Source organism: Andrographis paniculata, unplaced genomic scaffold (assembly GCF_009805555.1).
Source record: "Andrographis paniculata isolate CXL003 unplaced genomic scaffold, ASM980555v1 Contig95END, whole genome shotgun sequence".
Taxonomy (NCBI): Eukaryota; Viridiplantae; Streptophyta; class Magnoliopsida; order Lamiales; family Acanthaceae; genus Andrographis; species Andrographis paniculata.
In genome coordinates, this window is record NW_026137634.1 from 1,413,890 (window position 1) to 1,552,559 (window position 138,670).

Here is a 138,670-nt window from a genome sequence, read left to right on the forward strand (position 1 = left end):
AGTTGATTTTTAATTTCACTTCTATATCTACTTCATAATTTACACTGAAAATTAAATTGAGTTTATAAATTTTAAAATTTGTTTCGACAGCTGAAACTCTGTTACACGTATTGCATATTATTCATATCCTAGGATTGTAAACATGTTACATTTTGATGATAATATAAAATTAGATTCAAATTGTAGTTTCATTTTAAGCTACTAGACAGTAATAAAACTTCAATATAGCCTTCTCTACCATGGAAATGTGTTACTTTCCCCCCTATTTGTCAACTTAGGGTGTGTTTGTTTGGGGGATTGGATTTTGATTTGGGATTTGAATAGTAAAAATTTTGAATTTGAATAGTTGTATGATGTGATATAAATAGGTGATGATATGATGTTTTGAATGTAAAATTGATTTTTAGTATAATATAAAAAATGAAAAATAGGTGTTTGATTTGATGTTTTTAGTTACACGCAAAGTTCTAACTGTAATTTGTGAGAAAATATTCGTTGAAAAGAGATCAATAAATAACATAAATTAAAGTGAATATATACATAAAAAAAATACTTCAGTGTGTAAAATAGAAATTATGGTTAACTGTCCCGGAAAAAAGCTGGTGTGGATATAGATAGTTATGCTAATACTATTAAATACTTGAGACCTTATTTCGTAGGCGCGAGGATGTTGGAGCATCAATCAGTTCCAGGCAACGTTAAGCTCTAATGAAATCCACGACAGCTCAATCAGACCGCCACAGTAGTTTCCGTGTCGGGACTGGAGGAGCCAATCCAGGTATGTCGCGAATATCTTTGTTGTCCGGGTGAAGTAACTGGAGATTAAATTGGATCAGTACCAATGCATCATGATTTATGATAACATTAAGTAAATCACTGTTTCTAACTCGAAAAAAAAAAGGTTCTAGTTTAGTGTCGCAGGGAGAATATTTAGAATTCTCTATCCTAATGCATGTTATTGAGATTCCTCGATCCCATTTTCCGAAACTTCTTTATAAAACATGAATGGATTTGAATCCTATGTAACCTGCACAGCTGCCGTTACATAGGATATCAAACCTACTGATTAATATGTATTGTTAACTCTTAGATAGGTAAGTAAGAAAATGTCATAAAGCCATAGAACCTATTAGGAAATGGATAATAGAAAGAGATCTGACCTTTACTATAATCATAGCTATTACACCCATCACGATTAGAAAAAGTAGGGCCATGATACACCGATCAGTTACAACCTGATTAACAAAGCAACGTAAGTGAAGACTGCAACAGCATGAGGTAGAGATTCAAAAGCAATGAGTGTTAGATATTGACCTGCCTACCAATTTCACTGATCAACTTTGAGGCCCTCTTCATTGAAAAATGAATCGAGTCAAGCTCATTAACGACTCTGCTCATTTGTTCAGTCTGGTGATGAGATTATAATAAGAAACAAATGAGTCTCACGTCACTGAAGGAAGTAAATTGTAGGAATTTTCAAAGCCTCTTCAAGTCCAACATACCTGAGCTTTGAGAGCTGCAGCCGTTTCTGTTCCAACATTAACGGTATCATGAACCACCTGCCACACAAAGGATTGATGGATTACGTTTTGAATTGACGTATATCATTTTCAGCATGATATTGAAGTCCTAAAGTTAGATTTTGTAATTGACATTGTTTATCTAAATTGCACAAGCTCATTGAATCTTATGTTTCGATTATAATTTCTCCTAATATTGTACTATTTTACATTTGTTCAGTTCCAGTAAGTTCCTACTCAGAGTGCTATGATTCTAGTTTAATTACATTAATATTTAATATCGGTTCTAAGTATATCTTTTTGAAATCACACTATATTAGATGCTAGTTTCATTTGATCCAATGACAAATAACACCAAGCAGTTTCACTTTCTAATGCATACCTTTTTGGCCCTGTCAATTGCTTGATCAGTCTCATCCATCATCTGATGTCCGTGATCAATTAATTGTTGATTTGTCATTTCTGCAGGATCACGTATAGAATTTATAAGGAACAATTTGCTGGAGGAGATGGATTGAAACTCAAAACTAAGGCAAGTCGCAATAAAGATGAAGGAACATCGAACATGTGAAAGAAATTGAAGTCGCGCAATATTAGTGGAAAAGACATCATCTCAGAAACTGGTAAGTTACAAATAGCAAATACAGCATAAACCTGAATTAATTTTTGAGAGGTCATGGTTATATTTTCATAACTAATTATAGCTGCAATTGTACATCACAAGTTCATATGGAATTCAATTGATAATTGACAAGCACGTGTCGGAATGGTTCTAGCTAGCTCTGCTTTGCATTGTTTCCTCTATTCCTAAATTCACATTAATGATGTTTATGTTAGAATATTCCATTTTGTTTAGACATAAAAGAACTTATGAATCTTGTGAAAATTATCGTATTTTATTTTGCATTTCAGTTTTGTGGTATTCCTGTATATGTAGTCTTACTTTTAGTAATCTGACCTGTACTTAGATATAAGAAAGCCATTAGTATTTTCAAGGAATGCAATTGGCATGTTCAAAACATAAACATATCGGACAACCGGTTGTCATAATCAAATATTAGGCATAGTAGAAACACCTTAAGGCACCAACAAAAATCAAGAGATCAATGAACCTGAATAGATTCTGTCATTCCACTCACAGACGACAAGAAAGTGCTTACCCGAAGCATGCATAGCATTGTCTTCTGGAAGTCCTTCACCTGGGCCTTCAAAAATATCTGCTCGCTTGTTCTCAAGAGTACTTGTATATCTGCCACAGTAGTGATGCAGATTCATCAATTCAAACTACAAGTTTAAGATAGATGGCTCATATTATTATAATTGTGTCCTGCCTTTAAGTTTTTGAATGAAAATAAATCCACAAATTAAGAATACAATGAGCGGAGTTTGCTCCTAAGGTATGCTAAGACAGAGACTTCCAATTGACATGTTCTGAAAAAGACACACCGAAATCAAAGAGACTAATTCACCAAGGATCAAGGAAACAAACAAGGCAACATTGTAAAACTAGGACTAGTAAAAATTGCACCATGGCAAGCCAGTTATGCTTACTCAGAAGAGACTTACTGCTTTTTGAGGGCAACATAAGAATTCAACTCTTTGATCTGCAGAAAAGGTCACATTAAAAACCTAAATAAAAGGGTAAGCAACTCTTTATGAGTGAAGGAACTGAATGAATATAGATTACCATGGATTGTTTCTTCTCATTAAGCTTCTTGCTCATGTCCGGGTCATTTTTGTACCCCGAGTCCTTTATCGCTCGATCAAACTCTTTAATAAGCCTAAGAAAACACCTCATACATCATTCCTTGTACATTTCAAATGCATGTAGAATACACGTGGTATGCCTCAATAGGAATCATCCTTTCAAGCTAAAAAGGTAGCCCAGATGGTTCATCCACAGCTCTCATTTTTATTTTTTGTAATAACCAGTATGTATCATGAAAATTATGCTAGTTTGAGGAGAACAGTTTGAAATTGTTTCAAACATAGTAAAGATCACCTCAGCTATGTTTCAACTTGCAACGAACACACTTAATGCCTCAGGGGCTGCAATCAGTATCGAATCCAATATCCATGAAGCTCTTGTTTTACAGAAATTACTCGAAGAAAAATGGAGAAGTAAAGATGCATACTACTTTCTCAACTGTAATCATACTCAAGCCATCAGTTAGGAATAAAATTTTCACATATAAAAAACAACTCAAAACACTAAAAGTAATCAAAACCACAGGCAAACACACCCCTATAGTTGTAACTTGTGGCCGGATGTTGAAGTTTTGTCGGATACAATCTAAATATGGCCATGTCAAGGCACTGGGATAACCCAAATTTGTTTCTAACATGTGAAGAGCCCAAAGCAGTATTTTTTTTCCCATCACATTTAACTACTACTACAGTTCATTCCTGAAATCACAATGTCATCTGATAGTTTCTATGTGAAACCTTTCTCTTATAACAAGGTAATATCATCAAATGCTGCATTTGCTAACATGCAAATAGTTTAAGAAATGAAAAAACTCAGAAATTCCATAACTCAATGCAGCTAATATACACAATTGAGTTTGATCGAACCAATTAACCAAATACCTCTTACATTCGCGCATCTTGTCCGTGAGCTCTTCCAGTTGCCGATTCTGCCTATTGGCGTCCTTGATTTTCTCCAATTTCTGGAATCCATTTCTACATTATTTGATCAAAGAAATATTCAGTTGGATGAATGACTAATAGTGCCCTCCTTCGCATAAAAGCATACATATACATCCAAATATATATAAAAAAAAATGTATACAATCAATCGATAAATCTCTCTCTATATTATGTATCAGTATCACCATCAAAATTCATCGCCATTTCAAAAACAAAGCAATAGAACTTACGAGAGAGCGCGAAAATAATCAGAGATCTGGCCCTCGATCTCGGTGAGCTCTTCGCTCATCATTGCTCCAGACAATCCAGAAATGTTGAAACGATAGTTGGCATAAAATTTCACCGGATATACAGCATACAATAAAATCAATCCCCCTACGACTCCGATGGAACAAACCTAAAAGACAGATTTCGATCTCGACCTCAGACTAAACATCAATGAGGGAAGGAAGGCTATGGATTCTGATAGATGATTCATTCCAATGCTCCGTTCCTTCAACCATACTCTCTGTCAATGGCGCTCCTTCTTTCTCTTCATGTGCAACCATTTCTGTTGTGCCTTCACAACTTAAGATTTCGCAAATAAATATGTTCCGGTAATATCATTTCAACTCCTCCTTCTTCATGCATTTTCGATTTAAGTCCTCCTTAAGTTAATAATTTCAATTTTATTTTATTTTTAAATTGCTAAATAATAGTAATAAGCAAAATAATTAGTACCCCATGAATACTAGGGTTTTGTTATTATTATTATTATTATTATTGTAATTTGCAATTAATTTAAAATAGAATATTAGATACTGTGATTTTATTTAAATAATATTTTGATATGATATTTTTTTTAAAAATAATATATTTTTATTAAAAATTATATAAAATAATAATATAATTTTAATTTAAAATATTAAAAGAATAGACTATTAATAAGTTCAAAATACATATTATTTAAATTAGAATTCAAAACTCACATTCAAATTTCATATCAAAACAAACAAACCCTTACACTGCTGTTATTATCGCATCAAATACTCCATAAAAAAATATAAAAAATACAGAGAAAGATAGAAATTTTATTTTTTTAAAGAATAATAAAACAATAAAATAAATATATTTAAATTAAAAAAATAATTGAAATAGACGACAACAACAACAAAAAAAGAATTTTCTTTTAATTCTTTATAAATTTTTATTTAAATGAAAAAAATAAAATCAATTTAATTAAGTATATTCATTTTGTATTTTATAAAATTAATAATATAAAACATAATTTTTTTATATTATACTATTAACAATATATATTTATAATTTTCATACAAATCAGAAATAGTTGAACCAACACGGTTACAAAAATATATAAAGCACAATTAATTAATTAATTTTTTATTTTTTTATTTTAATTCTATTTTGGGTGAATTCCTAATTGAATTGAAGTGCAAAGTTGCAGTAGAGCATTTCTCATTTGTTAGTTTTGGGCACAGGGAAAAAAAGAAGAAAAGAAGTGTAAACCTACGCAACATAATCAAGCGAAAATATCGCCGTCGCCGTCGCCGTCGCCGCGATTACGGTGGTGGACTTAGAGCTGCGGAGTAGCATCGGCCGTCGGCACTATGGACTTCGCCAGGCAGGCATTGCATCTGTTCGGAGAATCCGACGAAGAGGACGAGAACAACAACGACGGCGATGAGGAGCAGGACAGGGAGCCGCCATCGGAGCAACAGAAGCAGCAGAGCTCATCCTCCTCTTCCTCAGCTTCGTCTTCTTCCACTGGACGCTCCTCCTCCGATGGCTCTTCTTCAGCCTCCTCATCCTCCAATCGCAGCAGCAGCGGGGAGGAGGACAACGACGCCAATTTTGGGGAGGTGAGATCGTCTCCCGTTAATAACGATAATTACGATTTCAACGACGATAGGGGTTCGCACTATGATGAGAACGACGAGGAGGTTGAGGATAAAGATCTGTTCGGGTCTGATAATGAGGATTACGTCAACACACCTTCCAACAGTACCTACGCCGTACCCAGTATGCATCTTTTTCGTTTTCTTTTTCCTTTCTTTGTAATAATTTCTATGTGGAGTTTGAAGCCCCTTGGATTGAGGTTTTGGTTTTGTGTCATTCTTCTTCCAGTTGAGCTAAAAGCATGTGTTTTTGCTAGTTTAGAATCAAATTGCTAGCTTTGTAAGCATTTTCTCAGCTTAGAATTAGCTTACCACAAGTATACTATTTGTCTTCCTGGAAAACTTGTGTTTACAAGTGTGTCGTGTTCTTTTCCCCATGATTTTTGTTATTTGGGTTTGATCCCTTCCTCACATGTGGATTGAGACATACTTATATCTGTATTCTAGTAACTGTATTGAACTGGCTTTATGGTATTGGTAGTGTATTCAAAGTTGGAACTGTTATACTCGTTGGAGATCTGGGCCGAATATCGATGCAAGCAAACTAGTCTGTAATTAATTATGTTGTTTTGGATGTATTCATAGCGAAGGGATGTACTGACGGGTTAGGTTGACAAATGTACAGTATTTCGTTGAATGAGTTAATAATGTTCGCCTTCTGGTTATAGAGGTTGGTCTCCTTTACACAATCTCACGTGCGTTGATTCCGTTGCTCTTTCTCTGTTATACTAGTTTTGCCACCTGTCCGCAACACAAACAACCACACAAGAGGAGGTTTTGCACGTGGGCGTTGGAATGATAGAGGGCCAGGTCTCCTTCCACGTCCTGGCCCTTACCCGCAGAGACAAGGTTATGGTTCGAAATTCTTTAATGGTCATCGCGATGAACGGTTTGTTTCAGAGTTGAAATTCTCAAAGAGTGAAGAAACATTAGCCAGAAAAGCCATTGCATTCCAGGAGGTACCGTATTGTCGATTGTTTCATTAAGTTGAAGCTTTTTATTTACAAAATGTGTAGAGCACTGTTAACTTTTAATTATTTTGGTTTCGAATTGGTTAGTTCATAGTGAAGCACTTTGTGTAGTTGCCTTTTTTAGCATGTATTTTTATTTGAGCAGAGCTCTTGCGATCTAGAGTACTGTGATTTTCTGGTATTCTCAACAGCCGGATTTTTCAGCTCCTAGAGTTATGCCTTTTCTGCATTCTCTTCAGCACTTGTTGATGCTACAATAAAGCATTACTTGTTAGTCGCATCTTAATGTTGAAGTTGGATGAGAGAATGAAATGGCATATTGCTAGAAAAACATTTATTGAAACAAAATTAAGGATTCTCTTTCTCACTCTATATGTATTACGTAATAACTATTGGAAGCCGTTACAATGAAATTTGAGATTTCCTAATTGGCATTTTACAAATAGTGTTTGTACTTAGTCGACTTAACTCTGTTATACATTCCTAATTTAACCAAGCTTGAATAATTTAAGCTGGAATATGTGGGGCGTTTTACTCTTGGCTCCTTCTTCTTCAACTCCCCTCTCTATAGTGACACAAATGGAAGGAAACAATAACATGTAGAAAAGGTTGCATAACCAAAAGTTATGCTTCAGTATTTTGCTTGGGAGGGTACTTCTTACATGTTGCAGTACATAATTTAGTTTCATCATTAAAATAGAAGAATATTCCATTATTTGATCCATTTTGGAATGACTATTTTGTCCACAGCCATGTGAACTTGCTTGCTTGAGCCGGGTAGAAGGTGGGGAGGTCTGCTTTGATGATCGCAGTTTGGTGAGTCTCTCTTTTCTATTTCCTCATAGTTTTGCAGGATTCTTATTTCTTGCTTATCTGGATATTTTGTCTCATCATGTTCTTAGAGGCTATTTAAGCGGCTTATAACGGAAGATGTTGGGACTGACCTCAATCAAGGTTTTGATACTTTCACTGAGAAGAAAGGTATGCTGCATGAAATTGCACATTTCAATAAATCTCTTTCTGTTATAGTGCTCTGTGCTTCCAATATTATTAGCAATAATCAATTGTTAAATGTTGCCTATTCTTCTTGCGTGTACCAGACCTGGGTTCTCAAGGCTTTGGTGACCTTCTAGCCACAATAAGAAATAAAAATATACCTCTTCAAAACATGCACTTTGTGGTAAGATTATATATTATACTCAATTTTGATGCATATTATCAAGATGCATTTGATGATTAACTTTTGATTTTCTTTGTCTAATTCTTCTCTACAGACGTATCGTAACAACCTTAACAAGGTAATTCTTGTTTCCTTTGACTATGCTTAATTGTTTCTACTTTTGTTTCCTTGAATTCATTATTGGCTCCAGATGACTAGTAACTACAAAGATCTAGAACAATATTTTTCTGCGTAGTATCATTTTTTTCTTAGAAAAAAAACCTTATGGACAATAAATTCCCATTTTCAAGAGTTTAGATATATGAATGAGCTTAAAAGCTTGAGAATATTATTTCCCAACTTACAAGGATATATATCACCCTTATAATCAATACATGGTCTGAATTATTTTTCCTAATGATTTCTTAAAATCATATCAAGATAGGAGATACTCTCTCAATTAAGCTACATATGTTAATAAGGTTTAATCTGGTTTTTGACAGGCTTTAGTTAGAATACTGACCACTTCTAAGTTGGTAAATAAATCATGCAAATATTTTTGTTCTCAATCTTTTCTTTGATTTAAAAAAAAAAGAAAAAGAAAAAGATGTAATAGCTATACAGTCCTTCCTTACATGTTGGAGAAAACTCCCCAGAGCATTTATATAAAATCTGACAACAGGAATCTGGTTTTGGGCATCTTTGCACTAGGCTTGTGTCAATCCTTTTACCACAAAATTCACATTTGGTTTTAATGAACTCTTTTTTATTTGATATGGTAAACAGAGAATTCTTCTGCATATATTACATATGATAAGTTCAAAAAGTTCCTATTGAGTTAATAAACAGGAAATGAAATTTGGGAACTTAATTTGTAAAATGGAATTAGTCAAGTTTTGTAAATTTGGGAACCCCATTTGCAATCGAGGTTATCTTATTTTTCCAAAGAGATGAGCCTGAGAGTTAGTTGGCTTTCCTTCTACAATCTACAGTACTGAGGCTTTTTGTAAATTGAGACGGATCGGTCATCACTCAAATGTCCTCTCCTTTCAGTTGAGCCTTATTTGAATCCTCTCCTGCCATGACTCACTTATGCTAAATTTATTCTACATTGTGGAATCCAGTATGAGTTACTTTATTTTGAAAATATTAGAAACAACAGCAACAATGAAGTGTTGTGGAATCTGGAGGATTATTGTTATAGTGTATAAACAGAAATAGGATGCTTTATACTAGATCTCATTCCTTTTTTACTAGCGATCAGTATGTTGTTCTGTACTACTGGGTCGTCTACATGGATTGATGTTTCCAAAGTTTAATACTTTTTGCCTTGGTGGGGTTTCAACCTTGGAGTATATTATTATATCATTGTCGTATACTTTTTATATTTTATAATTTATAAAATTTATATTTTCCTATGCTATAGTGTTTGAGTTGTGGCTGTATAAATTTCAACTTTCCTCTTATAGTATAATATTGAGGCGAGTTGCTTATAATATGTATTCAATATTTTCATCCATTGCTCATTGCCTAGCAATGGACAATTATAAATCAAGTTTGTGGAGGCAACTGTATTTACGCAAGGCATAGCCAACTATCAAAACCTAGCTTCAGAGGAGTGTAGGGTTCCGGATTTATTGTTTCGGTAATTTGAAAGAGGCTGTAGATAAATTTCAAGTTATACTAATAATAAATTTATTTATTTTTTTTAGATTCTGGCTACTGCATATATCAGGAATGAACCTTGGGAAATGGGAGTGCATAAAAGGAAGGGAGTAGTTTATCTTGATGTTCATAAATTGCCAGAAAGGCCGCAAACTGAAGTTGATCGCCGAAGGTACATTATATATATATATATATATATATATTGGATGTGTATGAAACTTTCTGTGCCATACTTGACCCTAATTTGTTTGGCTGGGCCTGGGTGTATAAATTGAGAAAGGTAGCTAACTACTGACTAAAGGCTTGCCTGTATTGAAGATTTTACTTGATAATGAGAAAATTTGGGTGTATGTATAGTATTTGTTTGATGTTCATCTTTTATTTGGCCTCTTGCTGAAATTTTTTGGGAATATGTTATCTTGGCTGTCATGATCTTCCTTTACTCCTTGGCTTATGGAAAATTAGATCTGAGAGGCAGGAAACAGTGATATTAGACCCCTTGGATTTAGAATTGGTTTATAAGTGAGAAACAAGGCTAAAATTGCACGGTGTATAGAGCTCAGTATATTCTCAAAATTTGGAGCTATTGTTTGAGCTTGTCAAAGTCTTGGATATCTATGCACCAATAGGCTTGTCTGAGGTCATAGTTCTATGATTTTTAGTCTAAAATGTTATGTAGTGCTTACTACATTCAGTTTCTCTTATCGTTTTTGGAAATTTTATTTGTTATATTGTTTTCGTCCCCTTTTTACTTAGATGTTACTGGGGCTACTGCTTTGAGGCTCTTGCAACCGAAGACCCAAGAAGATCAGATGGAGAAGGGATTCATCATGTTGATGCTAATGTTGAATACTGTTCTGTTATTAAAACCAAATTAGGAGCTCATCGAATTCTCATGGGTGCTGAAATGGACTGCTGTGATTCAACTGATGATGGCAGAAGATTCTATATAGAGCTAAAAACAAGTCGCGAGGTTGGCACTCATGGAACTTTTCTTCTCTCCCTCTCTGTTGTCACAACCAGGCTAAATCTATATATCTGTTTTACTTGTGGCTTTACAGTTAAATTATCGTACCGAGGAAAGATATGAGAGGGAGAAACTGCTCAAGTTCTGGGTAATGTTCATTGCTGCATTTTCCTTGGATTTTCTTCCATTTACATGGAAAAAACCTAATGGACTCTTTTTCTAATAGGAATCTGTGTTTCCTTTTTCCAATTTTGTGCCATTACCTGACGTTTTCTAGTATATATCTTCTTTAGTGTGAAGAAACCGCTTGATTGGTACCTATCGATATACTTGTTGGCTTGTTCATAAACTTGGTGTCAGTCATTCAGCAATGGCATATGATATACTGTTTACTGTCGGTCACCTTAGTTAACATTGTTACTTTGCCAAAGGACAGTGGAGATGTAAGTACTGAGGATACTATGACTGATTGATTTCGCTGCGATAAGATTTGTGTCCTGAATTCAATAATGGGAACTAATTCATTTTCAAGTATGAAGTTTCGGCATTTGTTGAATAATCTAGTTCGTCCTGATTTATTTGTGAAATAGCATTTGTCTTGTCTACCGAAAATGTAGTAATCTTGCTCATACACTCATTTTTCCTAATCAGAAGAGGTGATATAACCTAAAATGTTGTCTGCTCAGTTTGTTACTTATGTCAGCAAAGATTCATTATTGTAATCATCGCAATCAGACTTTTAATGAACTTGTGAAGATTTTGTGTTCGTGATTATCCAATTTCTTGACTGCTATTGTCATGGAGAATACTAATTTCACTATAAATCCTCTTTATGACCCTTTTCTTCCAATAAAATCTGTCCTGCTTTGTTTCTTTATATAAAATTCACCATACAATATATTCTAACTAACTTGTTTTCGTGTTTCCGTTTTTCTTTTGTACAACTTCTATTCCTCAGATCCAGTCATTCCTTGCTGGCGTGCCGTATATTGTGATTGGTTTTAGGTATGACACAACTTTTTGTCTAATTCCTAGTCATATTTAATTTCTGATCGATCCTGGATGAATAATATGTTGTCCCGCCCTTTAATTGGTCTTTCCTTAATACAGGGATGACACTGGCCGACTTGTCCGTACAGAACGTCTAAGAACCAAAGATATAACCCAGAGAGTGAAGATGAAAGGTTACTGGCAGGTATCTTTTGTAGTCCCATTCGATGCTCCAGACAATTTGTTTTAGCCTTATCACTTTGAGATTCGCAACCCGAGTTTCTTACATTTTGCAACATCATTTTCCATAATGTGTCAAAATGAGCAAACTATCCTGATTGGATCGTCTTATTCCTTGCAGGGTGGGGTATGCCTAGCTTTCGCAGACGAGGTTTTGTGCTGGCTTTATGGGACGGTCAAAGAGAGTAAGCACCTTCCAGTTATATATATATATATCTATATATATATATATATTTATATCGTTGGTCGGATTATATTCTAAAATGTCGCGTGGTTGTGTGAAAAATGTGTTTGGTTGTAGATGAAGACTACATATTGCAATTTGCGCCACCCTTCGCCCGGCTGGAGCTGCTTCAGGCTCAATCGTGCCCTGATGTGATCACTGACCATGTCGAGCAAGTGTAGCTACTTTGCTCGATTTTCTTTCTCGTCGTCTTCGTGCTACATTGCTCGGCTTTGCTTTTGTCCTCCTGAGTATCGAATGGTTTACTTACATAACTAACTATATACATACTTCAACATATATATATGTTATGTAATTTTTGACATTGTGTAAAGATGTTAATGCCGATGTCGGTGACTTGACATCGAGAATTCTCTTTATCACAAAACATTCGGTGATAAGACTTTAGTAATTATCATATTTTTCCATATTAAATAGTAATGATTAAAAATAGAATAAACTGTTTTTTTTAAATTTTGTACATGACCTCTAGTTGTTTCAGTGCAGTAAGTGGAGCCTGCAAAAATTTGGCCGAAATAGTCTTCTTGCCGATGTTGATTTATGAATTTTTAATTTTTAATTTTGAAATTTTTTATGTAATTTGTAATTTTTTTTTTTTTTTTTTTTTTTTTTTTTTTTTTTTTTTAGTTTCGAGAAAATCCACTTCTAGCTTAGGTGGTGTTGATAGATCAGCCATGTCAGCGCCAAATCAACACCGACGACACAGATGATTATTATACCAGACATATAGAGGCTCCGGATGCTATAATTTACCTTTAAAATATGTGAGAGGAAATTCATTAATGGGATGCTTTTATTTATCTTGACCTGTATAAAATTTTTTGGTATTTATAAATTCATTATTCATACTTATGATATTGAAATTTTGTAATGTAACTTTTGATATATTTTTTTTTATACCAAAAATACAGAAGCATATTATTACCGTACTAAAAAAGTGACACCATAATACTCATAGAGGACCAAGGCCAAAGCATTTTTCATGCTTAATCCAAAAATTTCGACCAATATCCAGTGTGGCTTATATGATGCGAGCCGTGTATATAAAAACTCTAATGATGCAAAAGAGAACGCAGAGGAATATGTCTTCGACGAACTAACTAGCTTCATTACAAACGAGATTGACATAAAATGCTAAAACATCGAAGACTATATCAAGTGGTGTGCGCCCCCAACCTAATGTCAATATTCCCTAATATTAGCTTTTGCCTCCTTAGTCGCTTGTATGATATTTTCCATCATTTGAATTAGTTCCCATCGACATGGCTCAATATTGTCGAGAACCTTAACATTTCCATTGCCCCAATATTATCTTCACATTGATATTTATTCTACTACAATCTTCAATGCATCTTGCATTTATCTCGCTAATGATAAATCGAATAAAAATAATTGGAAATAAAGGGGTGGGGCGCGCCATTTGAATAGTCTTTGATGCTCCGGCATTTTTTCATTAGCCTCATTTATATATAACGAAGCTAATTAGTTCATCGAAGACACATTCCTCTACACTTTCTTGCATCATTAGAATTCTTCGTATATATTGTGGAAGGATATAAATTGTGTTATAATGCAAATTAAAATCGGTATAGGTAAATATTTTCGGATTAAGCATGAAAATTGCTCTCCTTAGCCATTATTGGAGTCTTCAACATTGTTTGGATCGTCAACTACCGTGCTCCTATTATACTTTGGAGCTAACATTATTAAGGATACAATCGAAAGTAAAAAGATATAAAAGAAAATAAAAAAATATAAAAAAGTAAAAAGATATTTCTTCTGTTCACAGACTAATATTTTACCTTCTTATTTTGTATGACCAATAACTATTGTTCTATTTCATTTTCTATATAAAAATTTATTTTTTTACCCTTAAATAATTTATCATTTTTATTTGAACATGTTTTTGACTACCTTACTACAAAGGGTAAAATTGTTAATCTATATATAAAAAAAAATATATACTTACCTAAAAAAATTGTGTAAATATGATTTAGGATAATAGAATTTGGATGGAGGAAATATAAAATTTTTATAGTTAGGAGGAATTGCTACTTCCTAATGACAAAATATAGTAGTGAAGGCGAATAAGAAATTAAATAAATTTATGATTTCACGTTGCAATGTTACAAGACATATTTATAGGAGAAATTTGTATATATATATATATATATTTTATCATAATACTCTTTCCGTCCCAAATAAGGTACAGCATTTGCTTTTGACACGAATTTTTAGGTGGGTAGTATTAAGTAGGATAATTTATAAATTAGGTGATGCGATGTAGAGAGAAATATATATTTTATTTTTTTATTTGAATGATGTGAGGGGATAAAAGGTGGGTTAGAGATTAAGTATAATTAATTATTTTATATTTTGGAAATATTGTATGATGTTTGGAACATACGAAACAGAAAATGTTGCAGGGTGTTTGTCACGGAGAGAGTATATTTTTTAATTTACTATTGAAATAGGTGAAAATCCGTAGTATATCCAAATTCACACTTTATTTGGCAAATAAAATTTAAGATGACTTATTTAGTTACTTTATTTTCATTGTCACATTTTTGTTTCGATTTTTAAAAATTTTAAATAGTAAGCATATGATTAATTTGATTCCTTATTAACCTGAATTTATATGGTACCTCCCATATATGAAATCCATTTCTTCTTTTCTTTTTCAGAATTTGAAATAAAAAATAATTAAATCTTTTATTGCTTGCCATTTCATAATTTTCAAAATGCTATTTATTATTAATTTTTTCCCATTCCCCTCTCATATACATTTAATGATATTCTTTAAAATTATATACAATTAAACATGTAAATTTTGTTGTTTGACATGTAATAAATGCTGTAACAAGTGTGTTCACTTGGATGATTTTTTTTTTTCATAGATATATATATATTTTTTATATTAAGTATGGAAAAATCAGTCTTTAAAATAAATAAATAATTATTATTATATATTTATTAATTTTTTGTGAGTTAATAGAATATATATATATTGTGTGTTCACTTTGTTTTTACTATAATAATTATTATGTAATTGTAAAACTTTTATATTACATATCACATGTAAAAGACCTTTGGGAAGACGAATAAGAATTACTCGATAAAGAAAGTTTTGTATTTAAATGTTGGTGTTTGTCTCAAAATGTAATCATATTAGCTTAATATATTTTTACTAATTTCTTCGTTTCATATTCAATTCCATGCAATTGCATTCTAGTAATTGCTCATTTGTGTGGGCTTGTTCATGTATAAATACATATATTATTCAAAATTATTATTTCTTTTTCTTTTTCTAGAACGTGGAAACCCAAAGTCATTTCGAGTGTGCACTGAATAAATCTTCGGCCAAACACGGTCACAAGTTCACCCCTATCTCCACACCACCATGCCATTTGTTACGGGATAGCTATTATTTCTTCTTTAATATTATAGCAATTGTTTATTTTCATCTATAAAAATAATATAAAGTAAAATGAAATACCCTCTCCGTCCCGCCACAGATGACCTATTTTTTTTTTTTTGTATGATCCCACAAGAGATACTCCTTTCCATTTTTAGTAATTTTATCAATGTTAAACATACTTAACAAATATAAATTAATTTAATTAAACTTAGTAGGAACTATTCAAAACCACTTTATTTCTATCTCTCTCCTCAATTAACATAATTTTTTTTATCTATATTTAAAACTCCTCAATTTTTTATAAAATTAATTTATGGTAATGATAAATAAATAAAAATATTTTATTTATTTATTTATTTGTATTATATAAAATTTTATTATCTATGATATCCATATTGCATATATTTTTTCGAGATATAATCTTAAATTTTTTTAAAATACCAATAATATTATTCATATAAAAAATAATAAATTAATATTATAACTTATTATTAATAAGCTCCCTAAAAAAAACCGTGTCCCTAATAAAATGATTCATCCCTCGCGGGACTGGAGTAATAAATACACCAATCCTCATGGTGATTTCAATAGTCATATTTGTTTTTCTTAATTTCATAATTGTTACTCAATATTTAATTACTGTCATCTTTCTTCAATATCTAGATAGTGAGAATATCTCACAAAGTTGTAATAATAGTAATAACATATCATTTCTTTTTAAAGTGTGATATAATAGTAATAATAATAATAAAGTTATTTATTAATTTACTTATCAGCATTAATGTGTGTAGGTGATAGACCTTTTCACATTTAGACTCAATTTTCAGATTAATTTTTCTATAAAACTCTTGAAATTGGACTCAAATTTGTCATTCATATCAAATTCATCCAACCTTTCAACCAGTAATTATCAAATATTTGTTTCTTTTTCGAAACCTGAAGATGGGAAGATCTCAACAACAAAAAAAAATTCAATCTGGTAAAATAGCATTATTCATTTATTTATTTTTATGAGTAGTTATATATTTGTATCAAATTCACAATAAATTTGTGCACCGTATAGATTTTCCCCGTATCAATTCAATACATATAAACTTTTTTATTTTGTTGCCTTATACACGCGTCGCTGTCTATGAATTTATTATGTTTCCAAAAAGCTAGCTTTCGAATTTAGCCTTTTTTAAAAATAAAAATAAAAATCAAGTCCGAGATTGACACGCGTCTATTTCAAAAAAATTTATAAAATATTTTACCTCATAATAATAATAATTTTTTTTTTTATTCTTCTTATATACTATATTTTTATAGCTTATTTCTACTTTATTGTTAACTTTTTATGCAAAGTTCATGAAATTATTCTTTAATAAGTTTAAGCTTTCGACAGAAAATATCTAACCATATATATGCATTTTGAAATTTGAATCATATTTTATTTTAATTTTTGGATGAATGTGTTTTTTTATATTAGGTATGAGAAATTATATTTATAATATAAAAAATAATATTTTATATTAAATTATTGATTTTTTGTGAATAAAATATATATTATCTATTGTAAATTTTCAAATAATATTTATGAAAATTTGTTCCACCAAAAAACATTAAGTATGTAAACTAATTGTTTGGTAAGAATAATTTTTTCATTTAGTTAAGGTCATAAATACTCCTGAAATTTAATAGGCAGGTAAACAAATGCTTACCTATATTCATTTAATTTCAAATTAATTTATTTATTAATTAATATATAATTAATTCAAGTTTTTCTGTAATATATATATATTTAAATAGGTATATGTATATATATATATATATATATATATGCACATATTTGCTACTAATCATTTTATACATTTTAGAAGTATCTCTCCGCGGAAAGGGTAAAGAAGTAGAGGAAAAAGGAGTGCTTGATAAGTTGCAAATAGTTCAAAAAAAAGTAACTAAACCTATAACCAAAAAAGCCAAAGTTGTCGAGGGAGATTTTTCTACAAAATATATTTTTTCTTTTGAATCCCAAACATCGACAACAAGCTCGCAACCATTGAGTGGAGGCAGCATTCTTTCGACAAATTCAAGAGTAAGTGATTTGACAATTTATTAATTATTACTATTATTTGCTTTCACCTTCTCAATAAGTATAACATAGTTTTTCCCTTGTTTTTTACTTCCAGGATTATTCTGAATTTGTTAAAAATCAATTACAAGATTCAAACCCTATATCTATCGGTGATTCAGTACTTCCTGAATCAAATTTGGAAGATTTTTTGAGGGAATTTGTTTCAGATTCCCCTCTAAGAGAATCCGAAGAAGAGGTCCACTGTGGTTTGCCATTTGAAATCTCCTCTTCATCATATGAGTCACCGATTGATATTTTTCAATCATGTAAGTTGACTGATGAGGAGGAAGAAATGGTGAGGTGGGCCTTGTTATTCGATTGTCCAACTGGGGATGATTGGGGGGATATTGTATACAACGATGGATACTTGTTTTTATACAAGTATGATATCCAAACTCTAAGTTTTGGAAATGACGTATCGAACATGGTAGTGGATATGTTCGGTGCGTACCTCAATCGATCCGAGTATACAATATCTAAGAATGAGAAGAAACCAATGAAGAAATTCTGCATTTCCTCGAATATATGCGTAAGTCCTTTTGTTTTATGTCGATGTTGAATTTATTAGTATAATATATTGTGCTCTTAATTTGAATTTGCTTATTCAATTAATATTTAAATGTTGGTTTAATCATATGTTAACTATTATTACTCTTTTTTTTTAGTTCATGGTTTCTCTTGAGCTTAGAAATAATTCCTGTGAAAAGACGGAGGAAGAGATATTGGATGAGTGGAAAGGTCTTTTCCAGCAATCATATCTCGGTGATGATTGGATTGAATCACTAAAAGCTGAAAATGTAAGTATTTTAATTTTTAGTTCATAATCGTATTGAGTTATTATTTGATATATGCTAAATATATTGCTATAATATGTTAACCATAATATTTTGATATCATATTGGGTAATATATGAAATATGTTAAATATATTGCAAATAATAGGTTAGATATAATATTTTGATATCATATGCTGAAAATATTGCAATAATATGTTAACCAAAATATTTTGATTGCTGAAATAACTTACTCATTATACCCGATTATACTACTTAACTATTTTACTTATAATTTTCCTAATGTTTTATTGCAGTATTTTTTCCCATTCTGCCGCTCAGGACATTGGGTTTTGTTCTCTGTTTCCATTGTGCATCGAAAAATCTATTATTTCAACAGTTTGAAAGCTTCGAATGCATGGAAAAATGACTCCGTAATATTCAATAGGTTGTTTAGATATTTTCGAACTGCTGCAAATATGTTATATCCAGATGCACGTTGGAGTGGAGATTTTCCGTTCGAGTTACCCTACCAAGTTGAACAACCAGATCTCCATAGTTGTGGAATATTTTCCATGTTCTATATGGAGTATTGGCCTTGTGATTTGTCCGGAGTTTTCCAACAAATTGGAAAATTAGAGGTACTGGATTCAAAGAGGAAAAAAATTTGTGCTCAGATTCTTCTTCAACCGGAAAATCAAAACCTTGATATCATAAGAGAGAAGGCCAAGGTTGTTGCTGCTCAACAAACACGAAAAATGGGCGAACTCAGGACGAAATTTAAGTATGATTTCAAAAAGAAATTATAAACTTAAGTGTCTGTGAGAGTAGATTAGGGCAGGGGAAATTAGAAAAATGTATAGTTGTTCGAATTCGATCACATTTTTTTTTTAATGACATATTCTTTCTAATTTAAGGATTACAACTTACTCTAATAGTCTCTATTGCATCTTGTATTTATTTAACTGACAATGAGTCTAATAAACTTATTATTTCATATTGCATCATTAATTTTGTATCATCAAAAATATTGAATTGAAGTGAGTGAGCATGCCATATGATTTGTTCTTCGATATTTTGTCCCGAGACGCATTCTCTTTTGTGTCAATAGAAATCTTCAGACTATATAAATTACATTATGCAAACTATATTAAGATATATTATAAATTAAAAATCTTTGGTATTCCCATATCTACTCTACACATGACAAATATAATTTACTTACTATAATCTATTTTCATACATTCATATTAATTTGTTACTTTTTTTTTTTTTCATTTCACATTTTTTAAATAGTAAGCTAATTTATTGTTCAATTAATTCTTTACTAACTATTGAAATAAAATGCTAAATAGAGTATAGAAAAGGTATATTCTTTATAGAATATGCCACAATAAATTAATTATATTTATTTTATTACTTGTAGTTTTCAAATTTGAAAATAATATTTAAATTTTTTTCCATCTTTATCCTTTTTAACGTATAAATATTTATTAATATTTTAAAAGTATAAATAATATAAATAATATAAAAATATTATTTGATATGTGAAATTATATTTGGTACAAAGAAATGAGAATAAAAATAATATTTTTATTTTTATTTTTGTTTGTTTAAGTACGGGGATTGAAATTTGACAAATGAATAATTTTTCAATTCCTATTTTTATTTCTCTCACATTGGTAAAGGAATGAAGGGAAATAAAAAAAAAAACGGCTGTAGTATGCGTTTATTTTTTTTATTTTTTAACTTTCATAATTTTGTTTTAAAATATATTATCTCAATATCATATAAATACATTTAAATTATTATTCAATAAAAAATAACTAATTAAATAAAATAATATTTTTTAATAATTCTCCAAACCCACTCTTATCTAATTCATCGTTTTCTCTGATAATAGATTTATTTTTCCTTTTTTACTTGCAGTACACGGTCTCTCTAAATCAATCCATTCTTATTTTGTAATTTTATTTTATTTTTATATTTTTCGATTGATTTTTATTTTTATTTTTCTCTCAAACTCTATTTTTTATATCACTTATTTGTATTTTTATTCTCTCTGCACCCTAAATGTCTATTTAATAAAATAATAATGATAATCCTTTAATATTATATTCTAAATAAACTATGGCTTTAATATTAATTTTAATGCTAATTTGGAGTGATTATTAATTATATATTTTCACTTACTATATACTCATTTTCCAGGTCAAAGATGACCGTTTGGTTAAAGTCTTAATAAATTATTAATAATAAATTATGATATTATTTTTATTATTTTTTATATAAGTAGTATTTTTGATATTTTAAATTTCTTTAGTATTATAACTCAATAAAATATATACCATATCTATATCATTTTTTAGAGAATAAAATTTTATATTAATACAAATAAATAAAAAATTTATTTATTTATTTATAATTAGATTAAAATTAATTTTATAAAACATAAGGAGTTTTAAATATTGATAAAAATATTTGTTTAACGAGGAAATATATAGAAATAAAAGGAATTTGAGTGTGTCCTATGGGTAAGATATTGAAAATTTAATTAAATTGATTTATATTTGTTAAATATATTCAAGAGGAATAAGTTTTCTAAAAATAGAAAATGGTCATCTTTAAGGGGACCGAAGAAGAAAATAAAAAGTTTCATCTATCCCAAGACGGAGGGAGTACATGATAACATTATGGCTCCTTTTAGGGTTCTGATGTTATAAAACCATCAACACCATACTTATTTTTCTATAGCCGTAGGATCGAATTTAATGATTGATCCAATGGATATCAATCAACGAGATTAATCCTATGAAATCCAATTTCACCAAATGTTGGTCTGCGCCTTCTTCACAATGGAAGACCATGTATGTTTGGTTTTGCATCCAAGCATTGTGTCCTATTTTGGAATGAACGCTGGTATTGTTCTTGGAACATTCAAAAGACATTTCGAGTGTAGGACCGCACAACATATTTCATAAGTGGATTGTAAGGGTAAGTTGCATGCATTGTCTATCTTTCGCCATATCCCTTAAATTCCAATACTCATTCGAAATGGCTAAAGAATTCAACACCATTATCATCGGACCGTAGGAACCTAGGGTAATTAAAAGAGAACACATAAATGAGTGTCTAATTTCATTTATTATTAATTAGACTTACGCAAAATACCGGAGTATTGCATATTACATCATGTCGCATGGCCTTTTGCCTCACATAATTAGTTTCATTCATAAACTAGAAATTTATTTTTATTGAATTTATCTTTTAGTCGTAAGATTTAAATATGAGGCCCAAAAATAATCCGAAGACCAATACTCAATAATAGGCCTAATTTATGTGGCCTAACTCATCCAAACCCGATCTAATGCAAATCTGAGTTATGACCATCCGATCAAGGGATTTAATCTTGTCCGTTGGTTCTAATCCAACCCTAAGTATATATATATATATGTGTGTGTGTAAGTGTGTAGGCGCAGCCGTTCCAATTGATCTCTCACTCCCCTTTCTTCTTCTCTCTCGTTGGTATTTTCCTCCATTGTTCTATTTCTCCCTCAATTTTCCTCTATGTTGTGTATGTTGATTGGTTCTTGGCCTTTTATCTTGTGAGGCTTTAGAACCTCTGGTCGATTATGTGGCGAAAATTAGAAAATAAAAAAAACACATAAAAACATAAGAATTTGATGATCCAGTTCGATCATAATGATTTACGTCTGGGGGCGATCAAATCAGGTATTTATACTAGTAATTTCAGGTGTTAAATACATAAAGAATGTGTATTGTCCACTATAAATTGAGTAAAATTGGATTTACTTCAAAAGTTGTATATCGATGTTTGTGAGGGAATAGGAGGCGGTGAGTTGTTTGGTCGCATCTTTTTGGCTTATGTTTGAGTTTGATTGTTTGTATTTGGGTTATTCAGGGGTTTGTAGAGATTCAAAATCAAAGTTTGAAGATCTGTTGAGAGAAATTGCTTCGGCTTCCCCCGTAAAAGCAACTGAAAAAGAGAATATTGTTCGAAGAAAAGTAATTGAACTCATATCTAAAAAAGCTAAAGTTGTCCAAGAAGAGTTTTCAACAAAATATCCTTTTTCCTTTGGATCCAAAAAATGGAAAGCAAGCTCGCAATCATTCAATCCAAGCGGCATTTCTTCCACAAATCCAAGAGTAATGATTGTCCAATTTTTTTTAATTATTATTATTATTATTATTGCTTTCACCCTTTTAATCCATATATATAACATTGTTCTTTATTCCCAGAAATATTGTGAATTTGTTGAAAAACAATCACAAGATCCAAACCCAACATCCACTAGTGATTCAGTTCCTGAATCAAATTTGAAAGATTTGTCGAGGAAAATTGTTTCAGATTCCCCTCTAAGAGAATCCGAAGATGTCCACCATGGTTTTGGTTTGCCATCTGAAATCTCCTCTTCATCATATGAGTCACCGATTGATATTTTTCAATCATGTAAGTTGACTGATGAGGAGGAAGAAATGGTGAGGTGGGCCTTGTTATTCGATTGTCCAACAGGGGATGATTGGGGGGATATTGTATACAACGATGGATACTTGTTTCTATACAAGTATGATATCCAAACTCTAAGTTTTGGAAAGGACGTATCGAACATGGAAGTGGATATGTTCGGTGCGTATCTCAATCGATCCGAGTATACAATATCTAAGAATGAGAAGAAACCAATGAAGAAATTCTGCATTTCCTCGAATATATGTGTAAGTTCTTTTGTTTTATGTCGATGTTGAATTTATTAGTATAATATATTGTGCTCTTAATTTGAATTTGCTTATTCAATTAATGTTTAAATGTTGGTTTAATCATATGTTAACTATTATTACTCTTTTTTTTTTTTAGTTCATGGTTTCTCTTGAGCTTAAAAATAATTCCCGTGAAAAGACGGAGGAAGAGATATTGGATGAGTGAAAAGGTCTTTTCCAGCAATCATATCTCGGTGATGATTGGATTGAATCACTAAAAGCTGAAAATGTAAGTATTTTAATTTTTAGTTCATAATCGTATTAAGTTATTATTTGATATATGCTAAATATATTGCTATAATATGTTAACCATGATATTTTGATATCATGTTGGACATTATTTGAAATATGTCTAATATATTGCAATAATAAGTTAAAAATAATATTTTGATATCATGATTATTATTTGAAATATGCTGAATATATAGCAATAATTTGTTGAATATATACTCTAGGTTCCCAGGGTGCACGTGGATGAGGACAAAGCGTGTTGAATTATGGGGTCAATCGGTCTCCGTGGCTTGCGGGTTAGGGTATTAGAGTTGATATCATAGCCAATCTGCAACAACCCATGGTGGATTGAATAGACTTATTGAAGTTAACAATGTGCACATTCTTTTTCACAAGTTAGAACAAAGCGTGCTGAAAGGACTCGTGTTGACATTTGAAGCTCCCGACACACTTGGTCTGTGTGGCTTATGGGTCGGGTTGTTATAATATTCAAATATTTTGATGATTTTTGTTTAGAAATACAAATAATAGACATATTTTGCAAGGGAAAAATATGTAAATTCTTAGTCTTTTGGATCATACCAAATAATATATATAATGATAATATATGAAAAAACATGTAAATTCTTCCTTCTTTGGTTGTAGTTTTGAAATAAAATTTTATTTAAGTTTTTATTTAAATAGTATTTTGATATAATATTTTGTTATAAAAAATAGTATAATTTTTAATGAAACCGTATGTAGTAAATATTATTGATTTCAATTTGAAATTCCAACAAAATACAATCATTTAGCCTTGCATTATTCATGTGATCTTTTTTTTTTTTTAAGGATGTACTTGTTTGGAGTTTGAATTTTGAGTTTTGATTTTAAATAATAAAATTTAAAATTTAAATAATTATTCTATATAATATAAATAGAGTTTGATATAATATTTTGAATATAAATTAATTTATAATATAATATAAAAAAATAAATATTTAATATAATATTTTTTTAAAAAAATTGATAGAATAGCACAAATCCTCTAAAAGTCCCCGACAAACACACCATTTCCTCAAATTATTTCTAGTTCATATATTTTTTACAAAAATTAATTATTATTATTATTATTACTTTACACAAACACCATATGCAATCTATTATATAAATACTCACACTTTTTCATTTTTGGTAAATTTTATTAAATCAAAAAATATAATTAAAAATATAAATCAAGTCAATTAACTATATAACATATACTATCATATATCACTAGCATCTACTCAAAACTCTTTTATTTTTATTTCTTTAAAAAAAAAAACAAATATTTTCATAAAAGTATTTTTTTATTTACTTGTATGATATGAAAGTTTATTTTCTACGAAATGATATCCACATTGTATATAAATATTTTTTATTGCGATATAATTTCTAAAATATTTGAATACATATTATAAATATTTTTAATCATATATATTAAATGTATTTTAAAACTATCATTACTATTAATCATATAAAAAATAATAAAATAATATTATAACGGACTATTATTAACTAATTAAATATTATTATCTTAAATATCGTATCACTGATGAAAATGGTCAATTGACCTGAATAGAGAGAGTACTATTTAATGTGATGTAATATTTAAATAATTATGCAATCTATTTGAAATTCTCTAAATCTCCAACAAAAACATTATATGCAATCTATATTATATGAATAGTATTCTTAATAATTTTTTTTATTATTTAAATAGGATTTTGACTTAATATTTTTTTTAAAAATAATATATTTCTACTGAAAAATAATATTAATTTGAATTTAAAATAATAAAAAAAAATACAAAGAGGTAAAAGAGGACTGCAAATGCCATTAGCAAGCTAAAATAAAATTTTAAAAAATAAATTAAAATAATTGTTTGATGTGATATTTTTGAATATAAAATTAAATTTTAATATAATATAATAAACGACAAAAAAAAAGTATTTGATTTAATATATTTTTTTTAAGGAAAAGAATTGGAATATTAAAACTAAATGTAAAATATTAGGGGTAAACACACTCTTAGTCTGTTGGATCATACCAAGTAATATATAATGATAATATATGACATAAATCATATATCTTGATGATTGTTAAATAGAAATACCTAAAATAGACACATTTCTAAAAGAAAAACTTGCTAAACATTTGAGTTATAAATAATTATACGAAACACAAAATTTAATTACTCGTAATTTTTGTTCAACTGCTCATATGCTTTTCAATTTAATTTTGTACTTTTATGTTCAACAACAACAACAACAATAATAATAGGTTTAACCAAATTATAAATAAATTATTTATTAATTTTTTAAAAAAATCTATATTAGATTGTGATATTCTTGTGCATTGAGGTGTAGATCACCAAAAAAGGGAGAAAAATTACTAAATCAAATAACAATGAAAAATATAATATAACTATAGAAGTATTTAAAAAATTATCTTAAATTCTTTCTATATATATAGGTGTAGTAACATTGGAACAAGACCTGTTCTCATTCGATTTCTTGTTCACGATGTCCATAATATGTTCATGACCATTAGGAAAAGCGATACATCATTAGGCAGTCTAAGCAATGCCGAGGTTGCTGACAAGGACAAATCAAAAAGTTTGCACGCTTGATCACAAAAACATCTAGTTTTACCCAAAGTGGTTCGCCCGATGCCATTGATATCGTCCGGCTAGACACCAAGAATTCCAATGAAGAAAAAGAGAACACACAAGAGTGTGCCTTCGACAAACTAATTGCATTTATTAATAACGAGTGTGCGAAATACGGAAGTATTGTATATGCATGACATCATGTCGCATGGCCTTTCGTCTTACATAATGATTTTTATTTTTTAAAAAAATTTGCTTGGCTTATGACTTAAATGCGAGTCCCAAAAAAAAAAAAAAAACACCCAAAATTCAATACTCAATACTAAGGCCTAATTTATGTGGCTTAAGTCACCTAGGCGATTTGATGCAATGTAAATTTAAGACCATCTGATCAAGGGATTTAATCTTGGTCGTTTGTTATGATCTAACCCTAATTATATGTGTGTTTGTGTGTACGCCGTCACGCAAGGAATTCACTCAAATTTTTGAGAAGGTTCTAAGTCGAGAATATTTTTAGAATCTTTCCCAAACCTTTCAGAACACAGTGGAACCTTGTAGAACCCTCTAGATCCTTGTAGATGCTTGTTTTAGAAAGTTGTACATTTTAGAATAGTGTAGAGGAGTCCTTGATGTATAAAAAAAACCTTCACCCTTCACTTGTAAATCACCAAATTCTCATTTGCAATTGATGATTTCAAAGTTCTTTCCACTTTTTCTCTCTAAAGCTTTCTCTCTTTAGAAAATCTTAGCTTTTGGCCTTGGCCTTTTATCTTGTGAGGCTTGAGAACCTCCGGTTTATTATCGGAGGCGTGTGAGCTATTTTGTGTTTCTCTTCATAGTTGGTTGTATTTTCTCTTTTTTAAGTGATCTTGTGAGTGGTGTGTGTATTGTCCACCGTAAATCTAATAAAATTATATTTTACTTTAAAAAAAGTTGTATATCAATGAGTCAATAGTGATGGTACAAGACTGCCTCAATGAATCTCCCGGGTTTATATTCGGGATCTCAAACATTGAGAGCAAGCTCGCAACCATTTAATCGGGCAAGCATTACTTTGCAGATTCGAGTAAGATTTGAAAATTTATTGATTATTTTGATTATTTGCTTTCACCTTTTTTAATTTAAGTTGACAGATGTATATTTTAAAAAAATTCATAAAATGTTTTAGAATATATATAACTATTATTTTACCTCATAATCATCATTTTTTTTTTTTTTCGTCTGTTTTGTTTATTATTGTTCTTATATACTATATTTTTATAGCCTTATTATACTTTATTGTTAAATTTTGATGCAAACTTTATGGAAGAATTCTATAACAAGGTTAAGACTTCGACATAAAATATTTTATCATAGATATGTATTTTAAATCAATTTTTATTTTTATTTTTCATGAAATATATTGTTTAATAGGAAAATAATTCTTTCATTTAGTTGAGGTCATAAATCCTCATGAAATTTAATAGGCAGGTAAACATATACTTACCTATATTCATTTAATTTCAAACTGATTTATTTATTAAATAATATATAATTAATTAAAGTTTTCTATAATATATATTTTAAAATATATATGCATATTTCTTACCCTTCAAAGTACTAGTTAAAACTTATCGATTTTATACTTTTTAGAGAATATATATTTTTATTTTTATTATTTTTATCTTCACAATGTTCAATTTTTTCTAGAATGTGAATCGAACTTCAAGTCCAGCAATGATAAGTGCGAGCAGGACTCTCTCCGCGGAAATGATATAGAAATAGAGGAAGAAGAAGTGCTTGATGACTTGCAAATAGTTCAAAAAGAAGTAACTAAACCCATATCTAAAAAAGCCAAAGTTGTTAAGGGAGAGTTTTCTACAAAAATATCTTTTTTCTTTTGGATCCCAAACATCGAAGGCAAGCTCGCAACCATTGAATCCACACAACATTTCTTCGACAAATTTAAGAGTAAGTGATTTGGTAATTTATTAATTATTACTATTATTTGCTTTCACCTTTTCAATCTGTATAATATTGTTTTTCCCTTGTTTTTTATATCCAGGAATATTCCGAATTTGTTGAAAAACAATCACATGATTCAAACCCGACATCCATTAGTGATTCAGTACCTAGATCAAATTTTGAAGATTTGTTGAGGGATTGTTTCAGATTCCCCTGTAAGAAGAAACCGAAGAAGAGGTCCACCATGATTGTGTGCCATCAGAACTCTCCTCTTCACCATACGACTCATAGATTGATATTTTTCAATCATTTAAGTTATTGGATGAACATAAAAAAAATAGTGAGGTGGGCATTTTTATTTGATTGTCCAAATGGAGATGATTGGGGGATATTGTATACGACGAGGGATGTGTTTCTTTTGATTTGATTTGAACATTTTTAGTTTGAATTAGGTAATATTTTGTGAGAGGAAACGCAGAGTCCAGATAGTAAAGTTTGAAAGTTTTGGTACAAAAGAAACACGTAAGTTTTGGAAACCACGTATCAAACATGGTGGTGGATATGTTTGGTGCACATCTCAATCGATCCACATATGCAATGGCTAAGAATGTGAAGAAACCAATGAAGAAATTTTGCATTTCGTATATAAAAAGGCTTTATATTTCATGCAATATGGTGAATTCATTAGTATAATACATATATATTGTGCAATTTGATTTTGCTGATTCAATTGATGTGAAATGGTGAGTTATTCATATGTTACTGTCTTATGGTTTAAGCCCATACAGATATAAATATATTGCAGTTATATTCGTTCTTCTTACATCCTATTTAGAATGGATACAAAGCCCACACTCATTAGGACCAAAAAATATATATATTGGTAAATCTTAAATACATTATTTCAATTAATAATAAGATGGATTATATATTAAGCAAAGTTAGTGAACGTGTGCAAATATATTTATCAATAATTTTTTTATAAAAAATTATGTAATATTGGCTTAGGAAAAAAAAACAAATTGATGTATGTAACCTAACTTATTATTTTGATTATTTATGTATTTTCTTTTTAAAAACGATCCTATTATAGTAATTTGGGTAATTCATTACTTACCATTAAATTTAAAATGGGATTTATTTCCTATAACTATTGCTCTGATATATTTAAAATCATTGAATCATTATCAAACTCTTCAATTATCAAATTAAGAAATTTACAATCAATTTGCTTACCAATTAATAATGGGTTCTGGTATGCAAACTAAGTCCGACAAGACAAGTCGCACTAGACGAGCTATGTGTGATATATAAGACCTAGAGGAGTCGTAGTTTGAACCTATGACCTCACGGTCATGAATTCATCCCCACATTACTAGCTTTCCCTGACGGATATCTCATTACTATATATTGATTTAGTGAAGGGAGGGAGAAGATATATTAATTTTAGTACTAATTTTGAATAATTAACAAATCAATATTTTAACTTACTTAATATACATGATATGCCTATAATTACAAGAAATAAATAAATTTGCATAAATATTAATGATATGTGATTAAATTATTTATAATAAACTAAAATTTAAATAAAATAGTTATATGTAATAAAAATTTTATTAGATGTAATTTTAGTTGAATTGCTCACATGCTTACTACTTTAAAACTTTTATGTTCTACGAAGCAATAAAAGAAAAGGAAAAAATGACCAAATTATAAATATAATTATTTATTATTATTATTTTCTAAATCTATTCGATTTTGATATCCGGATGCATTGGACGAAGATCACCAGAAAAGGAAAAGAAATTACAAATCAAATAATGGCAATGAAAAAATATATAGTAACCATATAAGTATTTGAAATTTTATCGTAAAAATTTTTCTATATAAATATGCGTAGTAACATAGGAACAAATCACATTCTCAATCGATTTCTCATTCACCATCACCATATTGCTATAACATAGTAGCCGGTACAAAAAATCGCTGAAGTCACTTGCAAGGGCCAAAGAAAAAATTTTCATGGTTAGTCGCAAAATATCTACTCGTATCCAATATGCACAATGTCATCTATATCCTCTCGCCACACTGTAAGAATTCCAATGAAGCAACAGAGGATGCACAAGAGGGTGTCTTCGACAAACTAATTACATTTATTATTAATGAGGCTCGGGCGAAATACCAAAGTATTGAAGATTGTATCATGTGGCGCGGCCTTTTGCCTCACACATTCAGTTGTGATGATACAAAAGAGATGATGCAAGAATACGTCGATGAATTTATTGGAGTCATCACAAGCAAGGTAAATGTAAGATGCGATATATAGAGATTATAAAATATATTAATTATTTTATGATTGTATTGAATTCCTTATCTTTGTTTATTTGTAGACTTCAATCTACTTATTTCTTGTGTCTTTTTTTTTTTTTTTTTTCTTACACATATTCAGGGATTATCGAAGAAACTACTGTAGATAATATTGGAGTCGACGAGCAACAACAAGCACCGGTCGTACATGTGTGGGGCGGACCTATGCCAAATAGTCTATATGATGCGGCGTGTCCTCCCATATCACGCCCTTATTTCAAATAAGTAAATAGTTGCGATACAAGACCGCCTCAATGAATTTGTTCGAGTCATAACTAGCGAAGCTAATAGAAGATGCGGCGGGGATTATAGATGAATGATTAATACAAAGGACATCATTAGAGCAATGGAATTTAGGTTGGTGTTTGTGGAATTTGAATTTTGAATTGAAATAGTTGTTAAATGTTATATAAATATGTACTGATGTAATATTTTGAATATAAAATTAAATTTAATACAATATATTAAATATTAATAAATATTTGATTTGATATTTTAAAAAAATAAAAACCCTACAACGAAACACATATGTGTGTTTTGACTACCACATTGCCCCCCTAGCAATGAATCATTCCTATAAACAAAATAGGCGCAACTCTGCAGACCAGTTTGCAAACTATTATATTCGGCTGAAAGTTTACCCGGTTGTAGATTTTCACGTTATAAAAATAATAAATAAATAAATGATAGACGCGACTCTGATCTCGCACCATATGTTAGCCATCCGTCTAATGTCGCTCAACAAGAGAACACCTTGGCACAACAATTTCTTACGGCTGGTAATTTTATCACCAATTTCATATGTTTAGATCTTTGTTGTTAAAAAAGGAAAATAAATATATAATTTATAAATAAACCTATAATTTTATAACAGATAGATACTAGTACGAGTTTCAAATTTTAGATATTTAGTTTATTAAAATTTTAATTGTGTTATGATAATTTTGTAATATCTTTTTAAATTAAAATATATATAATATTTTAAAAATACTATATATGTATTAAATATATTATTAAAAAAAGAAAGAAAAAAACTAAACAGAACAAATTCTATCTTACATTAAAATATTTAAAATAGAAAATAGTAATAATAAAAATTAAAAATTAGTAGTATTAATTTAAAAACAGTGTAGTAGCCTTAAAAAGTCTTAGAAAGTAATGTTGGTGTCGGGCAAATAAAACACAGACTTTCGGCGCCTTTGTCAGTCAGATTCGAACCTGTCCTACTGATCTCGGAGAAATCAAAAGAAAGCAAACAACAACTAATAAATTAATTAATTCAGAGAAAGTCATGCTTCGCCACCTTGTGTTCATATTTACGCGTTTCTCAATTCCCTTTACAATTTTTTTTTTTTTTAAAAAAAAATAATATACTAATATATAACTGAAACTGATCGATGTGTGATGGTGACTTGGAAGTTTTCATGGTGTAACAACATTTTTGGTTCCCAGGCGTGTTTAATTTTGTGAATTCACATACAAGCTGGTTAAAGTGATAAAAATAAAATACTTAGCTACATGAAACTCGAATAAGTATAAACTACTACTAATAATAAGGGTTAACAAGGGTAAATTGACTTTTTTTTTTTTTTTGTTTTTTTTTTTTCATGTAATTGAACTTTTTTATTATTTTAGTCTCATAACTGAGTCTGTGCGAACTAGTTTTGTAAGTGAAAATTTTTTGCAATTTTAGTCAATCGGTGCCGGACATGCCTACGTGTACCATGTAGCTTGCCGGAGTAAACGTGTCTGTCAGGTCAGCGACATCTGATGAACACGTAGAATTTTAATTTTTTTTTAAAAAAAAAATTAATTTCCAATTGTTTGAAAAAAAGATAAAATAATAAATTAAAATTTAAAAAAATCCACTTGTCAACCTGGCTGGCGAACACATCCTCCAATGAGCCACGTGTAGGTATCTCCAATGCTGAAAGACTAAAAGTGCGAAACTTTTTTAGTTTTACAGAACTAGTTTGAGACATGTTATTCCAATTAGTAGAATAAAATGATAAAATGGTCCATTTACGAGATTAAAAAAATAAGTCTACACTAATAATAATAATAATAATAATAATATCGAAAGGAATAACAGTATCACAAAAACCCTAATCAACGAAAGGAACCTAATTCGTTGCAGAAGTTAACAGATTAAATTAAATTAAATCCAAATTTTAATTAATGATGCTACTAAGTGTAGGTATTTCCCTGCTTATACTTTCTGAAGAGCTCATCCGTTTTGGCAGACCTGAAAGCGCAGCATCCCAGAACATACACACAGATGAGCCCCACCAGGGAGAGGAGGAGGATGATGTCGGCGCTCCGCCACTCGTGGCGGATGGCGGCGAGCAGGCCGGCCTTGCAGGAGTCGCACGAGTAGCAGAGCTGCGTCTGGTCGTTGCTCCACTGGAGGCAGTCCATGTCGGCAGCGTTGTTGATGGGGCTGATCCAATAGGTCGGGTTAATGAACGTGTATCCGCACTCCGTCGGAGGTTTGCAGCACCCCGACTGCAGCAACAAAGTTAATCATTTTAGACATCGGGGGTTTGAACCTATGACCTCATGGTTACATGTTCAACTATACACCACCAAGTCCCTTACAGAATAATATAAATAATTTTTTTAACATATGGAATATAAAGTATTAACGGTTTGTTTATATATATATATATATTAATTATCAATATTCATTTTTAAAAAATTGAATAAAATATTTTTTTTATTTTTTAAAATAATATAAATGCACACATTTTTATTATTTTCAAAAAAAATTGAAAAGTCCAAAACTTTTTCTCTAAAGATAATTTCAAACAAAAACACACACATTAAAAGAACACATAAATTCATCCTCAAACTCATTAATAATATTTTATGAAGGATTTTTTTATTATTTTAAAAAAGGGCTTCATTACTCTTACTTTATTAAAGTCGAATGATTTCTTATGGCGACATTTCTGCGTAAATTAAGCAAGATTGAAGAATTTTTATTTTATTCTATATTTTTATTTTTATTTTTATTTTAATGATGAAAGAAAATATGTGTGGAGTCCAGTCCAGTCCACGTGGTTCCAAGAATCTTTTTCATTCTATGCTTCTGTAAATTTGCCATTTATACTTAAAAGACGTTTTAGCTTTGCACTGAGACACTCTAAGAATCATCTAATCAAGAAGCAATCCTAAATAAAATGTTTGTTTGTTTGGTAAATTACGTTTTGTTTGCTTACATATATTTTTATTTTATTTTATTTTCTTACATACTCGGTTTTTGTTTTTAAACTTTGAAAGTTAGCTTTTTTATAAATTACAAAATAAAAAGAATATATTCCCCATATACACCATCAAAATTGCAATTTTCCCTTATACATGTGCGTAAACTAACCATACATATGGAAGCTAATTTGTAAACTAAAATGATGAAAATAATAATAATAATAATAATAATAATTAGAGATACAATGAGTTATGAGGGTGTTACTTTATTTTTTATTTTTTATTTTTTTTAATTTCTCATTCTAATTTTTATTCAAATAATATATTTGATGTAAAAGAAAGAAAGAAGTGATATTTTTTATTGAAAATTGCAAGACTATATTTCATAATTTAAAAAATTCAAAAAAAGAAAAAGAAAAAGAACATCTTCTTTACTTGAGTTTTAATTTAACTAGGGGTTTGAATACAATATTATTTGATAAGAAAAAATACTTATATTTTTGTAAAATAAAAAAAAGGAGGTTAAATTTTAATAATATATATTTCAAATCAATTAAACTGACACTTGTCATTATATTGTATAAATAAAATTGTGTATAATTCACAGTCTAAAAAGTCTAAGTAATTTTTTATAAATTTTAAAAATGTACAAGGTTAATGTTGCAAATAATTATTTTTTAAAAAAAAAATTGTTCAATATTTTTGAAAATTGAGGAAGCTTTCTACAGTTTTCAGAAAATTTTGCACAATATTTTAAAAAATATGAGAAAACTTCCTATAATTTCAAAATAATAATCTATAATGCAAAATTTTCAAAACACAATCGTTATTATTCATTTTTCCAATTATATAGTATATGCAAAAAAAATTAAATATTAATATTAATTGAAGTGAAGTGAAAACCCTAATTAATTAGTACCTGGAGAGGGGTTATACGAGCATTGAAGAAATCCTGAGCCATTCGATAGCTCTGGTTGAGCTGCGCGCACATGGTGGACGAGCTCAGGCAGCTCCTTATCCGATCCCACTTGAAGGGGCTCCTCACGCGCCGCCGCAGAAACCCGGAGAAGTCATCGAGGCCGTACTCCAAGTAGGCGCGGCTGGGGACGGCGTGGCCGGAGGAGCCTCTGGCGGTGACCATGTAGATGAAGACGACGAGGGCTGCGAGGAGGACGATGAGGACCAGCATTCCGATGAGGTAGGAGATGAGGAGCCACGGGATCCGCCAGATGCCGCCGATGAAGCCGGCCAGAGCCACCAGGAGGATCGCCACCCCCAGAATGATCACCGGCCATTGCAGGATCTTGACGCAGGCGTTCTCCGCCTCCGTCGCCAGCCAGATTCCGGCGCCGATCACCGGAATCGAAAGGAGCATCGCCACGAAGTTTAGGGCTCCCAGGACAGTGTTGTTCAGAGCCATTAATTAAAATAATTCTTGTAGCTTGATAACTTGATACATATATATATATATATATATTGATTGTTAAATTAATTAAAAGGGAGTTTTTGGAGGATATATATATATATATGTGACGAGATAAAGTTTGAGTGTGTGTCTATGTATCTATATGTAGCTCTGTTGTCGTACTATTTTTCAATTGTGATTTTAGAAAAAAAAATATATATTAATAATAAATATAAAATATTTTATACAAAAGTTAAAAAAAAAAATCATTATAAAATTATAAAAAGTCAAATATTTTTAAGGAGTCTTTTTTTACACAATTTCCTATACTACACTTCAAAAATTATTTTATTAAAAAAAAGAAAAACCAGAGCCATCATACATTCATGGATATGAATCAATATGTTGATCCGGTCAAATCAGAGTATAATACAATATATGTTAAAATATGTATAAATATCATATATCAAATCAACACAAGATCCACAACCTACATTTATACTATTATATTCAACTTTGTGTAGATTTTTTAAAAAAAATTCTATTATTAGATATAGAAAATTATAATTATATGAAAGTATCTTTAATTATCATTTTACGGGTAAATAATTAATACCAAAATCACCTTAATCTACAAAGATTTAGTGGAAAAAAGAGGTTAGTTAATATAGGCCTAAAAAAAAAAAAAAAAAAAAAAAAATCTAGCCCATTCTAAATATAGGCCTAAAAAATAAGTCTAGCCCATTTTAAATATTATTGTTACACTAAAAGAGTCCATACTTTGGCCCAATGCCTTTTTACTACTTTGGGCCTTCAATATAATACATTGTATTATTGGGTTGAATATGTGATGAATTTACTTTAAAACTATATTATTAGATGATGTATTTTAAATATATAACATATTTAGTCAAGAACATTATTGTATGATCATTTTAAAAATAAAATAAAAATAAATTTAGATGAAAAGTGTCATATTTATTAAAAATTATTTCTAGTTATATTAATTATTTATTTTAATTTGAATTGTTAATAACATTAAAAGAAAACCCTAAAGTTAATTAATTTAATAATAGAGTAGTTTGATAGCTAAATTTAGGGGCCATTTAAAGGGCTTAGAGTTGTATCGAAATGATGATGAAGAGGGAGAAAGACATTCGATTTGGGTGAAAGTGTTTCATTGAGAAATATCAATATCAATCAATATATATATATATATATATATATCATTGGTGTCCTAACACAATCACTGAACCAGCAGTCATCTTGAGTTGTGTGCACTTGTAAGAAGTATTTTATTTTAAAAAAAAATCGGAAAAACTATAGAGCTAAATATTTACTTATCTAAATAAAATGTATTGAGTTAGAAATTTTAATAAGAAAATTATGGATCATTATTTCACCCATCACCTTGTCAATTGGTGGATCTACACGAATTTATTATTATGTATTTTTTAATGAGTACATATATTATATAAATAATCAAAAAATATGTAAAAGAAAATGCTAAAATTAGGTTCTCTATATATAATTTTTAATAAAAATATATTCTCCGTTTGTTTTGAAAATATACAATTACTTTTGACGTAAAATTTAAAAAACAATAATATTTTAATTGTAATTAGTAGTTAAAAATAATATAAATAATATACATGACTCGACTCCTTCAATAATGAATATACATAAAACTTTGCAAAATCTTCTTGATTGCTCGATAAATGAGAATGCATAAAATAAAAATAAAATAAAAAATTGTTTATTACTAGAGAGAATGATGTTCATCAAGTTTTCATGAATCAATTGAAACTCCAATCTATTTTAATTTGGGGATAACATCAACTCTACAACAACCCTCAATTTTTTTTCATCCACTTGACTTGTCAGAAATGTCAAAATCTTATCGTTGTCAGTTGACAATGTACATATATCAATTTTATTTTCTCATCAAGAAGTCAAATGCAAATCCGAACATTTTTAATCAACTTGTTATCCTTGAAATAATTTTACATCTAAAATTTATCCCAAAAAATTTTTTAAAAAAAATGTAAGTATGCTATCCATAATCAAGAACATCAAACTTCATTAGTGACACGATGAAAAAAAAAAAAAAATTGTAAATTCAGTCCTGTACTTATGGTCAATTATACTTTCAATTTATTTATTTTGTGATATTTTATTTTATTTTTCTCTGGAGAGTTGTGAATTCAGATATCAGAAGACAAAAATAACAATTTTCAGTACAGCACTATTGTGTGGATCAGGTTGCGTGTCTAAACCTCAATCTATTGAGTTTCGCATCGACCCAAATATACAATAAATTAAACATATGCAAAAATATTATACTAATACAACTAAAATTGTAAACTTTTCATGTTTATAACATGGCTAAATTACACAAAATTCACATGTTGTTTAATGAAATTGCGCCAAATCCCTCATATTTTTAAAATTGCGTCAAATTCTTTTATAGTTTCATAAATTCTGCGTCTAACCCTCGGCGGTCCTTATTTAACAGTATTTGACCTAAATGCGTCTAAACTGTGAATAAATTTTAGAATTTTAAGTTTTAAACCTCTAAAATTACAAATATATATATTTTTTCTTATATTTATCTTTAAAAAAATAAAAATAAACTCTTAAAATCTGATAAAAATAACTGTTTTTTAGTATAGTTATTATTTTTTTTAGACTAAATACAAGAAAAATGAATATATTTATAATTTTAGGGGTTTAAAATTTGAGATTTTAAAATTTATTTGCAGTTTGGGCGCATTTAGATCAAATACCGTTAAATAAAGACCGCCGAGGGATTAGACGCAGAGTTTATGAAACCATAATAGAGTTTGATGCAGTTTTAAAAGTATAGAAAATTTAACGCAATTTCATGAAACGACGGATAAGTTTTGTGCAATTTAGCAAAAACTATATATATATATACAAAATTTTCCAAAACTCAACTAGAAAGAAAAACAAATCTATTAACAGGTTTTACAGATTTTAACTCTCCCTTGTGATGTTGCATCAAAAAAAATATAATAAAAAATTCAGTAACAAAAGTGAGATAATTTAAATTAAAAATAATAATAATAATTTTTTGTGAAAAAAAAATAGTTTTTTTTTTTAAAAAAAAGAAGGGCTAAAAGCAGCATAGCTTTGTATTGGGAAAGTCCCTTTCAAACCTCCACTAAATGACACAATTCTTAATTAGGTTTCAGATTATATCACAGAAGCAAACAAATCTGCACCCCATAAAGTAATAAAAAGCCAATTTGCATCCATCCCCATACTGAAAATATAAATAAATAAATTAATTAATTAATACAAAATAAAATAAAATAAAAAAATGACAGAGAAAACCCTGATTTGCATTCTGCATCTAAATAGATACAAATTAAAATGGAAAAATCAAATACGTAACATTATTGTATTTTTATGTGCAAGGTTGTGTATTTTTGTGTATCTGTACACATTTCTACAGAAAAATTCAAAATCTTTTGCACTTTGGTTTTTTCTTACATTCTTTACCAAGAAATTTCTTATGAAAATTATTTAGGACCACATCTCACATACACCTTTGCTTTAATAATGAATGGCTACATATAAATTTATTGCAAGTAATTTATAATTTATATTGGTTTTTTTAATCATTTTACACGTCTATTATATGAGTTTACAAGCTATAAAAATGAAATAATATAGTATCTAAAAATAAAATGCTTCTTTCGACCCGGAATCATAGCATAAATAATATTATATTGAAAGTGAATATAGAATAAATAATAAAATATTCAAATGTCCTTATTATAAAACTGTAAGAATAATTTGAAAATGATATAATTATTTTTTAAAATGATACTATTATTTTAAAATAAATAAAAATAGAAAAATTAAATTATTATTTTGTGATGGGAGAGTAGTAAATAACATAGACTGAAAGAAAGAATTTAGTAGAGCATATATTATATTGCTGTGAATTGTGGTGATATAAAATTAATTCGACTTATAAAAATAAGAATAATATTATATATATTTCCAATGCTTATGTAACGTGACAGGTCATTCTTGTTGACCTGACACATATAGTTCATATTAATTTTAATAATCATATATAAAATTTATTTTGGGGAATATAAACATGCACCTATGTGTCTTTTTTAAAATCCCAAGAAATTTGATTAAAAAATAGAATAACTCCAATCAAATTTTGGGTCAACATAAACCTCTAGGTCATGTCACTCAGAGAATAAATAAATAAAATACTGTAATTTTTATTTGGTCTTATTTAAATATTTATTACTTTCCGCCATTATCATTATCATTTAGCAAAAATCATCACAACCCTATAAATCTACCAATATCAATGAAAAAAAAAAAAAAAACATAAAAAATATAGGGACATGAAATAAAAACAAAGATCATAGAAACATTCACAGCCGATTAAACAATGTAAATTAAACATCAATAACAACAAATTAAATTGTACTAATTAATTTATTAATTAAAACTTAGGTTGTCACAACCTAGGATTGCTTCCTCCTCAATTATTCTAAGCATGTGATGAACTGCTCCTGCTATGTCATCTGCTGAGTTCAGTTGGCAACCTTCTTCCACCTGCAAATATAAAATATAAAATAAAATAAAATAAATATATAAATGTATGTGTAATATGTGAATGAATTAATCGAAACAAACCTTAGAATATGTTTACCCAAAACCCTAAATAAAGACAATCTATGAACAGTTTCTATATATAAAAATGGCCACTAAATTATGGGGCAATAGTTCCCTTTCCGAAAGCATTGCACATGTATGTTTAAATCAAACCATTTCCAAATTGGTAAAATCCCCCAAAATAAAAAACCCAATTTTATATAAGTATGAATTTTTTGAAAATTTAAAATAAAAAATTTATACGTACTACTGACTATTTACTAGCAGAATCTTTAAACAGTACTTAAGATGATGTGGAAATTCGTACAGACTGTGTAAAAAAAAGTAGATTCTTTTGCATGCTGAAGTCATTTTCTTACAGTGTCAGTTTTGTTGCCATTATACGTACTGCATATATATATATGAATTGTAACAAACAAATAAATAAATAGAAACCAAAAAATAACATTGAATCGTTAGAATATGGTGAAACAATTTTTCATTTTTCATTTTTCTTTATAGAGTGAAACAAAGTTAATAAATGTGGTTTGTATTCTTATCATCATCATGCTTTGTAAAAAAAGCCTTAGAGTGAGAGAAAGAAAGAGAGAGAGAGAAACATGACCAACGGTCCATACAAAATTAGGACAGTGACTTCTCCTGTCTCATTATATGTAACTTCATAGAGTAAATTGCAATTTTAACCATGTTAAGACATTTAAACAACTACATGCAAACGAACAATAAAAACCATAAAAAAAAAAAAAAAAAAAAAAAAACCCAAATTTTGTTTTATCCTATATACTAAGTTAACAAACAATTTTAAAAAACATCACATGTGTTCTCAAGATATCTTCGAATATTATTGGTAATTCAAATAGCTAATATATACTTTATCCTAAGGAATTATAAATTTGAGTACAATGAGTATATATGATACTAATTTTTTTTAAATGTGTTTCATCAAGATATCTTCAATTCAAGTGGCTAATATATACTTTATCCTATATATATATATATATATATATATTCGGATAACTTTAAAAAATATATATATCGAATGAATGGACAAAATTCGCAAGAGAGACTTATCCATGTGCGACGTACCTTAGCGCTAATGGAGTAGAGCACGAATGCGTCCAAGGTAGTGACATTGAGGTGGAGAATCGAGAGGAGGACTGAATGGAAGGCGGCGACGATCTTTGACAGCTGGCGGACCCTCCGGCGAGAAAGAATCCGGATGTTGGCGTGGGTTTCGATTAAGGTGACTTCGATGTCGGCAATGGCAGCCTTGGTTTGGGATGAGAATTTGTTGCCCAAATGATTGTTGTTGTTGTGGTTGTGGGAACAGCTGAATTGAGGGTATGCAAAGAATTGAGCAAAAGGGCTTCCCAAAATGGATTGGTTGGTGTCGACAAGATCATTGTGATGATCAAGATTTGGATTAGGGTTAGGGTTAGGGTTTGGATTAGGGATGTGGTCCTTGTTTTCTTGGCCATTTCCTTTGAGCAATAATGAATACTTCTTGGCCTCAAGTGACTGCAAAATGTGCTCAAGTTCCTTCACAAACTCTATGGCTCCACCAACAATCGAAGCTTGGTCACCCTACAAAATTTTTTTGAAAAAAAATGTTGTTAGGAAGAGTTTGATTTCAATTTTTTTTTTTTTTTTAAATATTTGGAATGAATTAATTTAAAATGAGAAAACAAGGGAGGGGGAGAAGAACAGTAGAGTAGTGTTTGAAATGAAAAAAAATGAAATGAAGCCACAACTGGAAAGTAATTAATGATGTATGAAACATGGTACTTATGCAAGAATATTGAAATTTCATCAATACAGCAGCAGCAGGGACAATAACAAGACAGGAGAGAGAAAGCAAGAGATAGAGAAAAATATATCATATCATATCATATCCTATCTATTTCTAGAGAGAGAGATAGAGATAGAGAGAGAGAGAGGTATAGTTACGTCACTATGTTCCGTTCAGTGATCAGAAGTGTGAAACAGTCGTAGAACTATTAAAATTATCAAAAACTTCCGATGGGATTCTTAAGTTTTTAAAATATATATATATTTGAGCAGAATGCATCCATTCCATTGAAACTTGGTTGTTGAGAGAGAGAGAGAGAGAGAGAGAGAGAGAGAGAGGTAGTGATTTTGTTATATATATATATATATAGCTGGGACTGACTATCCTTTGTCATATATGGTTGTCTCCTACTTAAAAAAAGAATTTTAAGACAATAATGCCATGAATTACAGAATCAAATCAACAAGACTAGAGAGAAGAACGCATATTATAGACTCTATCTATCTATCAAATTATTTTTTTAAAAAAAAAAAACACTAACACTGTTTCCGAATCAAACTCCACCTCCAAAAACACTTCCACACATAATCAAGAACAAAACTTCCAAAACAAAAAAAAAAAAAAAAACAAATCATTCACCAGTACAGCAACGAAGTAAAAGAGAATTTGGATTCTCTAAAGAGACAAGAAGAGATAGAGGAAATTAAACAATTGGGATGATAATAAAGAATAATAATACTAAAATTAAAGAATTGATTATAGATGTAATAAATAAATAAATGTGCTTACTCTTTGGACATAAGATTCGGGCATGAGAGACCTGAGAACAGCCAAGTGTTCATTCATTTGCTTGCGGCGGTTGCGTTCGACGGCAATGTGGGTCATTCGCTGCGTCTCCGCTTCCTTCTTGTTCTTGCACACTTTGGGCCTCCGCCGCCGCTTCTTCCTCCCGGACTCCGCCGCCGCCGCCGGAGGAGAGTTGTCGGAGGAATCGTTGCAGAATGGAGGAGGAGGAACTGGTGGAGCTGAGAGATTGGAATCGTACATGATGAAGTTCAACAGCTCTGTCGAAGACAGTGCTTCCAGAGCCATTTCTTTTTCTTTGTTTTTTTTTTTACTTTCTTTCTCACTCTTCAGAACCACAATCTCTCTCTATTTCTATTTCTCTCTCTATATATATGTTGGTTTTGAGAAGAAAAGAGAGGAAGGTGTTGAATTTAAAGGTTGGTAATATTTATTTGTAAAAGTGATGGGGTTTGATGGATGGATGGATGGATGAATCTCTTTCTTTTCTTTAGAGCAGAAGTAGAAGAAGGGAAAAAGAAGAGAGGAGATTTGAGAAGCCCAATAATACACTATTGACTTGGTGAGATTATAAAGGCTTCAATCATTTTATTGTCTTCTTCAACTTTTTAGAGAGAGAGAGAGATGAAACTCTGTAAGAGAGAGAGAGGTTCTTCCCTTAATTGCCTACTTTTTCGATGCAGAAAGGGGAGGGGGAGGGGGTGGGGGGTACATCTATAGTGTCTTCGCACGTGTATGATGATGATGTGTGTGTTTCTCTCTCTCCATCTTTCTCTCTCTCCCCACTTCCTTTTATTTTATTTATTTTTAATGGTAATTGTTCTTAAATTGCTTTTTTTTTCTGTGTGTATTTAATTTCAAATCAAATTATCAATATTTAATTTATATTATTTTTTTAATAAAATATGATATTAACATAATATTTAAGTAAAGTTTAAATTAACACTATTTTAAGTCAATAAATCTACATAATTATTGTATAAACAGAGCCAATGTGTCTTTTAGTTAAAAAATTTATTGATATAATTCTTATATGGTTTAATTGTCATGAAATAAAAAATAATTAAATAAAGTGCATTTTCCATCCTTTGCATGTATTCATCTTAATAATAATAATAATAATAAAATCAAAAGCCTTTGGGAAGAAGATAAGTAAGTTTGTTCCTTTCGAGTTTTTAATCATAATTTTACTATTTAAATTAAATTCTTTAATTTCAGTAGAAAAAAATACTCCCTCCGTTCACCTACTATGTCCACATTGTTGTTTCTGTCCGTCGCACATCTCATGTCACTTTTTTTTTTTAAAATAATTATACAGTTTAATATCATTTTAAAATTTATAATTTATAATTTTTTTTTAGTTTTAATTAAACTAATTAGTTATTTTAATCTTAATTTATAATTATTTATATTATAAGATAATTATTTTTACTAATACATTCTTAATTATCTACTAATTATATTTATCATAAATTCTCGTGTCTACCAGACATCCAATGTGGGACGGAGGGAGTATTATATTTATCTCAGACGAAAAAAGGTGTACTCATATTGTTTTGCAAAAATGTTAAATTGTGCTTAGCTTCTTGCAAGCTCGATCCAAAAGTGTTAGAGAAATTTTCACATTTTTATCGAAGCTTGTCACGATACTCATCGTCATTTCACTTCATTGAATAAGTTAACCAATCATATATATGTGCATTATTTATATTCACCGTGAATGTTATTAAATTTGCGACATTGAGAACATATATAGACATAAGAGTATACTTCGGTTTGTATTCCCCGACTCTTGCTTCACTTAAATCGACAAAGATGTGTCAACCCATTTTCGGCGAATTGTCTACATTTTGCATTTCCCTTTATTATCGACTACAAGCGAGTAGGTAGATCAGATCGGGATGCGATTTTGCCGAGGTTTAAAACATTCTAACATTTAGTTTAATTTCAGCATCATATGGATATATATTGAGAACATAGTTGTGACAGACAATATATAAATTTATAATGTCTCAAATGTCTCAATCCATTTATAAGAACCATTGTTTCCCATACTCATTGTTCCATTGTCATTTTTTGACTCATTACATGGTAGGTCCTGCAAAATATATGTATATTTATTTAGACATACATACATATATACATACACAAATTTATGAATGTGTGTATATATATATATATATATATGGGAGGGGTTTAGAATAGCCATAATGTGGCAGAAAACAATTATTACATAATATGGCAGATCCAGTCGAATTTTTTAAGTGGGTGCACAATTTGATAAAATATCATTACAATATATTTACTTTGTTCCGGTTAATTTATCCACATTAGTTGAGCACGGAGTTTTAGGTATTAAGTAATTAGTAATTAATTAAAAAGTGAATTAGTAAAAAAAATAATTATAAATTTAAGATTAAGATGATAAATAGTTAGTTTAGTTAAAATAAAAAAATTATAAATTATAAATTTTAGAACCTGATTAAAGTTTATACTTATATTTAAAAAAAGAAATGATAAATTATGTGAGATATATAAAAATAGAAAAAGTGAATAAATTATGTGGGACACAGAGGGAGTAATACATATAAATTACAATTATCCTTTACATGTTTTTATAAATTAAAAATATTTAATCACATGATTATTTGTAGTTAAAATTGAAGAAAAATTATGATTGAATTATAGAGTTGCGATAAAAATAAAATAAAATTAAAAAAATTATCAAATCGACATACTTTGTATCTGATGCCGTCATTTGAATACAAAATACAATAGAACGAAAAAAATTACCATTTGAATAAAAAGTACACAAATAATAATATAAGAATATATATTATAATTAATTATATAATTTATCATTTAAGTATATATATATATATAAATTCAAGTAGGGTCATGTGACCCCGCTTCTTCAAAGTGAATCCGTCAGTGGTTATATATGTTACCTAAAATTATTTCATGTATTTCTAATTATCTATTATATTTATATTATATTAATATATACTGTAATGTTGTATTACAAAGTTCAAGAAACACAACTATTTAAGATTAAGTAATTAACTAAACCTCGAAATTCATTGGGAATATTGGACAACCTTCTCTCTCTCTCTCTCTCTCGTTTGGTTGCTGGCCTTTCGATGTGTGGATAAGTACTGAATTGTGTGGCTTGATGGTCTCAAGTAATAGACATCAATTCTATTTGATTTTATTACTATCATTTTTATTTTTTTGATTGGACAAGAAATAAATAAATGAATGAATAAATAAAGTTGAAAACAAAAATTCATAAACAAGAAAGATGATTGCACAATGAGAGAATCAGAATGGATAATTGGATATCACTCCTCAACCATAACATAAACTCATCATCAACTTATCTATTCAAGTGTGAATTTGAAATTTTACAAACAGAACAAAAACCATATCCAATATATAAAATCCTTCAAAAATATTTATATAATAATAATAATAATAATAATAATATCATTCATATTTGTCTTCTTGAATTTCGTGAGAGTGAGTTGGTATGTTTAACAATTATTGTGCCTAATAATTTGTTGCTTATTGTGTTTGTATGTTATTCCCAAGACACAAAAATCCACTCTAGTGTTGAACCGAAACTAAAATAAATTTAGTATAACAAAAAATAAAAATAAAATAAATAAATAAATAAAAAAATTAGGTGTGTGAGTTTCTTTTTTCAATTATTTTTAATTTATTTTTCACTAGTATTATTCAAAAAAATACATTATACAGTTTTATAAAATATTATTTTCAAGTTACTATTTAATAAAAAAAAATATAAAAATATCAATCAAATACACCTAAATATTATGAGCACATAAGCGTGTGAATGAAATTAATTAAATCAAGGTGGATTCAATCAATACATGAATTTTGAATGCGGACAATGACGGTAGGATTCGAATACGAGACGTTATTAAATAACTATCTCCTTTAAAAATTTAAATTTAAATGAAAAAAATTGATTTATTTACTAATTATAAAGTCAATAGATATGTATTTGAGGAGGAACGAATGAGGATGGTATAACTCAAACATAGGATATCCCGGCTCTGATACTATGTTAAATAATCATCTTACCAAAAAACTTTTTAATAGTTCAGACATCATTCGCGATATGTATTATGTGAATTATTACTATGTAGTGTCAATTTATGACATACATTGGTGATATTTTAACATAAACTTGTGTTAAAATTAATTGTAGTATTTTCGATGTAAATATCTATTTGTATTACGTCAAAATGCCGTTGTACTGAAATCAACTGTGATGAATATATATATTGTATGAATTATTACCGTATAAATTTCTTGACAAAATCAAGGAAAGATTATGATATATATATATATATATATTGTAGATTGAGGAAATCAAAATACAATTAAACAAAATTGAAATGTTAAAAGGTTCGAATAACAACAAATAATAAGTCACTATGCCTAGGGAAAGGAGTTCTTCGGGCCAGTTCAATTATAACCATTTGTACAAATTCTCAAATTTAAAAACAAGTCTAGAAATTCATTACATAAATATCTTTTTTTTTAAAAAAAAATACTTATAATTGATAGATAATGATAATAAACCATGAAAGTATATGGAAAAATAAGTTGTTAATTTAGAAATTTGTGTTTATTTAAGGGGGCATTTGTTTAAATACCAATTTAATATGATTTATTTTAAGAAAAATTGTATGTACTTTTATTGAAAAAAAAATAAGGGCCAGTTAAAAAAATGTGAAAGATATGTGTTTCTTTTTAGTTTTCATAAAATTTTGTTATTGTTTAGGGTGTGTTTGTTTGTGTTTTGGTTCGAATAAAATTATTTTACGTAAAATATAGAAAATTTGTATTTAATATCAAAATAATAAATGTGTAGTATAGTAATTTTTTTTGGATTATCTATTGGAAATTTTTCACAAAACAAGCAAATTAGGCTTTAATTTTTCTTACATCAAGTATTATTTAAATTAAAATTTTAAATATCTAAATTAGAGTTTGTTCACCAACTAAAATTTTTCAACATTCTTTTCAATTAATATACTCTTTTTATTAAAAAGATCAACAATTCAAAATAAAATACTCCTCCGTCCGACTTTAAGGGTTTCATTTATCTTTTCTATCATTTAAGACTTAACATTAAAAAAATATTTATATTTGTATAATTTCTTACACAAATGTTGTTATAATAGTATTATAAGACACTAATATAGGTATTTTTGTCATTTTCTCTTAATTTGTACTATATTATCATATAATAATTAATATTTAAAGATCAACTTGAAAAAGTAAATGAAACTCTTAGAATTTAGAACTAAACGAAGGTAGTATTATTTTTATATTATCAATACATTTGTTTATACTTATATATTAAAGAAGTTTCAAAATCAAAACACAGACCAAACACATCCTCAAATCAGACATAAATTTTTTTATTTTTTTATTTTTTTATTTTTTAAAAAAAAAATCGTAAAATATAAAATGGTTTCAGACATTCATTCCCAAAGAGAGAGAGAGAGAGAGAGTAGAGAGAGAGAATAATTTTATATGGTTTGAGTTGAGAGAGATTCCGAAATGGAAAAGGGAGAGAGAGAAAGAACGTGAGCGTAGCTTTTGCACAGCTTTCGCTTCTTGTATTTATCCATACATCAAAATAGATTTTGGCCCCACTCACAATCACACCTCCAACTTTCAGACATTGTCTCCAATTCTCCACCAAATACAATATATATACTACAAATTTCTAAATAAATTTTTTTAATATTTCAAAACCATTATTTATTTATTTTAAAAATAAATAAGTTTCTGGTTTTTATTTTTATTTTCTTTTTATTTAAAAACCATTATTTATTTATTTATTTTCAAACCACCGACGCCTCAGGTCACCTGCCATACATGGTTCGTCTAGTGTGACTTTTTCATGGGTCTGGTTTGCAGGGTATTAGGTTCGGTCGAAGGTTTATCCAGTGCGCACTTTCGAGTAGTGGCTGCATGTTCTCACATCATAAAAAAGAAAAATGACCATATGTAATTTCAGTTATAGTTTTTTACCTTTCAAAAAGTATTCTCTGAAAAGTGTTAATGAATTTGCAGTTTAATATATAGTATAAAATTTTATATAATACAAATAGATCTTATATAATTTCTAAAGCAGAAACAATAATAACAATAATAGCATTATGTTTAATTTTTTATCTCAATTATTTACAAAAAAAAAAAAAAAAATAAGAAAATCAAAAGTGAATTCACCTATCAATCTTTTATTTTTATCTCCCATACATAAATAAATAAATATAATTATATAAATTTTAAAAATTTCTATTTTTAAAAATAAGATTTAGCAATTATTTTTTCAATTGTCGAAGTAGTCGATTTCCTCTTCGATGGAGTCATGTTCAATCCATGTTAGATTTTATTTGAAATTTTGCATTATTCATGCCAATTTATTGAATTTGTATAATAACAACACAATTTTGACAAAATTTTGGAATCAAGTTTATACTTTGAAATGATGCCTTGGAGAAGATTCGATCTTGATGGAGAGTTCAAGGGAAAGTATGTTTGATCAAAATAAGTAGGTCGATATTGCTTTTAACATGAACACAAAAGTAATGTTAGATTCTATTCTAATTTTTTTTATTATTATTAAATTATAAGAACCATAAATCATTATTTTTCGAATCGTGCCATGTGTAAAATTTCAACCAAAATGCAATAATATGCAAACTATGTATTAAGACAACAAATTGGGTTGAGTGTGTGGGGATTTGTTTGGTTACCATTTCAGTGATTCATTCAAAATATTTATGTATTTTTACCTAACAAACAGAATTATTTTTTTATAAAAAATAATTTATATTAATGATTTATGAATATATATTATTTTATCTATATTATATAAAGTTTTGTTATTTATAATATTCCTATGTTTTATTGATATATATATTAACACTTAAATATGTATTTTAAATTTAATTATAATTAATTTCATCCAACTAACTTCCAATGAACAATCAAAGTCATTTGTTTATGATTTCAAACACAAATCTATAATATTCAGTATGCGAGATTTTTAATTAAAATACATTATTTTTTACTCAAATATCACATCAAAACATTACTTAAACAAAAATTCAAATCAACATTTTATTTTAAATCAATGTCAAATCAAAATTAAACAAAATTGTTATTGTACAACATCTCATAATTGTCATGTGCGCACCATTTTCCGGTGAGTTGTTTTTCCAGATAACTAATTTTTAGGCAATAATTCGAAACATTCCCTATATATCTATGACTTATAATCGAATATTATATCCAATACTAAATTCTGCACCATAACTTTAAACATTCATCGATCACATACTTCAAATTATTGAATATTTTACATAGACATTTTTAAAACTTTTGATATTATTAATTAACGCTACTTCTTCTCGGAACATTCTATCAATTTTTATTTTTTTTTTTACAAAATATCACATCATATATCAACTTTTTAGTATTTTCAATAACTTTATTATCATTATTATTAAATTTATTGTTTCACTTTTTACCAAGTTCAAATCAACACATGCATGCATATGAATTTATTTTATTTTATTTATTTATTTATTTCCATGCAAGGACCATCAACTTTATTGGGGAATTTGATCATTCATGGATTGGCTAATATTCCATAATTGTCCTACGGACAGTAAAAGGCAGAGGAGAAAGGTGAATTGATCAATGAAATTTCCTTTTTTTTTTTTTTTTATTATTATTATTTTTATATTTGTCACTATTTTTATTTTTATTTTTTTGGTCGAAAGGTGAATTTACATAAAGATAATTCTCGTGAACAAACATGTGTTATAATCCCACATGTCATCATGCAAATTGATTTGAAATTTTGTTCCCTGCTGTTTGATTATTAATTTTATTACCATTTTCATGTATTGCCAAACTTTAATAAATTATTTCTCTTTTGAAACAAAAGACTGTCCTTGTGAATCTCTGTAAATTTCAATTTTTTTAGTTGCACAGTTAAATTTTAAATTTGAGTATTAAAATTATCTGAATATATATATTTATATATGGGGGAAAAAAATGTGTACGAAATATATAAGCTGTATATGATTTTTTTTTACATCAACTTTAGGCTGTGTTTGATGTAAGTTTTGAGTACGGATTTTTATTACTCAAAATATATATATATATATATCTAAAAATATTAAATCAAATATTTATATTTAATTTTTTATATTACATTAAAAATAATTTTATTTCAAAATTAAAGTTCAACTCTCAAAGTAGTTGCTCAGTGTATATATAACGAAAATTGAAAGTCATTATATTATGAAGCTAGAATTAAATTCTTGTCCCGATATCGTATGATTAAAGAGTGCAATTACCTGTTTATGGAAAAATTCATATGTTGGTAAACTGTTTTTTAGTCTCGCATTTAACATACTTTATCATTTTAGAACTTTAAGATGATCATGTTTAAAAATAGTTTCATAAGTAAAAAAATTTCACGGCAGAGATTCCTACGTGACACCCGCGGACATGTAGACTTTTTTTTAAAAAAAATATATATTTTAAAATTTTTAATTTATTTATTTTGTCTTTTTTATAAAATTTGAAAGTTAATTTTTTTTTTGAAAAATCTACGTATCCGTCAAGTCAACGATATCTGGTGGACTCGTGTCCTCCGACGAGCTACATGGGTGCGCCGAAAGACTAAAATTGCAAAAAAAATTCACTTGTGGAACTAATTTGCTACAAGTTCCCATTGGAGGATTAAAATGATATAATTACGAGAGTAAAAAATAAGTTTAGCCATCTTTCTTTATATTGAAAAAGATATTTCATAAATAATATGCAAAAAATATTAAATACTTGGTAAGGTTAAAATATCAGTAAGATTGAAATAAGAGTTTGTTCTTTTACCATTTTAAACTAAAATCAATATTATTCACCTGACACAGTTTTCAATAAAAATATATTATTTTTTCTCATAAATTATTACATTAAAATAATATTTAAATTAAAAAAAAAAAACTCAAATCAAATACTCCATCCGTCCACTTACAAAATTTATATGTTTCTATTTTGGGACGTCCAGTTACAAAGTTTACATTTCATTAAATACGCTACTTTTTTCCACAAATACCCTTACTTTACATCACATCATTACTTTTACACAAAAAATAAAGGCAAAAATGTCATTACACTACTTTTAACTACTCACTATAATTAAAATACTATTATTACTTAGGAAGTATATTAGTGTAAATCAATTTCAAACAACAATTACATATTATTTTCTTTTTCTACCTTAAATATTTAAAAGTTGACCCTTTCGTAAATACGTCTAAGTAATATTTCAAACCCAATAACATGGTAGTAGACCCATTAATCATAATAAGCTAATTAGGCCCACTTTCAATTAATCAAACCCTAATTAATTGTCCCTTATTCGACTTATAATAATAAAATAATAATAAATGTTTAAGGTTGTATTTTGTGTATTTTTTTGTTTAAATGATATAAAAAAAAAAAAATCTATAGAAAATAAATATTGAATAAAAAAATAAATAAATTTTCAATACGATTTTAAATAAAATTTAGGTTTTGAACATGAAATCTTTTAGAGAGAAAAATTTTGGTAAATAGGGCAAAGACTTATTTCGATATGTAAGTGAATTAAATGGAGTGTATACATTATTCACTTTGTCGAGCCGATTTTTTGTTACATTGATTTTATTGATTAATGATGGATGAAATATAAATTTTTAATTGGAATATGTATGTGTGTGTATATATATATATATATATCTATATATATTTCGAATAAAATCTTAGTCTCATTGAGTGAAGGTCGAGTACCAAAACAAATAGTTATTCTCAATGATTGTATTGATGAAGATTGGAACCCACCAGTTAACATGATAAGATATCATATATATATATATATATATATATATATTATGAGAAAATAAATAAATAAATATAATATATATATATATATATACACTCGTGACTCCAACAGTGTATATCATATATATGTACTAAATGTTGCAACTCCCATGTCCCTAAAATGTTCTATTATTATTATTATTATTATTATTATTATTTCAAATTTGTGATAATCAGGTTATTCAAACAAAATGAAATAATTCCAATGATTCATTGTGCAATTTTTTATTTTTTATTTTTTCTTTTTGTAGCGACGAGCATTTCGATTTTGAGTCTGAGAGTGTATTTGTTTTTTATTTATAATTTTATATATATATTTTTTTGTATGATTGCTGAAAAATAGTATAGTATTATGGGCAGTGATATTTATTTGTATTTTAGTTTACTTTTATTTTCACATATTTCATACGTTCCAATGCAATTTGTATCCTTTTTGTTTTTTATTTATTTTAGTAGATTAAAAAAATAATAATAATGTTTTTATTTTTTTGTTTTCTGCAATCTTTTTCACTATACAACTAATCATCTTCTCTTATATAAATCCATTGAAATCATTATTTAAACAAAAAAAAAAAAAATCTAAAACAAACTTCTAAAAAATTACTTTCCATTTTCTTGTTCTCTCCGCAAGCGAGACATGTTGTAGCTAGGATCATCGACTAGGTCATCCGTCCTTAGAGTTACATTTAACCCTAAAATTCTTTAAAAAATTTAAAAAGAGCAATGTGCTGACATGAATAGTTTAATTGATCAATTTAAACTCTATTCAATATTAGAGTATCAAATTACTATTTCTAAATCAGCCCAAAATTATTAACTCTAAAAGAATTTCGAAACATATCTAAAGGCAATCGATGTAGATGTAGATGTAGAGTGGAGATGGAAGTAATCAAGTAACTGTAGAGTTATTTGGAGAAGAGGGAATGTCTTAATTAAGGGACCCCTTTTGGACCAACCTATCTATCATATCCATCCATATATATGTCAGAAATACCTTCCTACCTCTCCCATATATACATACATATATACATATAGCTAGGTGATGAGATGATAATGACCAGCAGCATCCACATATATATATATATATATTGATGTAATGATAGTGGTGACAATAATAATTTAATTACTCATCAAATGGAGTTGATTTTAGGAAATTGAGTTCAAGACTCTTCAAGAATGAAATCAATATTAGCGAGTTTTATTTATTATATTATATTTAAAATATTATATTAACATCTATTTATATAAAATTATTTTAATTTAAATTTTTTTACTATCCAAAATTCAGATTCAAGACTCAAATACAACACACCCATATCCAAATAAATTCACTCAAAGTTTCTTATGTCTGATTTACATTTTTATTCATTTGTTCCTCGTCGAATATATACATAATTCATGCCTTGTTGTTCTATGATTATCATTATTAGGTCTTGCACAAATTTATTAGATTAACTTACATTTGTTGTTAAATATTATCGTCTTCTTTAATTACTATTACAATTAGATTGATTGTTTATTTAGTGATGAGACGAGAAGAGAAAAGAAGACAGGAGAGCGACACATAACTTAGTGTTTTGGCATATTTGGCAACGATAATTAATTACATATTTGTATGTAGCAAAAGGACAGATGTTACATGAAATTAAATTATTATTATTATTATTATTATTATTTGTATCTTCTCTATGTTAAAAGGGGTCCTTTGTTCTTCTTCAATTATCAAATACATGTCCATCTGGTTATCACATGGACTTCTGCCCACCTCTTTGTCCATGCATTTTATATATATATATATATATATATGTATATATTTGTAAAGAAGGGATCCGGACATCCAATCTAAAACTAATTGGTGATAGGTGCAGTGATCAGTATAATAGGGGAGTTTCCACGCATTTAACAATGTGGAACAATATTCAACAATATCTATATTGTCCATTAATTCATTTCATTTCTCAAGAAGAACAGTTGTTTAACTATACTTTGATTAAATAATAATTTTCATGTTAATTGTTTCAAACTTCTTTGTTGTGATATGTATTTAAAATATATATATATATGTGCATTTGTATATATTATAATTATAACATCAATCTTTTTTTTATATACTCCTTCAGTCCCTGGCTATCGTATCTCATTTTACTGTAAATACGGAATTTAGAAATTATAATTAGTAAATAATTAAAAATATTATTAGTAAAAATAGTTATCGTATAATAAAAATAATTTTGGATTAAGATTAAAATAACTAATTAGTCTCATTAAAATTTAAATTTTAAAATGAGATTGAAGTGTATAATTTTTTTCTATAAAAGAAAAGTGACAGAATAAATGAAAAATTGGACACAAGGGAGTAAGATTTATAGAGATTGTGAACTTAATTTAGTTTGATTTATATCCCACTATAAAAATGTGTGATATTTTAATGAAATGGAAATTAAATTTAGTTTAGTATTCCAATAATTGTAAGGCTATATAGTTTAAAATTTTAAAGTTCTAAAAGAAGATTGGAAAATTGGTAAAAAGTAACATTAAATGAAATGGAAAATTTTTTATTTATAACATTAAATGCAATTGATATTTTACTTAAAAAAATTAAAACTAACAAATAAAATATCTCACAACAAAGTTAAAATAGGAAAAATTAATTTTTAGTTATGTAACTTACCCTCTCTATCATTTTAGTAACTAGAGCACATAAACAAATACTACAATTTAAGTGGTATGTAAAATAGTAATCATATTTTTCAAAATGATTTTTTAAATTTTAAATTAAATTTCTTTATTTGTAATTTGGAATACTTCCTCTCTCCATGGTATCAATATATTTATTTATGGTTTTTACATAAATTTTAAATATTAATATTTTATATTTATATTTTTGCTTCTTTGTTTCACTCGCCTAGTGTGACTTGTCTTATTAGACATATTTTGCAGACTATTAGATTTGATCGAAAATTTATCAGAGCGTACTTGTTGAGTAGCGACTGCAGTTCTCATGTTATCAAAAGTAAATAAATTATGTTAATAACTCTATTTGCAATAATAGGTAAGAAATAAGAGTATTTTAAAAATATATATATTTAGGGTGACCACAATTACTCAAAAATGAATAAATTGATTTCAGAGATATCAACATGAAAAAAAAAAAAAAAAAATCTAAATTGTTTACAGGTAGATTGAGTGATTGAATCAAATATTTTTATGACATATAAATCTACAACTATTACTCTTTAATTGCGTTTTAGGTAATTTTTTTATTGAACCTAATAGCATACAAATTAGATTAACAGGCAAGATCAAGAATCATCGAAAATTTTTGAATTTATTATCTCACAATTACGAATTTACATTTCAAGTTCACCCTTCAAGTCCAATTTTATTAACTTTTTAATGTGGGGGGTGGTGTTGGCCTCATTTTATTGTCATCAATTTTGGTACTTTAGAAAAACAAAATTCCAAGTTGGACACATTATATAAAGCATGTGGCCTTCCAATTGAAGGTTTGTTTATTTGTGTTTATTTATATTTATTCTATACTACTATTAAAGTTATTAATTTTTTAAAAATAAAAATAAATACTGCAGATCTAATTCTAATATATATATATATTTTTCATTTAAAGCACAATTCCAATCACTTTTTACTATCAAAACTGAAATACAATAAAATCATAAAAACCAAGCAATATCAAACACATTTTTTAGATATTTCTTAAAAAATCACACACACACAAACAAAAGAACATATAGAGAGGAAAATATTGACAATATTTTCTTATTTAAAGAAACAAAATACTCCCTCCTTCTGTCCCTTAACAATCTATCTAATTTTCGTCCGTCCCATAACAAAGTATCCATTTTCTTTTTTAGTAATTGTACTATCTACCTAACATTACAAATATCCTTCCAATTTATAATATATTACACAAATGTCATTACCTTTATATTATACAATACTAATATTTCTAAAATTCTGTGTAAAAAGCAAATGGATATATAAATATAGGACAGAGGGAGTAATATTCCTTAGAAAATGGACTCCAAGATATTTAAAATTTTAAAGTTTGAATTTAGTCTTCTACAACTCATCATTAGAAACAAAAGCTTCATTGCATATATTGTTTGATGTTACCACATGTGTTATTTTAAGAAAGTTGATATGCTAAATAGTCATAAAAATATATTCATTAGGGTTAAATGAATCTTTTTAGCATTGGATGAAATATTTGTGACAATAAATAATAGTCACACTACGGCCCAATCTATTTTGGCCCAATTTTTAATATCTTCTAAATGTTTAATTTATTATTTTTGAATTTATAATCTATTTTTCATTCAATTTTATATTTACTTTTTTTTTTTATATTGTCAGATAAAAAAAAAAATTGTTTTGTATTTTAGCAAAAAATTATATATATTATTATTATGGAATGGACTAAAAACGATAAAAACTGACAAAATATATACTTTTACATGGATGGACGAAGGATATTATAATTTTATCATCAGGAAATTAGCTTTATAATTTAAAATTTTTTGGAATATTGAAATGAGATAGATGGAAATTGATTAAATGAGTAGCAAAAAGAAATGCTCGACGAGAGGCTAATTGAACCGCAACCGGAACGAATTCAAGAGTTAGGCGAGCATCTTCATCGGCGGAATGGTAAATAAAAATGACCATTGCCCTTAATATTTTGACAAAAAAAATGTAAATTTATACCATAAAAAGAATCAAGAAAAAATATATATGTGTATACGCCCGATAGTATATAGTAACACCTTGTTTACTTTAGATTTATATCTACATCAATAAAGTCCATTAATTCATGACTTTAAGTTTATATTGCATCAAATTGATATGGTGTAAAATAATTGTTCCTCTTTTTTCTTTTTTATTTTTTATGATGTGAGAATCCGCAGCCATTATCCGAAAGTGCGCACTGGGTTAACCCCCGACCGAATCTAATACCCTGTAAACCAGGCCCGACGGAAAAGTCACACTAGGTAAACCATGTGTGACAGGTGACCGAAGCGTCGGGTATATTTTAAAATTATTTTGTCAAAATTTAAAGAATTGCTTGATAGTATATTTTAATGGTTTAATAATTGGCATGAGTAAACCCAATGCATCAATACAAGTGACCATAAATATTATGCAATGGCAGAAAAATATAATATACACGATGGAATTTTTTTTTTTCATTTTTCATTTTTTTCATTTTTTTTTTTAGGTATATAGACTTTCTTCTTTTTTATTTTTAATACAACTATGTTATTTCCAGTAAATACACAAAATAGAGTATTATATTTAATAATTATTTTACCAAAACTTACAAAAGCATATATGTTCGTGTTATGTATATATACAGGAAATGAGTGTTAAAAAGCTTGTACCATTGCTGGAATGGCTACAACATCTTCTTTCTCTTCTTCTTCGTCATCTTCTTCAGCTTCCCACATGAAATGTGCATACGATCCCAATATTGTACTGTAAAATTAACCACCACACCCATTCTAAATTTAATCAATTAATTTCTTCATCAATATATATATTATTTTAATATCTATAATTAAATTAAACTGTTATGCATATCTATATGTATATATATACCTGTCGTTAGGGGAGGCTTGGAGGGCCTGATTGAAGTAAAAGGAGGCTCGGGTCCGGTCCCTCAGGGTCTGCCACGTCAGCTTGGCGTAGAGACAGAGAAGGTCACCGTCGGGGGGCCCCGACAAGATCGCCCTCTCATAAAACTCCGCCGCCATGGCCGCGTCCTTCTCCACCTCCTCAAGGTACTGTCCGTAGTTTCTCAGCAACAGACAGTTCGTCGGATCCGCCCTCACCATTTTCCGGTAGTACTCGCCTAGACTCCGCCGATCATCTCCGCCGCCGCCGCCGCCGCCGCTTCGATTTCCTTGCTGGCGGTGGTTGTTGTTGTTGTTCGTTCCTCCGGCGGCGGCGGCGGCGGCGTCTTCGTCTTCGTCTTCGATTACGCGCGGCACCGTGAAGGATCGTGATCCCAGGGTAGCGCCGCCGATGCTGCTCCGCCGCGCCGAGGTGTGGATGAGATCGGGCTCCGACGAGGTCCGCCGGATGCTCCGCCGAGACATCTGGGAAAGGATCCTTGGGAAGGAGGCGCCGCTCCTCTCGGCGGCGGCGGTCGGATCTTGGAACGAGAAGGAGGAGCGGCGAACCGGGGGCGACGATGGCGTCTGGACCGGAATCGAACCGGAGCCGGTTCGGAATGGGAGAGACTCCATATTTTTAAGTTTGAGCTGAATTCGAAGTCAATGAGTGTATATATACATACATATAGAGAGAGAGAGAGAGAGAGAGAGAGGGGGGGGGGGAAAAAGGAGTCAGGTTAGAGTGGTAACTACGCCCCACGTGGCATGGTGCGCACGTGACTGGCCACGACGGCGTGAAAACGGTGAGCCAGAGCCAGCCGACAACGTCACGGGGAAACCGCGGCGCCGTCGAGCCACGTGGGCATTATGGGCAAAAGCTTTTTGACGGACGTCTCCGTCACCGTTTGAAAATTCTATTCCATCAATCCTCCATGTTAAATAACGGGGTGTGCTCGATCAATCTTTTAATTTAAGATTTTTTCTATGATGTATGAAATAGTAATATAAGTAAAAGACAGAGCTTCGAATTTTATCAGATGAATTTTTAAATTATAAATTGAATAGTTAAAAAAATATTTATTTTATTATTATAGGTTCTTAGTAATTTAGCATATTGGATGAATCTTGTTCATCGTGTTAATAGTATTTCAAATATGAGTAGAAATCAAAATATAAATATTAATTTACTACACTAACATTGATCTCAGCACAATATAATAAAATATATTTATAAAGTATAAATCATCAACACATTTTTCAATAAATCCAAAATTTGTATTTATTTTTATGTTTTTTCAATGTATTATAACCTAATACTAATATTTAAAAGAAATCTCCATTCCGAAGCCATCATAGTGAACAGAAAGAGTTACCTTGGAAATAGGCATCATTGATGGCCTCATGTGATGGCCACGTGAATATCCTTCTTATCTGTGCATGAATTGATTCCTTCATCTATTCACTTTGGCTCTCTCTTTTTGTCATACTTATTATTTTATTATCATAATCATAGTTGTAAGTTTCGACGATTTTACTATTTTGAAGTAAAAAGATAAATAAATATAACATTTACAAATATATGAAATGTATCTATAAGTAATACTTGTGATGCAAAGACAAGAAGGATAATAATAATTATATATAATATAATGTAATATTTAGTTTTATTCAAAATATAACACTTTAAATTTATATCTATTTAAAATATTATACCAACTACATTTTATAGTATATTCATTAAAAAAATTGCAAGAAAGCACACCCCTAATGTATAACTACCATTATTGAAATTTATACTACTTTTATAAGTGAAAAATAACCTAATATCAGCTAGAGTATCATAAATACATCCCATAATGTCACACTAACACTAGAAAGACATCATTGCCAAGCCAAACTTAGATAAACTACTAAAAATGACTCCCATGTAATGTAATAAAAACAAACAAATAAATATTAAATTAAATTAAATTAAAATTTCTGTTGGAATATACTCTCACCCTCGCCCTACTTTGTGGGGTATATCACACACTTAACCAATGTTTCCCCTTCATTTTCTCACCCCAACAAGACACCTAAGTTCTGTGCAATCTTCAACTCCCAACCAAAATTCAAATTAAAATAAAATTTTAAACGGAAAAGACAACACATTCTTCAGACACCCAAAAACACAAACAAGTTTCAATCTTGTTAATGCTCTCAAGAAAACCTTCTTTGGCCAACATTACCTCCTGTTGGCACCTTACCCTATATAAAACTTTTTCTTTTTACCTTCTTCAGGGACTGCAATGTCAGACAGATCCACCCAATCTTCTCCGCTGCCGCCGGTGACGCCAAGAATAGGGCCGCCGCAATTTACATACCCACCGCTAGCCATCATCCTCACGATCATCCTCCTCCTACTTTTCTGCGTGGGATTCTTCTCCATATACTATTGTCGATGTCTCCTGGACAATGCCCTTATCAGTTTCCATATCCGGCCTCGCCGGCCCACGCAGGCTGCAGTGGCAGGGAGAAGAGGGCTTGACCCAAAAATAGTAGAATCCTTCCCGACATTCGTCTACTCGAGCATCAAGGATTACTGGAAGGAGAAATATGGCCTTGAGTGCGCCATCTGCCTGGTTGAGTTCGACGAGAGCGATGTCCTCCGGCTCCTGACAACATGTTACCATGTTTTCCATCAACAATGTGTTGACCTCTGGTTGGAGACTCACAACACATGCCCTGTCTGCCGGAGGAAGCTCGACTGCACAGGGGAGTCGCCTACAAAATCACCCTCAAGAACGGTGCAAGAAATCAATCATAACCAGGGCAACAACAACAATGACAACGAGGAAGTCAGCATCACAATTAGGGATCACGATGAGGAGGATAGAACGAGGGTGGATGAGAAGGGGCAACGGGTTGCCCTTTCTGGGAGTGACAAACAAGGAGAACACAATGACTCTCAACAATGTAGTAAGATAGAGAAGCTTTCTAGGTCAAATTCAACAGGGCATTCGGTAAGTATTAATGTAGAAGATAGGTTCACTTTGAGGTTGCCTGAACATGTAAAAACTAATCTTATTAAAGGACACAATCCTAGCAAGAGTTGGAGCAATTTTGGGAGTATAAAAGGCATGGGCAACAATGGCAGAGATGTTGATCTCGCCGAGCCTTCAGGTGAAGACAGCAACAGCAAAGTTTAGATGTCTTCTTAGTTGTGGTTTTTGTCTTTTTGTAGGAATCTCTTAAGGATGGAAGATATTTGCATATTTTGAAATTAATGTCTTTTATGTTTCACAAACAGAACTTAAAGATGAAAGACTTATAAAGGTACCTAAGAATCAATTCCCCGTATCCAGTGAACTCTAAGTGAAGTTTGTAAAATTATGTCCGGCAAGAAAAAGCATCTAAAAGCAGCTTTTCAACCAATTTCAAATCAGAATCAATGTAACATCCACATACTTATCCTCAACCTGACAACATTCAAATATTCTCAAAGGCCATAAAATCACCCAACAAGTTTCATGCAAGCATCAATTAACTCAGGAAAGAAATAATAACATGCTAAAGTTTCGACTTGGATAGCTATAAAGCATGACAAATAGGCTAATTAACAGCAGCATGACTCAAAGGGTGATCGCAAACAAGTTTGTACCTTCAGATGGTGTGAATGTCAATGTGGAAACTCACAGCATCCACAATATTAAAACAGTGGAAGGAATATGCAAAGAGGGCTGATGAAAAACATATTAACTTCTGAATATAAAAGTTAGGCCACCAGCGATGGCAACCAAGACAAACTTATCAGGATTACAACATTACTAGAATTATGCGGGGGAAAAACATCATACGCTTAATAAATGTAAACTAACCTGACTTCTAATTAAAAAAGCTCCAACTGCTGTGTCATATCCAGACACTGAGATTCATACCTCATATTCTTCAATGGCTTTATTTCATTTTTCTTCCTGACTTATCTATTATGTATGGCATCTGATGAAAGAAGCCCCATCTGCTCTGTAAGCTGCACCATATGCTGGGCCTTGTCCCATCCATTTGCTGATTGCTGTGTTTCAATTCCCTCTTGAAGATCATCAATCGTGCTGGAGTCAGTCTCAACTGGAGATGAGCTCTGAAGGAACTTCTCCCAGAAGGGATCGCTTACTCCAGGAAGCTCTGGAATCTCATCCAGTAAGGTGTCGTCCCATTCCATATGAGAATCGGAGGGAATCCCACCACCCATGTCGAATGGAATTTTGCCACCCACTGCCAAAGATGCAGGATCCATGAAAAGGCTACCATTTACTTCTGGTCCCAGGATATCAGCACTAGTTTCGGGCACCATTTGAGAGAGCTCCGGTATCATAGCTTCTGTTGATGGAAGGCTAACAGAAGGTGCTTCCTGAGTGCCAATAAGAGGGTTCCCTCCTAAAGCTTGATTAGTCACAGCTTCAGGAGGTGCTCCAATGCATGGTGATTGAATATCAGACGTTGTTGCAGTAGAACCAACACTAATTGAAGAACTTAACGGGGCAAACGATGGCCCAGATACAGGGGATACTTCTTGAAGTGTCACTCCTGTAACACGGTTTGAAGAACTCCCACAGTCCAATGTTGGAGAATTTGATGACCCATCACCAATCAAGAAACTATCAGAGTTGCTGAAGGTTTCTAGTATTGAAGGAGAATCTACTTTCATAATCTGCCTAAGCATAGCTTTCGCAGCCTCATTAATCAGTGGTTGGTACTTGATAATTTGTCCATCTTGTTGGCTGACAGCTCCATCGTCTGAAGAACCATCTTGAGTAAGTCTCCGCTTCTTGTTGCCTTCTGCTATACGCCGACTGCTATCATTTGGCTGCTGCATAATTTGTGCAAGAAATCCAGGACTGTTCACAGCCTTGGCCAAGAATGCCATCATCTGCTGTTGACGTTGTTCCATACCTTGAAGGCGTTGAACCATTGCTTGTAGTTGACTGTCGGTGGTCTGTTGCTGCTGCCTCAACCTTACAAGCTCCTGCATCAGCACATTCTTGTCCCTCTTAAGCCACTCAACTTCTTCTTCAAGCCCAAATTTCCCAACCTCAACACATGATGCAACTGCAGAACCCTGTCCATTTGGCTGCTGTGGCTGCTGTGAGTGTCCTTGAGCAGGCTTTCTACGATTGATATTTTTAAGCAAATGCTTTTGCCCTCTCAGGAATCCCTCATTTGCAAACTCCCAGCGATCTGGGTCAACTTTTCTGAAACCCTACACGGCAATCACACATCAAATTAATTACTTAATGAGAGTAGACCTACACAAGCATCCTTTCATTATGATGCCAAGTTTGGCCTCACTCACTTAGGTTGCACACCTGGAAGGAAATTAGGTAGAAAAGAAACACTAGACATACTCAATAGGCATATTTTGCAGGCTTAACAGATTCGACAAGGATCATTTTGAAGGGCCTTGTAGATAAAAATTTTCAGTAATTCGAAAAATCAGTTAAATTAACAAGGTGATTTATTTTGATGAAAAGAACTGCAGTTTTAATTAGCATTCACTTCAGTAATTGCTTGTCAACATGGTGTTCAGGTATATTAGGCTCATTTAATTGAAAGAGGGAATCAGAAAAGTCAACCTGAAATATAATGCAAGTTTTCCTTGCTTCCTGAAAGCTTGAAATGATAAGATAAACTACAGGTGTAACTATACTAGAGCTTTGCATAACAGGTTCGAAGAAACAAAGCTATGCATAACAGGTTCGTAGAAACAAAATGATAATAAATCTACTGAACCTTACCAACAACAACAAATGAAAAGCAAAGAAACCCAAATCCAAGTCCTATCTTCAATCAAACAGAACATGTTTTTCTGAAAGCCATCACTATAACCAGTTTCCAAAAGATGCTAAATCACTCCAAAATTTTAAAATTTCCACATCTAAAAGGTAGAGAGATCCTGCCAATACAGTACCATCACTGCTTCATATAAGATCGAACCAACAAAAGATGGAACCTTGACTAAATCCTGATCTAACTTAAATCATCCAAAACTGAACTAGACTCCAATCTCAAAAAAATCAAAATCCTACAATATATACATATATATTTATATATATATTGCTAATATCGTCCTCAGCCTCAACCTACAGAACTAAGGGAAAATCAAGCTCTTCTTCTTACGAGCTAAATAAGAACAATCAAATTGCCAACATCACCAAACAAAAACTCAGCTCTCAGAATTAAATATAAACAAACAACAAATAACAGCAAAAATTCCAATTTCAAAGACAAAAAGCCTAATAACTATCTAGCAAGCACTCAACATTCAAAGTAAACATCATCCCAAAAAATACCTAAAATGGTAAGGAACCAAAAAACCAGTAACGAAAGCGTCAAAAAGATAAGCCGAGAATAAACAACATACATAAGTATTGAGCTGACGAACAAAGCTGGAGAAATTATTGTGCTTGAAGTACTTGGGCAGCAAGTCTCGAGCAAACTCCGCTGAATCCCACACGATGAAGCTGTTGTTAGCGGGACTCCACGACACTATCTTGTCAGACGCGGGGTCATCCACCATATCATAAGTCTTAACCAGAAACGGCGGCGGAGCATTCGCCGACGGGATCGGAGCCGGCTGCGGGACAGCCCCTCCGCCCTCGCCTCCGCCGCTATTAACGCTAGAAGCAGACGACGCCTCCATGATTAAATAGTAGTACTACATTTAAGTAACCAAAGATTCGGTCGATTTGATTACACGCCGCGGATTACAAGAAGTGCAACAAATTCCTGATGTAGTGGGGTTTTGGATTGGATCATCAGAATTTGGGCAGAGTGATTGAATTGAAGTAAACTAAACCCTAAGATTTGGGGAAGAAGTGTTTTTGGGAACCCAACCCACAGGGAGAGTGGCTGTACGGTTACGCCGAACAACGAACTTTAACGGGGCGAGCAAATACAGACACGTGTGCTAATGGAGCTTTAATGATACGACCATATTGACGCTACTTTCCCTTTTAATATTTTCTACTATATCTGTTAGTCTTTTGTCCTTTTGTTTTTTTGGGTCCAAAAATATTTCATAAGAAGATTATAATGTTTTATTATCAGATTAATTTTAAAATAAAAAAAGTATAAGTTTATCCAAGTTATATTGTATATAAAGTAAATATTTTAAATTTATTGCAATTATATTACGGCATATTTTAATTAATTTTTATAATATATTTTTGTTTATATGTTCAGTCAATAATGCATAACTATAAGCAGTATTCCCTCGCGTACATACAAAATTATTCATTTTTTTTCCTTTTTTTTTTTTTATTTTACCTAATTTCCGTGTTTAAGAGTAACATAAAATGTTTATCCGAAACAGAAAAAATATTTATCTTTTATATTATATTAAAAATATAATTCTTTTATATTTATAACAAGACATCATTACTTATTTAAATTAGAAGACATGTGTATGGTTAATTATCTTATTTATATTTTGCCCATGATTAGATAGGCTCTTTTATTCATATAGAAACTATGATTGTTGCCCCCTCCAACCCTCCAACTCACCCTTCATCTCATATAAGAATTTTAAAACTGATTTATCGGGGACAGTTACCGTACTGATTAAATATAAATTTTATTTAGCATAAACTTTCCAACATCCAAACAAAGTAGGATCATATGTAATGTAATTCAAAATAGTTCGACATAAATCCTCAAGCGACGTGTATTGCTACACTTGACGCGAGAACAACCGGACGGCACAATAGTGCCAATCCTAAAGTGCTCATGTCGCAATGTCGAATAGCAACAAAATAATGCATATCGGTACCTAATCAAGGACCGTTTCGATTTTGAAAGCATTCAGTAATATAGGCAAGAGCATAAGCAAAATACAGTTTCTACTACTGATTTTAAGCATTTTCGATCTAGAAAACACACTGTAGGTGTGGCAATGCACATATGGACCCAAAAAATGAAAATTTAACCAAGAACACACCTGAAACCGAGATTGTGCAGCTCGGAAAACAGGTTTAAGGTAACCAAGCAGACCAGAAAATATGGATAAAAGTGATCGAGATTGTACCATTATTTTTGTGAGGCTGTGTACTGACTATTTGTCATTTCGGAACTCCTGTGCTGGAAGATCACCTGTTGCAATAATCCAAGTTTGTTACAAGCATATTCAGACTAGAAGGATTACACAGCTCAAACCATCGATGAAGGTCGTGATCGCCAAGTAAATTGATCAAACGACATGATTAGGTGTTCGTTTCTATTGCAACCAAAAAAAAAAAAGTGTTTATTAATACTACTTGATTGTACTCTTTCGTTCCAAAATTTCGGCTTCATTTCCTCCATCAAATACACGTTGTAAATATGATTGTATTAGCAAAAATATAAAACTGGAATGTACAATCAATTGTATTTCAACCACCTATTTTATGAACCCAAATCATACCGAAATTACAACAACAGTTACCACTGGGATTTCACATCTAAAAAATAAAACAAGGGGGATTTCATAGCGAAAATGATCGTTGGATCTCAGAAAAGAACTACTAATGTGGATGTTTGAATCACAATATTATCAGATTCAATAATTTTAATAACTTACGTGGTTTTGAAATCAAGTGAAAGCGGGATCGTGGGCCATCAAACATCCAGCTATCTTCATCCAGGGACTTGACCTCCTTATTGAGCTTCTCCATTGAATCAGCTTTCAGAGCTGCAAAAATACCGCACGTCTTTCACATTGTCCTTTTCCAAAAGCATCAAGACACAAGCACGAAGAATTAAGTGTATCACAGTGTTGAGCATAATACAATAATGAGAAAAGGAAAAAATATATATATATGAAAATTGATTATTGAATTTTGAGGCACGGGCACTACGAGAATGCACCAAACCAAAAAAAGAACATGAAGATTTGAAGGCATAAATGAGTCGAGCTAATCAAACCATACTCAATCATTTGAGTTTTATAACTACATTTGAAATCTTGATAAAAACTTAATAGTGGACTGAAACAACGCAACACTTGGTCATCATCTACCTAGAGCTGCTAATAGCTAACATTCTCGATGTAGATCAAACCAGGCACACAGTTTTACACTTCTACTCAATACTATGGCTCATCTCTAACATGAACAAGGAATGCAGACCCAAATTCATGCCGTGAACATCTAAAACCTATTCCCTCGTCAGCTCATTCACTCCATTAATTCAGGCAACTCTATAGTGATAAGTACAGAGATTGAAACTTGCATTATGAAACCACATGGAAGTTTAACAGGACAGGAAATGTAAGAGCATTGATGCAGGAGGAATAATTATAAATTTTAAAATTGGCGAGTAACAAACCGAGCATGGCCTGATCCTTGCGATCTTGAAGGGTGAGTAAATTGACATCTGCCGCCGCCAACGCCAAGCCGTGATGCAAATGATGGTCATCGTCGCCCGTCGAAGAAGATGCTGCTGGCACTCCCGCTGCTGCCGACAAGCTCCCGCCGCTCATTGCATTCGCTTAAATTATCTAGCAACTCAACATCAATGTCAATCTCCCTAGTAGCATAGTACTACTGAACTTTCTCCTTTGAGCAAAAAGGGTATGGAAGCGAAGAAATGACCATTCAGTTCAGGTCACAAGCTAATAAATGGTCCTAGTATATGTGAATCTTGCTTTAGCCTTCACGTGAACCCTAGACTCGTCTCGATAATGCAATTAATGGCAATCAAATCAAAGAAAAGCAACAACATAGCAGGTTCATTTTCAAGTGATTCTAGCAACCAAACAACCGCATAAATAATTCTTCCAAATCATTCTCCATCCCCGCAATTCACTTGAAATCAGAACTATTACCCGCACCTTATAAATGAAATCGAAAATCACAAACCAAAAAAATTCACCATAATCAGTAAAATCTGGAACCTACTCTACATCCACAAACCATACACAGACAAACTTGAATCAGCTCACACAAACAAGCGCACCGAACAAAACTTTAAAAAATAAATAAATTTCTACTCACCGATCTGCTACTTGAAATTAACAGTAAAAGGGTATGGGAATTGAGACGAATGACGGGAAAAGGAAGCTGAGGCGGCGGCGGTGGAGCGGCGACGGCGTGGTGTGGAATATACAAACCGAACGATCAAATTCAAAAACTTTTATTAGTATTATTTTCCTTTTAACATTTTGGGGTTTCTTATTTTATTTCTACAGCCCGATGGACGGTGGGGATCTCTCCGATAGGCCCTACCATTATTATAACGGCTCCGATTAAACATTTTTTAATGGAATATTTAGTTGAATGTACTGTAATTTAGTATATACTAGTTTTTGAGTAATTTAAGAATGTACTGTAATTTAGTATATACTAGTTTTTGAGTTATTTAAAATTAGTACTATAGCATGTAATGTACGAAATATTTTAGTTATTTTTATTTTATTACAAAAATATAAAACAAATACGACAAAAAAAAAAAAAACATACTGTTAAAAATATTTACAGAACACAGCTAACTACACAAGAGAATCCCATCTCACACAACTGAGTATGAAATGTTAAAGGAATTAAAAATATAGTTTGGACATTGAAATGAACATAACACTTGTAGATAGATAGAAATCTTGAAGAAGAAACAATCATTCCACCACAATCAACAACATTAACACCCAAACCAGGATGCAGTATTTACAAGATGAAATCAATAGAATACACCTTAACACATACGTAATTTTGCCTCGCCCCGCCCCGATGAAATTGACGCATAGTTCATTCGAAAAGCAACGTGCTTCAAAGAACCACATTGTCTACCAGATATTGCTAAAGCCCTCAAAAACCACGAAGAACATCAACACACAACGGTAAGCTTTCAAGCAGCAAGTACTATTATCACTATGAGAAGAACGATCCCGAAGATCACTAGTAGTAGGCAAGCCTGCAGTGAGAAAGGTGAATATGAGATGTCTGAGTGAGAGGAATCTGAATTCACAACTTGTGCTCATAAACATTACATTTACTGTGCAAATATTCAATCAGATCATAAATCATCAAAATTACCATTTTATAAAGCCCCCGATATATATAATTCTAGATTGTGTAGTGCTAAGAGACCTATCCCCTAGTTATTTTATTCTTCATTTTCATCGTGGCAGAATAAACCCCTTTTTCTTCAAACCAATAAAAAAATAAAAATATCTGAAACAAGCGAAGTAGATGCGCCAACCACTCACCAAAGAAGAATTTGACTTCTGGGTTTTAGATGCTTTGACGAGTTGGGATTTTGCCTGAGCAGTTGCAGCATGAGAACCCTCAATATTCGAGCCAATATCATCTGTGTAGGGGCAGATGGTATTCATGTTAGAATGATGTAAAGAGGATTGTCTTATCATCTGTAGAGGAAAAAGTTACTGTCTTACCGATCATAGTTCCTTGCTCATGAACAAGCACAGCAAGGTCCTTGAAAATCTCATTCACTTCACCAATTTGTTGCTGTATTTCTTGTATTCCCTGCTCCCTTTCCTCTATGATGGCCTCGTTGAAAGCAATCTCATTGTCCAGCAGCAAAACCTCCTGCCTGCAGCACAAACACGGAAACATCAGTAGACATATTTAAACAAAACAATACGGAGGCTACAGTTGCTAAAAGAATAAATTTGGCTTAATGTATTTATTGCTATCTATTAGTTACTACAATCGCACATGGTGCATTACCATACTCTAGTACCTTTTCGTTTCCATAAGAAGAGCTTGTTGTTCGGGGTTTTTGTCTCCATTTCGCTCCATATCACCAGGTGAGTAACTGCAGGAGAAATTAGTCCACAAGATGATCATTCCAGACACAATTTAACAATAGCGATAAAAGTGGTTCACCACTCAGCATGGATAGAGGAAACTCACATTTCAGTTTTCTACTGCCTGAAAAGGTGAAAGTTGTTTTTCTTTACTTTATCCAATTACAATTATTAATTCGCATTTCTTACTCTCCATAAAATGCACGCATGTGTGTGTGTATGTTTTTTACTTGTATAATTACTTTCTACACATTTTTTTATGATAGCAACAGATCAATAAATTCCACATGACCACATCTCAAATCTTCATCATATAGAAGATATATTGATGCCGCATCAACAATAACAAGATACAAAGACATAAACTAAGACAATAACCACTCAATGTTCACACAATGAAAGTACAGAACCGAAAACCAAAGACAAACCAAACAACTATTCAGCAACTTTGTCCTCTTATAAATTTATATATGTAGCCTAGCCAATAGGAAACCAGAGTGGGTAAAATTCCCACAACTGAAATTTTTAATGTTGTATAGAATATATTACCCAGAAGCTGCTTGGGCAACAGGACCATAAGCTGTCTCCCGCTCAGCAGCAAGCCGTTGAGCCTTCTGAAACTCCTTAAGAACTGCTTGAAAATCTTTTGCAAGTTTAGCATCCGTAATTTTCTTACTTGCCTGCATGAATCAGAGAGAAAATCATGGTCAGCCATCACGTTTGAGCTGCATAACAAGTAGAGTTCAAACATCATGTAATCTGCTTCATAAATTTGTAACTAAAATCACAAATACAGTCCACTAGAATAGTCTTGGTTTTCAAATATAAACGGCAAAACATTTTTGCTGGATAACCAAAATCCCAGGCAACGTTTGTATGAATGACAAATCTCAGGTGATCAAATGTGAGAAAAAATTTAAATAGAAAATTTTCAAAATCAACAAATAAACATTGAAGTGAACTTACACTGACTTCACCCCGATGATCAGATTCACTAGCTTGCTTGAGTTTAGCTGAAGTATCTTTCACTAACTGCCCAATATGCAATCGAGTTTTATGCCTGTGCATAACCACCATAAGTTTTGCAGGAGGTTTTTGTATATTATAACTAACATAAAGAAGAAAAAAATGCCTGCTTATAGAAGCAAATTGGCGTCTACAGTCACAACCGTACTTAATGCTTCAACTACGTTCAGTATTGTCAGCAACTAGCTCTTTATCTACCACTTCAAATGCTACTATATGCTCTAAAGCTACAAAATCGCCATAGCAGCATAGACCACCTACAAAAGATGGTTATGCAGAGAAAAATCTCTTACAAAGGTTCTACTACGATTCACATGGAAGGCTAACCATTTGCAAGCCAGACAAATACCCACCTACTCTAATACATTCACTTACTAAGAGGTGTCCACACTCTCCCCCATTTGAAACAGAAATCAGCAAAATATGACTGGAGTTAAGGTCCACCACTCAATCATCTTCTCCTTTCAAGCATCCTCACCACCGCACCTTTATGAATCCTCCTAAATGGTTATTGCAGACAGATCTGCTAGCATTATTGATGCCTAAGTGTTATCAGTTATTGCTTCAGCTTGCACACATGGAGGGCATACAAACCTCCACGATGGAAACAAGGCTATCTTCTAGGCTATCTCATGCTTTTCATAATAGGACACAGGCCAATGAATTTTTGCACAAAAAAAAAGGGTCTCTCACCATGACAAAACAGCCCTTAATTTAGGAGTAAGAGCTATGTATGTGCCGTGCACAATGGCTATTGCTTTTCTTGTAATGAGCCATTGTTTCAATAGACGACAAAGAACCTGCCGCTGCACCTACAATGCAATGGCTTGTGATGTTTTGCATTTGAACCATCAATTCAATGCAGTGTCCTAAGAATTCCATCATCAGCTCTCTAACAGATTAGTGACCAGAATTTGAACTCAAAATTGAGACACATCAGCATCTGCCCATTATTGCAATGTGTCAGCTCTCCTATTATCATCCACTATCTAATTTAGCTTACAAATGCCAAACTTCCTTCAAATGCATAGCAAGATTGCGCTATTCATAATCATAATCCACTAAAGTGCACTCAAATATTTATAAAAATGGGAAAATTATAAACCACAAGGAGGACAATAACAATAATTATTATTATAACACAAAGAAAACTAACAGCTTTTCCCGAAGCTCCGGCGTATCCTTAGGGGTGCCGAGAGTGTTGACAAGGCGCTGGAACGTAGACACGGCCGTGTTGATCTGGAATATTCCGGAAGCGACGGCCTGGGTGGGATCCTGCTTCCCATTCGCGTACCCCCTCCGCGAACCCATCCCGCGACCCGATTCAAGATCCTGAAAACTCATCCTTTCGCCCCTCTCGAACCGCGGAATCAAAACCCCCAGACCAGAATTCGACGATACAGCAACAAACCTAAAAAAGCCAGAAAACAATCAACCAAAATTGAGGACCGCAAAAACCCTAGAAAAAAATTGGTTTGGGAATCCTGCGGCGAAATTTGAGATCCCTGGTTGAACAGAGACAGCGTTGGGAGGGGTTGTGGAATTGGGGAGGAGATTGAGCACCAATCGAGGATGCAAGAGAGGAAAATTGGCGAAATTGACGGATTGATGAAGAAGGAGAAAGGAAGGAAGGAAGGAAGAGTTGTTTGGTAGCCCTTCCTTCTTTCCCTTATTTTTTAAAAATAATTAAAATAATTAAAATAAATAAATTTGAGGATAGGTTAGGGGAGAATAGGACACGCGTGTGGGGACCACGTCAGCATTTGTGGAGTGGAGCTATGCCGGCGGTTGTATTGTTTGCATCCACACGTGGCAAATAAATTTTGTTTTCGAAATTTTGAAATTAAAAGTGGTGGGAGGATATTTCTGTCAACAATAATTTTGGAGTTTGTTTGTTTGTGTTTTTTTTTAAATAATAAAATTTTGAATATAAGTAAACAGTTCATTTAATTTTCCAAATGATCAAATTCTAGATATTAACACAAACTAAAATAATTGGGTAGCGGAAAATTCTAGAGATTAAGATAATCTAAAATTATTGAGCAGCGGAATCTGTGTTGATCCGGCTAAGTTAATATGGTGCTGAATTAATCGGATCAAATATATATCACGTAACTATTATATATTTACACATATATATAGTACAATATATATATACAGGTTATAATATAGTATATGTTGAATTATAAATATATCGAGATATATATATATTTATATTGACTATGCTCGGATCAAATTTGATCCATGCCCAAATAATATTGTGGGATGAGAACCGTCCCAACCAAATGAAAGATTACAAGAGATAAAATGGTAAAAGGAAGATGTATAATTTAAAAGGCATGGTTACTTTTTTTAAAAAAAAAAAAAAAAAGAGTAAATAAATAAAATGACACCAGTAAGATACACAAAACAAAACTAATAGTAATCAAATCTTTAAATTACAAATCAACAACGTATTTTTAATTGAAAATGAAATAGTGTCTACAATATTAAGGTGTGTTTCTTTTAGGTTGGTGGTTTGAGAAAATTTTGATTTAAATTTAAATTTGATTTAAGATGTGTTTTTTTTTTTTTTTTTTTGTGTATAGGTTTGGTTTTAATTTTAAGTTTTGATATATATTAAATTTATATATTTTTTTTATGTGTGTATTAGTGCGAACTCCGCTATAAAAGAATATTTGAATTCAATATGATTTTATATTGTCTCAAAATTAAATATACTTATATGGTTCAAGCAACAAAATAATTAATATAAATTAGAAAGGTGATTAGATCTAAGAGTGCTACGTGAATTCACAATATTATTAACAATAAATCAAAATTCCAAATTTGTCATAATTTTAATGTTGTTCAATACGTGTATATATAAGAGTATAATGAAAGCAATGAGCGGTCGGAGTTTTGACGGGCCTAGCTTGCAGGGTATTAGGTTCGAACGGGAGTTTATCCGTGCGCACTTTCGGATAGCGGCTGCAGGTTCACATTGTAAAAAAAAAAAAAAAAGAAGAAGAAAAACAACAATAGCAATGATTTTTAATAGTAAAATGTTGAATTTGAATAGTTGTTTGATATGATATAAACAGAGGTTGATGTGATGTTTTGAATGTAAAATAAATTTGTAGTATAATATAAATAAAGAAAATAATTATTTGATATGATATTTTTTTTAAGGAACAAAAAAAATTGAACACTAAAAATTTATGGTAAATTTCACGGTAGAATACAGCCTTAAAATTACTTATAATTGTACTTTTGCTTGTGCATATGCCTATATTACCAAATATTTTCAAAATTGAGACAGGTTCTTGATTATTAATCAAAACTAATGCAAACTAAAAATATAGAATAGATTTGTTGGTTGATTTTCATTTGCAAATAAATAAATAAATTATATATAACTTTAATTTTTAAATGAGACTATCATTTACATCATCTAACATAATATTTAATATCCGTAATACTTTAAAGTTTTATGTAAATAAATCATTTACATCATCTACATAATTATTTTTAAGTAAATCTTAGTATTATAAAAATATACTCAAAAATATTCGCAAAATTTTTTTATTAACTTACAATAATTTAATTGAGGAACATTTTTTTGTTAAAACTGTAATTTGCAAAATTTTCAATAAATAACAATGCCAAATAGGTAAATCAAGATTAAGCAGTGAGACATTCCACGCTCGACGGTTGGATCCCAAATTCAATTTTGGATGGACACATGTGTGCATGTGTTGGGTAGCAAAAACAGTGCAAAATAGGCAATATAAACAATAAATGTTAATACTTAAAAACTATATGCAAATTTAGATAACATTCAACCAAATATTTTTCCTTTTAAACAAAATTTTAATTTAAAATAACTCAACTTCAACAATATTCACTAACGACGCACTTACTAGTCATTTAATTATTTTTTAAAATATTTTTATTTAAAATAAATTGACAAAATATTCGAAAAAAATTATTAATAACAGTTGTAAATAAACTATTTTAGTATGGACGACTCTGGGAACGTACCGCACACGTGATTAGGGAGAGAGAAATGGACGATTAGATTGAGATAGATTAGCATAATCCATCTGGGAAATCGCAGCCATTAAAATAATGGTAGGGCCTATCGAAGAGATCCCCACCGTCCATTGGGCTGTATCAATAAAATACTACATTAAGAATCCCCCAAATGTTTTTAAATTTGATCCTCCTTCAATTCAGTTCAGCCCGTCGGTTTGTATATTCTGCACCGTCAACGCTCCACCGCCGCCTCCTCCTCCACAAACTCCTTTCCCGATACTCGTCTCAATTTCCATACTCCTTTACTGGTTAATTCTTCAACCAGCAGTTCCCATGTCGGTGAGTGGAAATTTATTTATTTTTTGTTCTGGTTGCGCATGTTTGTGTATGTTTGGTTTGTGGATGTTAAGTAGGGTTCCGGATTTTACTGGTTTTTTTTTTTTTTTGGTTTGTGATGTTCGATTTCGTCGTGTATAAGGCGCTGGCTCTGTAGATTGAGGAGTAGTTCTGATTGCAAGTGAATAGCGGAGATGGAGCACGATTTGAAAGAAATATTGATCTGCACGTAGTGGCTTACTAGTTTGGTTGCTCGATTCACTTGAGCATGCTGTGTTGTTGCTTTTCTTTGATTTGATTGCCATTAATTGCGTTATTGAGACGAGTCTAGGGTTCACGTGAAGGGTAAAGTGAGAGTATCCTAATTGAAGTGACCAAGGCATTCACATCTACTAGGACCATTCATTAGCTTGTGAACTGAACTGAATGCTCATTTCTTCGCTTCCTAGTCGTTTTTGACCAAAGGAGAAAGTTCAGTAGTACTATGCAACTAGGGATCAGTTTGGGAGCCAAGGAAATCGAGTCTATTTTACATCTGTCTTTGGGACTCGGAAACCTTAGATTAAAAGAATTCGATGCTTATTTCTGGTAAATAAATCTAAAATATAGATTTCTTTATCTCCATTTCGATAAAATAAATAAATAAAAATTGGACAACACGTTCCTAGTCTTGTTGTAGTATTTGGTCAATCTTAAGGGGATTGGGTAGCTGAGTGAAGAAAGCAGAATAACTTTACCTTGCATGATTTGATGTGTAGTTCACTCAAATGTAAACTTTATATTTTTTAATATGTATTGATTTAAAAATTACTCTTTGGCATGGTAGGGCTAGGATTGTGTTTAAGCAAAACTGTAAAATTTTGGATTTTCTTAAATTTTTATAATGTATAACAATGAAATTAATCTGATCTTGTTATTACAAGACGATGCTATCTATGGAAGGGAGGTTGAGCTCCACATAATCTTATTTAAAAGCTCAAGTTGGGATGGAGTGTGGTTGCACCCCCTAGACATGCTCATTTGAGAGACTGATTTTACTTTTTGCTTTGTATGTTGGCTGGTTAAGTATCATCATGTTAATTGCAATTTCAGTTGTCTTTCAACAATTGTAAATTCATGTTTCTCTCGGTGAATAACAGTTGTATGTCTTTTGCATCACTCATATTGTGTTTGAGAACTAAGGTTAAGTCAAATTAGCAATGGCATAAATCAAGTACTTGTGTCAAACATACATTAGATCTAAATTACGAGATCGGTTTTCTGATTGGTAAGTCAGTGGTGCTACATGTAATATGATGTGTGCATGACCTGAATGATGTGGAGTTCTCTCTATGAATGTCTTTAATTGTGAAGTGCATATAATGTGTGTTCATAGTGTATTCTTATATTTTTAAGACCCTGGTTAGGTAGTCGTTTCTTGAGAAAGTAAGCCTAACTACTTGTATGGATGTTGTAGACAAGAACTGTCAAAGTTTGCAATCTCTCTTTGGGGGCATCTGAACGCGATGTGAAAGAATTCTTCTCATTTTCTGGTGACATTGAATATGTTGAGATGCGAAGGTTTGTCGGTGTTTACACTAATACATTATATACATATAAGATATATACCTATCCATACATATATATGTTCAGATATCCGTATTCCGTATTCATATTTGTATGTGCGTGCATGTATAATATATTTCAGCATGCTTTCAATGTGTATTTAGTGATACTGAACGATCCCAAGTTGCATATGTCACCTTCAAAGACGACCAGGGGGCTGAGACAGCAGTTCTTCTTTCGGTGATTCTCTCTCTCTCTCTCTCTCTCTCTATAAATAAGAAACAAATCCAACTCTATAATTTGGATACAATGAAACTACGGTTAATATTTGTAGTTGAACTTCAACAATGAGCATTTCATCACCTGTGACCTAGTTATTCATTGCATGACTTATTAACTTTATCGTTGTTACTCTGTAGCCCAATCCTTGTATCAGTGTATAGTAATTTTATTCTATTTTTTCACATCTTAAAAGGTACCATCGAAGGATGATTTATACCATCTACTTTCATTTTACCCTATAAACTTCCCGACCAGATAACCATTGATTTCTAATCCATCTTCCCTTATTCCGTTACAGGGTGCAACAATTGTAGACATGACTGTGGACATAACTCTGGACCCCGAGTACAAGCTTCCTGCCGCTGCTGCTACACCGGACACGGTAACAACTGACAAGTTCTTCAAATAAATTCCTGTGTTTTCTCGTTAATTACGGTGAGATATTAATGTAAATCATGCCCAAAAATCTAGCAGCCATCAGATAAAAAAACTGTCGGGGGTGAATCCGCCTTCCAAAAGGCAGAGGATGTCGTAAGCAGCATGCTTGCAAAGGGCTTCATCTTAGGTAAAGACGCTGTTAACAAGGCAAAGTCCTTTGACGAGAAGCACCAATTTACATCAACTGCGACTGCTAAAGTTGCGTCATTCGACAAAAAAATTGGACTCAGCGAGAAGATATCTGCCGGCACTTCCCTCGTGAATGACAAAGTGCGTGAAGTGGATGGAAAACTTCAAGTTTCAGAGAAAGCAAAGTCGGCATTTGCTGCTGCCGAGCACACGGTTAGCAGCGCCGGATCTGCAATCATGAAGAACAGGTATATCCTCACGGGAACTTCATGGGTGGCAGGTGCTTTTAGTCGTGTCACAAAGGCAGCCGGAGAGGTCGGCCAGAAGACAAAGGACAAAGTTGGAATGGCCGAAGATGAGCAGAGAAGAAAAATGGTGGATGACTATGCCCAAGTTCACTTATCCGACTCTTCAAAAGAGACGGAGTCGAAAGGGCAGCAGTCTTCCAAGCCTGCCCCTGCGCAGGGGCTAATTCTCTGATTCATCGTCTCAGGTATATATATATATATATATATATGCTATTTCAAAGATGTTCATGTCCTTCCTTCCTTATATATATGCACTAGTTTTTTTCTGATTTGTATGGCTATCAAAGTTTAGTATGTCTTGGCTGGTATGTTTATTTCTCCATAATATAGATGTAGACATAAATATGTCTTGGTCGTGGTTGAAATTGAAATCATAAACAGTGATATATGTTGTTGAATAAACGGTTTGTTGATTCTTCTTCAGCTCTGAGGTAGTTTGATTGATACTATAAGGTTTTTATTTGAGGTGCAGTCATCTTTGTGCATGGGAGGTTTTAGCTGTGTTCTTAATATATATATAAAAAAATCACATTAGATGTTTAGAATTTGTTTAGTTTTAATTTGAATTTCGATTTAAATAATATAACAAAAAAAAAAAAACTTTCTCAGTTAAATTTACTCAATTTTTTTTTTTTTTTTTTATGTTTATCAGTTAAATTTGTTTTATTACTAATTTTGACTAAATAAAAATATGAACATTCAATTATTATCGTTTATTTAGTATTTATTTTTAATAAATCTAATTCTCATTAAAATTACTCACATCCTTCGTGAAAAAAAAAAAAGAAGAAAAATTCACAACTGTGCTAAAATTATAAGGCGAAGGTATATTTTTACTAAAAAATCCAAACTAAGAACCAAAAAATTGAGTAGTATACATTCTAGTTTGAGGTTATGACCGGATCCAAATAATGCATATGTGAGTGTGCGCCGGGTATAATTAATTTTTACTATTTAAAGTTTATATTATAAAAAATATATATTTTTATAAAATATTAAATTAAATATTATTTTATTAATTTTAGACAAAAAAAAAGCGTATTTAAATATTTAAATAAAAAAACCTCTATAACATATCTGTCTCGCTCACTACTAGATTTGTCCAAACTGTTTATAATATAATAATAATATTATTTATTTATTTATATCATTAATAATTATTAATATTAATTTTATTTTATAAAAATTTAATAATATAAGTAAAAGTTATAATTATAAACATATTATTATCATTATTATAAATACAGAATTTACCCTAATCAGTAATCAGTACATTTACACATCCAGACGCCGCAGCCCGCACAATTCGCAGCAGCTTCACTCTTTCTTTTCTTTCACAATTCTTTAATTTCTTCCTTCCTAAGTTCCTCCTCGTAGACCGTCGGTTCAAACCGAAAACCGCCGGTTCGCGGTTTGAGAAAATCACAGACCGAATTCGAACTGTGAGAATGACGGTTTCGGTTCGGTCCGTGCGGTTTTGATTTGAACCGAATGGACAAGTCGACTCACTACTTCTTCTCCCCGTTGCAGCTGTCGCCGGTGAGATTTAACTATTTAACGGTTTTTTTTGCCTTCGATACTTGCTGCTGCTGCCGCCGCCGCCGGTGGTTTCAGAATTGGATCGACCAAACAAGATTTTACTTAGATTTTGAGCTTCAATAATGAAGGGGTACGCTACTTCCGATTTGGTTTCCTTTTCTTCCTCTCTGTAAAATTTATGACGTTTTCACTGTCTTCTTCCGATTTATGAAATTCGTGCTAATTTGTTAGCCTTTTCTTGGTGGGGATAGAGATAATTATTTAATTAATTATCTTGAAATGATGCTCATCTATTGAATTTCAATTCTCTATCGACTGGAACTTGTTCGATGATTTGTCAGTTTTTTGTATTTGAAATATTGTTGAATGAACAATTAGGTTTCATTACAAATCCACGCCCTAGCACTGGATGTGATGATAAAATCGTGATAGAGATCAATATTGACATACATATCCATCTACTTACTGCCTCAATTGACAATACATTGATTTTCTCGTGATTTGTAAATTTGTCCTCCATTTGATTGATATCTGGAAAGAGGAGCATAATTTGGGGTGATTGGTCTTCTGCCTTGTTATGTTGCATTGGATTCGATCCCTTGTTCGAGCCTTCTAGTTCACTACAAGTCTTTGACAAGGTTCTTATGTCTATGGAAGTTGGAATTGAGATCTTTCGATTTTTGCAAGAATTAAATTCCAATATTCCATAATCCATACATCAATCATTGTAGAGTTTCTTTTGATTCATCTATTTCGGTTTCCATGATTTTTTGTTGTCATGGTACAGTTTGATTATTGTTTTCATCATCAATTCATCACGATTATGAAAAGATAGCACTAGATATATAGAATGTGTCTACTAGAGGCTTTTTAAGTTAATTTTGATATAGACAGTTCTTTAATGTTGAACTAAACTTGATATGACAGCATAAATACTATTGCTTGATCATGTAGCTGTTGGCCCCGGGAGAAGGAATCTCTCTTTAATTTTTCATTATCTATCCTAGGCTCGAGTTCGACTGGGAAGGGTCGCCACGGTTTGCACCCCATAAGGTCATAAGTTCGCCCACCACATCAACTCGATGATCCACATTATTATTTATTTTTATTATTTTACTTAGTTAATAGTTTCAAAGTTGAATACAATAATGTTCATTTTGGAACATCTTAATTTGTTAATTGTAGTCCTTTAATTTCTGCTGCTACTTGAATTCTAAATTCATCTATTGAAATTTTCTCCGTCCACTTTTCTTCTCTTGAATTGATTTTGCTGATAGAATTCTTGACAGGTGTTTGCTGAACTCAGTTCGATTGCTGGAATTACCAGCGGACATTCCATAGCTAAGAATTCACTTACTGCGTCATTCTATAAAAATATCAGTGTTTTGTTCAGGTCAGATTTGGAAATGGTTCTTCATCCATTTCAAGCGCAGATTGTAGTGATGTTTCTTACGATTTTTGGCTCTTCCTATGTAAGTGGGTTATCGAAACTTTTGCTTACTTGACCATGGAGATTTTTGTGCAAATCTAGAGCATAAACCATTATTTAGCTGTTTCTTGCATCATTTCATTTAGTTCTGTAACATATTTTCAGATGTAATGTTATGCACCAACGATTTTGTTGCAATAGCTGTAAGTTTAGTGTCTGGTATTTGGTTAATTTGCATCTCAAATTGAATAGATTTTCTTCAGAGGGTTTCTAGGACTCTTGAATTTATGGAACTTATCTTTCCAATACAAATTCAAACTTGAACGTTAAGTATCATTTCAATTTTTTACTCCTTTACATTCATACCAAATGGCTGAAGTTGTTTTTATTGCGTTCAGATATAATTTTGCTGCTAAACTGAACAGGATTTCTTGATTTGGCATAAAGGATTGCAGCTTTGTCGATTGATGTAATTGAATGCAAACATGATGGTTCATTCTAAGTTATAATGTTAGTTGATTATTGAACTTAAATGTGTATGTAGAACATACACAAAAAAGGTCAATTTTTTCACAAGTTTAGTTTAGGTGGACTGCATTGAAATTCTTTTGTTTAGGATACGGGATTTTGCTGACCTTCTTCTGCCTCATGCAGGGCCGAGCAGGTTTTGTGGAGAAATACATTTCGCAGAGTTATTTTGAGAAATATGATAGTTTGATAGATTCAAAATTCAGTCAGTTTATAGCAGAGGAAATCCCACTTGGCCTGTGCATTGTGCGCAGAGATGGAAACTGCATTACACCTACATTGTCTACTCTACATCGAGATGTCATCGGTGAAGGTTCTCATCGACGATTATCATCTTCGATCACCTTTAAGTTTCAGCCCAAGGTCGAGCCTGATCTGACTGGTCAATCTTGTAAACTTATTGTCATTGAAAGACTACCCTCTGGTGTGTTTGCAGATCCGTTCGAGCTTCAGCATCTTATCCAGCGTGGCGGTATATAGTTATTGCAATCTTAACTTACTTTTTCCCTTGATTCTTGTAAGACAAGGTTTATTAGCTTGTGGTCTTTTTCTTGCAGTGTTTGCCGATGCAGCTGTCTTTGGCGACACAAATTTAGAGCTACCCTCTTTCCGGTCAAATCAATCTGTTGTGGAAATACACATGAACATTGCCTCTAAAGAATCCCAATTGGGACTTAATCTCGAAGTTCCTTTGCACGCACGGTATCAAGTAAGAAATACAAGCATAGCTTAAAGTTTCAATATAAGTAGTATCCGTAAACTTGCACTTTCGCGGACGGATTTTTGATAAATGATTGCCAACAATGTGTTCAAGAGCTATATTACTGTATCTGGAAAATTTTGAAAATAGTAAAAAGTTAACTTGATAAGATACTTTGTGCAAAAAAATTCTTTCGAAACATTACTGCTGAATAACAGTACTAAAAGTTCTAAAAGTGTTTATGTAAAGAGAGTGGTCGGCCAAGTTAAATTTTAAACTTCTATGAAACTTGATATGTTTTAATATGTATTTTTAATTTATTGGGGACTCCCGTATGTTAAAATAATAATAATGATTCGCATTTCTAATAGCTTAAACTTTTAGGTGAGACGACCATAATAATTTATAAATGTGTAAGTAATTAATGATACACGAATCCCTAATGGTTTAAGTTTTTAGGTGGAACGGTTATTCAGATCATCTAAGATGATCACTTCGAATACAATTTTTTTTTTCTATTTTTACAAATACATAAATTTTATACATTAATTTTATTTCTAGAAAGTTCTGCAGTGTGATGTGTTCGTATTTTTACAAGTTGAGTAGTCGAGTAGCTCGACTATTTACACCTCACCTCCGGTATTGTATTAGTAGGCATTATATACAAAAGCATGTTCTTGATTTCTACTTGCCATTTTTTCGACCTGAAAATTTCTGAACTTCTCGATTCTCCTGATCAACAGCCATTGGGAGACGAAGGGTATTCGAGGGTTGAGTTTGGGAAACCCGATTGGGTTATGTGTTGCAGCCCCGAAGGTAATGTGAGTTGCGCCTTAATGCTTGCAGACCGTATTTCAGAGAGTCGGGTTACATGGGAGATACCGTGCGGGATGAAAAAACATGTGGGAGTTGTGTCTAGTGTTACTTTTGGGTTTGCTATTATGGCTGCCTTGCTTATCATACTGGCTTCTGTTTGCTATTCAGACAACAACAATTTCTTGCTCTCGCAAGATTGATTCGATTATATATTATTTTTTTTTTTTTTTTTTTTTTTTTTTTTTTTTTAAGGCATTCTTTTTGTAACTTATGTTCTTTGTTTGATGATTTGCTAAATAAGGTTTTGTTATGTTGTATTTTTAATGTGGAATTTAGTAGCTGGTATTTTAACGGCAGATAGTGTAAATAAATACTCCTTCCATTTGGGCTATTTATACTATAATATTAAGGCATGAAGAGTTATATATATATATATATATATTTTTTGTTTAATTGTTTTACATAATTCAATAGTCATTTTTATGGTTTAGTTTATTTATGTCATTATTTAGTATATATATTTGTTGACGTTTTTTTTAAAAAAATATATATATTCTTAGGCGGAGACTGCTGACAACACACAGCAACACACGGTATTTATTACCCAGCAGCAATCGTCTGCATTCATATAATACAAATACAATACAGCACACCACTAACAATACATGTTATATAGTCTTATACAACACAAATACTAATTAATTTCAACGCACTACTAACTATTATACAACATGCTATAGTTATGAAGCAACATCACCTGTCATTATTATATATAATATGTTATGTATAATAAAATTGTATGATGTTTATATATATCATGGGTTTTAATTTGAACGATTCAGCACCCTGTCCACGGAATATCACATGCAATATTATATTAAATTATTATTTAAAATTACAGTACAATCTAAATACATACACATCAAATGAGGGTCATTTTAGATTAAGCCTCTAATTAAGAACAAAAAATATGTGTCCATGTTGGATTGGTTAGGGCTTATTACATAATTCATCACTCAATTATTGCAACTGTATTATTGTTTTATTTGTTGTCATCTTTAGATCTTATCCACTAATATAATCAAACACTCTTTTTTACTTCTCTATTGTTTCCTTTCAATCATTCTAATTTATAATGCCCTGTTGGTGCATTCATCTCTTGACAGGTTTACTATCTCAATTCAATCATAGGCTATTTTATTTATATATATATATATATATGTATAAATTGAAATGATTAGGGTGGGGTGTTCAATTATAATGCAATATAGACTATTGTTATGTGTTATTAGTAGTTCATATAATATATATTATTGTCAATTTATATTTTATGATCTATCAATTTATATTTGATATATTGTCGACACAATTAACTCTGTAACTGCCAGCTATGTATGATAAGTTGGTTATATATAGACTATAGCTGTATTGTTGATCAAGAAAAGGAGAGGGAAGGTAAATATATTTATATTGATGCATTTATGTTTAATTTAATGACCAATAATATTTGTTAACTAATAGTACACACATACATACAATTAAATTGATAATATTATACGTTTAGCCACGATCTTGAGCTTTCAATATAACATCCAATGAAGCAAATATTATATAGTAAAATATTTAAACATATAAACGAAAATAATAAATAATAATAATAATTATCAATATTACAAACGTTTAAATTTAGTTTAGTTACACATAGCACGAGTTTACCATTTGTTGTTATTATTATTATTATTTTGAAGGTGTAGTTTTCAATTAAATTAAGGGCCATTATTATTATTATTTTCTTTGGAGTGGAGTGATTGACTTAATAAAATATTCTCAATGGGCAAAGTGCAAAATACTCAAAAAGGACCTGCAACCGTTTCACGAGACGTCATAATAACGGTCCGATTCCAGCTGTCTCCCGTTTTTATAGTATCAATTAATTATCTCATTTATTTTTTATAACTAATATAGAAAAATAAAATTTTAAATATTACTACTATTTCATTTATTTTAAATAAGTTTAAAATTAAAATATTTCATTCGAGGTTTATTGATTTTACAGAAACAAATTACACGTGTAATTAATTTCCCAAGTCGCAAACATTTTCCATTTTCAATTTCTAAAAAAAGACAAAAAATGACAGCGATGATTCGAGTCACGGGAAATTTCTTCTTTTTATTTTATTTTATTTTATAATTAAAATAAATACAAAATTAAAAAAAGTATGTACAAAGACAAATCCTAAGCACGTACCATTTTCCGGTGGCGCCGCCGCAGTTTCGCCGCCGCGGAGTGCTTCAAGCTCCTCACAGCCAAAATATCTCCAATTTTCACATTGTTCAAAGCACTACTGTGCTCTGAATCTGGTTGAATTAGAAACAAATCATAATTCCGATTCAACAATTTCTTCAACAGAATTGAAGTGGACGAGAAGGTTCTCGAACAACAGAGAGACAAGTACCTGTAGAACCGGAAATCGTCGTCCTGAATCCGCTGAATTGCGCCATATCTGAAGAAATTAAGAACAAAATTAATATAATCAAAGCATCGAAGGCAGATCAGAGATAGCAGAGGAGAGGAATTTAGTTACCGTATTGCGAGGGATGGTGCGAAGAGAGGTAGAGGATGAGGAAGCAGAAGAGAGTGAGGAAAGGTATAATGTGAAGGTAAACAGCGGTTTGAGGCGCTGTAATCGCCTTCTCCTTCTTCTTATGATCCTCTTCTCCGCCATGGAATTGAAGAAGCTCGTCGTCTTTCACTGGGGAGCCTAGAGATTGTCTCTGCATATTTTCTCCTTCTACTGTGTGTATGTGTGTGAGAGAGACGAAATGTTTCGTTTGTTTTGAATGTGGTTACAGTGTATAATACACTTTGTATATATATATATATATTTAGGGTATAGTGCTTGTAACTATTTGAGTTGAAAATATTTATTATAATTTTATATAATATAATATAGTAATTTTTTGTTTAATAAAAACTAAAATTAAAATTCAGTTTTAATCATATATTGTTCTCTCTCTCTCTCTTTTTTTTTTTTTTTTTTTTTTTATATTTATACATACATTAATACAATATACTTAATATAATATATACACTCATCTATCTATAGAAAAAACTAAATAATTTAATATATATATATATTATACTAACAACAAAAACATATTCATAAAAAAATACAAAATGAACACACTTTTCATACAATATAAAATATTAATTTTCATATATTATGATATAACTTTTTTTTTATACCAGCATAAAAAAATATATTTATCCAAAAATTCAAAATAAGACACATTTTATTTAAAACAAATATACATACATGAATTAAAATATTATACATACATGAATCTATATAATATTATATATATATATATATACATCTTACGTGGGTTAGCTTAAGGCTTAAGGCTTATAAAGTTTCGAAATTTTAATTGATCACGTCATTAATTGATAAATGTATTTTTTTATATTAAATCTAATAAATCTTGTTAATAATATAAAAAAAATAATTTTTATAAATAAATAAAAAATATATTATATATTTTCATAAAAAAAAAAAAAAAAAAAAAAAAACAAAGAATGAACAACCCTATAATTTCTTTTCACATATATACAAATTGTTTTCTAAATATTATATGTAAATTTTTATAGTACTGTGTGTTAATCTGATAGTGGGCTAATAGGCCCAATTCTTATATGGGTCCCACACATCCACGTGTCACTTTTTTTTTACCAGATCGGCCCAGCCCAATTAAACATAAACTGTATGCTCAAATAAATTCAGTTCGAAAACTTTTTCAATGCATAATCATTTTTTTTTTATTATCAATTTTAATTTATAAAATGTTTATAGAAATTAAGAAAATGACTTGTTTCAGAAAGGTGAGAACGGGCAGATCCAGACCGCTCGTTAAAGGTCAAATTCAATCAACGGTGTAGATTAAGCTTTGTGGTGGAAGCGTGGAATACTGTCAAAATGGACTTGGAGCAGAAGTTTCTCGCATCTTCAAATGCCTTGCGATAAACGAAACGAATACGGAATTTGGCTGTGCAATTGCTATTACATCTCGATCGGCGGGGACGGAGGTTTGAGTTATCAGGTTTGGTGAAAATGGTGCTGTGGGAGATCACATTGGGGACGGCGTACTTTTTGGGTCTGAAACGAACCTACAAACTTGCGCTTAAAATCCAGCGGAGGCTCATCACCCCGAAGCATCCCAAAATTCGTCAATTTGTTCAAAGGTATTTCTTATTGTTGGTCAATTTAATTGGTTAAATTTGTGTATTTATTATTTACTTGTGTTTTCGTTCGGCTGTGATCTTCTATGCGGTTAATCGGCGGTGTAATTTTCGTGATGCGATTGTTTTTGTGGTAGCGATCGTTGAATTTGTGCATATTTGTAAGTTGTAGTCTATCTTACATTTCTCTACTTGATTGCTTGATTGTTAGACATGTATCAGTTTCGAAGATTATATTTATCTATTCATTCGAGTGAAGCCGGAAGTAAATGGCATTGAGCATTTGACAAATTCTATGAAATCATAAATTAATTTTCCCTTCCTTATTCGTTTTTAAGGTATTGAAGGATAGTAATTCTCTGTATAATTGGCACCTGATAGGATAAAATGTTCAACGCGATATTGGTACCGATGCCATTTGTATGAACTTTCAAATCCATAAAATTTTGAACTAAGTTTAGTTATATAGTTTATGCAATTGGTGGTGTTTGCTATTTGAAAGATTCTTCTCTTTTCTGTTAACTTGTCTGTCCATAGACAGAGTGCATCATTTTACTAGTTTAGGCAGCAATAGGTTGTAGGAGTTAATTTCAGATTCACTCTGATTGAAAATATCTCATAAGTTTTAATAAGAAGTTAAGAACAATACTATTGTGGGATTCATATGTAGAATTTGGCGTTACGGCTCAATGATAGATGGGTTAGTTTAAAAGAACTTCCAAATCGAGATACCCTTGATTCATAGGAAGATTGTCTTTCATTTGTCTGGGCATTTTCATTTCTTTCAACTTAGTTCTTAACTTTATCTGGCAAGTGTTCTCGCAAATTTAATAAATCATTTAGAAATTAGCCACGGATAAGTGGACTTTCTGATCAACTTCAGCGATCAAGGCATGAATCTAACCTTCATGTTTCTGACTGTCATGTTTTCGTCCTGTGTTTTCTGCTCCTAAGTGTATGCAGAGTGAAACTTTAATGGTTCATAACTGAACTCCATTGAAAATAACCGTTTGGATTAGTGCTTGTGAAAATACTGTTGCAACTGCTTCCAGTGTAGGCTCTATTAGTACATCATATTTCGCTATTCCTTGTGATTAGTTAACCAGCTGCTCCAGAACGGCAGATCCCAGAGTTGAAATGATGATTAAATATATATAGTTAGTGGTATATAACCTTTGAACAATAGGTTTCACATGTGTGAATGTGTGGTAAATTTTGAGGAGTCAATGAACCTTTAGACCATACTGTATTCGCCGACCTCACAAATTACAGATCTGAAGTGATCTTTATTGTGTCTGTTATCCATTGGTGCCTCTTCTTGAGCTGTCAATAATCATTATTTCCTTTTTCAATTCAGGACAATAGTTAGCCATTGGGGTTGGAGGGCTTCAATTTTTTCTGTTAGTTGTGCACTAAAAACTAGTACTAAATAGTACTGTTCTTACTGAATCTAACAAAAAAACTGAATGCTTTTATTGTTTGTTGGCCATCTATCCGATAGATTGATTAATTCATCTGCTTCTACTTCTCCAAACCTCTTCTCACCTCAACTGTGCAACAACTCATAATGCTTTTGATATTTCATATAAACAAAAATGTTGTTGGTAGTAAGATAAAAAGACACGTTCTTCATAGTCCCATTGCCTAGATTACAGTAATTTGGGTATTCCACAATTGTAAATTCATATGTATGATCGGAAAATCTACTACAGGATTCTTGTGCTCAATTGCTCATTGCAATCCTTGGGCCTTCTACAATTGTAAATTTAAGCATTATTTTTCTTTGAACTCCAGTTTTTATCCTTTGTGGCTATGCTGTTAGATCCTATCCGGTTAAGCTCATTATCCGCTTTCAAAATTGTTTATGCTTAACATTTATATACAATTGCTATATCCACAATGCTAATTACGCTAACCTGCTATTCAGACGAACTCGAAATATATTTGATGTGGCTCTCAAAGTTCATCTCAAGATACAAGAACGGGATATTGAAGTTGGTCGAAACCTTGGCAACAGAATCCTAAGATGGCTCGACAGAATGAAACCTGCAGCTAAGATCAGAGGGCCGCCTCCCTCCTACACTAAAGAAAACACCAAAATGATAAATCAGTCCAAAAACTCTTCACTTCTGAACAATCAGGGTGGCTCTTCAAAATACGATGCAAAAAATGCCGACAAGCAATCGGATAGACGGCTGTTTGTTGCTACACGAGATGTCTGGCCCAAATCCCTTCCCACAATTGCCAGGATGATGCAGTCGACTAGGACTTCTGGACATAATATACATTTTAGGCAATTCAGCAGTGGTGGCACTGAGTTTTTCAATGTGAAACACGGGAAATTCGGGGAAGTGACTAGGAATGACATAAGGCAGTGGAGTCTGCATAACTAATCCAACCAATGGTTTCCGGGTTCTTCTCTCATATGCCATAGTGAATATGCAATTTTTGAGAATTTGAGTTTAAAGTAAATCCTGAATTTAGAAAATCGGGCATACCTGGTGAACTTAGGCCACGGAGACTGCCCCCGTTCTTGCCTACGCTGACAGAAGTTTTCGTTCTTCCTAACAGGTAACATCTCTTTGTTTCTGTTCAAAGTACTCTAAATTGATAACTCCTGTGCTCCCGAAATTTATGTTGCTTTTGTTATTGAGATTTAAATGTTAGAGGAATCATCTTCTTGGAGTTGAATCAACTTTTGCGGATTGAAGGCGAATATCGACTGCCCACCTCACAATAATCATAGAAAAACTTGTTCTAAAGCTTCCTCTAGTGTATGTAGTCGAATATTTCTTGTGTCTTTTTGAGGAATGACCGGTCATGTTTCTTGTTACATGAGTTTAGATGCAAAATTTGTGAACTGTGTTGTATCAAGGATTTGTTCGTATGAACGGAAAATGGGTAAAAGGTATTCAATACTATGACTATGAAGTCTTCCCATATATCCAATATGACTTCTTATGTATAAGCTTGCTTGTCGGGCTGTGTCCCAACGCACAATTGTCCTTGAATGAGAAACATCGATCCCCATGGGAGGATAAAATCTTATTTCGTCTTCTTAGATACATGTCAAATGTAAGATCTAAAAAGCGAATAATGAGTGTGTAGAATGCCGAGTCATGTGGCCAATAAATACAAGAAATCTTTGTTCTTGACGCCATATTCGAACCTTTATTACTATGTATCTAACGAGATTGCAGGTAAATTATTTGAGTATGGATCCTCCCAATTCACTTGAGAGAGTTGGCAACATCGATCACAAACCGATACTTGACATCCTTCTTTATCATCCTCTCAAGGGCCTCATTCGAATACTGAATCGGGATGAGTTCTATCTGAGGATAAATCTTGTGGGCAGCGCAGAAATCCAACATTTCTTGCGTCTGCTTCGTTCCTCCTGTTAAACTACCAGCGATCATCCGTGCATCTGCAAGAAATTATTCAGACTTTCATCAACTGCGAAAGCAAAGGTAAATAACATATAACCGTTGTTCGCATTCATACTTAGATTAATGCTTCCTGGATTAAACTTCACTTCACTGGGGAACCCTACCAGAACAAGAACACCGGTAGTCTTCAACAGGGATAGGTATAAATCAAACGAGGTGTCTCCAGAAGCCGTGTTTATGATGAAGTCGAATGATCTTTCCAAGCCCTGCATCAGGAACATATCCCAAAGTTAGAAATAAAGATCTGTTCTTTCAACAAATAAAAGCTTGGTAAGAATTCTTACCGACATCTCCTTGTCATCGGAAGCGATGACAAAGTTATCCGCCCCAAGATGACTCAAAGCTTCTTCCCTCTTAGACACGCTCGTGCTGAAAACTGTTACTTTGAGTCCAAAGGCCTTACCAAACTTCACGGCCAAATGGCCGAGCCCCCCTAGTCCGATGACCCCTAGAGATTTTCCGGAATGTTGATTCATGTTATGTCTTAACATGGGAGTATAGACCGTGATCCCTGCGCAGAGTAGCGGCGCGGCCAACTCTAGAGGGTAATTCTCGGGTATCCTATAGCAGTACCTATACACATATCATCGAATAAATTGTGGATGATCATATACTGTAGAATAAGTTACTAACATCGTTGCAAAGGTAAAAATTCGATCTAGCTATTAAAATCCCGACTAAACTAAATCAACAGTAAGTCAATAGCCGTGTACCTTTGATGAACCACGATGTGGCTCGAATATCCTCCCTTAGTTATGGTACCGTCATAGTCCACACCATCGAATGTGAATATGGATCCCTTGGAGCAATGGACTTCTAAGTGATCGTTGCAATATTCGCATTCCTGGCAAGAATTTACGTATGTCCCGACTCCAACATGGTCGCCAACTTTGTATCTTTCCACATTTGATCCGATCTTTGTGACAGTCCCAACAATCTCATGTCTATAGAGTAAAATGTATATCAGTCTCACAATCTCTGTTAAAAACTACGACTGAAATCTAATCGCCATACCCGGGCACCAATGGATATTTCGAATGCCCTGATTTGTTCCTGGTCCAAGCAACATCGGCGTAACAAACTCCACAGTATAATATTTTCAGCGAAACATCGTCGCTGCCAACAGACCTGTGCAGAAAGAATCACAAGATTCAATTCTATACATATTCAAATGCACTCTTGAAACTAATCTATCTTCAACACAATAAGTTCTTTAACATTACACCTTCTTGCACAACCACACAATTTGAGTAAACATCGACACCAAGCCTAACTATTCAAGAGATGAAAAAGTATCCGAGAGATGGAAATCACAACCAACAAAACACGAAGATCGATTCTTGTAGCAACTCATCAAGGAATCAAAAGTAAGAAATATTGATCAAGATCAAATACAGGTTGCACAAGCCCATAAACTTTAGTAAAGCTAAGGCCCCGTTTGGTTGGAGGGATTTGGCTTTAAGGTATTTCGAATTACTCCTTTAAATCCATCAGTTTCGATCGGCAATGATGTAGATTTCCAAAATCCATCATCTTTAATATTTCACATACTCTTTATACTGTGCCATTTTAATTACTTTACACAGCCAAACAATAGATTTTAATTATGAAAAGTTCTAAATCTGAAGTAAATCAAATCCATTCATTTAAAATACTATCTTAAAACCAAATCCATTGAATCAAACAGGACCTAAGGTTATTTGAACTCTATATTATTAGACAGGGTTCGTCGAAAAACCATAACCACAACAATTCTACATCAGTAGTACTCTATTCATGGATCAACAATTCAATTTCACTATTATATATATATATACACGAATGCTCTTGATCACAGAAGAATCTCTAACTAGTCTACATCGATCATCATTAATCCTATGCATATTACACAATTGATCATCTAAGCTTCTATAATCAAATAAAATAGTTATGCACAAAAATTAAACCCTAGACGACAATACCAACAAGCCAAACTTTTGAAATTGCACAGATTCTAAATAAAACCTAATTTGTATTCATTAATCTAGCTAGCTAGCACCGAAATTGGAAGAAGACACAGAAAATATGCGTAACTGGAGGTCCAAATCCAATCACAAAAAATCGGTGGATCGACGAAATAGATTAAATCGATGGAGAATGGATATGGATATGGAAATTCACCTGCGATTGAATTTGTAAGGCGAGAGGAATCCGGAAGGATCCCTGGCAGCCCATCCAAGGCATTCTCCGTCTTCGCTGCTCATTATTGTTTATGTTTGTGTGGAAGAACTAATGACAGATATCTGTATATACACACAGCTGTAAGTAACCAGCTGCTGACTTACCAGGGTACCCTTATTTTTTAATGAAATATTTGTGAATACCATTTGGTTACTGTTTTGAAAATAATAAAAAAAATTATTTGATGTAATATTTTATAAAATAAAAAATATTTTTAATATAATTTTTGAACATTTTGAATAGTGCTAAAATATCAAAAAGTATTTAATTTTTTTGATGTAATATTTTATAAAATAAAAAATATTTTTAATGTAATTTTTGAACATTTTGAATAGTGCTAAAATATCAAAAAGTATTTGAAGAAATAAAACTATTTTTAATGATGGGAGAAGGATAGTTCAACAACTAAGGGTATGTTTGTTTGAGGGTTTGGATTTTGGATTTGCATTTTAAAAAATTTTGGAGTAAAAATTTTTAAGTTGTGTTTGTTTGAAAGCTTGAATTAATTGATATTTAAATGTTATAAAAAAATTATGTATAAAATTTAAAAGTAAAATTTGATTTGATTAGTATAAATACAATTAAATATTAAATTTTTGAAAAAAAAATACATATATATATTCATATGAATTAGGTTATAAATTTTATTTTTATTTTTTAAAATTTGGGTCACAATTTTTTTTAAGACCGGACATTAATGGAGGTTTTAGTATAGAGCACGACAAAAGGGTTAAACTAAACGATAGAGAAGTTCATTGTTGTTGATCGGGGTGCTGATTGGACGATGATATCGGAAACCTGTGCAGGTCAGCCATGAGGGCTTGTAGGTCATTCCAACAACTAATCTGAGCTGTTCAAACAATCAGTCCGAGCTGCACCGACCACAACAGGTCTTGACATGCTTCCACCGGAAATTTTTTAAACCCTCACCCAACAATCACTCCTGGGCAAATATATCTTTGCGCAGTTTCTGACTCCTCTCCGTTCGCCGCCAGTTACCGATCCGCATCGTAATCGAGAAGAATAGTACCCAAACCACAAGGTAACATGTTCTCCTATCACTCTGACAAATTTTTTAATCTTCCTGGCATGCCCCGACAAATACTGTACACCAATGTCGTTTTTCAAAATATAGGGGTATAGGGGTAGACTCTTGAGATTTTAAAAAATCAAACCAAACAGTAAATGTACAGTGAAAAATGCTGAAATCCTTCAACCGAACACAGCCTAAGCTAATTTCATAACTTGATATGCTTTATTTCATTACCAAAAGTATTTTCCGGCGTATTTCTTAGAATTTAAAACAAAAATATTTAATTTGAAGTTTATATTAAATAATACTCCCTCCGTCCATTTACAAGGTTTACGTTTGAAGAAAATAAAAGGGGAAGAAGAGGAATGACAGAGCAATGAGGAAGACGATTCTGGAATTTTCTATCTTTTGTAAATTAGGGGTTGAGGAATATATACATGGAGATGGATAGAACCAAAAAACTAATTTACAACAAACTCTGACAGATTCCTAACCAACTACTAATATGTACACACTTGTCAATGTGGTCCTCGTTATCCTTTATCATCTTCCAACACCCTCTCCTCAAGCTGAGCAGGCGAAGCAACTAAGTTCAGCTTGCAGAGAAAGAAGTTTAAGACAGCAGAAGAGACAGATTTTGTAAAAACATCTGCCAATTGTTGAGAAGATGGAATGAAACTAAGACTGATGACTCCTGCAACATGATGATCGCGAATGAAATGGCAATCTATATCAATATGCTTCGTGCGCTCATGATGAACCGGATTTTGCTTCATCTTCAGCGCAGATTGGTTGTCACAGAAAAGGGACACGGGCTGAGGGACAGAAATCTGAATATCACGTAAGATGTAGGTGATCCATAAAATTTCTGAAACAGTCGCAGCCAAGGCACGATACTCGGCCTCAACGGAGGAGCGGGATACAGTTGGCTCTTTCTTTGTCTTCCAGGAAATTAAGGAGGAACCAAGAAATATACCAAACCCCGTAAGAGATTTGCGAGAGTCGAAGCAACAGCAAACGAGTGAGGGTAATTTTAGATTGAGAAGGAAAGAAGAGCTTAAGATGACTGGAACCCCGAAGATAGCGAAGGACATGTTGCGCAGCCCTCCAATGCTGAGTGGTCGGGCATGACATAAACTGGGAAAGCTGTTGAACGGCAAAGCAGAGATCAGGCCGAGTCATGGTAAGGTATAATAGGCGACCAACAACACGGCGATACAATGTAGGCTTGTCGAAAGCAGCGCCATCATGTTGGAGCTTGCAGCCGGAGGCCAATGGAGTAGCACAAGGAGATGCATCGCTGAGACCTGCGTCATGGAGGATGTCTGCAATAAACCTATGTTGTGAGACAAGGAAACCAGAGGAAGATGATTCAATCTGAATACCAAGAAAATAATCTGCACTGCCAACATCTTTAATTGTGAACTCCCTATCAAGGTATGCCTTGACACGAAAAATGGTTGGAAGATCAGTCCCTGTCAGCAAAACATCATCCACATAAACCAGAAGGGTAGTGTAGGTGGAGCCAGATGCCATAAAGAAGAAGCATGTGTCATGTGTAGATTTCTGAAAGCCAAAATGAAGAAATTTGCCTGAAAGCTCTTTGTACCATTGACGAGGTGCCTGTCGCAGACCATAAATTGATTTTCGTAGCTTGCATACAAGGCCGGATGGAACCTGGCTGCCTGATGGGGGGACCATATACAACTCTTCTTCAAGGCGGCCATGAAGGATGGCATTATTCACATCGAGTTGATGGACTGGCCAGCCTTTGGCAGCAGCAACGGCCAGCAGGAGACGCACAGTGACAGGTTTGGCCACTGGAGCATATGATTCTGTAAAGTCACGCCGCAGCATTTGGAGAAAACCTTTGGCAACCAGACGTGCCTTATATTTGTGGATTGAACCATCAGTATTTCTTTTGATGCGAAAGATCCACTTGCAGACAATTGGTTTGGTGCCGGGAGGTAAAGCAGACAACTCCCATGTGCTATTGGATTCCAAGGCTTGTAATTTAGCAGCGACAACAGCCCTCCAATAAGGATCCTTCATAGCATGTGCAAAAGATACTGGTTCCTGCTCACAGATAGTACATGCATGATGCCATAAATGTGCCGAATGGGTAGAAAGAATGTAGTCCTTGTGCCAAACTGGCTTGTAGCGGGGGCGGTGAGGCCTGGGAGGTTCAGTGGGAGGGCACGCAAGTACAGTTGGAGTCCCAATAAAGGGAGGAGCGGGAGAAGGCACAGGAGGGGACTCACATATAGAAGATGGAGCAGTAGTACGAGTAAGAGGAAGGTCTGCAGCGGCTGGATAGGTGGTTGTGGCAGGAGGAATGGGGGGACCATAGCTACAACTGGTTGAGAGGAAGAATAGGATGAGCGTGTTGGATATGGAAAGATATTTTCATAAAAGTGGACATCTCTAGAGACAAAAACTTTGTTACTCACAAGGTCAAACAACTTAAACCCCTTTTGGCCAGATGGATAACCCAGGAACAAGCATTTTTTGGATCTGGAATCTAACTTAGTGCGATGTGGATTCATGTCAACACAGTAGCATAGACATCCGAAGGTGTGAATATGAGAGAGAGTAGGGAATCGGTTATGAAGCTTTTGAAATGGTGAGCACCAACCCATACTAGCAGAAGGTAGTCTCTTAAGGATGTGTGTGGCCATGAGCAAGGCTTCCCCCCAGAAAAGGTGTGGCAATTCAGCCTGAAATAGGAGAGCTCGGGTTATTTGAAGAAGGTGTTTGTGTTTAATTTCGGCTCGACCATTTTGTTGAGGGCTATAGGGACAAGAGCGTTGGTGGTTTATACTATGCTGGTGGAATAATTTGTAGCACTGTTTGTTAACAAACTCACTACCATTATCGGATCGAATGGTTTTTACAGTTATGCCATATTGGTTTTTGATATTAAGGATAAAGTGTTCTATGGCAAGGCATATTTGTTGTTTAGTTGGAAGAAGAACAGTCCAAGTAACACGGGAGTAATCATCGACTAAGGTGAGAAAGTAATGACAACCTGTCAATGAGGCAAGTTTGTATAGTCCCCAAAGATCAATATGTAAGAGATCAAAACAAGCATTAGATTCGGAAGTACTTTTATTAAATGGAAACCTGTGTTGTTTAGCTCGGTGACAAGCATCACAGGGATTACAAGCATCAATGGTAGGTAAAGACATATGTCTCAAGGTTTCAGAAGAACTGTGTCCCATCCGTCGATGCCACAGCCAAGCTTCATGAATGTCAGCAGTGGTGGCTGCCACTGGCACATATAAGGTGGCTTTATTTGAGATAGGAGTATCAGTCTGGAAAGTATATAGATTATCGGTACGGTGTCCAATTCCAAGAACGTGGTCAGAAGTCCTGCAGAAGACACACAGAGGGCATAAAGGTGAGCTTGCAGGAAGAGTCATTTACTAGAAGACTCACAGAGATGAGATTGAACTTGAAGGAGGGAATGTGATAAACGTTGTGCAGGGTAAGCTTGGAGGATAGAACTACAGAACCAGAATGGGTGGCTATGTGGTACGTACCGTTGGGTAAGAATATTTTGGGTTTGATGGTGACAGGTTGCAAAGAGGTGAAAAGATTGGCATCAACACAAATATGGCAAGATGCACCACTATCAAGGAGCCAAGAAGAAGTATCTAAAGCAGCAATGCTAGAACAGATGTTACCTGCAAATTCGATGGCCAGGTTGGTGAACTCAACATGGGTGTCTGGTGTCTTTCCAAGAAGCTTCTGCAATTCTGATCGAACCAGAGCTCCAATGTTTCCTGCATGATCATTACCTGTAACAGCTTCAGTGGTGCTTGATTTGGCTTCAGTAGTGGCATTCACCATGTTACTCCGTTGTTCTTGCATTTCCTTATACCAGGATGGGACTCCATGAAGCTTAAAGCAAGTATCCTTGGTATGACCTCTTCGTTTGCAGTACTCACAGGTGACATTTCTTTTGTCCTGCACTTGCCTCTTCTTGTCTCCAAATCTTTTATTGAGAGTAGTTTTTTTTACTTCAGTTGCATTTACGTTCTGATTGGCAAACTCCATTTCCGAAATCTGCAGCTCCTTCTGTTTTTCCACTTCCAAAAGGAGAGCGTAGGCGCGACTCATGGTTGGCAAGGGGTCCATGAGAAGAATTTGTCCCCTAAGGCTTTCGTAAGCATCATTCAGACCAGTGAGGAACTGAATCAATTGGTCCCTGTCCAGTTTTGCAGCATTGCGTTTATTGACATCACAAGAGCATTTACCACATGAGCAGCCAGTTGGAGGATCAATGGCTGTTAGTTCATCCCATAGTTTCTGCAGTTTGGTGTAGCAGAGTTTGGTGTAGTAGGCAGAAATTGTATCTCCTCCTTGAGATGATGTAGTAATACTCTTCTGCAACTGAAAAATGAGGGAAAAGTTGTATTGGCCAAACTTTTATGTCAAATTATCCCAAAGTTCCTTGGCTGTTGGCGCAAATACAAAGGCATCTTGAAGATATGGAGTTATTGAGTTTCTGATCCAAGCTCTAACCATGGCATCAGCTTCAATCCATGCTTCATATGTAACATCATCATACAATGGCATAGGTAGTTTGCCAGTGATAAAAACCAACTTGCCTCTTGCAAACAGGGAAGTGCGGACAGTTCGGGACCAAGTGATGTAGTTATTGCCATTCAAAAGAATGGAGGACGGAGAAAAGCGGGGATGATTTCCAAATTGTAGCAACAAGGCCTTGGGAAGGAAAGTGGCCAAAGTTCCAGAGGTGTTTCGATTCTCTGATTTTGAAGAAGTATCCATGAGCAATTAACAGGTAGGGAATACTTGCTCTGATACCATGAAGAAAATAAAAGGGAAAGAAGAGGAATGACAGAGCAATGAGGAAGACAATTCTGGAATTTTCTATCTTTTGTAAATTAGGGGTTGAGGAATATATACATGGAGATGGATAGAACCAAAAAACTAATTTACAACAAACTTTGATAGATTCCTAACCAACTACTAATATGTATACACTTGTCAATGTGGTCCTCGTTATCCTTTATCATCTTCCAACAACGTTTACTTTTGGCGCGGTGTTTAAGAAATAATAGTATTTTAATTATAGTGAGTAGTTAAAAGTAGTGTAATGACATTTTTGCCCTTATTTTATTTTATTTTTTTTGTAAAAGTAATATTTTATAATAAACAATTGATAAAATTTGTCAAAAAACACTCCTTTGAAAATATGGATTTGTAGAAATAAGAAAATAAAAATTGATCGACATAAATAAATTTAAATGTAATATCTTAAAAATAATATGTTACATGCACATTGAATACTTTCTTCATCACCTAAAAATGACTGAGGTTTAATGTGAATGTACTTTTATTATTTTTTATTTTTTATACTATAAAAATACAATAGATAAGTATAATTTTTTATTAAATAAAAAAAGATATTAAATAACAAAAAAAATAAAAAATATTTAAGTGGTAGAAGAAATATAATACTATACAGAAAATATAAATTTAATCATTTCCAATATATTGAAATCTTTTACTTTTATATATCTTGAACACTTCTAACTTTAAAAAACAAAAGAAAAAAAAAAAAATGATCTACGAAGACTTAGAAGACAATAAAACTTTTATTCAATCATTCTAAACCAATGAGTTTATTCTTCTCCTCCCATATATAATCCAAATTGCAACTTTATTGTAAGGTTATGTCCAATAACTATTTCACCTTAAAAATATCACAACAGATTTAAAAAAAAAAAAAAAAAAAAAAAGAATTACAATGAAAACATCCTAAGATTTTTTTGTCTGAGGAGCCACCTCTACTGTTAACGATGACAATGCTACAGTATCCGGACTCTTTAGCTGATCTAATTGTTTCTTACCTCGCCGGAGTAAATACTCAATGTAAAGAAAGTTCTTGCGGTCTACCTGAGATGAATTCAGGCGAAACTCAGATGAGACAAACGATTCAATCTTACTACGTTCTTCGGGGGGTTTGGACCGTGCTGCCCGTAAGAATCCTCTATACAGAGCAAGGACTTGTTTCTGCATCCCTGAAAGTCTTCGTTTTCCGGAAGCCCCCATGGCATCTTTGTGGAAGGAGTGGACTGAATGCCGTAACTTCTGTAGATTTTCGCGATTCTTGAGAAATAGTGAGCCTATCTGTAGCGCAAAATATTGCCGTGATAAATTTAGGTAATTGAATCCTCCAAAACAGCAGAAATGGAAAAGAAATTTACTTGGAACAATCGAAGCTAATAGAAAACAGCAAATATAGAACATATGACAGGAGGAGAAAACTTTGTACGCCGAGAAAATTATGTAATGAAGCTGTTTGCACGAATCTTAAAACGAGTTTCTTTCTCCCCGGACAAACAATTACATTATCAAGAAACCGTGCTTGATGTGATGCCTTTGTGTGAAGAAAAATATATTTGATGAAATATTTTTCTAAAAAATATCGTTAGCAATTCCAAAATGTGTACATAAACAGAGCTTTAGATTTCTAGAAACGGAAGTGCCTATATCAAAAGTAACTAAAGAAGCCTCTAGCAGCCACATTTGATGTATTTACGGCTAGCTTTTCATAATTGTGACGAATTTGATGAAAACAATGATCAAACTGAACTATGGCAATGTAAAAACAAAGGAAGCAATTATTTTTATTTTTTTTACTATTCAATTTTCAGTTCACTAAAAATAATATATCGTTACTCTCACAAAACATCACATCTAAAATACTTCGGCTAAGTCATAGAGGTAAGAACCTTGTCGTAACTCTAGTGAATGGTTCAAACAAACTCTGGCTCAAATCCAACGAATCAAGAACCAAATTAAGGTCTTCTTTCCGGATATCAAATGGACGACAACTTTACATATGATAAATCACCGATTTTCGGTAAATTTTACTATTTGAACTCTATATTTGCCAAAATAAATACATTTTTTCTATCTATCACAAAACACATGAAACATAATTTAAATACAAAATTCAAACGAAATATTTCCAATCCAATCGCAGAGAAACACTCAATGTTTTGTCAATTGAGGCAGTAAGTATATGACTTATTTATGTCTATTGATCTCCATCACAATTTTATCAACATCTAGAGATAGGGTTTCGCGTGTTTGCTATGAAACCTAATTTGTTATTTCAAAAAATATGTGAATGAAATACAAAACAGTGACAAATCGTCAAAAAAGACTAGAAATTAAATAGATGAACATCATTTGAGGATAATAACTTAATTAAATAAAAATCTCTATCCCCACCAACAAAAAGCAAACGAATTAGCAAGAATCTCATAAATCGGAAGAAGGAGAAACTTCATCGGATCGAAACATTTTAGAACAAGGAAAAAAAGAATAAGGGAATTAGGAAATCAAATCTGAAGTAGCGTACCTCTTCATTGTTGAAGCTCAAATTCAAAAGAAATCTGAAGATCGATCGAGTTTCTACGGATGCAACGCTGGAGGGTTTCGGACAAGTAGTGGGTATGCCCAAGACCGAATTATTTTGAATAACCAATCTTAATAACTCGACGAAGAACGAAGACACGTTTAGGAAAAATGGTGGTTAAGAAGAAAGGAGGTCCAGTGGGGAGAATTTTTTTTGGGTATTCTTTATATTAACCATTATATAATATTTATTATTATTATTATTTAATTAAAATTATTCTTACAAATAGCTTCGGTAATGCATAGCCTAAAATTATAGGTTCGAATTTATTAGAGTTGGGATTAGATAATATTTTGAAAATTGATTAACGTTTAATATGATATGAATAAATATTGTATACCCAAACAAATGTAATAGGAGCATAGTGAACAAAATGATCATTTCCATTGCTCCATCTTTTTCTGTTTCCTCCACGACTCATTTAATTGAGATTAAATTTAATTATTACATATATTTTTAAATTACTTATGATACTGTGCATCTTATTCAAAAAAAAGAGTTACATTAAATATTTGTTTCTTCTCCTAAATTCCAAAACTCATCAAAACAGAACCTAACATATATAAAGCAGAAATTTTATAAACTTGGTATCAAGTTTAGATACCCAGAGTTTCAAATATCCAACAAAATAGCTTTTCGTGACCACAAAGGCTTGCATTAACTAAGAACATTATTGTGTAAGAACACTACCATACATTTCTTGCATAGAACATTAGACTTGCTAAGAAAACGATTAAGAATATGTGAACAATTCTTAATTTCACCACTTGAACTCTAACATAACCTTCCATCCTCAACGGTTCCGACTTTAAAAAATTCTACTGCTCGAAAACAAACAAGCTTAGAGAAGCAAAGCAGGTTTCAATGCAACAAAAGATAAACATGGCGCGCAAGAATTATCACTACAATCGTATCTTCAACCCTCAGAATCACGAATTTCTATCTCGACTTTTTTTAAGGTCTTTGGGTCCTCGGATTCTGGTCCACAGAGGGAGATTGGTCAGGGTTGTCCGGGCGGGGCTCTTCAGGGAGCGTCGCGAGGAGAAATTTCTTGTTAGAGCCGACTTGATTGCAAATCAGTTTCAGCATATTTCTTCCCCTCATCCATTTGAGCATCAATTTCATGTGAGTTTTGCTGCTCAATCCACTTACCCCAACATCCTGCAATTGTTTTGCAACTTATTACAAACCAATTCAGAAACTAGTGTGTTTGGATGTGGTTTCGTATCTGACTTGTACTATTTACTATTTTTTTTCTCCCAATAATAATTAATAACACCGGATCAATATCTATTCCCCCGTTTAAATTGTTATGCTCAAAATTTATTTCTAATTCAAATCATCACACCAACCACCTATTTCAAATCAATTTCTTATGCTATGTTGAGATAGAAGTTTTTGGAGTTTTGAAAAATTTTAGAGATAATAAAGAAATTGAGTATTTGATGTGATATTTTTTTTAAAAAAAATACCCTCAATGATAGTGCCAAAACTTCCAAAAGTGTGTACGTAAACAGAGCCGGTATCCCAAACTATTTTCAAACCACACCTTGTTTGGTTGACCGAAGAGTAACATTTTATTGGTGTAAATTTTAAATGCCAAGGGTTTCTTAGTTTGATTTACTTTTAGTTTTAGTTTAGTTTTTTATTTTTTATTTTTTGGTGTTTGAGTGTGGGGGAGCTTGTGTATGTTTTTGGTTTTGATGTTGAATATGATGTTTCTAATGGACACTGAGTATCAGATGTGATGTTTCTAGAGATAAGTTGAGAGATTGAATAGTAAACAAACAAGAAAAAACTCCAAGAGATCAAAAAATCTAGTGACATATTCGGCAAGGTACCTAAGCACATCCTTGGCGAACGACCAAAATGCTTAAGATGTTTGGGAATTTGTTATATAAGATGCGTGACCCTCCAACATGTCATTTGAGCCAATCATCATATGTAAAAAGTGTCTTACATAATATTTAGAAATGAATCATTCAAAATTTTTAACACATTAGTGGGTCAAATGTCATGTTTAACAAATCCCTGACCATCAACATCTTGGGTCTGCTTGCGGGGTTGCAAAACTAATCGATGGCACTAAAAGTTTTATCTCCTTTTCTTTCTTGTTAACAGAATCATTACCGCCAAAAAAAATTACAAGTCTGTACAATAACTTTACCTAAAAAATTAATTCAAAATAGAACTAGCTACACCTATGTTGAACTTGGGTAAAAGCTAAATTGTTGGATACAAAGGAAATCACCTAACCAAATGGATAATCCGCTGCAGTTTGGTTCCAAAATCTTTCCATTGGGTTAATAATATCAGCAACAAAGTAGTATGCATGTGTTTAATGACAACGAAAAAAATAAAAAATGTTAAAGTTAAGCATCTCTTCCGAGAAGATTATTTAATCCTATAAACATGATGCCATTGTAACATTAAGCAAACAATTCAAGTTGACGATTTTCAATTTTTTTTCCATTTGTATCTCACATTTCTAGTTAATAATTATTTATACAATATTGTTAGCATATACTAATTCCTTTCCAGCATCTCAAATCCCCAAATATAGTGAAAAAACCCTAAACTTTCAGCTATAAACAGTATGATTAATAACAGAGCAGGTCAATCGTATCTCTTCCTTCAGAAAACGCTCCCAATTTCAGCAAAATCGGATTATAAAGACAAACCAAAACATCGAATTAAGTATAGAACGCGCACCTTGGCGTGATTCCAAGCGGTTCCGACGGTGACAGGGCCGTGGCTCTTGATAACGCCGTACAGACCTTCGGCAATGTGTGCAGCTTCCTGGAATGGAACCCTAGGGTTTATCTTCCTCAAATTGGGGGCGCGCTTCCTCGACTGCGACGAAAAGTGCCTCACCACCATCGCCGTCACCGCATTGCCATTGCACTTCCACCACATCGTCTTCTTCTTCGTCTTCAGTCCTCAAACACCACAGATCGATTGACAGAGATGGGTTACCCTCGTTACATCTTCGGATTGTTCTCTGCCTCATTTCGTATTTCCCATTGGGCCAGAGAATGAAAGCCCAATTAATCGAAGTATTAGTTAAATTATTATTACAATAAAATAATACTTACAAAATTGATGCTCGATTGAGCTCGACATAATAAAATTTATACACTAATGTTGCTTTTAATTATAGATTCCGGTGAATTAACTATGAATACATTGAGGAAATATATTTTCGGATAGTGACTGCATGTTGGAATTATCAACAGGGAAGAAAAGAGTTTGTCCGACCTGAGATCCAATGCGAACAATCAATCGAAGGAGAGTAGCTTCCACGCCACTAAAAATAAATATATATATATATACATCAGAAATTATAGTTAATTTCCATACAATTTATTGTAAACAAAACAATACAATTACTCGATCTTATCACATGATATGCAATTTATATTTATATTATATATTGATTACTCTTTGCTATGTTTTGTTAATATTGTATTAATTTTTTCAATCAGTACTGTCACTTGAAATAATCTTCATTGTTATTGCCCTCTAATTAAAACTTTTGTTTGATCTTATTTTCAAATCAAATTTTATCGTTTTTATAAAAATATGTTCACCTTACTATTTTAATTTATCTAATCTAAATATGTTCATTTCATATTTAATAATTTTTCTTCTTTTTTCTAATAAAAAAATTATTCACTATATTTATATCTCTTTTATATTGTTCAGTTACTCTACCTCAATGTATTGGTCGTGTGCGAGGAATTCAGTACATTGAAAGTAGGGTTATTGAACAATTATCATTAACGATCTCTTGTGTATTTCTTAGATACATTCTATTTAAAATATATATTATTAATTTTATAAAAATTTCTATTCGACTATTATAAAAAGTACAGATAAAAAAAACCCAAAATTAGATCAAAATAAAACAAAACAATACGAACACCATAATCCCCTTATTAGTCAACACGAAATAATAATATTAGATTATCACTATAATCTAAAACGAAAACTACAAGCGAAAGAATCAAATGATGAGTAAAGATAGACAAAATCACAAATCACAACTACCCCCCTCCCCCCATTTACTATTTTTAGCAACTTCCATACAGCCTACCTTACCTCAAGCAAAGGAGCGTCGTAGGTTGTCGGAGAATAAACCGGACAGATTCATGGGCCAAATCTATCCTCCCCTCCAATTCGTCTCCCTTAAAACTACACTTCCATTTTTTCACTTCATTTCGATCATGGCGACAAAAACACAAACAAACAAACATTAATTAATCAATCAATCAAGAATCAATACAACAACAACAATGGCTAAGGACTCACAAAAACTCCATCTCCACCTCGACGCCAAGAAGAAACGCATCACCTACGTCGCCGCCGTCGCCGCCCTCTGCGCCCTCTGCTACATCCTCGGCGGCCGCCACGGCGGCGCCCCGCCGATCTCCACCCCGCAAGAAATCTCCTCCAAGCTCGGATGCAACACCGACGACGACTCTTCCGCCGCCGCCGCCGCCATGCAGCTCGACTTCGCGAGCCACCACTACCTGCAGCTCAACACCTCCTACGACTCCGGCGAGAGCTTCCCCGCCTGCGACTTCAAGTACAGTGAATACACGCCCTGCGAAGACCAGGAGCGCAGCAAGAAATTCAACCGGACCCAGCTCAAGTACCGTGAGCGCCACTGCCCCGCTGCCACCGACCGCCTCCGCTGCCTCATCCCGGCGCCACCAAACTACAAGAGCCCGTTCAAATGGCCGCAGAGCCGCGACTACGCCTGGTACAACAACATCCCCCACAAGGAGCTCAGCATCGAAAAGGCCGTGCAGAATTGGATCCAGGTCGAGGGCGAACGCTTCCGATTCCCCGGCGGAGGCACCATGTTTCCTCGAGGCGCCGACGCGTATATCGACGATATCAACGCGCTCATCCCGCTTACCGACGGAACCATCCGCACTGCTGTCGACACTGGCTGCGGCGTAAGGATATCAATAGATTAGCATATATATATATACGCATTTTGTTTTTGCGATTTTGATGGATCCTCTGTTTTCAGGTGGCGAGCTGGGGGGCGTACCTGCTGAAACGGGATATAATCGCGATGTCGTTCGCGCCGAGGGATACGCACGAAGCGCAGGTGTGGTTTGCGCTCGAGCGAGGCGTCCCAGCGATGATAGGCATCCTTGGTTCGCGCCGGCTACCGTATCCTGCTCGGTCGTTCGACATGGCTCATTGCTCTCGTTGCCTCATCCCCTGGTTCGATTACGGTAAGAGTCGAGACATAAGATAATTCAATGTTTACTATAAAAGAACGGCGTAAGCTTGTTACCGGGCATCCTCATGCAGATGGCTTGTACCTGATCGAAGTCGACCGGATTCTGAGGCCGGGCGGGTACTGGATACTCTCGGGTCCTCCGATCCGATGGAAGAAATACTGGAAAGGCTGGGAGAGGACGCCGGAGGATTTGAAGAAAGAGCAGGACTCCATCGAAGAAGTAGCGAAGAAGCTCTGCTGGAAGAAAGTAGTCGAGAAGGGTGACTTGGCAATCTGGCAGAAGCCGATCAACCATGTCGAGTGTCGCAAGACGAAAGGGACGATCCCTATCTGCGCAACATCTGACAATGCTGACGAAGCTTGGTACAAAGACATGGAAGTCTGCATAACTCCACTGCCACAGGCGAGCAAAGCGAGCGAGGTCGCTGGGGGAGCGCTCAAGAAATGGCCGGATCGCGCCTTCGCTGTCCCGCCGAGAATCAGCAGCGGTTCGATCCCGGGGGTCAACGCCGCCAAATTCCAAGACGACAACGAGCTGTGGAAGAAACGTGTCGCCTACTACAAGAACCTCATCTACCAGCTGCCGCAGGGAGCATATCGGAACGTGATGGACATGAACGCGAACTTAGGAGGATTCGCAGCCGCGATGCTCGATTACCCCGTTTGGGTGATGAATGTGGTCCCCGTGCACGCTAAACCGAACACCCTCGGAGTGATCTACGAACGGGGCCTCATTGGCGCCTACCAGGACTGGTGTGAGGCCTTCTCGACCTACCCTCGAACATACGATCTCATCCACGCAGACAACGTTTTCACAATGTATCAAGACAAGTGCGACATCGCCGATATCCTCCTGGAGATGGATCGGATTCTCAGGCCAGAAGGCGCCGTCCTTTTCAGAGACACGGTCGAGGTCCTGCAGAAGGTGAAAAGCATAGCAGATAGAATGAGATGGGAGAGCAAAATACACGACCACGAAGACGGGCCATTGAACCCCGAGAAGATCCTTGTTGCCAAGAAGACTTACTGGACTGCTGAGCCACAAAAAGGACAGAGCCAGACGAGTAATTAATCGAAACATCTGGCTTACGCTTTGGACGATCTTCACCTTCGATCGTTTCTACCTGCAGGTGAAGTTTTAGAGATCTTTCCTAGGCTTTTTTCCTTTCTTCTGTACATTGATTTTTGACTGTATAGCTTCTAGTGTTGAAGGGCTTCCTCTGAGCTGTGGAGAAAGATCTCACATTGTACAAAAAGTGCAGTTGAGTTTTCATAATAAACCCTTTAGCAAATTAGATTCATCAGCAAGTTCTACAATCATAGAAGCAAATTCGAATAAAGGTGAAACAGTCAAACAAGCTTAATCAGCAGCCAACACTTGCAAATATGTAAAGCTCATCAAGATAGAAACAGCAAGCCAGATCTATGTTTGTATATATACTCCACAAGTTCTTGTTCAATCTAAATTCATCCATAGGAAGGGCCGAGCAGAAAAGGCCAACAGGAATCGGTTAATGTGTTTTGTATTTTTTCATGTTCTTGGCCTAGAGGGAACTTCAAGAACAGACTGCAATTCTACTATCATATCATATAGTAACACTACGGAGCTTGGAAAAGAAACTAGAGCCAGAACATTGGCGTCGTGGATGAATCGACATGGTGAGACTTATTCCAGAAATGGAACCTGTTGCAGAAGAAATGAATCAAGACTGTGGACTGTTTTCGTGTGCTCTTTCGAGGATGCAGTCTTGGAAACAAATGTTTGTGTTTATTCTTCTTTAGAAGGAACTCTTACCTGCAACAATTATATAACAGATCACAAAACAAATTTCAGCTATAGAAGGTAGTTGATTCTCTAGAAAGTGGTTACAATCTGCAATTTAGAGGTTGCTTTCATGGAGAATTCTGGAAATGACGATTGGTTAATGATTATGCCATTACCTGAAGAAATCAAGACCAGGAATTATCGAAGGCGGCAGAGGTGATTGCCCTGGAGAATTCCTGGAAATTGATCCGTCCATCGCCGTCCATGTCGGCTTCCTTAATCATTCCGGTCAATTCCTCGGCCGTCAAGGCGTGGCCGAGCTTGGCCATGGAGTGAGCCAGCTCAGCCGCCGTGATAAAACCGTTCCCGTCCCGATCAAACATCCGGAACAGATGCCGCAGCTGTTCCTCCGTGTACGGCGACTTCGCCGGCAGGAGCTCCGGCGCCACCAGCGCCACAAACTCCGAGAACTCTACCAAGCCGTTGTTATTGGTGTCAGCTTTCTGGATCAGCGCGTCGAGCTGATCTCGGCTCGGCTTGAGCCCCAGCGAACGCAACAGCGAGCCGAGCTCGAGCTCCGTCAGGCTACCGTCGTTGTTCCTATCGAAGGATCGGAAAATCTCCCTCAGCTCCCCCAACTGCTCGTCGTCCAATTTCACCGCCGCCGGCTCTTCCCCGCCGCTCATCTCTGCTTCAAAATTCCTGAAAACCACAACCACCAAAAAAACTCCAAAAAATTCTCTATATCCTCCACTCCTCTCGTTTACCGCGTGAAGTGGTCCCCCGATTCCCTGAAACTACTCTGCAACTTCCGATTCAATTCACCCCTACGCAGCAGCCGATCCAAGAAATTTCCCAATCCACAAGACCACAACAACCTCCATACACCGTCGAATACACTCAAATCGCTAATTTCGTCGCTGATCCGAGGGAGAATCCGAGTCGCCGGTAAACGATTGAAGAGAGCGAATCCTCCGGAGACGAATCGGAAATGGAATGGAATCGAAGAACAAGTCGACCTTTGTAGTCGGACTGAGTCAGGCAATGCTTAATAGGTTAGGTAATTACCATTTAACCCTCGCTGATGGTAAATTAATTGTTAATTAGTGGACATTTATTTTTATTTATAGAATGTCCTATTTAATTTAATTTTTATTTTTATAGAATCTCCTATGTTTGGATTACGATCTGGGTTATGTTGTCATGTTGTGCAACCTTATTTATTTATAAATTAAATTCTATAATTTGCGATAATGGATTTTCTTTTTATGCCAGCTATTAAATAAAAAGCAGCAAAATATGGCGGGAATCGCGTGAAAGACGGATGTCAATGTAAACCGTTGGATTAAAATTTTGACGGCCGGATATCAACATCATAAGGTGGCCAACGACTCTTTGTTTTTTAGTCATTGTACACACGTTCGTGCTTATTATTATTATATCGAAATTGTATATATATATATTGTTAAATTATAATAGCAGTCAGAATATCACCAATGTGAAAGAAGAAGACGAAGATTGAGACCTAAAAGTTCATAGTTAAATAAGTTTGCACTGAGCAAAAGGAATCAAGCAACAGACAAGACCTAACAAAACACACACACACACATATATATATATATGTAGAGAGTCATGAGTTTTAAGGAAGTCAATTCCCGAACCACCACCCATTGCAGGATGTCGACGACAACGAGGAAGACGACAATATCCAAATTGTCTCGACACCCCGCAAGGATCATATCTGGTGCGCTCTTGACTCCCCGATTCCCAGGACATCATACATAACAGTAACTCGCAGACTTCCATCGACGCAACCTAGCTATATATATACTAATATATATATATATATATATATGTCATTGATTATTACACAGAACCGCTGCCATTAATTCATCTTCCTTAATTACCGCATTAGGATGTGGAGGTGGAGGTGGAGAGACCAGTCGCTGGCGCCGGCGGTTCGACATTGTCGGTTCCGCCGAGAGCTGCGTTGATCTGCTGGACAGTGTTGCAGAGATGGTGGTTAATGGCAGTCACGCTGGAGAGATTGAGCTTTGCAGTAGGGATTGTGCTGGCCAGGACTTGCAGACCTATGGTCAGCAGACAGCCTGGCGGTGCAGCCGCCGCCTGGCTGGAGTTTTCCGCCTGCTGGTGGTGGTGCTTGACGGCCTCGTTGTGGGTGGCGGGGACAATGACGAATCCTAACGGGAGGAGAGGAATGCAGGAGGGATCCTCGCAGTTCATCGCCATTTGGATTGCATCGACGTCGATTGTCGTGTAGACGACGAGGCTGCCGGAGTCATCGGAGCAGCTCTCTTGAAGGACTAGCTCGACGCTTTGCGACGAGTTGCTAGCAACCTACGTCGGTGCAATAATTAGAGCGAGGTATTGTAATAATTTTGACGGACGAAAAAAATGCGCGCAAACTTACGTTGATGCGGAGAAGGGAGATGCAATTCCCAGGATGGGAGCCGTTGGCGATGTGCGCCACTTCGTGTAGCGAGTTCCCGTTGGAAAGGACATCGAGCTTTAGAAGCGCGACGTAAATTGTCAGCACTTAGACATACATGAATAGTCCCGAGTTTGTATTAGTTTTGGCGGGAAGGGTTCCCGCCAAAACTAATACAAACTCGGGAAATGGTAAAGGAAACATGTAAGGATAGGCTAACCTGAGCTCGACGGCGCTCATCTCTCAAGAAGTCGAAGACGAGGTTGTGTTGGAACGGAAGCCAAGTTGTTGACACGGCGCTGAGGATAAGGCCGTTGGGCTGTCCCGGATCAGTAACTTTCCTAGTCGTGATTCTAACGGTGTCATCGGCAGAATCTGAGAGGGCTGTCCAAGATTGTCCACAAGAAGTGCTTATGTTGAGACAAAATGTCCGGATCATCCTTTGAGCAAGATTCATCATACTTTTCCGCGCTTCCGGAGACGGGATCACTGCAAGAACAAGAGTGATAATTGAGCATATGATTGCTAAAAAGAGACAATGTAAGATCGAACAATGTTTGATCTACCTCCAAGATCCGATATATTTCGAGCCATAAGGCTAGCGAGCCTCTCACATTGTCGCTGCATAACGGCTAGCCATCGTTGCGCGCCAAAGGCAACTCCGCTTGTCACCAAGCTATCAAAAACTTGATGAATCGAACCATCCTCTACCTCGGCATGCTCAACCCATGTAACCTAAATGTTACAAAAAAAAAAAAAAAAAAAAAAAAAAAAAAAAAAAACATACAAGGTAAACGCAATGTAATACAATTTTCACCAAGAATCTTGATTATCATACCCTCGAGTATCCATTAGGCATGTCTTGTATAACGCATCCGGAAGGGCGACGTTTGTAGTAAGGCAAAGAAGGTGGATAGCCATTCTGAAAACCATCGAGGGGGAAGTCGACAATCGCCCAAGTTCCCTCCTCGGCATTGTGTTGGCAATACCGAAGAAAATGTGCCTCTCTTGTTGGGATCAACGGCGACAAAACTTGGAGCTCGGCGTACATCTAAGGCAAGAAAATCGACGCAAGATATCAATCAATTGCAACCATATCTTAAGAGTGCGACTCCAATGTATATATATCTTTTAGATTCAAATTTACCAGATAAAGAGAACCGTTAGCATGACCAGAAATCTCAGAGTGTACCACTTGAAGAACTTTCGCCCGGGAAACTATCGAAGGGAAGAGCTCCATCCATTTGTTCTAAAAAAACACAAAATGCAAGGTTAGATCAACACTTTCTAAAGCTTAAAGAAGATACCAAAACATCTATAAAACCCACAAAAACCACAATCTTACCGCGTCAAGAAATGCATCGACGAGGGTGATGCTATTCATTATAACAACGGCAGTGTCTTTACTCGCTTCGGTCCTAAACTTGCGGGGCGGCGGCTGCTTCATCCCATCCAAAGATGACCAAGAAAACATTCTTGCGTACTCTTCGACATTCAGCACTAACCGCTTCCCTCCGCACAGCCAAAGAGGTTCCCCGTTGCGACACATCTTCAAAAGCTCGTCCATGGAGGACAAGGCGACGTCGAGGGCCAGAGATTTCTCCTCCTCCATGATCATGATGTTTCCATGGAAATTCGAGTTTTCGGGGATGAAGGGTAGAGGAATGTTCATGGCTTGATCCGGAGGGCAGCTAGTGATTATGTTGTCTTGATCGAACTTTCTCGGATAAACACTCATGTCCAAATCGAGGGATGAAGGAGCCAGCAGCGACGGTGGCGCCATCGGCTGCATCGGCCGGCCCGTGTACTGCGAGATTAGGCAGCACATCCGATCATACTGCGTTGCAAGACATGGTTAGAAGAACAAACATTTTAATTGTAAGATTAACACAAGTTCTTTGGTTGTTAGAATTTTAAGGATCGAACATCAGTTAGACTAATCAGTTTGATCCAATTGATCTTAGATTGTAATAACACAAATTCTTTCCTTGTTAGAATGAAGAACATGAGATATAATAACTCAATTCGATCAAATTGATCTACCTCCGGCCGGAGAACTTTTTGATTATTTTACTATGCATTTGTCACAAACTTTTTGTGAAAATATATATTATTTCATCTCAAAACACACCCACAACAACAACAACAAAAAGATCACATGATGGAAAGAAACTATCTTTGAATTGAAACACACAAATTGTTAATTTTTGGGTTCCCCATAAAATTCCATGAAGAGATTCATCAAGTCATTTAATAAAATTTCATCTGTAAAACAAAATTTGAATGAAAAATATATAGTTGGTGTCATTTAAAATTGCAATAAATGTGAATCCAACCACTACGAATTTGTTACTAGTTCCTTGTGGCATATCAAATTAAACACGCACAAGTTCATTATACTCAAAGGACAAAGGACAGTCATTATTGATTAAAACAAGTAGAAAGAAATTCGAAAACTAATCAAAGAAACAAAAAATACCTCCTCCTTCAGGCGAGCATTTTCGATTCGAATCTGCTGCTCATCGATCCCCATCTCCCCAAGCATGGCAGGCCCTCCACAATTAGGGCAGACGACATTCCTCAATGTGGCCTGCAGACGATAGTTCTCGTTCTTCAAGCTCTCATTTTCAGCCCGAAGCACCACATTATCCTGCCTGTCTTGTTGCGCCTGACGATCATAATCAAAATTGTAATACAACAATTTTGTAATTAAATTGTGCTTATTTAGGGTTTGGAAATTCAATTGGTAATTGGATTTGGATTCATTTATAAAAATTTTAGGAATGAAGAGTCCCTAGCTAACCCTAATGTGTAAAAAGCATTAATGGATGGATGGAGATGATGATGGGTAGGGTTGACTAAGCCACCCACCCAACCCCCACCTCATCCCACCCCTCATCGCCTCCTACAGACCACACTGCGTGTATTAATGGCGATTGCAGACATTGAAAGCAACCCTATGTTAATGTGTATTACTGTGGGGAGGATTGATAGATAGATGAAGATGTATACATACATATTTATGTATGTATATATTCGAGATGGTAGGTTTTCGTTAGAGGTTTTGGTTTCGGACCTTTTGTAGCAAATGCAATTAATTAAAATTCTGCACACCCTCGGAAATCGAGCTGGCCCTTTTGCTTGTACACTATTTTCACAGCTGGAAATGAATTCAATTTCTAGGGTTTTAATGGCCATTGAATTGATTTGAACGCCCTTTAAAAAATATAAAAAATATAAAAAATTACCTTCATTTGAGTTCGTCGATTCTGGAACCAGAATTTGACCTGTCGTGGCTTGAGGCCGAGATCTTGGCTGAGTTTGAGCCGCTGCTTGTCGTCTGGATGTGGGCACTCTTTGAACAACCTGGATTGGATTCGATGGCAACAACGTGAGATTGGAAATTTGGGGATTTGATGTTTAATGTAAAGAAGTTTGAAATTGAATGTACTGACGATTCCATTTCTTGGATCTGACGAGAGGTGTGGCGGTGGTATCGTTTTTTCTTGGCCTGAGGCTGTAGCTGATCGGATTCCTGCTCGTTGCCGGAGATTCCTTCCATGTGCTCGCTGCCGGAGCCGCTTTCGAGTTCTTCTTTGTTCTTGGCGATTACAGATTCTTCTTTCTGGTTTTTTGAGAAAAGGAAATGAATTAGAAATTGGAATTCGAAGTTTGTGATGTTTAATTAGGGCTTACTGGTATGATCGGTGTGGCGAACATGCTGAAAGGGTTAATGTTGGCCATGAAGTTGAAGTTGGGGGTGTGGATCGACGGCGGCGCCGGCGCCGGCGGCGGGTAGAGGGAAGTGGCGTCGGAGGGATTGATGGAATTGGGGCCCATGGTTGAGAGAACTTGACAATCTCCATACATGGTTAATTTTATGATCTGGTTTTCGATCTTCTCTACTTATCTTCTTCTTCTTCTTCTTCTTCTTCTTCTATTCTGATCTGATTTCTTCTCCACCAGCGATAAATAAGCTTACCTGCAAGTGTCGCTGTAAATCGAAAATAAAAAAAGAAGCATAAATTGGAAAATTCAACTCGTCGAGAAAGAACACCAAAACTGGTAAAAATCAAGAAACCTTAAATCACAGCAAAATTGACAAATGAGTTGGAAAGGCTGAGTCCAGAGAGGAGGAAGAAGAGAAAGAAGACTGACCGGAATGAATTAATAAATGGAGTCGTTGACGAAATGAAGAAATCAAACCAGAAGAGGAGTGAATAAATTATACCACTACACACACATATATATATATATATATATAATAAAATAAATAAATAAATCAGTAGACTAGGAATTACACTTCCCTTTTTTTCTCTCTCTAGATATATATATTTATCTGTCGGTTGTGCTTTCTTATCTCTTCATCTTCATCGTCTTCGGAATATTAATTAATATGGTGATGATTATAATTGTGTTGTTATCTAATTCATCTCCATTTTAAATAATTAATTTGACCAATTTGGTTGTCTGACAAAGCAATGGAGTTAAATGCATTTCTACCCGACTGTAACAGTAAAAATTATAATTAATTAGGTGGGGTGGGTGGTAATTGAGAGAGGGGTATGCATAATGCATGGAATGGAAATTATGGAAGTAACCGATGAAACGCCGGGTAATAATAAGAAAGCCGATTGGGGTGGGGTGGGGTGGACACGTGGCGCCTTTATGGTGGTGAGAATAAATGCTCCTTCAGCCCCTACATAAGTCAAACCTTTTCTTCTTCTCCCATTCAACCCCCAATCTTATTAAATATATATTTTTATCATTTTAAAATTTTGGATTCATATATTATATAAAAATATATTACAAATTAAAAATGGTAAAAATACTTCTATTAATATCTCATATTATTATAATAATATTTATATAAAAAATTATATTTTAATTATTAAGTACAATGACGCAAAAGTTATATGAAATCTTAGAGGCGAACAACGGGAATATTATACTCCCTCCGTCCCATTGAAAGGTTATCATTTTTTATTTTCGTCCATCCTAAAACAAGGTTACTATTTTCTAATTTAGTAATTGTACTGCCTATTTAACATAATAAATACCCTTTCAACTTACAATATATTACACAAATGTCATTACTTTTATGATGTAATATTAAAAAATTTATGAGCAAAAAAGCAAATGTCTCCCTTCCAACGGGAGAGAGGGAGTATAAACTTTTGAACATATTTATATATATCTTTCTAAATTATATATGTAATATTTCATATTTCATGTGTAATATTTCATCCGTCTCATAACTAGGTATCTATTTGCTTTGTGCATTTAGTTTTAAAAATATTAGTATTATATTAAAATATAATAGGAATAAAATATAAATGATTAAATTATCTTTATTAGTATGGTATGATACAAATATAATAATATTTGTGTAATATATTGTAAGTTGTAAGGGCATTTGAAATGTTAAATAAATAGTATCATTACTAAAAAAATAAAAATAAAAATAAATACTTTGTTATGAGATAGACTATAATGAAAAAATGAATAAATTTGTTATTGAACGAAAGGAGTACATTAAATCATTAGTCAATATAAAATAAAAAATAATTTAAATAATATGATGTGATATTTATCTATATATATTTATTTATTTTTATGGAAGAATACGGCTATTGAATAAACAAACAAATAAATAAGTATTTATTTTCTTCTTAAAAATATTCTCTTTAAGTCTTAAAAAAATTATCCTAGTTTTTTTTTATATGTAAACTTTTAACATTACTATTATATTTATATATAATATAAATTTAAAAAATATATATTTCTATTAATATTATGTAATGAAAGTAATATATTTGTGTAATATATTAAATTATAAATATATTTTTTAATATTAGATATAAATTACAATTACTGTAAAAATAAAATGAATGATTTATATATTTTTATTAAAAATTAATGTAATAATTTGTTAGATACAATTATATATTTCAATTGAAAATAATACATAAAAAGCATTGACAGTAACAAATTTACTCGGTCTTGTCCACCTAATTTTTTTTTTATTTTTCTATTTTAATCTGTTTATTTAAAAAAAAAATCAATAAAATTATATCTTAAATAAATATATAACAATTCTAATATTTTATCATCAAAATATTATTTTTATACCAAAAAATAAAAACAAAATTATCTTTATATATATATATCATATGTACTACATTTAATAAAATTTAAATTCTCATTCTAAAAGTAAATGAAAAAGTTATTAATGGACAGAAAAAAATTACAAGCAAATAATTTTTCTATCCAATTTCTATTGTCCTAAAATATGTGTGCACGGTTTTTCAGGTGATTATCATTTTGTTATGAATTGATAAATTTGCTCTTAATTATACGATAGAGATGAAAAATTAATAAATTAATTAAGAATAAAAATGTAAAATATGTATTTTTTTTTAAAAAAATAAGACAATAATTATTGAAGGTCCCAAATAGAAAAGTAGAATATTAGTTTGTAAAGGGAGGGATTATAATAGAATTCATAATGTCTTATATATATTGCGAATTATGCTCAATAGCATAAACATATAATATTTATTATTTAATAAATATATGTTTCATACAATAATATTATCAAAATAACATTAATAACGCTACTTTAAATGAATAGTATAATTAATCAATTCAACGTGGGTAACAAAATTATAATATTAGCAATTAAGTCAATCTTCTATTAATGAAAACTTTTTTCGTGTATTTTGGGATAAATAGGTCAATGATGTATTAATGAAGACAGTTGATTAGTTTTGAATAAATTTTTTTCGTATATATTCCTATTTAATTGTTTAAATCTTATCTTCCAATGATTATTCCTTTGAACTTAATGTTTTGTATGTTAATAATACATCAGTATCAATCTTAAATATATATATATATATATATTCTGTTTATTGTAAAATTTATCTTTATTTTGTTAAAATGATGTATATGATTTCTATGTAATTGTATAAAAAAATAGAGGATAAAAATTACTCCCCCGTTCTAGATAAAGTGTAATACAGAAATTTAAAAAAAATTATAATTAGTAAATAATTAATAAATACAAGTATTAGTAAGTATTAATACTCTCTATGTCCCATAAATATAGTCTTAATTGAGTTGGACATATGATTTAAGAAATATTGATATTATATTGGTATTGGTAAAAAGTATAAATAAAAGATTTTTTTGTCCTTGTGAGTGTATTAGTGTAAAAAATAGTGGTAATTGTATAATAAAAATGAAAAAGTATGGGTAGTTTTATAGCGATATGATTATTTATGGAAACAAGACTATTGTTTTGGGACGGACAAAAATGGTAAATAAGACTATTATATTGAGACGGAGGGATTATTATATCCCAAACACCGTGCAACATTTGTGTTTGGCACGAGAATAGGGAGTATTAAGTATGATAATTTGAGATAATTTGGATATTAAGTGATGTGATTGAAAAGAGAAATGATTATTTGTTTTTTTTTATTTGAGTGATGTGATGAGATAAAGTGAAGTGTATATTAATATATGTATAAAAATATTATTAATTATTTCTAAATTTGAAAATGTTGCAGTGAGTTTGGACAAACAAAAAAGGAAATGTTGCGGGGTGTTTGGAACGGAGTAAGTACATATTAAGATTAATATAATTTAATAATTTAATTAAAATAAAAATTATAGAGTATAAAATTTAAAATATGATTAAAGTATACAATCTTATTTTCCAAAAGAAATAGACAAATTATATAAAACAGACTAAAATAAAAATAATACACTTTTATGTGAGATGAATGGAGTACTTGGATAAGTTTTATTCCAACAAAAAATAATTAATATAATCAATCATTTCACAATGGATTTGAAATATTAGAGGATGTTAGGTACAGATAAATAAAAAAACCAAGAGTTATAAATTAAATGATTTTTCATCCTCTCATCTCATTTTTTTTGTTATATATAAAGATACGTAGAAAATTGAAAATTAAGAATTTAATTATTTAATTATTTTTTACTTTTTATTATTTAATTTATATATTTTTTATAAAATTATATTATTTTATTTCATAACACATTACTATTTAAATAAAAAATCAAAATCAAAATTAAATAAATAAACAAATCACTAATTAAATATACATATATATTTATTTGTTGGAATATGTCTTATTCAATTTATCATCTCAATTTTATCAATTACTTTTCCAATATATCATTCTCTTCTAATAGTTTGATATAAGGGTTTTTTTAAATAAAATAAAATAAATAAATAAAAATTACGAATGCTCTGTATTACTAAAAATAAGAATCAATTATCATTATATGTTATACTCTTGTAGATAAATTATTTATGCTAATTTGTAGAATATTTAAAAATAAATTGTAACTAAAGGTGTTTTTTATTTCATTTTTCCAATTTTGTTTTTCCTATATAGAACAAAAATAATAAAAAATTACTGTAGTCTTAAAAATGTTTTTCTTGGATATTATTGGATTGGAAAATTTATATTTTTTATTAAAAAAATGTTTTTCAATTTAAAATCACAAAGTATCAGTAATAAAATTACTATTGAATAAAATTATTTACTATAAATGAATTATACATTAGTTTAAAGGATAAAAAAAAATAAATAGTAAAATAGTTTTAATGAAATATTATTTTCTTGTTTGTGTAGTTTTATTTTTATTTTATTTAACTCTACAAAATTAAAATTATTATTATTATTATTAAAAATATATTATATTCAATATATAATATCAATAAAAAAAATATCAAAAATCGAATTTAGACCATTAATGCCTTTATGTATGTACTTACGTTGGACAGAAATTCAATTTTCAAAAAACCCCACTTTCAAACTATTAGCACCACACGAATTTAAGTCCATCATGATTCATGAACATCTATTTTATTTTATTTTATTTTATTTTATTTTTTTCCAAATTCTTTATTTCAACATGAATTAAAATTTTAAATAAAATGAAATAAAGAATTAGTTGCATTCAACTAACAAATATAAATTCTAATAACTAATTAAAGTAGGTGGACGTATATAATTTTGTTGTTGATTGTTACATCATAATTTCAGCACCATAACATCACAAATTAAATCACCAATATTTTCTTTACCATCAGCAAAAACATTATCAAATACTACTTGAAAAATCAAAATATTTATTTTATCTCATAAAATACCGTATCAAATACTTAATTTTATATAATTTTTATCATTTAAATTTTTTTAAAAAAATTTAAAGTTCTAAAAACAACTATCTAAATGGAGACTAAAAAAAAAAAAAAAAACTTTTCTAAAATCTATTTTGTCTCACAAAATATTTAATCAAATAACTAATTTTATTATTATTATTATTATTTTAAAAATACTATTTTCAAATTTCAATTTAATCCAAAACTAGCTCAACAAAGTCTATATTTTTAAATGAGCTTCAATTTTTCAATATTTGGAGTGGATGTCTTTATTTGTATTTTTGAAAAATTTCACAATATAATTATCTTATGCACTAAATACACATTTTTCATTGAATTAAAAATATATTCAATAAATTAAAACAGATTGCACTAAATACATGTTTTATATTGAACTTAAAATATATTCAATAAAAGAGATTGCACTAAATACATGTTTTTCATTATCCAAACATAGTTTTCATTTAAAAGTTTATACCACAACATCTATTCATAATTCAACACATGCATCATATTAAATATTTATTTCTAATTAATTATTTTTTTTAAAATTTTAATGTTACCATAATACCTCATAAGACTTAAAAGAATAATAAAACCCTAAAATACAAAGAAACACACACATTTACGTATATATTTTTGTGTGTGTGTGTTTTTTTTGCTAATATTTTTTAGATAAATAATTGTCAAATTTGATATTTTGTATGAAAAACAAATATATCTTTTTATTAAGAACTAAAAAATCATATATTTTTTTTCAAAAAAAAAAAAAAAACTAAAAAATAACATACCACTTAACAATAACTTAAAGAATTTTGAGACAATTATCTCACACCTCAAAATTTAAAAACAAAACTAAAATATTAGTAATATTTATTTGTGCCACACAAACTTATTATAGCATCACCTTTTTAGATCAATATTTTATTACATAATTTATGTCACGCGCTATTATGAATCTAATTCTTTTATATGTATTCAAGATTATTTGGTAGGACATTAATTGGTTCTATATGTGAGTGGAAAAAATAAAAAAATAAAATACAAGTAACAATATTTCACCTAATTTTCTTCACTATTCAAAATAAGAACGAAAAAAAAAAAATAAAAATAAATTAAGTAATAACGAATAAATTCATATATTGAAAGTAGCTAGATCTATGTAAATAAACAAAATATAGCACAATAATAATATATTTTCATAAGTTCTTTCTTTTGATAATAAATAATTCAAATTATCAAGAACTTCTATATTGTGCAAATGAACACTTTTTTTACAATCATTTTATTTTAATTTCAAGATGTAGAAAGAAAAAAGGAAAAAAAAATTTAATTGTTCGGATTAAACACATATTATGAAAAAGATAAAAGAGGTTTACTTGAGTTTGGTTTTGGAATTTTTCTTAGGAGTGGTTTGACGTAATGTTTTGTTAATATATTTATATATGTATTTGTAGAAAATTAATCGTAAGAGTTACTAAAATCAAAATCTATCAAACCAGATTTGACACACCAAATTTCATCATGATATTTACATCCCATTGATTAAATTTAGCATAACTTTAAGTTCATCTTCAATTTTGTAGTCTTTTATTCTTACCCAAATTTTGTAATTTAAATATTACAAAATATACAGCTTTGTTGTATGAAAGGGGATATTAATTCTATCAATGTAATTTTTTTTTTCCCAGTTTTAATTAAGTTGAGAGATTTAAATTTTTTTATTAAAATAATATTAGATGCGAAACATTTTTTTTTTCAAAAAATATAGAGGTAAATAGTAAAAAATTGAATAATAATAATAATAATAATACTAAAAGACATCGAGATGACTCCTACTACTCTTTCTTCTTATCATTGTTATTATTATTTTATTTCAATGAAACTTTACAAGTTCTATAAGAGAGGTAATGTATTAATGGATATTTTCTAAAGAGGTTTGGATAGAAATAATGTTTAATTTAATATTTTGAACAAAAAATTGGTTTTTTTTTTTTTATTTATCTTAAAGATATAAATTTTACTTAATAATATAAGTATAAAACCAGATTATTATTATTATTATTATTTAAAAAAAAACCTTTAAAAATTAATTGGAGAGGGAGTATGGTACCAAGAAATTAAATTAAATTAGGGACCAGTGATATTAGAAAGCACAAATGTTCCTCCAAAATAAGCTTTACTTTATCAGCACACAATCATTATCATCTTTCTTCTTTAGGGCATAGATTTGTTGCACTATATTTATGCCACACGTTTCTACCAATTATTTTGCTATCTAAATATATATATATATATATATATATAAAATGCTGGAATTAAGAGGGGCAAAAAACCCTAATTTTAATATGCTTTGGTAGGGTTTTAATGGCAGATATATATATATATATTATATGATGATGATGATGATGATGTGATGCTATGGTTCTGTTGCAGCTGCTGTAAATGTAACCAATATCGATCTCTTTAATTTTCATTTCATTTTCTTTTTAATGTTGAAAATTATAAATTAAATGTATGTATGTATATGTGGGCATTGATTTCTTTCATCTTCTTGCAGTTGCAGATGTACGTAACTCAGTCATGTGCTGGAAATTATATATATATATATATATATATATTTGTGATGTAATGTAATGTAATGTAATGAGATGGATTGCAAATTGAATTGAGAGAAGAAGAAGAAGAAGATGATGAATATTGAATGATGCTGCATGTAAATTAATTGTAACGCTTTCTGCCATGAACTGCTCTATTCATTCTCTCTCTCTCTCTCTAAATATAAATATATATTGTATTTGTGAAGATGGATCCAGACATTTAATTGGGTCAGTAGTGATATGTGTAAGTAAATAAACCTCTCTAGAAACAGGTGGGAGATTTCTGCTGTGGCTGCCTCTCTCCCTCTCTCTCTCTCTCTCTCTCTCTCTCTCTCTCTCTATACATATATATATGTATATATATATCTCTCTCACAGTCACAGATGTATAAATGTATGTAAATAAATATAGTTAGAGTGAAAGGGGTTGTTTGGTGGTCGGGAGTGTAAGAGTGACAAATGGGGTGGGTGTGACTCTTGTTTAAATGAGCTTTGGTTTTGAGAAATTTTGATTTAGATTGTTTTTATAAGTATTTAAATAATATTTATTGAGATGTTATTTTAAATTTTCAAAAAATATAAAATTTCAATAGTAAGATTTGAAAAAAAAAAAAATTGAAATAAAGAAATACACCGTTTTGGCGTGTTATTTTTTTTTTAAGCGTTAAGTGCAAATTATGTTCGACAAAATAAATTATACTAGACAAATCATGTGTATCAGGTGACCTCTTGGTGACAAGTCCACCAACAGACCATCCTTTGCGTTACTACAATTGAGAATATGATATACTCCCTCCGTTCCATATCTATATATCTATTTATTTTTTGCACGAAGTTTTAAAAATATTAGTATTATATTGGGATAAAGTAGAAATAAAGGTAAAAAGACTAAATTAACTATATTAGTATTGTATGATATAAATGTAATGACATTTGTGTAATATTGTAAATTAGAATTGTTAAGGGACGGAGGGAGTATATATATATATATATATCACATATTGCTTAAAAGAAAATATATTATATTTTAGAACTAAATTTTAAAAATCATTAATAAAAAATGAAAACTTGAAATATTAATTTTAATATGTTATCATATATAATTAGTTATTTTATTTAGACAGTGTATTTGTTTTGTAAAATAATTTGAATAAATATTTTTTTATATATAAGACATAGAAAATTGTGTAGAGAATATACAAATAATAAATATGTATTGAAAAAAAATGTGTCGGAGAAAAAAATTGGAAGAACACATTGTCCTAATAAATATATTCATTATTTTGTATAAAATATTTAAATATTTTACTTTTCTTTTTTAAATTTTGAAATCATTTTTTTTTTTTAAAAAATTCAGAATTAAATACATCAATATTTTTTAAAATAAAACAAAATTCTACGTATTCTTGAATCAATTCTAACACACAAATACAATACAGAGATAGTTATACACGATAACAATAAACCCAAAAATTAATTTCTTTCATATTAATTAAAATAAATTGGGTAGGCCCATTAGAATTGAACCATTTAACTTCCTATATCTATCAAAAATTGAGGCCCAAAATTGAAATCAAATCAAATATGCAAGAGATTTTATTATATATGTTGTCTTAAAGGCCTTTTAAATAATTAATACTACATTTTTTTTTTAAAAAAATAAAATTAATTAATACTACATTTTTTAGAGGCTCGAGCTTAGATTTTGCTAATAGTAACAAAACAAGTTATTTTTTCTTATTTATTTTACGAAACAAAATTATGATATGTATATATATAAAGCAATTAAAAGTGCAAATGCTTTAAAAGGTTATTTAGTCAGCTTGAGCAAAAGAAAAATGGATTATATTTAATATTATTATTATTATTTGAAGAAAAAATTTCATAAATTTAAATTAATAGTTTCACATCTATTGAAGTTTATATATATCATTGAGTTTGGTTTACAAAAAAGCATAAATAATAAATAGTAGTATATATATAATATGCTTTGAAATAAATTTGCATCAAACTAATGACGAACGTTCTTTCCGTGCACGAATTCCCGTTCACAAAATTCGTCTGAGCGACAGCTCCGTGAGCGGCTGATAGAGGCGTCGTATGCGATTCCTTGCCGCGATGTAGATCGCAGTGAATTTCATTTTTGCTGCCTACATGTGCAAAGAAATCCGTGCAGGATTTTTTTGGGACGCATGGCGCCCACTCAGTCTCGATTGACGGCCTGAGCGGCATTCGTACGTCGGGTCATGAGTTCGCTGTTGTCTGCCGAGGTAGACATCGATAATGATCCTTTCGTAGGTTCACCTATAGAATTCATTTTATGAATTCTCCTTTCTCTAAACGATAAGGCTTATTCGACTACTCGCGATGACGCGGGTACGCCGACGCCGTGTGCGAACCCCCGTTCGAAAAATTCGGCTGGGCGATGGCTCCGTGAGCGGTTGACGGGGTCGTCGTTCGCGATTCCGGCCGCGACGTGGATCACAGGGAATCCCATTTTTTCTGCCTACAAGTGCAAATAAATCCGTGCAGGAATTTTTTGGGACGCATGGCGCCCACTCAGTCTTGATCGACGGCCTGAGCGGGATTCGTACGTGGGTCACAAGTTCGCTGTTGTCTGCCGGGGCAGACATCGACAATGATCCTTTCGTAGGTTCACCTATAGAATTCATTTTACGAATTCTCCTTTCTCTAAACGATAAAGCTTATTCGACTTCTCGCAATGATGTGGGTTCGTCGGCGCCCATGTGCGAACCCTCGTTCGAAAAATTCAGTTGGGCGACGGCTCCGTGAGCGGCAGACGGGGTTGTCGTTCGCGATTCCTGGCCGCGACGTGGATCGCAGGATATCACATTTTTGCTGCCTACAAGTGCACAAAAATCTGTGCAGGAGTTTTTTGAGACTCGTGGCGCCCACTTTGTCACGATGGACGGCCTGAGCGGCATTCGTACGTCGGGTCACGAGTTCGCTGTTGTCTGCCGGGGCAGATATCAGCAATGATTCTTTCGCAGGTTCACCTATAGAATTCATTTTACGAATTCTCATTTCTCTAAACGATAAGGCTTATTCGACTTCTCGCGATGACGCGGGTTCATCGGCGCCCGTGTGCGAACCCCCGTTCAAAAAATTCAGCTGGGCGACGGCTCCGTGAGCAGCTGATGGGGTCGTCGTTCGCGATTCCTGGCCGCGACGGGGATCGCAAGGAATCCCTTTTTTGCTGCCTACAAGTGCATGAAAATATGTGTAGGAGTTTTTTGGGACTCGTGGCGCCCACTCTGTCACGATGGACGGCCTGAGTGGCATTCGTACGTCGGGTCACCAGTTCGCGGTTGTCTGCCGGGGCTTATATCGACAACGATCCTTTCGCAGGTTCACCTGCAGAATTCATTTTATGAATTCTCCTTTCTCTAAACGATACGGCTTATTCGACTTCTCGCGATGACGCGGGTTCGTCGGCGCCCGTGCGCGAACCCGCGTTCGCATAATTCGTCTGTGCGACGGCTCCGTGAACGGCTGACGGGATCGTCATTCGCGATTCTCGGCCGCGACATGGATCGCAGAAAATCCCATTTTTGCTGCCTACAAGTGCACGAAAATCCGTGTAGAAGTTTTTTGGGACTCGCGGCGCCCACTCTGTCACGATGGACGGCCTGAGCGGCATTCGTACGTCGGGTCACGAGTTCGCTGTTGTCTGCCGGGGCAGATATCGACATTGATCCTTTCGCAGGATCACCTGTCGGGGCAGATATCGACAATGATACTTTCGACAGCGAATTCGTGACCCCACGTACGAATCCTCGTTCGCAATATACGGCTGGACCACGGGTCCGTGAACAGTACAAGGTCTTCGTTTGCAATTTTTGGCGGCAACGTGCATCGCATGAAATCCATTTTTGCTGCTTACATATTCACGAAAATCCGTGCAGGAGTTTTTCGGGGAGCCCACTCTGCCTCGATGGACGGCCTGACCGGCATTCGTACGTCGGGTCACGAATTTGCTGTTGCCTGCCGGGGCAGACATCGACAATGATTTTTTCGCAGGTTCACCTATAGAATCCTTGTTACGTGTTCTCTTTTCTCTAAACGATAAGGCTTACTGGACTTCTCGCGTTGACGTGGGTTCGTCGGTGCCCGTGCGTGAATCCTCGTTCGCAATATACGACTGGACGATGGGTTCGCGAGCAGCGTACAAGGTCGTCGTTCGCAATTTTTGGCCGTGACATGCATGGGAGGAAATCCATTTTTGCTGCCTACATATTCCCGAAAATCCGCGCAGGAGTTTTTTGGGGCGCCCACTCTGCCTCGATGGACGGCTTGACCGGCATTCGTACGTCGGGTCACGAATTCGCTGTTGTCTGCCGGGGCAGACATCGACAATGATTCTTTCGCAGGTTCACCTATAGAATCCTTGTTGCATGTTCTCTTTTCTCTAAACGATAAGGCTTACTAGACTTCTCGCGTTGACGCGGGTTCGTCGCTGCCCGTGCGCGAATTCTTGTTCCCAATATACGGCTGGACGACGGGTCAGTGAACAACGTAGAACGTCGTCGTTTGCAATTTTTGGCCGTGATGTGCATCGGAAGAAATCCATTTTTGCTGCCTACATATTTGCGAAAATCTGCGCAAGAGTTTTTTGGGGCGCCCACTCTGCCTCGATGGACGGTCTGACCGGCATTTGTACGTCAGGTCACGAATTCGCTGTTGTCTGCCGGGGCAGACATCGACAATGATCCTTTCGCAGGTTCACCTATAGAATCCTTGTTGCGTGTTCTATTTTCTCTAAACGATAAAGCTTACGGAACTTCTCGCGTTGACGCGGGTTCGTTGGCGCCCGTGCGCGAATCCTCCTTCGTAATATACGGCTGGACGAGGGATCCGTGAACACAGTACAAGGTCGTCGTTCGCAATTTTTGGCCGTGACGTGCACGGGAGGAAATCCATTTTTGCTGCCTACATATTCGCGAAAATCCGCGTAGGAATTTTTTGGGGCGCCCACTCTGCCTCGATGGACGGCCTGACCGGCATTCGTACGTCGGGTCATGAATTCGCTTTTGTCTGCCGGGGCAGACATCGACAATGATTCTTTCGCTGGTTCACCTATAGAATCCTTGTTTCGTGTTCTCTTTTCTCTAAACGATAAGGCTTACTGGACTTCTCGCGTTGACGCGGGTTCATCGGCGCCCGTGCGCGAATCCTCGTTCGCAATATACGGCTGGACGACGGGTCCGTGAACAGCGTACAAGGTCGTCGTTCGCAATTTTTGGCCGTGACATGCATCGCACGAAATCCATTTTTGCTGCCTACATATTCGTGAAAATCTACATAGGAGTTTTTTGGGGCGCCCACTCTGCCTCGATGGATGGCCTGACCGGCGTTCGTACGTCGGGTCACGAATTCGCTGTTGTCTGCCGGGGCAGACATCGACAATGATACTTTCGCAGGTTCGACAATAGAATCCTTATTACGAGTTCTCTTTTCTCTTAACGATAAGGCTTACTGGACTTCTCGCGTTAACGCGGGTTCGTCGGCGCCCGTACGCGAATCCTCGTTAGCAATATACGGCTGGACGACGGGTCCGTGAACAACATACAAGGTCGTCGTTTGCGATTTTTGGCCTGGACGTGCATCGCAGGAAATACATTTTTGCTGCCTACATATTTGCGAAAATCCGCGCAAGAGTTTTTTGGGGCGCCCACTCTGCCTCGATGGACGGCCTGACCGGCATTCGTACGTCGGGTCACGAATTCGCTGTTGTCTGCCGGGGCAGACATCGACAATGATCCTTTCGCAGGTTCATCTATAGAATCCTTGTTACGATTTCTATTTTCTTTAAAACATAAGGCTTATTGGACTTCTCGCTTTGACGCGGGTTCGTCGGCGCCCGTGCGCGAATCCTCGTTCGCAATATACGGCTGGACGACGGGTCCGTGGACAGCGTACATGGTCGTCGTTCAGGATTTTTGGCCAGGACGTGCATCGCAGGAAATCCATTTTTGCTGCCTACATATTCGTGAAAATCTACGCAAGAGTTTTTTGGGGCGCCCACTCTGCCTCCATGGATGGCCTGACCGGCATTCGTACGTCGGGTCACGAATTCGCTGTTGTCTGCCGGGGCAGATATCGACAATGATCCTTTCGCAGGTTCACCTATAGAATCCTTGTTGCGTGTTCTATTTTCTCTAAACGATAAGGCTTACTGAACTTCTCGCGTTGACGCGGGTTCGTTGGCGCCCGTGCGCGAATCCTCCTTCGCAATATACGGCTGGACGACGGATCCGTGAACACAGTACAAGGTCGTCGTTCGCAATTTTTGGCCGTGACGTGCATGGGAGGAAATCCATTTTTGCTGCCTACATATTCGCGAAAAACCGCGTAGTAATTTTTTGGGGGGCCCACTCTGCCTCGATGGACGGCCTGACCGGCATTCGTACGTCGGGTCACGAATTCGCTGTTGTCTGCCGGGGCAGACATCGACAATGATCCTTTCGCAGGTTCACCTATAGAATCCTTGTTGCATGTTCTCTTTTCTCTAAACGATAAGGTTTATTGGACTACTCGCGTTGACGCGGGTTCGTTGGCGCCCGTGCGCGAATCCTCGTTCGCAATATACGGTTGGACGACGGGTCCGTGAACAACGTACAAGGTCGTCGTTCGCAATTTTTGGCCGTGACGTGCATCGTAGGAAATCCAATTTTGCTGCCTACATATTCGCGAAAATCCGCGCAGGAGTTTTTTGGGGTGCCCACTCTGCCTCGATGGATGCCCTGACCGGCATTCGTACGTCGGGTCACGAATTCGCTGTTGTCTGCCGGGGCAGACATCGACAATGATCCTTTCGAAGGTTCAACAATAGAATCCTTGTTACGAGTTCTCTTTTCTCTTAACGATAAGGCTTACTGGACTTCTCGTGTTAACGCGGGTTCGTCGGCGCCCGTACGCGAATCCTCGTTGGCAATATACGGTTGGACGACGGGTCCGTGAACAACATACAAGGTCGTCGTTCGCAATTTTTGGCCGGGACGTGCATCGCAGGAAATCCATTTTTGCTGCCTACATATTCGCGAAAATCCGCGCATGATTTTTTGGGGCGTCCACTCTGGCTCGATGGACGGCCTGACCGGCATTCGTACGTCGGGTCACGAATTCGCTGTTGTTTGCCGGGGCAGACATCGACAATGATCCTCTCGCAGGTTCAACAATAGAATCCTTGTTACGAGTTCTCTTTTCTCTTAACGATAAGGCTTACTGGACTTCTCGCGTTGACGCGGGTTCGTCGGCGCCCGTGCGCGAATCATCCTTCGCAATATACGGCTGGACGACGGGTCCGTGAACAGCGTACAAGGTCGTCGTTCGCGATTTTTGGCCGGGACGTGCATCGTAGGAAATCCATTTTTCCGGCCTACATATTCGCGAAAATCCGCGCAAGAGTTTTTTGGGGCGCCCACTCTGCCTCGATGGACGGCCTGACCGGCATTCGTACGTCGGGTCACGATTTCGCTGTTGTCTGCCGGGGCAGACATCGACAATGATCCTTTCGCAGGTTCAAATATAGAATCCTTGTTACGAGTTCGCTTTTCTCTTAAAGATAAGGCTTACTGGACTTCTCTCGTTGACTCGGGTTCGTCGGCGCCCGTGTGCGAATCCTCGTTCGCAATATACGGTGGAAGAAGGGTCCGTGAACAGCGTACAAGGTTTCCGTTCACGATTTTTTGGCCGGGACGTGCATCGCGGGAAATCCATTTTCGCTGCCTACATATTCGCGAAAATCAGCGCAAGAGTTTTTTGGGGCGCCCACTCTGCCTCGATGGACGGCCTGACCGGCATTCGTACGTCGGGTCACGATTTCGCTGTTGTCTGCCGGGGCAGACATCGACAATGATCCTTTCGCAGGTTCAACAATAGAATCCTTGTTACGAGTTCTCTTTTCTCTTAACAATAAGGCTTACTGGACTTCTCGCGTTGACGCGGGTTCGTCGGTGCCCGTGCGCGAATCCTCGTTCGCAATATACGGCTGGACGACGGGTCCGTGAACAGCGTACAGGGTCGTCGTTCGCATTTTTGGCCGTGACGTGCATCGCAGGAAATCCATTTTTGCTACCTACATATTCGCGAAAATCCGCGCAGGAGTTTTTTGGGGCGCCCACTCTGCCTCGATGGACGGCCTGACCGTTATTCGTACGTCGGGTCACGAATTCGGTGTTGTCTGCCGGGGCAGACATCAACGATGATCGTTTTGTAGGTTCACCTATAGAATCCTTGTTACGAGTTCTCTTTTCTCTAAACGATAAGGCACACTGGACTTCTCGCGTTGACGCTGGTTAGTCGGCGCCCGTTCGCGAATCCTCGTTCGCAATATACGGTTGGACGACGGGTCCGTGGACAACGTACATGGTCGTCGTTCAGGATTTTTGGCCGGGACGTGCATCGCATGAAATACATTTTTGCTGCCTACATATTCGCGAAAATCCGCGCAGGATTTTTTGGGGCGCCCACTTTGGCTCGATGGACGGCCTGACCGGCATTCGTACGTCGGGTCACGAATTCGCTGTTGTTTGCCGGGGCAGACATCGACAATGATCCTCTCGCAGGTTCAACAATAGAATCGTTGTTACGAGTTCTCTTTTCTCTTAACGATAAGGCTTACTGGACTTCTCGCGTTGACGCGGGTTCGTCGGCGCCCGTGCGCGAATCCTCCTTCGCAATATACGGCTGGACGACGGGTCCGTGAACAGCGTACAATGTCGTCGTTTGCGATTTTTGGCCGGGACGTGCATCGCAGGAAATCCATTTTTGCTGCCTACATATTCGCGAAAATCCGCGCAGGAGTTTTTTGGGGCGCCCACTCTGCCTCGATGGACGGCCTGACCGGCATTCGTACGTCGGGTCACGATTTCGCTGTTGTCTGCCGGGGCAGACATCGACAATGATCCTGTCGCAGGTCCAAATATAGAATCCTTGTTACGAGTTCTCTTTTCTCTTAACGATAAGGCTTACTGGACTTCTCGTGTTGACGCGGGTTCGTCGGCGCCCGTGCGCGAATCCTTGTTCGCAATATACGGCTTGACGACGGGTCCGTGAAAAGCGTACAAGGTCGTCGTTCGCGATTTTTGGCCGGGACGTGCATCGCAGGAAATCCATTTTTGATGCCTACATATTCCTGAAAATCCGCGCAGGAGTTTTTTGGGGCGCCCACTCTGCCTCGATGGATGGCCTGACCGACATTCGTACGTCGGGTCACGAATTCGCTGTTGTCTTCCGGGGCAGACATCGACAATGATACTTTTGTAGGTTCGACAATAGAATCCTTATTACGAGTTCTGTTTTCTCTTAACGATAAGGCTTACTGGAATTCTCGCGTTGACGCGGGTTCGTCGGCGCCCGTGCGCGAATCCTCGTTCGCAATATACGGCTGGACGACGATTCCGTGAACAGCGTACAAGGTCGTCGTTCGGAATTCTTGGCCGTGACGTGTATCATAGGAAATCCATTTTTGCTGCCTACATATTCGCGAAAATCCGCACATGAGTTTTTTTGGGCGCTTACTCTGGCTCGATGGATGGCCTGACCGGCATTCGTACATCGGGTCACGAATTCGTTGTTGTCTGCCGGGGCAGACATCGACAATGATCCTTTCGCAGGTTCAACAATAGAATCCTTGTTACGAGTTCTCTTTTCTCTCAACAATAAGGCTTACTGGACTTCTCGCGTTGACGCGGGTTCGTCGGTGCCCGTGCGCGAATCCTCGTTCGCAATATACGGCTGGACGACGGGTTCGTGAACAGCGTACAGGGTCGTCGTTCGTATTTTTGGCCGTGACGTGCATCGCAGGAAATCCATTTTTGCTGCCTACATATTCGCGAAAATCCGCGCAGGAGTTTTTTCGGGCGCCCACTCTGCCTCGATGGACGGCCTGACCGTTATTCGTACGTCGGGTCACGAATTCGCTAATGTCTGCCGGGGCAAACATCAACGATGATCATTTTGCAGGTTCACCTATAGAATCCTTGTTACGAGTTTGCTTTTCTCTTAACGATAAGGCTTACTGGACTTCTCGCGTTAACGAGGGTTTGTCGGCGCCCGTACGCGAATCCTCGTTAGCAATATACGGCTGGATGACGGGTCCGTGAACAACATACAAGGTCGTCGTTCGCGATTTTTGGCCGGGACGTGCATCGCAGGAAATCCATTTTTGCTGTCTACATATTCGCGAAAATCCGCGTAGGAGTTTTTTGGGGCGGCCACTCTGCCTCGATGGACGACCTGACCGGCATTCGTACGTCGGGTCACGATTTCGCTGTTGTCTGCCGGGGCAGACATCGACAATGATCCTTTCGCAGGTTCAAATATAGAATCCTGTTTACGAGTTTGCTTTTCTCTAAACGGTAAGGCTTACTGGACTTCTCGAGTTGACGCGGGTTCGTCGGCGCCCGTGCGTGAATCCTCGTTCGCAATATACGGCTGGACGACGGGTCCGTGAACAGCGTACAAGGTCGTCGTTCGCGATTTTTGGCTGGGACGTGCATCGCAGGAAATCCATTTTTGCTGCCTACATATTCGCGAAAATCCGCGCAGGAGCTTTTTGGGGCGCCCACTCTGCCTTGATGGATGGCCTGACCGGCATTCGTACGTCGGGTCACGAATTCGCTGTTGTCTGCCGGGACAGACATCGACAATGATCCTTTCGCAGGTTCGACAATTGAATCCTTGTTACGAGTTCTCTTTTCTCTTAACGATAAGGCTTACTGGACTTCTCGCGTTGACGCGGGTTCGTCGGCGCCCTTGCGCGAATCATCGTTCGCAATATACGGCTTGACGACAGGTCCGTGAACAACGTACAAGGTCGTCGTTCGCGATTTTTGGCCGGGAAGTGCATCGCAGGAAATCCATTTTTGCTGCCTACATATTCGCAAAAGTCCGCGCAGGAGTTTTTGGGGAGCCCACTATGCCTCGATGACGGTCTGATCGGCATTCGTACGTCGGGTCACAAATTCGCTGTTGTCTGCCAGGGCAGACATCGACAATGATCCTTTCGCAGATTCAAATGTAGAATCCTTGTTACGAGTTCTCTTTTCTCTTAACGATAAGGCTTAGTGGAGTTCTCGCGTTGATGCGGGTTCGTCGGCGCCCGTGCGCGAATCCTCGTTCGCAATATACGGCTTGACGACGGGTCCGTGAACAGCGTACAAGGTCGTCGTTCGCGATTCTTGGCCGGGACGTGCATCGCAGGAAATCCATTTTTGTTGCCTACATATTCCTGAAAATCCGCGCAGGAGTTTTTTGGGGCGCCCACTCTGCCTCGATGGATGGCCTGACCGACATTCGTACGTCGGGTCACGAATTCGCTGTTGTCTTCCGGGGCAGACATCGACAATGATACTTTCGCAGGTTCGACAATAGAATCCTTATTACGAGTTCTGTTTTCTCTTAACGATAAGGCTTACTGGAATTCTCGCGTTGACGCGGGTTCGTCGGTGCCCGTGCGCGAATCCTCGTTGGCAATATACGGCTGGACGACGATTCCGTGAACAGCGTACAAGGTCGTCGTTCGGAATTCTTGGCTGTGATGTGCATCACAGGAAATCCATTTTTGCTTCCTACATATTCGCGAAAATCCGCACATGAGTTTTTTGGGGCGCCCACTCTGCCTTGATGGATGGCCTGACCGGCATTCGTACGTCGGGTCACGAATTCGCTGTTGTCTGCCGGGGCAGACTTCGACAATGATCCTTTCGCAGGTTCGACAATAGAATCCTTGTTACGAGTTCTCTTTTCTCTTAACGATAAGGCTTACTGGACTTCTCGCGTTGACGCGGGTTCGTCGGCGCCCTTGCGCGAATCATCGTTCGCAATATACGGCTTGACGACAGGTCCGTGAACAACGTACAAGGTCGTCGTTCGCGATTTTTGGCCGGGAAGTGCATCGCAGGAAATCCATTTTTGCTGCCTACATATTCGCAAAAGTCCGCGCAGGAGTTTTTGGGGAGCCCACTATGCCTCGATGACAATCTGACCGGCATTCGTACGTCGGGTCACAAATTCGCTGTTGTCTGCCAGGGCAGACATCGACAATGATCCTTTCGCAGATTCAAATGTAGAATCCTTGTTCGAGTTCTCTTTTCTCTTAACGATAAGGCTTAGTGGAGTTCTCGCGTTGATACGGGTTCGTCGGCGCCCGTGTGCGAATCCTCGTTCGCAATATATGGCTGGACGACGGGTCCGTGAACAGCGTACAGGGTTGTCGTTCGCGATTTTTTGCCGTGACGTGCATCGCAGGAAATCCATTTTTGCTGCCTACATATTCGCGAAAATCCGCGCATGAGTTTTTGGGTGCCCACTCTGCCTCGATGGACGGCCTGACCGGCATTCGTACGTCGGGTCACGAATTCGTTGTTGTCTGCCGGGGCAGACATCGACAATGATCCTTTCGCAGGTTCACCTATAAAATCCTTGTTACGAGTTCCTACTGCTCTAAATGATAAGGCTTACTGGACTTCTCGCATTGACGCGGGTTTGTCGCCGCCCGTTGCCGAATCCTCGTTCGCAATATACGGCTGGACGACGGGTCAACGTACAGGGTCGTCATTCGCGAGTTTTTGCCGTGACGTGCATCGCAGGAAATCCATTTTTGCTGCCTATATATTTGCAAAAATCCGCGCAGGAGTTTTTTGGGGCGCCCACTCTGCCTCGATGGACGGTCTGACTGGCATTCGTACGTCAGGTCACAAATTCGCTGTTGTCTACCGGGGCAGACATCGACGTTGATCCTTTCGTAGGTTCACCTATAGAATCCTTGTTACGAGTTCTCTTTTCTCTAAACGATAAGGCATACTGGACTTCTCGCGTTGACGCGGGTTCGTCGGCGCCCGTGCGCGAATCCTCGTTCGCAATCTACGGCTGGACGACGGGTCCGCGAACAGCGTACAGGGTCGTCGTTCGCAATTTTTGCCGTGACGTTCATCGTGGGAAATCCATTTTTGCTACCTACATATTCGCAAAATTCCGCGCAGGAGTTTTTTGGGGAGCCCACTCTGCCTCGATGGACGGTCTGACCGGCATTCGTACATCGGGTCACGAATTCGCTGTTGTCGGCCGAGGCAGACATCGTCAATGTTCCTTTCGCAGGTTCACCTATAGTATCCTTGTTACGAGTTCCCATTTCTCTAAACGATAAGGCTTACTGGACTTCTCGCGTTGACGCGGGTTCGTCGGCGCCCGTGCCCGAATCCTCGTTCGCAATATACGGCTGGACGACGGGTCCGTGAACAGCGTACAGGGTCGTCGTTCGCGAGTTTTTGCCGTGACGTGCATCGCAGGAAATCCATTTTTGCTGCCTACATATTCGCGAAATTCTGCGCAAGAGTTTTTTGGGCCACCCACTCTGCCTCGATGGACGGTCTGACCGGTATTCGTACATCGGGTCACGAATTCGCTGTTGTCGGCCGAGGCAGACATCGTCAATGATCCTTTCGCAGGTTCACCAATAGTATCCTTGTTACGAGTTCCCATTTCTCTAAACGATAAGGCTTACTGGACTTCTCGCGTTGACGAGGGTTCGTCGGCGCCCGTGCCCGAATCCTCGTTCGCAATATACGGCTGGACGACGGGTCCGCGAACAGCGTACAGGGTCGTCGTTCGCAATATTTTTGCCGTGACGTGCATCGCGGGAAATCCATTTTTGCTGCCTACATATTCGCAAAATTTCGCGCAGGAGTTTTTTGGGGAGCCCACTCTGCCTCGATGGACGGTCTTACCGGCATTCGTACATCGGGTCACGAATTCGCTGTTGTCGGCCGAGGCAGACATCGTCAATGATCCTTTCGCAGGTTCACCTATATTATCCTTGTTACGAGTTCCCATTTCTTTAAACGATAAGACTTACTGGACTTCTCGCGGTGACGCGGGTTCGTCGGCGCCCGTGCCTGAATACTCGTTCGCAATATATGGTTGGACGACGGGTCCGTGCACAGCGTACAGGGTCGTCGTTCGCGAGTTTTTGCCGTGAAGTGCATCGCAGTAAATCCATTTTTGCTGCCTACATATTCGAGAAATTCTGCGTAGATGTTTTTTGGGACGCCCACTCTGCCTCGATGGACGGTCTGACCGGCATTCGTACATCGGGTCACGAATTCGCTATTGTCGGCCGAGGCAGACATCGTCAATGATCCTTTCGCAGGTTCACCTATAGTATCCTTGTTACGAGTTCCCATTTCTCTAAACGATAAGGCTTACTGGACTTCTCGCGTTGACGCGGGTTGGTCGGCGCCCGTGCCCGAATCCTCGTTCGCAATATACGGCTGGACGACGGGTCCGTGAACAGCGTATAAGGTCGTCGTTCGCGATTTTTTGCCGTGACGTGCATCGCAGGAAATCCTTTTGCTGCTTACATATTCGCGAAAATCCTCGGAGGAGTTTTTTGGGGCACCCACTCTGCCTCGATGGACGGTCTGACCGGCATTCGTACATCGGGTCACGAATTCGCTGTTGTCGGCCGAGGCAGACATCGTCAATGATCCTTTCGCAGGTTCACCTATAGTATCCTTGTTACGAGTTCCCATTTTCTAAACGATAAGGCTTACTGGACTTCTCGCGTTGACGCGGTTTCGTCGGCCCCCGGGCCCGAATCCTTGTTCGCAATATACGGCTGGACGACGGGTCCGTGAACAGCGTACAGGGTCGTCGTTCGTGAGTTTTTGCCGTGACGTGCATCGCAGTTAATCCATTTTTGCTGCCTATATATTCGCAAAATTCTTCGTAGGAGTTTTTTGGGGCGCCCACTCTGCCTCGATGGATGGTCTGACCGGCATTCGTACATCGGGTCACGAATTCGCTATTGTCGGCCGAGGCAGACATCGTCAATGATCCTTTCGCAGGTTCACCTATAGTATCCTTGTTACGAGTTCCCATTTCTTTAAACGATAAGGCTTACTGGACTTCTCGCGTTGACGCGGGTTCGTCGGCGCCCGTGCCCGAATCCTCGTTCGCAATATACGGCTGGACGACGGGTCCGTGAACAGCGTACAGGGTCGTCGTTCGCGAGTTTTTGCCGTGACGTGCATTGCAGAAAATCCTTTTGCTGCTTACATATTCGCGAAAATCCTCGGAGGAGTTTTTTGGGGCACCCACTCTGCCTCGATGGACGGTCTGACCGGCATTCGTACATCGGGTCACGAATTCGCTGTTGTCGGCCGAGGCAGACATCGTCAATGATCCTTTCGCAGGTTCACCTATAATATCCTTGTTACGAGTTCCCATTTCTCTAAACAATAAGGCTTACTGGACTTCTCGCGTTGACGAGGGTTCGTCGGCGCCCGTGCCCGAATCCTCGTTCGCAATATACGGCTGGACGACGGGTCCGCGAACAGCGTACAGGGTCGTCGTTCGCAATATTTTTGCCGTGACGTGCATCGCGGGAAATCCATTTTTGCTGCCTACATATTCGCAAAATTCCGCGCAGGAGTTTTTTGGGGAGCCCACTCTGCCTCGATGGACGGTCTGACCGGCATTCGTACATCGGGTCACGAATTCGCTGTTGTCGGCCGAGGCAGACATCGTGAATGATCCTTTCGCAGGTTCACCTATAGTATCCTTGTTACGAGTTCCCATTTCTCTAAACGATAAGGCTTACTGGACTTCTCGCGTTGACGCGGGTTCGTCGGCGCCCGGGCCCGAATCCTCGTTCGCAATATACGGCTGGACGACGGGTCCGTGAACAGCGTACAGGGTCGTCGTTCGTGAGTTTTTGCCGTGACGTGCATCGCAGTTAATCCATTTTTGCTGCCTATATATTCGCAAAATTCTTCGTAGGAGTTTTTTGGGGCGCCCACTCTGCCTCGATGGACGGTCTGACTGGCATTCGTACATCGGGTCACGAATTCGCTGTTGTCGGCCGAGGCAGACATCGTCAATGATCCTTTCGCAGGTTCACCTATAGTATCCTTGTTACGAGTTCCCATTTCTCTAAACGATAAGGCTTACTGGACTTCTCGCAGTGACGCGGGTTCGTCGGCGCCCGTGCCTGAATCCTCGTTCGCAATATATGGCTGGACGACGGGTCCGTGAACAGCGTACAGGGTCGTCGTTCG

The 138,670-nt window shown here is 34.1% G+C and overlaps 21 protein-coding genes across 32 annotated transcripts; 7 read left to right on the forward strand and 14 right to left on the reverse strand.

Moving 5' to 3' along the window:
* Positions 1–1,830: 1,830 nt before the first annotated feature.
* Positions 1,831–4,760, reverse strand: LOC127243291 (novel plant SNARE 11-like). Its single transcript, XM_051263237.1, has 6 exons — positions 4,400–4,760; positions 4,110–4,202; positions 3,208–3,301; positions 3,087–3,124; positions 2,681–2,769; positions 1,831–1,982 (listed from the first exon to the last, which is right to left on the reverse strand). Exons 1-6 carry the CDS (start codon positions 4,459–4,461, stop codon positions 1,885–1,887), a joined length of 474 nt encoding a protein of 157 aa, XP_051119194.1. The 5' UTR covers positions 4,462–4,760; the 3' UTR covers positions 1,831–1,884.
* An 851-nt stretch (positions 4,761–5,611) lies between these two features.
* On the forward strand, positions 5,612–12,742 carry LOC127243499 (NAD-capped RNA hydrolase DXO1). The gene is made up of 13 exons (XM_051263551.1): positions 5,612–6,188; positions 6,797–7,023; positions 7,786–7,851; positions 7,938–8,016; positions 8,136–8,215; positions 8,310–8,333; positions 9,907–10,031; positions 10,616–10,832; positions 10,921–10,974; positions 11,785–11,831; positions 11,937–12,021; positions 12,178–12,241; positions 12,358–12,742. The coding sequence occupies exons 1-13, from the start codon at positions 5,777–5,779 to the stop codon at positions 12,459–12,461; spliced, it is 1,584 nt and encodes a 527-aa protein (XP_051119508.1). The 5' UTR covers positions 5,612–5,776; the 3' UTR covers positions 12,462–12,742.
* A 9,348-nt stretch (positions 12,743–22,090) lies between these two features.
* LOC127243507 (uncharacterized) lies at positions 22,091–24,219 on the forward strand. The gene is made up of 5 exons (XM_051263565.1): positions 22,091–22,335; positions 22,526–22,770; positions 22,864–23,337; positions 23,477–23,608; positions 23,835–24,219. Exons 1-4 carry the CDS (start codon positions 22,287–22,289, stop codon positions 23,543–23,545), a joined length of 837 nt encoding a protein of 278 aa, XP_051119522.1. The 5' UTR covers positions 22,091–22,286; the 3' UTR covers positions 23,546–23,608; positions 23,835–24,219.
* An 8,384-nt stretch (positions 24,220–32,603) lies between these two features.
* Positions 32,604–35,221, reverse strand: LOC127243468 (protein TORNADO 2). The gene is made up of 2 exons (XM_051263503.1): positions 34,680–35,221; positions 32,604–33,058 (listed from the first exon to the last, which is right to left on the reverse strand). The coding sequence occupies exons 1-2, from the start codon at positions 35,178–35,180 to the stop codon at positions 32,741–32,743; spliced, it is 819 nt and encodes a 272-aa protein (XP_051119460.1). The 5' UTR covers positions 35,181–35,221; the 3' UTR covers positions 32,604–32,740.
* Positions 35,222–39,546: 4,325 nt separating this feature from the next.
* Positions 39,547–43,099, reverse strand: LOC127243651 (transcription factor bHLH71). The gene is made up of 3 exons (XM_051263774.1): positions 42,415–43,099; positions 40,923–41,420; positions 39,547–39,776 (listed from the first exon to the last, which is right to left on the reverse strand). The coding sequence occupies exons 1-3, from the start codon at positions 42,715–42,717 to the stop codon at positions 39,660–39,662; spliced, it is 918 nt and encodes a 305-aa protein (XP_051119731.1). The 5' UTR covers positions 42,718–43,099; the 3' UTR covers positions 39,547–39,659.
* Positions 43,100–57,693: 14,594 nt separating this feature from the next.
* Positions 57,694–61,635, reverse strand: LOC127243622 (uncharacterized). Of its 2 annotated transcripts, XM_051263727.1 has the most exons (3): positions 60,321–61,635; positions 58,033–58,697; positions 57,694–57,909 (listed from the first exon to the last, which is right to left on the reverse strand). In XM_051263727.1, exons 2-3 carry the CDS (start codon positions 58,680–58,682, stop codon positions 57,801–57,803), a joined length of 759 nt encoding a protein of 252 aa, XP_051119684.1. In that variant the 5' UTR covers positions 58,683–58,697; positions 60,321–61,635; the 3' UTR covers positions 57,694–57,800. The 2 variants fall into 2 exon arrangements, with proteins under 2 accessions (XP_051119684.1, XP_051119685.1); XM_051263728.1 differs by lacking the exon at positions 60,321–61,635 and having other exon boundaries at positions 57,694–57,935; positions 58,033–58,922.
* Positions 60,338–61,237, forward strand: LOC127243566 (RING-H2 finger protein ATL29-like). The gene has a single exon (XM_051263652.1). The coding sequence runs from the start codon at positions 60,338–60,340 to the stop codon at positions 61,235–61,237; it is 900 nt and encodes a 299-aa protein (XP_051119609.1).
* A 134-nt stretch (positions 61,636–61,769) lies between the features above and the next one.
* On the reverse strand, positions 61,770–64,980 carry LOC127243620 (heat shock factor protein HSF8-like). The gene is made up of 2 exons (XM_051263725.1): positions 64,447–64,980; positions 61,770–63,285 (listed from the first exon to the last, which is right to left on the reverse strand). Exons 1-2 carry the CDS (start codon positions 64,723–64,725, stop codon positions 62,008–62,010), a joined length of 1,557 nt encoding a protein of 518 aa, XP_051119682.1. The 5' UTR covers positions 64,726–64,980; the 3' UTR covers positions 61,770–62,007.
* A 334-nt stretch (positions 64,981–65,314) lies between these two features.
* LOC127243623 (protein SAMBA) lies at positions 65,315–68,220 on the reverse strand. The gene is made up of 4 exons (XM_051263729.1): positions 68,054–68,220; positions 67,386–67,557; positions 66,640–66,750; positions 65,315–66,173 (listed from the first exon to the last, which is right to left on the reverse strand). The coding sequence occupies exons 2-4, from the start codon at positions 67,537–67,539 to the stop codon at positions 66,136–66,138; spliced, it is 303 nt and encodes a 100-aa protein (XP_051119686.1). The 5' UTR covers positions 67,540–67,557; positions 68,054–68,220; the 3' UTR covers positions 65,315–66,135.
* A 404-nt stretch (positions 68,221–68,624) lies between these two features.
* LOC127243621 (syntaxin-22-like) lies at positions 68,625–72,530 on the reverse strand. The gene is made up of 7 exons (XM_051263726.1): positions 72,005–72,530; positions 70,789–70,882; positions 70,372–70,502; positions 69,756–69,830; positions 69,448–69,605; positions 69,262–69,362; positions 68,625–68,966 (listed from the first exon to the last, which is right to left on the reverse strand). Exons 1-7 carry the CDS (start codon positions 72,190–72,192, stop codon positions 68,901–68,903), a joined length of 813 nt encoding a protein of 270 aa, XP_051119683.1. The 5' UTR covers positions 72,193–72,530; the 3' UTR covers positions 68,625–68,900.
* Positions 72,531–75,048: 2,518 nt separating this feature from the next.
* On the forward strand, positions 75,049–78,326 carry LOC127243601 (binding partner of ACD11 1-like). Of its 2 annotated transcripts, none has more exons than XM_051263693.1 (5): positions 75,049–75,204; positions 76,658–76,761; positions 76,911–76,986; positions 77,327–77,410; positions 77,500–78,326. In XM_051263693.1, the coding sequence occupies exons 1-5, from the start codon at positions 75,199–75,201 to the stop codon at positions 78,073–78,075; spliced, it is 846 nt and encodes a 281-aa protein (XP_051119650.1). In that variant the 5' UTR covers positions 75,049–75,198; the 3' UTR covers positions 78,076–78,326. The 2 variants fall into 2 exon arrangements, with proteins under 2 accessions (XP_051119650.1, XP_051119651.1); XM_051263694.1 differs by having other exon boundaries at positions 77,503–78,326.
* An 874-nt stretch (positions 78,327–79,200) lies between these two features.
* LOC127243533 (uncharacterized) lies at positions 79,201–83,141 on the forward strand. Of its 5 annotated transcripts, none has more exons than XM_051263611.1 (6): positions 79,201–79,572; positions 80,450–80,495; positions 80,732–80,914; positions 81,526–81,871; positions 81,957–82,108; positions 82,843–83,141. In XM_051263611.1, the coding sequence occupies exons 1-6, from the start codon at positions 79,565–79,567 to the stop codon at positions 83,113–83,115; spliced, it is 1,008 nt and encodes a 335-aa protein (XP_051119568.1). In that variant the 5' UTR covers positions 79,201–79,564; the 3' UTR covers positions 83,116–83,141. The 5 variants fall into 5 exon arrangements, with proteins under 5 accessions (XP_051119568.1, XP_051119570.1, XP_051119571.1 ...); XM_051263613.1 differs by having other exon boundaries at positions 79,206–79,572; positions 80,370–80,495; XM_051263614.1 differs by having other exon boundaries at positions 79,206–79,572; positions 80,397–80,495.
* LOC127243535 (uncharacterized) lies at positions 81,523–85,782 on the reverse strand. Of its 3 annotated transcripts, none has more exons than XM_051263618.1 (4): positions 85,501–85,781; positions 85,372–85,419; positions 85,164–85,273; positions 81,523–82,229 (listed from the first exon to the last, which is right to left on the reverse strand). In XM_051263618.1, the coding sequence occupies exons 1-4, from the start codon at positions 85,694–85,696 to the stop codon at positions 82,221–82,223; spliced, it is 363 nt and encodes a 120-aa protein (XP_051119575.1). In that variant the 5' UTR covers positions 85,697–85,781; the 3' UTR covers positions 81,523–82,220. The 3 variants fall into 3 exon arrangements, with proteins under 3 accessions (XP_051119575.1, XP_051119574.1, XP_051119573.1); XM_051263617.1 differs by lacking the exon at positions 81,523–82,229 and adding an exon at positions 83,121–83,672 and having other exon boundaries at positions 85,501–85,782; XM_051263616.1 differs by lacking the exon at positions 81,523–82,229 and adding an exon at positions 83,121–83,761 and having other exon boundaries at positions 85,501–85,782.
* A 1,126-nt stretch (positions 85,783–86,908) lies between these two features.
* Positions 86,909–89,978, forward strand: LOC127243438 (uncharacterized). 2 transcript variants are annotated; one of them, XR_007836997.1, is made up of 3 exons: positions 86,909–87,155; positions 89,080–89,723; positions 89,807–89,978. XR_007836997.1 is itself a non-coding variant. In XM_051263450.1 (2 exons), the coding sequence occupies exons 1-2, from the start codon at positions 87,025–87,027 to the stop codon at positions 89,543–89,545; spliced, it is 597 nt and encodes a 198-aa protein (XP_051119407.1). In that variant the 5' UTR covers positions 86,909–87,024; the 3' UTR covers positions 89,546–89,978. The 2 variants fall into 2 exon arrangements, 1 of the variants encoding a protein (XP_051119407.1); XM_051263450.1 differs by having other exon boundaries at positions 89,080–89,978.
* Positions 89,979–90,158: 180 nt separating this feature from the next.
* LOC127243437 (probable cinnamyl alcohol dehydrogenase 1) lies at positions 90,159–92,905 on the reverse strand. The gene is made up of 6 exons (XM_051263449.1): positions 92,762–92,905; positions 91,616–91,729; positions 91,315–91,545; positions 90,886–91,174; positions 90,657–90,807; positions 90,159–90,579 (listed from the first exon to the last, which is right to left on the reverse strand). Exons 1-6 carry the CDS (start codon positions 92,842–92,844, stop codon positions 90,383–90,385), a joined length of 1,065 nt encoding a protein of 354 aa, XP_051119406.1. The 5' UTR covers positions 92,845–92,905; the 3' UTR covers positions 90,159–90,382.
* Positions 92,906–93,162: 257 nt separating this feature from the next.
* LOC127243567 (uncharacterized) lies at positions 93,163–98,648 on the reverse strand. Its single transcript, XM_051263653.1, has 3 exons — positions 98,382–98,648; positions 97,541–98,282; positions 93,163–97,226 (listed from the first exon to the last, which is right to left on the reverse strand). Exons 1-3 carry the CDS (start codon positions 98,646–98,648, stop codon positions 97,048–97,050), a joined length of 1,188 nt encoding a protein of 395 aa, XP_051119610.1. The 3' UTR covers positions 93,163–97,047.
* Positions 98,649–99,507: 859 nt separating this feature from the next.
* On the reverse strand, positions 99,508–101,460 carry LOC127243459 (uncharacterized). Its single transcript, XM_051263485.1, has 2 exons — positions 101,254–101,460; positions 99,508–100,013 (listed from the first exon to the last, which is right to left on the reverse strand). The coding sequence occupies exon 2, from the start codon at positions 99,933–99,935 to the stop codon at positions 99,642–99,644; it is 294 nt and encodes a 97-aa protein (XP_051119442.1). The 5' UTR covers positions 99,936–100,013; positions 101,254–101,460; the 3' UTR covers positions 99,508–99,641.
* Positions 101,461–101,848: 388 nt separating this feature from the next.
* On the reverse strand, positions 101,849–104,321 carry LOC127243323 (uncharacterized). The gene is made up of 2 exons (XM_051263290.1): positions 104,023–104,321; positions 101,849–102,471 (listed from the first exon to the last, which is right to left on the reverse strand). Exons 1-2 carry the CDS (start codon positions 104,224–104,226, stop codon positions 102,265–102,267), a joined length of 411 nt encoding a protein of 136 aa, XP_051119247.1. The 5' UTR covers positions 104,227–104,321; the 3' UTR covers positions 101,849–102,264.
* A 1,284-nt stretch (positions 104,322–105,605) lies between these two features.
* Positions 105,606–107,934, forward strand: LOC127243568 (probable methyltransferase PMT17). The gene is made up of 4 exons (XM_051263654.1): positions 105,606–106,274; positions 106,352–106,562; positions 106,642–107,634; positions 107,768–107,934. Exons 1-4 carry the CDS (start codon positions 105,606–105,608, stop codon positions 107,932–107,934), a joined length of 2,040 nt encoding a protein of 679 aa, XP_051119611.1.
* Positions 107,935–107,976: 42 nt separating this feature from the next.
* Positions 107,977–109,376, reverse strand: LOC127243322 (probable calcium-binding protein CML18). 2 transcript variants are annotated; one of them, XM_051263289.1, is made up of 2 exons: positions 108,512–109,376; positions 107,977–108,254 (listed from the first exon to the last, which is right to left on the reverse strand). In XM_051263289.1, exon 1 carries the CDS (start codon positions 109,019–109,021, stop codon positions 108,521–108,523), a length of 501 nt encoding a protein of 166 aa, XP_051119246.1. In that variant the 5' UTR covers positions 109,022–109,376; the 3' UTR covers positions 107,977–108,254; positions 108,512–108,520. The 2 variants fall into 2 exon arrangements, with proteins under 2 accessions (XP_051119246.1, XP_051119245.1); XM_051263288.1 differs by having other exon boundaries at positions 107,977–108,365; positions 108,512–109,374.
* A 458-nt stretch (positions 109,377–109,834) lies between these two features.
* Positions 109,835–115,072, reverse strand: LOC127243484 (homeobox-leucine zipper protein ROC3-like). 2 transcript variants are annotated; one of them, XM_051263527.1, is made up of 12 exons: positions 114,943–115,072; positions 114,481–114,778; positions 114,240–114,409; positions 114,033–114,150; positions 113,264–113,452; positions 112,130–112,621; positions 111,932–112,033; positions 111,623–111,835; positions 111,351–111,519; positions 111,005–111,273; positions 110,767–110,862; positions 109,835–110,693 (listed from the first exon to the last, which is right to left on the reverse strand). In XM_051263527.1, the coding sequence occupies exons 2-12, from the start codon at positions 114,652–114,654 to the stop codon at positions 110,247–110,249; spliced, it is 2,439 nt and encodes an 812-aa protein (XP_051119484.1). In that variant the 5' UTR covers positions 114,655–114,778; positions 114,943–115,072; the 3' UTR covers positions 109,835–110,246. The 2 variants fall into 2 exon arrangements, with proteins under 2 accessions (XP_051119484.1, XP_051119485.1); XM_051263528.1 differs by having other exon boundaries at positions 114,866–115,000.
* Between the last annotated feature and the right edge of the window lie 23,598 nt (positions 115,073–138,670).

What these genes read in the sequence shown, in the direction of transcription:
- LOC127243468 (XM_051263503.1), bottom strand. Translation starts at nt 35,180, where the DNA reads ATGGCTCTGAACAACACTGTCCTGGGAGCCCTAAACTTCGTGGCGATG. An exon ending in CTCGTATAACCCCTCTCCAG is followed by an intron (nt 33,059 to 34,679) that starts GTACTAATTAAT and finishes TTGTTGCTGCAG; the next exon opens with TCGGGGTGCTGCAAACCTCC.
- LOC127243535 (XM_051263616.1), bottom strand. Translation starts at nt 85,696, where the DNA reads ATGCAGAGACAATCTCTAGGCTCCCCAGTGAAAGACGACGAGCTTCTT. An exon ending in GCACCATCCCTCGCAATACG is followed by an intron (nt 85,420 to 85,500) that starts GTAACTAAATTC and finishes TAATTTCTTCAG; the next exon opens with ATATGGCGCAATTCAGCGGA. An exon ending in GACGATTTCCGGTTCTACAG is followed by an intron (nt 85,274 to 85,371) that starts GTACTTGTCTCT and finishes TAATTCAACCAG; the next exon opens with ATTCAGAGCACAGTAGTGCT.
- LOC127243601 (XM_051263693.1), top strand. An exon ending in AGACAGCAGTTCTTCTTTCG is followed by an intron (nt 76,987 to 77,326) that starts GTGATTCTCTCT and finishes ATTCCGTTACAG; the next exon opens with GGTGCAACAATTGTAGACAT. An exon ending in CTGCTGCTACACCGGACACG is followed by an intron (nt 77,411 to 77,499) that starts GTAACAACTGAC and finishes CCAAAAATCTAG; the next exon opens with CAGCCATCAGATAAAAAAAC.
- LOC127243459 (XM_051263485.1), bottom strand. Translation starts at nt 99,935, where the DNA reads ATGGGGGCTTCCGGAAAACGAAGACTTTCAGGGATGCAGAAACAAGTC.
- LOC127243291 (XM_051263237.1), bottom strand. Translation starts at nt 4,461, where the DNA reads ATGATGAGCGAAGAGCTCACCGAGATCGAGGGCCAGATCTCTGATTAT. An exon ending in GATTATTTTCGCGCTCTCTC is followed by an intron (nt 4,203 to 4,399) that starts GTAAGTTCTATT and finishes CAAATAATGTAG; the next exon opens with AAATGGATTCCAGAAATTGG. An exon ending in ATGAGAAGAAACAATCCATG is followed by an intron (nt 3,125 to 3,207) that starts GTAATCTATATT and finishes CCTTTTCTGCAG; the next exon opens with ATCAAAGAGTTGAATTCTTA.
- LOC127243651 (XM_051263774.1), bottom strand. Translation starts at nt 42,717, where the DNA reads ATGGCTCTGGAAGCACTGTCTTCGACAGAGCTGTTGAACTTCATCATG. An exon ending in CCGAATCTTATGTCCAAAGA is followed by an intron (nt 41,421 to 42,414) that starts GTAAGCACATTT and finishes AAAATTTTGTAG; the next exon opens with GGTGACCAAGCTTCGATTGT. An exon ending in TCTACTCCATTAGCGCTAAG is followed by an intron (nt 39,777 to 40,922) that starts GTACGTCGCACA and finishes TTATATTTGCAG; the next exon opens with GTGGAAGAAGGTTGCCAACT.
- LOC127243507 (XM_051263565.1), top strand. Translation starts at nt 22,287, where the DNA reads ATGATCCAGTTCGATCATAATGATTTACGTCTGGGGGCGATCAAATCA. An exon ending in TCTGGGGGCGATCAAATCAG is followed by an intron (nt 22,336 to 22,525) that starts GTATTTATACTA and finishes TGGGTTATTCAG; the next exon opens with GGGTTTGTAGAGATTCAAAA. An exon ending in TTTCTTCCACAAATCCAAGA is followed by an intron (nt 22,771 to 22,863) that starts GTAATGATTGTC and finishes CTTTATTCCCAG; the next exon opens with AAATATTGTGAATTTGTTGA.
- LOC127243568 (XM_051263654.1), top strand. Translation starts at nt 105,606, where the DNA reads ATGGCTAAGGACTCACAAAAACTCCATCTCCACCTCGACGCCAAGAAG. An exon ending in CTGTCGACACTGGCTGCGGC is followed by an intron (nt 106,275 to 106,351) that starts GTAAGGATATCA and finishes CTCTGTTTTCAG; the next exon opens with GTGGCGAGCTGGGGGGCGTA. An exon ending in AAAAGGACAGAGCCAGACGA is followed by an intron (nt 107,635 to 107,767) that starts GTAATTAATCGA and finishes TTGACTGTATAG; the next exon opens with CTTCTAGTGTTGAAGGGCTT.
- LOC127243322 (XM_051263289.1), bottom strand. Translation starts at nt 109,021, where the DNA reads ATGAGCGGCGGGGAAGAGCCGGCGGCGGTGAAATTGGACGACGAGCAG.
- LOC127243622 (XM_051263727.1), bottom strand. Translation starts at nt 58,682, where the DNA reads ATGGAGTCTCTCCCATTCCGAACCGGCTCCGGTTCGATTCCGGTCCAG. An exon ending in CAAGCCTCCCCTAACGACAG is followed by an intron (nt 57,910 to 58,032) that starts GTATATATATAC and finishes TTAATTTTACAG; the next exon opens with TACAATATTGGGATCGTATG.
- LOC127243323 (XM_051263290.1), bottom strand. Translation starts at nt 104,226, where the DNA reads ATGTGGTGGAAGTGCAATGGCAATGCGGTGACGGCGATGGTGGTGAGG. An exon ending in CCGCTTGGAATCACGCCAAG is followed by an intron (nt 102,472 to 104,022) that starts GTGCGCGTTCTA and finishes AAACAATTGCAG; the next exon opens with GATGTTGGGGTAAGTGGATT.
- LOC127243484 (XM_051263527.1), bottom strand. Translation starts at nt 114,654, where the DNA reads ATGTATGGAGATTGTCAAGTTCTCTCAACCATGGGCCCCAATTCCATC. An exon ending in CTAACGGTTCTCTTTATCTG is followed by an intron (nt 111,836 to 111,931) that starts GTAAATTTGAAT and finishes TTCTTGCCTTAG; the next exon opens with ATGTACGCCGAGCTCCAAGT. An exon ending in TGCCTAATGGATACTCGAGG is followed by an intron (nt 111,520 to 111,622) that starts GTATGATAATCA and finishes TGTAACATTTAG; the next exon opens with GTTACATGGGTTGAGCATGC.
- LOC127243499 (XM_051263551.1), top strand. Translation starts at nt 5,777, where the DNA reads ATGGACTTCGCCAGGCAGGCATTGCATCTGTTCGGAGAATCCGACGAA. An exon ending in AAGCCATTGCATTCCAGGAG is followed by an intron (nt 7,024 to 7,785) that starts GTACCGTATTGT and finishes TTTTGTCCACAG; the next exon opens with CCATGTGAACTTGCTTGCTT. An exon ending in ACTGAAGTTGATCGCCGAAG is followed by an intron (nt 10,032 to 10,615) that starts GTACATTATATA and finishes CTTTTTACTTAG; the next exon opens with ATGTTACTGGGGCTACTGCT.
- LOC127243623 (XM_051263729.1), bottom strand. Translation starts at nt 67,539, where the DNA reads ATGAGCGGCGGGAGCTTGTCGGCAGCAGCGGGAGTGCCAGCAGCATCT. An exon ending in CAAGGATCAGGCCATGCTCG is followed by an intron (nt 66,751 to 67,385) that starts GTTTGTTACTCG and finishes GTATTTTTGCAG; the next exon opens with CTCTGAAAGCTGATTCAATG. An exon ending in TCACTTGATTTCAAAACCAC is followed by an intron (nt 66,174 to 66,639) that starts GTAAGTTATTAA and finishes TTATTGCAACAG; the next exon opens with GTGATCTTCCAGCACAGGAG.
- LOC127243567 (XM_051263653.1), bottom strand. Translation starts at nt 98,648, where the DNA reads ATGGATACTTCTTCAAAATCAGAGAATCGAAACACCTCTGGAACTTTG. An exon ending in GGATTGAAGCTGATGCCATG is followed by an intron (nt 98,283 to 98,381) that starts GTTAGAGCTTGG and finishes TTGACATAAAAG; the next exon opens with TTTGGCCAATACAACTTTTC. An exon ending in CCTGGCCATCGAATTTGCAG is followed by an intron (nt 97,227 to 97,540) that starts GTAACATCTGTT and finishes TGTCTTCTGCAG; the next exon opens with GACTTCTGACCACGTTCTTG.
- LOC127243437 (XM_051263449.1), bottom strand. Translation starts at nt 92,844, where the DNA reads ATGAGCAGCGAAGACGGAGAATGCCTTGGATGGGCTGCCAGGGATCCT. An exon ending in CCTTACAAATTCAATCGCAG is followed by an intron (nt 91,730 to 92,761) that starts GTGAATTTCCAT and finishes CTTTCTGCACAG; the next exon opens with GTCTGTTGGCAGCGACGATG. An exon ending in CACATCGTGGTTCATCAAAG is followed by an intron (nt 91,175 to 91,314) that starts GTACACGGCTAT and finishes ATATGTGTATAG; the next exon opens with GTACTGCTATAGGATACCCG.
- LOC127243438 (XM_051263450.1), top strand. Translation starts at nt 87,025, where the DNA reads ATGGTGCTGTGGGAGATCACATTGGGGACGGCGTACTTTTTGGGTCTG. An exon ending in ATTCGTCAATTTGTTCAAAG is followed by an intron (nt 87,156 to 89,079) that starts GTATTTCTTATT and finishes CCTGCTATTCAG; the next exon opens with ACGAACTCGAAATATATTTG.
- LOC127243621 (XM_051263726.1), bottom strand. Translation starts at nt 72,192, where the DNA reads ATGAGTTTTCAGGATCTTGAATCGGGTCGCGGGATGGGTTCGCGGAGG. An exon ending in CCGGAGCTTCGGGAAAAGCT is followed by an intron (nt 70,883 to 72,004) that starts GTTAGTTTTCTT and finishes GGTTATGCACAG; the next exon opens with GCATAAAACTCGATTGCATA. An exon ending in TGAGCAAGGAACTATGATCG is followed by an intron (nt 69,363 to 69,447) that starts GTAAGACAGTAA and finishes GCCCCTACACAG; the next exon opens with ATGATATTGGCTCGAATATT.
- LOC127243533 (XM_051263611.1), top strand. An exon ending in CGATTTTTGGCTCTTCCTAT is followed by an intron (nt 80,915 to 81,525) that starts GTAAGTGGGTTA and finishes TGCCTCATGCAG; the next exon opens with GGCCGAGCAGGTTTTGTGGA. An exon ending in GCATCTTATCCAGCGTGGCG is followed by an intron (nt 81,872 to 81,956) that starts GTATATAGTTAT and finishes TTTTTCTTGCAG; the next exon opens with TGTTTGCCGATGCAGCTGTC.
- LOC127243566 (XM_051263652.1), top strand. Translation starts at nt 60,338, where the DNA reads ATGTCAGACAGATCCACCCAATCTTCTCCGCTGCCGCCGGTGACGCCA.
- LOC127243620 (XM_051263725.1), bottom strand. Translation starts at nt 64,725, where the DNA reads ATGGAGGCGTCGTCTGCTTCTAGCGTTAATAGCGGCGGAGGCGAGGGC. An exon ending in TTCGTCAGCTCAATACTTAT is followed by an intron (nt 63,286 to 64,446) that starts GTATGTTGTTTA and finishes ATTGCCGTGTAG; the next exon opens with GGTTTCAGAAAAGTTGACCC.